The 120,155-nt window shown below is 45.2% G+C and overlaps 2 protein-coding genes across 3 annotated transcripts; both read right to left on the bottom strand.

The window, feature by feature from the left end:
• Positions 1-3,295: 3,295 nt before the first annotated feature.
• Psmg1 (proteasome assembly chaperone 1) lies at positions 3,296-14,357 on the bottom strand. Its single transcript, XM_040750403.1, has 7 exons — positions 14,175-14,357; positions 12,772-12,878; positions 10,857-11,008; positions 10,075-10,137; positions 7,508-7,706; positions 6,132-6,268; positions 3,296-3,483 (listed from the first exon to the last, which is right to left on the bottom strand). Exons 1-7 carry the CDS (start codon positions 14,309-14,311, stop codon positions 3,409-3,411), a joined length of 870 nt encoding a protein of 289 aa, XP_040606337.1. The 5' UTR covers positions 14,312-14,357; the 3' UTR covers positions 3,296-3,408.
• Positions 14,358-15,085: 728 nt separating this feature from the next.
• Positions 15,086-93,927, bottom strand: Brwd1 (bromodomain and WD repeat domain containing 1). 2 transcript variants are annotated; one of them, XM_005073790.4, is made up of 42 exons: positions 93,756-93,927; positions 93,592-93,650; positions 93,426-93,455; positions 93,259-93,318; positions 85,193-85,343; positions 82,892-82,990; positions 82,425-82,585; positions 81,327-81,548; positions 78,594-78,694; positions 77,382-77,452; positions 76,454-76,554; positions 74,868-74,908; positions 73,460-73,558; positions 71,446-71,596; positions 70,579-70,713; positions 67,126-67,254; positions 66,752-66,977; positions 64,771-64,959; positions 63,927-64,110; positions 62,108-62,201; positions 60,781-60,912; positions 57,632-57,726; positions 55,775-55,964; positions 53,719-53,844; positions 53,522-53,629; positions 52,907-53,031; positions 52,180-52,262; positions 49,695-49,806; positions 48,663-48,724; positions 43,791-43,946; positions 43,308-43,428; positions 41,129-41,254; positions 39,181-39,253; positions 38,929-38,970; positions 36,998-37,144; positions 35,852-36,004; positions 33,797-33,963; positions 31,974-32,200; positions 27,465-27,632; positions 26,396-27,235; positions 24,959-25,882; positions 15,086-17,597 (listed from the first exon to the last, which is right to left on the bottom strand). In XM_005073790.4, exons 1-42 carry the CDS (start codon positions 93,802-93,804, stop codon positions 17,206-17,208), a joined length of 6,921 nt encoding a protein of 2,306 aa, XP_005073847.2. In that variant the 5' UTR covers positions 93,805-93,927; the 3' UTR covers positions 15,086-17,205. The 2 variants fall into 2 exon arrangements, with proteins under 2 accessions (XP_005073847.2, XP_021085077.1); XM_021229418.2 differs by lacking the exon at positions 15,086-17,597 and having other exon boundaries at positions 21,785-25,882; positions 93,756-93,922.
• Between the last annotated feature and the right edge of the window lie 26,228 nt (positions 93,928-120,155).

Here is a 120,155-nt window from a genome sequence, read left to right as displayed (position 1 = left end):
TCCGGTGATGGAGTGTGACTGACGTGTAAGCCCAATAAATCCTCCCCTCTCCCACGTTGCTTTTGTCCACGGTGTTAAAAACAGCAACAGAGGAGGCTGGAGAGATGGCTCAGCAGTTAAGAGCACTGTCTGCTCTTCCAGGGGTTGAATTCCCAGCAACCACATAGTGGCTCACAGCCATCTGTAATGAGATCTGGTGCCCTCTTCTGGCCTGCAGGCATACCACGAAGGCAGAACACTGTATACATAATAAATGCATCTTTTTAAAAAAATCAGCAACAGAAGCCAAACTAATACAGAAATGCAACAAAGTTCAGCAGTTTCGACTATTTCGACAACCGCAAATTGCCAGATATCCCCACCTACCCCCAGTAACTTTGCGGAGGTGGATGCAGATTTTTTTATTCCACTCTTAATTACCAATATTAGCTCTTATAGCACCTGTCAGCATAGCATACAAAACACGCAAATATGTCTACGAGCATATACTATAGAATGAGTATCAGTTAAAGAGGCTGTAGCGGAGGTTAAAACATTTCAGAAGGGGGCTGGAAGTCCGTGTTGGTAAGATAATGAACTGACTCAGCGCTGGGAGGGGCTACTGTGGGTCTGAGAATAGGAAATAGGAGGTTCGGGTCCAGGTCCAGACAGGCAAACAGGCACACATCCAGGCCGTCGAGCATGCCCCATCAATAGCTGGGGCCAGAGCTGAGCTGAAGCTCCAAGGAGAGTCAGGAGCTTCCTGTCTGTCCCTGACACACACTGGGTGTCAGGTAGTCGGGGTTATGCCATCCTACTATTAGGTGTCCATCTTTGTATGGGGTGCAGTGGAGGGAGTTACTCTTTTTTTCTATCTGGCATGTCTATTGAGTTCTTGGGCCTGGTTTTCTTGATATGATTCTGATATATCCCTCCCCTCCTATCTTTCCCCATGTCCCTACAGTCCTAACTCACCCCACTATACCCCAGTAGGAAGATGACCCCCTTTCTATTCTTAGGAATAAGTCATTTATTAGTGCATGATACATGGGTAGCGCCTTGCAGATGGTGCAGCTTGTGGTCCACGCAGGGTCTTCAGTCATCATCCTCCCTCAGAATGGAGTCAAAGCTGCTTGCGAGATGGCAAGGCACAGCCTGAAAACAACTGTTTCATACAATCTGGACTCAGAGTAGGGCGTAGCCTGATCTCAGTAGGTCCCCTAGTTATACAAGCAAGTTAGGCTTGGCATCAAAAACTTTGAAAGTAAAGGCTGGGGTGCGGCCCTTCCCTGCACCTGGAAAGTCTGGACTCTGAGGAAGGCTGGAGGCAAGATGATCAGGGGCAGTACAGCAACCTCAAAGAGCGGCCGCAGGGCAAGTGGGTAGAGGTTTCTAGGACAGGAAGAGGGCGTGTTGGCTGATGAAGCGCAGAAAGGCAGAGTGGAGATTCAGCCAAAACTACCACAGCACCCTTGGAGCATTCGGATACAAGTTGGGACACGCCCAGCATCGGTCTCTCTGTGCACCAATCACCACGGGTCCTTGGACAGTCTCACATTGCGTTATGAAGAGCCTGGCTTACACCCAGCCTTCTGACCACTGGAGAACATGCATCAGAATTCCTGAGTTCTCCAGGCCAGGGCAGCATCTGACAGTCACGTGGCAACAGGAGAAGCAGGTAGGTAGTTTATCGGTGACGTTAGAGCCCCTGCCCCTGGCTACATGGGAACGCTGCAACTCGGAGCACTTGCCAAGCGAGGCCATCGTGAGGGGACTCCGCACCCAACCATGGCCTAGCCTGAGAGGACAGAGGTGTGCTGTGCCATGTTTCACCTGCACCAGGGTCATGCCATGAACTATCTCAGGGATGGTACCCAGGGCTGCTGCCTGGTAGACAGGATGGGCCAGATGCCTGCTCAGTCTGGGGTCCTTTTGCCCAGGTTCATGTCTCCTGAACCCAGGGGCATTCTGGACCAAAACCAGCAATCCAACCTCTGCTGAGCCAGCAGAGAAACCAGCCTGGCCGCCAGCCCATCAGAGAACAGTTCTTCCGGGCTGTGTAGGAACACAGTGCTGTCAAATGTATCAACCAGACCTAGTAGCTGAACCCACTGGAGTCTAACTAGCTATGGAGGGTAGACACTACATATCCTGAGTCTGCCTCAGTGGCCCTTCAGAAACTTCTGGCCAGGCCTCTAAGACTGGTGGGCAAGCTGAACTCTTGGAAGGCAGGCTTTCAAGTACCACTGTACTAACATGCAACTAACTCTGCTGCTGGCTCTGATTTTCGGTTTGTCTGTCTTCAGGACCCATCTGCCATGTGCACTCGCTTGACCTGACCTGACCTGACCTGTTTCTGGGCCAGGAACCTGGGACTCTGTGAACAAGCTCTGCAGAGCCTTCTGCCACAGATTGGAAGTTGACAGAGCAGTCCAGAGGGTCAGATGCAGAGAGACCATAAAATACGCAGGGCAAGCTGGGCAGTGGTGGTGCACACCTTTAATCCCAATGCTCGGGAGGCAGAGGCAGACGGATCTCTGTGAGTCCGAGACCAGCCTGGTCTACAGTCGCTAGTTCCAGGACAGCTTCCAAAGCCAGAGAAACCCTGCCTTGAAAAACCAAAAATTAAAAAAAAGAAAAGAAAAACAAAATACACAGGACACAAAGTGGTTTGAAGACACATCAGTCGGCATCATTTGATTGGCCAGAGAGGTCACATTTCTCTTTCACTTAGAGCAAATATGAGACCTTGTTAACTCAGCACCAATTTTTATTCACAGAATAACCAAAAACTACAGGATCACAGATGCCCAGATCTTTCCTATGCAAGGACCAACATCCACAGGTACTAAATTCTTTGTACCTAACTGTACTTTCCAATATTATTACAACCTGTTGATTGTATAGAGGTTTTCAAAAATTTATATTGCCTTTAAAAGGAAGGGAGAGGAAAGAAAGGACAGAGAAAGGGAGAACAGGAGGGAGGGAGGGAAGGAGGTGGGGAGCACTGCTTGCTCTTGCAGAAGTTCGGGGTTCAGTTCCTGGCACCCACAGAGGCTCACAACCATCAGTAACTTCAGTTTCCTGGATCTGACACTCTGTTCAGGCCTCTGTAGACACTGCATACACACAGAACACAAACATACATGCAGAAGAAATACTCATATACGTAAAACAAGAAGTATTTAAAAAATATTTTAAAGAAAGAAAATGACCAAACGATAGTCCCACCTACTAGATAACACACACAAAAGAGTAGTGGCCCACTAATATTTCAGTTGTAGACATGTATCATTAAGAAAAAACAAATTTACAATTGTTTTTAAATTTTTATTGTGTTTATCACACCCCCTACCCAGAGTTAAGTACAAAACAGTAGTGGCTGCCCCTGGAACGGTCAGGTTGCGGTCAAGCCTCATCACCTTGCGGTCACGTGTAAATGTTGCTCTGAATCTCATTTGTTGTCATCAGTTTCTTCAGTATTTCTGTGCTTTCGGGAACGTTCTGGGAAGAGAAGAAAGGCTGTCACCAGATGCACTCACAGCAGAGAATGGCACAAGCCTGAGCTGCCGTTCCCCTGGCTCTCAGCAAAAGAAAGAGCGCCCTGAAGATCTGCCCAGACGGCCTGGCCTGTGGTGTGCCTGTGAGAGCCTGTCTGACTGATATGGAGGAGAACCAGCTCACCACGGGCAGCTCTGCTCCCTGGACAGGTGCTCTGGGCTGCACCAGGAAGAGAGCTGAGCATAAGTCTGTGGGTGAGGCGACAGCCCGCATCACTCCATGATTTCTGCTTCAGTCCCTCCTGAGTTCCCGCCCTGACTTCCCTCCACGATGGGCAGGGGCCGGAATCATAAGCCTCGGAAACCCTTCTTCCCAAAGTTGCTCTTGGTCAGAATATTTTATCACAGTAACAGGAATCAAACAAGAACACCTTTCCCTTGGCCAAAGCCTCCAACTCTGCTGACCTTCAACACACCACCCCTCACGCTCTCCTCACACCCTGCACTCTGTCCCTGCCCGCTCCTCACCACTAACATCACCCACCTCCTGAAGCCAGTTACAGGGCCTCTCTCAGGAGCCTTTCCTAAGGGTGACTTCCTGTCCCTCCACGCATCACAAGCCAGCACCCCCAGCTATCTGTGGAGCTACCTGATGGGGACGTCCTTCCGTATACCTGTTTCTCTTATAGGTCGATGAATAGAGCACTGCTTGGCCAACAGCCAGTAGAGGCAGGGAGATAGGCGGGGCTAGGAGAAGGCTGGGGGAGAGGTGCTCAAGAGACACCATACAGTGGAAGAAGGAGATAGAGGTCCTGACCCTTCTCTATAAGACCACACTGAAATACTTAGATTAATAGAAATGGGTTAATAATCAGGACAGAGCTAGACAATAAGAAGCCCTAGCCATCAGCCAACAGTTTCATAATTAGTATGGCATCTGTGTGTTTATTTGGGGCTGAAGGGTGGCGGGACCTGGCGGGACCAGAAACCTCCAGCAACAGCTACCCCAGGTGAAGGCCACAAAACAAGGTTCCAACAACTCCCTTAAGCCAAGCATTAACTCAGGCCCGCTGCGTTTAGTCCTTAAGATGATGGCACTGAGGTGGACGGTGGTAGCACACGCCTTTAGTCCCAGCAATCAGGAGGCAGAGGCAGGAGGATCTCTATGAGTTCAAGGCCAGCCTGGTCTACAGAGTGAGTCCCAGGACAGGTCCAAAGCTACAGAGAAACCCTGTCTTGAAAAACAAAAAACTAAAAACAACAAACAAACAAAAAAGATGGCCCTGAGGTAGTCAGGGAGATGGCTCAGTTGAGGTGTCCTGAGAACATGAGGACCTGAGTTGAGGTCCCCAAAGCCCATGAAAAAACCAGGCCCCTGACAAGCACCTGTGACCGCAGCGCTGAGAAGCAGGACTCCTGAGAAGCACAGGTGAGTCAGCCTGGCCTATCCACAAGTTCCAGGTCTCAAAGATCAAGATAAAGGGCAGATACTGGAAACGTTAAAAAGTGATTTAAACTAAAAGTGTATTTCAAGTAGATATGACCAATGGGTTTTTAACCTCAAAACAAGTCTAGATGTTTATTGAGAAGACCATCCAAAATGAAACAAATAGCCCTTGCCTGCCCTCAGGGACACAGCCGGCTGGACACACAAACCCACTAAAGAGAAGATAATTCGAAACAACTTAACAGCACTTAGCGCTCTTGCAGAGGACCTGGGCTCATTTCCCAGCACCCAGATCAGAGGCTCACAACAATCTGTAACTTCAGCTCCAGGATCCAGTGCACTCTGGCCTCCACAGGTACTTGCATGCCCGTGGCACACATAAACTCCCACAGGCACACACATAAATTAAAAACAGTAAATCAATCTTTTAAAAATAAATAATAAATTAACTACTTGCAGGAACTTGCTGTAGAATATTATTTTAAGGTGTGTTACATTTGTTTATGCTGTGGAACATTTGTTTAATGATGCAAAGATGTGTTGCATTTTTGTTTAACTCTGTGCAGATGTGTTACGTTACCTGTCTGAAACACCTGACTGGTATAATAAGAAAGAGCTAAACAGCCAATAGCGAGGCAGGAGAAACGACAGGCAAGGCTGGCAGGAAGTAAAGAGGAGGAGAAATCTGGGAAGGAGGGAAGGAGGGAGGGAGGGAGGGAGGGGTGAGAAGAGAAGGGGCCAGCCATGGAGTAAGAGCGAAAGATAACAGAAGTAGGAAAAGGAAAAAGCCCAGAGGAAGAAGGTAGACAGGGTACTTTAAGTTAAGGAAAGCTGGCCAGAAACAAGCCAAGCCAAGGCTGCGCATTTACAAGTAAGAATAAGCCTCCATGTGTGATTTATTTAGGAGGTGGGTGGCGGACCCCCAAAAGAGCAAAGAGTAAAATCAACCAACAGGAATGTCTCAAGCAGTACCTACCTACCTACCCCCCCCTCTCTCTCCCTCCCTCCCTCCCCCCCTCTCCCTCTCCCCAAGCACCGAGAGGTGACCACAGTGCAGGAGTTTACACCAGGACCAAGGCAGTCACCACGGCACAGCCGATCCCCAGCGCCGCACCAGGAAGCTCAGGGCTGGGTGCCCTGCAGCCCCTCCATCGTCCACTTCACTGTGACAGCTTGGCGACCAGTGGGGGAGCACGGCGCCTTACCTTCACCAAGCACTCCAAGCTGCTGGAAGACAGCACAGGCTTAAAAGCTTCCACGGTGACCAGGTCCAACTTCATCACATCCGTGTAGCACAGATACAGAACCGCCGGGATTTTCCACACTTGGCAGTAGCTCAGAACTACAACACACAAAGAAAGACGCTGGCTTTCTGCGACGTACTTTTTACGGAAACTCTCAAATAGTGAGAGCTGATCTGAAAAAGTCAACTTTCTGCCCTTTAATCAAGGCATCCTCGGCCATGCTGACCCACTTTATTATCTTTATTTTGCATTTCCTAAACATCCTATCACAACTGTAAAGTCATGTATTAGAATACTTGCCACTTTGGGGAGGTACATACATACAAAGAGTAATATATAATGCACACTGAACTCATGATACTTTTCTCATGCTAGTAACTATAACACAAAAAGCAAAGCATTGTGTTGAAAAATGCATTTAAGAAAGAGTACATACTATGAAATACGAACCACTGAAAACAAGTACCCATTTATTCCAACATAATATGCGTGAACAGCAGTGTGACAGTTACTAGTGTCAACCTGACAGGGACTAGAATTACCCAGGAGACACTCCTCTGGAACGTCTGTGGGGTTATTCATTAGGTTAACTGAGGTGGGCAGGCCCACCTTAACTGTGGGTGCCATGGTTCCAAAGGCTGGGGTTTGAACTAAATAGAAAGGAGAGAGGGAGCAAAGCATGAGCATTCATCATGTTCTACTTCCTGACAGATGTAATGAGGCCAGTGGCCTCAGCTCCTGCCGCCATGATGGAATGCGCCATCAACTGTGTGTGAGCAGAACAATCCTTCTTCCCGTAAACCACTTCTGCTGGTATTTTGTCACAAGAGAAGAAACTCATAAGCGGCATGATAGAAAACCAAGAGTAACAACCAACCCAGGCAGTAGTGATGCACACCTCTAATCCCAGCACTCAGGGGGCAGAGGCAGGAGGATCTCTAAATTTGAGACCAGCCTGGTGTACAGAGCAAGTTCCAGGACAGTCAGGACTACACCGAGAAACCCTGTCTCTAAAAACCAAAACTCAAAACCAAAAGAATAACAACCAGCCTTCAACATCCCAAAGCTTCTTACTTGGATAATTAAAATTGCCAGTTTCCACATACCAACAATCTGCATCTGACACTGGGTTCCACCCTGAGATTGCAGAATCCCAAACAGAAAAGAACCATGGGCACACAACACAACAGCAAGAATCTAAGCTGCTGTCACAACTGAGCATCCCACACGTGCAAGTACAGACGCAAAGGACAGCAGCAAGGAACTGCTATCCTTCAAAAAGTTTACCAGGAGAAGCAAAAGTCATCAACAGAGCCGGTGGCAACTTTTGGTCCCACCTGCTGCAGGCAGGTCATGCACAATGTTCGGCTGTTCCAGCAGGGGGCAGCAGACAGGGTCCTTGAACTTCTGAGTTTTTAGGGCTCTCAGGAAAGGAGAAGGAAGGCTGCAGGTAGACTCAGAGGTTTTATACTCTGTGACGTGTCGGCACGTGAGAACCGTTACCTGCATGTTCCTCCTGGGTCGGGAGCCAAAGACCTAGGAGAACACGGATTTTATGTTAAACTTAGTCTCTCCTCACCAGAAACACTGACTCACCAGACCGGGTGCAGAGTGCGCGCCCCTGTGACTGTGGCTCTGAGGCCTAGCTAAACAACCTCCCAAGTCGTTCTCTCGTCTCTGAACTGAGGGTGGCACTGACAAAGGACCCCGTGACGTAAACTAGTGCAGAGATCATGGGTCAGAGCAAAAGTAGTGGCCCCGGGACTGTCACCTGGGTAAAGTCACAAGAGCACACTCAGCATCCCTCCCCTCCCCTGCCACGCAGGACACCTGAGCCAGGAGTCTTAGGCAACTCAATTTTGGTGTTACTACAACTGTAGGCTCTCAACCTCCCACTGCCGTGTGTGGATCTCACAGGTCATCACGGATTCTTCTATCTCTTACTTAAATTCATGGCAAAAACAAAAACAAAAACAATGAAAGCATCTTTTTTTTTAAAGGAAGGATTTCTAAGATACTATATTTGCTTAAACTATTTTCTTTTTTTTTTTTTTAACTTCTTTTCCTCTATTTTATCTGTCTGTCTGCCTCTTAAGTAGACAATGCTGGGTCTCAAGCTCATGGCCCTCCTACGTTGGCCTCCCCAAAGCTGGCTTTACACGAGCTGTGGTTTTTTTTTTTTTTTTTTTTTTTTTTTTTGGTTTTTCGAGACAGGGTTTCTCTGTAGCTTTGGAGGCTGTCCTGGAACTCACTTTGTAGACCAGGCTGGCCTCGAACTCACAGAGATCCACCTGCCGCTGTGTTTTAAATAAGCAAGGTACTCCACGGCCTCATGGATCTGAACACGTGCTCTCCAGTTGGCAGTGATATCTGGGGAGGCTACAGAGCATTCAGGAGGGGGCGCAGCCTTGGGGGAGGTGTGTCCCTGGGACAGGCTTTGATGGGCTACGGTTGGCCCCAAGTCCTACTTGCTGTGTACCTCCTGTGTGAGGATAAAAATGTGACCAGCCAACCTCCTGCTCCTGCCACCATGCCTTTCTGCTGCCACGAGTTTCCCGCCAGGAGAGACTTTATCCTCTGGAAGCGTAAAACTAAATAAACCATTTTCTTCACCACTTTGCTTTTCCTTGATGTATTTTTTCACAACAACAACAAAAAAAAAGTGACTAATACAAGTGTGTGCCATCGTGTCTGACTTGTCTGAAATACTTGATGAAATGAGAAAGTGGCTAGAGCCAATAATAACAGGAACGCGGAAGTTCTTTATCAGGTATCACAAATGGTTCACACGATTAATTTCACTACAACATGACTTGTAAATAAATACTAGAAACGTTACCTCTTACAAACTTGTTACTGTGCATGTCCATAATTTAACTTCCTTCCTGTAATAGTTCTGGTCTGAACCCAGAGTATGTGGCGACTGTCAGATTGTATCATTATGAGGATTTGGCTCATAATACAAGTGTTTACAAACTCACAAGCAAGTGTCTACAAAGAATATTACTAAGAACAAGATTGACTAAAAACTTTGCTTTCACCCTCAAGTGGCAGCAGATGCCTACAATCTCAGTACTCAGGCTGGAACAGAAGAATTCTAGTTCAGGGCCAGCCTGGGCTACTGAGCAAGAATCTCAAAAAAGAAAATAAAGTAAAAACAAAACAACAATAAAAAAAAACTTTTCTTTAAAAAAAAGTGTAAGCTGTGGACTAGAAAGATAGCTCAGATTTTCAGAGCACTTGTTCTTGCAGAGAACCTGGGTTTGGTTCCCAGGACCGAGATGGCAACTCAACCATTAGTGACTACAGTTCCAGGGGATCTGATGCCCTCATACACATAAAATAGCCTTATTTAAGAGTGCTGAATCTTGGACTGAAGAGATGGCTCAGAGGTTAAGAGCACTGACTGCTTTTCCAGAGGTCCTGAGTTCAATTCCCAGCAACCACATGGTGGCTCACAGCCACCTGTAATAGGATCTGATGCCCTCTTTTGGCCTCCAGGAATACATGCAGAGCACTCATATTCATAAAATACAAATACAATAAAATCTTTTTTTTTAAGTGCCTAATTTTGTATCTCTTCAAGTCTTGAATATGTTCATTTTTTCCTACAGTACATGGGTAGTATTTTTTTTATATAACCAGCATCCTGCACAACTAAAAGGTAAAATTAAACACTTCAATCTTCTCCCCAGAAAAATATGCCATGTACCCTGAGTATACACATGTAATCAAAGAACAGTATGCAGAGCTTTGCAAACAACCCTTGCCTTAATGCAGCGCAATGATAACTTACTGAACGTCTTCAAGAGGGCCAACTGCTTTGAACAGGCACACACAGACACTCAAGTTAGACTCACTGGAGGTAACAACAGGCCACACATGGGGCTTTCTTCCTCTTTACCTTTTCCAGCCACTGGAACTGTTGGTCTTCAGCGATGTAGCAACTACACTGACACAGAAAGACCTGGAAGGGGAATGTCAAGAGATCTCACGTGAGACGCAGACACATCTGGCCCTGCCGCCATGTGAGATGTAGACACATCATCTGGCCCTGCCGCCATATGAGACGCAGACACATCTGGCCCTGCCACCATGTGAGATGTAGACACATCTGGCCCTGCCGCCACGTGAGTGGCACCGTGTAAGTAAGTGCCAGTGGCTGGCACCGCTCTGTGGAGCCACGGTTCCCCAAAGGCCCGTGTGTTCACTTAAAGCGCCCCGAGTCTTCAGGTCATTAGCAGCAAGCCCTTGAAGGAGACTTTGGCACTATCTCCTCCTCTTTCACCTCCCGGCCTTGTATTCAGATGTGCTGCTCCTGCACAACCCCGCCATAAAGCGCCACCCCGCCCCACCCAGCAGCACTGAAAGCTAAGGGTCTGCCCCAGTCGGGCACTGGAACGTGGGAATCTCCAGGCCCAAATCTACCTTTCCTTCCTGTAAGCTGAGTACTTCAGGCATCTGTTACAGCAAGAGAAGATAACACAGAAGTTTATCATTTTGCCAACTCTAAGAGTTAGGCCTAAAATCTAGTCAGACCGTTAGAAGAAATTCATGTCGAGACACAGAATACACGGAGTGGCAGAGGAGAACCCTGGCACCCGAGATCCTGCAGTGTTTGTAAACTATCGAGGACTCATGCCTAGAGGACTATGTGTTAGGAATACTGAATGAAGTCCCACATACCGAGGGATCCGATTTCAGCTGATAAAACACACAGAAAGCATCTGTGGGGGACAGATGGACAGTGTCTGTTGTTCTGCACCATTCATTCCAGAGCTTAGCACAGCCGACCTCTTTCCAGACTCCTGAAGTCATAACAAAGGACGACAAAAATGCTGTGGGGAAAAAAATGTTCGTAATTTGTCATCTGGTGTTTGCCACTCATTACCCCGGCATTTAGAGCTGAAACAGTCATTCAAAACCATCTAACTTGGGGGCTGGAGAGACAGCTCAGGTCAAGCGCTGTCTACAATTCCAGCTCTAGAGGATCTGATGCCCTGCTCTAGCCTAGACTCTTGAACAAACCACACACAGACATATACACATAATTAAACTTTTAAAAAATCTCTAGCTGGCCGGGCGGTGGTGGCGCACGCCTTTAATCCCAGCACTCGGGAGGCAGAGGCAGGCGGATCTCTGTGAGTTCGAGGCCAGGCTGGACCGACAGCCTCCAAAATAATCAGAGAAACCCTGTCTCGTAAAAACCAAAAAAAAAAAATCTCTAACTGAGTGGTTCTCAACCCTTGTAATGCTGCAACCCTTTAACACAGTTCCTCATGTTATGACGACCCCCCACCATAAAATTATTTCATTGCTACTTCATAACTGTACTTTTCTGTTATGAATTATGTAATATCTGATATGCAATCCTGTGAAGTAGTCATTTGACTCCTAAAGGGGGGCATGATCCACAGGGTGAGAACCACTGGTCTAGTTGGCCCACTTTGGAGCAAAGACAACTTGAGGCCAAGGAATGAAAAGCCTGCGCTTCCCAAACGACAATACAACCAGGACTAGAGACACAGCCTGTGCACGGACTTCATACCAGTCTCACGTCTCAACACTCTTCTAAAGCACTGGACCTCAAAAACGAAAAATAAAGGCAGGGCATTAGTGGCACACGCTTTTAATCCCAGCATTCAGGAGGCAGAGGCAGGCGGGTCTCTGAGTTCAAGGTCAGCCTGGTCTACAGAGAGTTCTAGGACAACCAGGGCTACACAGAGAAACTTTGTCCCAACCAATCAATCAATCAATCTTGGGCCAGCAGACCTTCACATAATGGGTGAACAGCTACCTACTGCTTACTTACACAATCTCTAAGAACCATGGCTACCTTACAAGGGCAAGGGCTCAGAGCTCACAAGCCCACTGAAATCATAAAGGCCTCCACCTGTACTGGCACGCAGCCCAGCACTGCTCCTACTAAACTCACACCACTCTACCCTGAACCTACCAGGTCAATAAAGGCATTCACAGACCTTAGAACTGAAGTGCTCCAAAACGTCTGCAACTATCACTAGGCCACTAGACACCCCAACAGACTGGAGAATGGTGCCTTGGACTGTAATTCTGAAGCTAAGCATATTTCCTTTAAATCTCATTTATGTTTATTACAGAGATGGAAAGAGCATGCAATCTACTTTACTTGAAATAAAATTACGGACGTTCTAAGACAGGGCTTCACATAGCCTTGAACCTTCTTCACGATCCTGTCCACTCCCTCTGCCTCCTGAGTGCTCAGACTGCCCAATTTATATGGTGCGGGGGATTGAACCCAAGGTCTTGCGCACAGTAGGCAAGCACTTTGCCACCTGAGGCACATGCCCAGAGCTGTTGTGATGTTTTGTTTTGAGACAGGGTTTCTCAGTGCAACAGTTCTAGCAGTCCTAGAACTCATCCTGTAGACCAGGCTGTCCTCGAGCTCACAGTGGTCCTCATGCCTCTCTGCCTCCCAAGTGCTGGGGTTAAAGGTGTGCGCCACTACCGCCCGGCATGTTGTGATCCTTCTAAAAATATCAACACGTGGAATTACATGGAAACGAGTGCCCTCCTAGTCGATTCTCTCAACAGCACGTGTAGTCTTGGTGCCGGAACTTACCTGATGCGTTACTTCCTACTGCAATTATGAACTTGGAGCAGGACTGCTTTTCCAGCAGTGCAACCTCCAGAGAGGTTTTTGTCTGTCTTTGAAGAAGCCGCACCTCCCTGACAACAAGAAGCAAAACTGAAGTAAACAAACATGGCTACAGCTACCACCACACTGTGAGAGGTAAGTGAGAGGCTAGGACAAGCTGATGTCACAAATGTCAGCTAGACACAGATGTCAGCTAGATGCTACACAGAAACGGATGCGTACGTGGATGGGCAGAGGAGAAACACATGGGTGGGCAGACGCGTTATTTACTTGGACACACATATACACACATGGGTGGATGGATAAATGGGTGGGTGGTAGAAGATGACAGTTGGATGGGTGGACGGATGGACGGTGTTAGATGAGAGCGTCCTGATGAGTGGGTAAGATACACTCTTTTTATAGAATACACACTACAATCCTAAGGAAAAGCGCAGACTCTGGGAACTACTGCTCAACGACAATCAATGGGTAAAACCACTGCCAACAAACTTGATCCCGCCCGCCTGACACACCCGTTGCCAGCACCCCCATGAGCCAGACTGAGCCCGAGGAGACTTGGAACGCAATCCCAACAGTCCTGCCGGCGTGTGGTCACCCAGGAGGTGACCAAGACTCCAAACATTTAGTTGAGGAGCGTCCATGTTAAATGACTGCAGGGGGACACCACCAGACACACCAGCAGCTCGCAGCAGGAGTGAGAGATGAGACCGGGGCTGCTGGAAACTGAACTGCCCTGCACAAGAGGCTGCATCAGACACAAGCCACCGGGAAAATCTGGCGAATTGGACTGCGGCTGAAAATTTGTTATTAGCATCCTGAGGGTTGGGGAGGTAGGTGCTCAGTCGCCAACACAAGCTTGACCACCCAAGTTCTGACCGCTGAACCCACCTAGGAGACCGCGGAGGACTAGGGCAACGGGAGGATCCCTTTGGCCCGGGTGCCGGCCAGTGTTCGGGGAGAGGAGGGAAGCGCCACAGGACACGCAGCCTCAGCCTGTGTCCCCGCACACGCGCACACACGCTCACGCACACACGCACACGCACACACGCACACACACAGGCACCACGCAGTAGACGAATGCGGATGGAGACAGCACGCTTAGGGGCAGGCAGCGGGCGCAGCCGTAACTGGAACTGCGTACGCGCGGTGGGAAGAGGACACCAATGTGCTAAAACCTCGCTTCTGTGTGTCTGGGAATGGTGCTGGAACACACGGGGCCTCCGGCTGACACGCAGTGCAACCTCACGGGGTGGGTGGGGTGGATGGATGCAGGGCGAGAGCGACGTGTGGGAGCCGGTGCCCCGGCGTGAACGCGGCGCGCTCGCCCTGCCCGGCCCGGCAGGGAGGCCTTCCCGGAGCCTGACCTCTTCCGCGCCAGCTGCCGCCGGACCTCCCGGTCCTCCGGCGTGTCCCGCCTGTCCTGCTCTTCCTCCTCTTCCTCCTCCTCGGTCCCGGCTCGGCAGGGCGCCTTCACCACCTCACCGAAGAACGTGGCCGCCATGGCGCCTCGGCACCGCGCCGCCAGACGGCGCCTGCGCGCCCGTCCCTGGCCACGCCCCCCGGGACTCAATCCGCGGGCCGCCACGCCCCCCACGACCACGACTCGCTCCCGCGCAGGGCCACGCCCCCAAGGTCCTGCAGCTTCCGGTCCGCCGGGGGGAACCCTGGGCTGTGCGGAGCCCAGGACTTGGGGGACCGCGAGCTGGAGGAGCGGAAGCCGGCTCAGCCTCTTCCCCGGCGGGCCTGACCCTCCCGGGCGCCTCCCTTGGCCCTGGCTAACCCGGGTCATTGCCCGCTCCACATGCAAGAGGATCCGCAGAGCACGAGTGAAAATAGTAGGCTCCACTCTTAAAACCCTGGCCGCTTTTAACTCACATTCAGTGTTTTCTATGTCTGTGACCTTACGTTGGCAAGCAAAATGTTTGATTCTGGTTGGTGTCCTGGAAGACAAAAAGCTTCACCGAATTGTTCCCACGAGAGAAAAGCGGACAGCTGTGAGGGAGGCGAAAGGAAACTTCCCTCGGTGAGAAATAAACACACATTCTAGATTTACATGTGTATTTACTGCATTGCATGCATGCACTGCCCACCCAACCTTTGGGTAAATACTTGGTAATCACAGGGATCTTTTAAAATAATCAAAATTCTCAGATAGTTGCTTAAAATCTCACAATGTAGAAAAACAATTCCCAAAGTCTACTGCAAACAAGTGTGTCCGTTGTAACATACACACCCTAAAAAAAAAAAACCCCTCACTTAATAAGAAGCAGATTAATGCCAAATAGAACATTTTATATGTAGCTATAGCACACATACAAGATTACCTCTATGGTGTCTTAAGACACAAAGCCTCAAGAATTAGTTGGCCATACGTGAACTACAGCATAAGAAGTAAAAAAGATGAATCTGGTGCATAGCTTTCTCCTGTTATCTTTCTTAAGCTGTTATTTTGCCGGGGAGATATTCAACTTCTCAATCACATCATAAAGAAACCATTAACAGAAATCTGAAACATGGTGGTAAGCCATATAGACGCGGTGGCTCATCGGCCGTGCTTTAAATTTCAAAGGCAATTTTACAAGAGCAGTAAGTTTTTTTTAAAAAAAGCTTACTCCATGCAGTCACAATAAAGACACCAAACACTCTAAAGGGTAAATAAAAATATGTTCCAATTAAATAAATGCAAAACCAGAGCGGGGTTCCATTACGAAAAGCTGGACAGGATAGGATGGCGACAGAAATTAGTCCTAAGACAGCAAATCGTAAATTCAACCTTCAGTCCACAGTCAGCATTCACATGTCTCCATTACCACTGAAGCATTTCTGTTTCCTGGCATTTCTTGAGGACTAATGTACCCAGTAAGTAATTTCTATGACATTTGTGACTGGACATTTAAACATTTCATTTAAAGCTCAAAAATAAATAAATAGAAAAGTCAAACCCAAGCACCTAAAAATAGCAGTTCATTAGAAATTCTTCCCTTGCTAGCCTGTGCTAGTCGAAACATACTGGAGATTATTTCAAATTAAGGTACAAAATTAACACGATTTAAGCAGACATGCAACCACAAATGAGATTCTACAGTCATCTAGACACTTAGGCCATACATGTAAGTAGAAAATGCGCATTACTGTTAATGAAAAAATACAAACCCCTACGCTCCACTTTTTCTTTTTTTTTCCTTTTTGATTCACACATGCTAATTATGTTTATGGTTACAGCTATTTTTTTAATTGGGAAAACAAACTGAAAACAGTCTCCCCAGTGACTCGTTAAGAAGACTTGTCAGTACATTCACAGGTCATATCTGGTGACCTTAATGTCAACAAATAGCCATGAACAAGAAACTAAAGTCCACACTGTAGGCAAAGCATTTGTAGCACAACGACCTGATTCTCACACTAACTAGCAACGGCCACATGGAGGCCAATTCCTGCCACTGGCTTGTTGGTGAAACTGTAATGAACTTGCGGTGTTCAAAATTTCTTTTTTGGAAGGGGGGGGTGTTCAAGACAGGGTTTCTCTATGTAACAGCTCAGACTGGAACTTGCTTTTGTAGACCAGACAGATCTCGAACTCACAGGAATCCACCTGCCTCTGACTCCCAAGTGCTGAGATTAAAGGTCTGGCTCTAATTTCTAGCTCTTTAAGGTGCAATAGAGAATGTAACTGCATCACCTAAAGAGATACCTGTTTGAGTCTTATTCTATTTTTCTGACTTAAAAGTCCAGCCTCTTCAATCTTTGCTGCTACGTATAAGAAATAATAGTAATAGTCACTTTCAGAGCTTTCTTAGAAAAATATAGTCCCTGAATTAGTTATAGAAGGTGGTTATCATTCAGTATGAATTCCAAGACATTAATGACTGTCTTCCCAACACTCCTCTTCAGAAGTCAGTAACATCCCAGCATTGACTTCCCCCACCCCCTTCTGGGTTTGGTCCCCGGAGGATGTACATTACAGGGATTAGGTTCAGGTAACCAGCACTCAAACAGGTGCATTGAAGCCTCCTTTGGAAATGGCTTAAATTTCAAACTCTGAGGGTTAACCTTTACAGTGAGCATCAGGGTTCAGATTCGGATGGCTTATCAGTTTCCCCCACATGTCCCATACACTGGCTTCCTCTAAACAATCGAGGTATGTCACGCCTTTGCTTTACAGAAAGGGCGCTTCTGCCTGCCTTGTGACTACTTAACCCACACCTACCACCTCCCGGGAACACCCTCTGCTGTGCTGTGTAGGGCCGACTGGAAGCCTTCATCCCACTTAGACCCAGAGTAGCGATGGTTAGAAAATTGTTCCAAAGGTGCGGGACGGCTCAGGGCTGGGAGTGGACTGCAGCTGCGGGCACTGGAGGGGCTGGCATTCCTTCCCAGGTTCCCTTTCTATCTCAGTCATGGATGGGCTTTTCTTTTCCAGGATCTGAACCGCCTAAGAGAAAACACTTTGCTACTATCTTCTGGGTCTTTTTCATTCTCTGCATGTATGGTTGCATCGTCCTCTTTATAGACACTCCGTAGCCTTTTCTTAGCCACGGCAGAAGCTTGTCGACAGGGCAGTTTCCTGCTGCTCTTCCTAATCCAGACATGCTCTGCTCCTGAGACTGTTTCTTTTAGATTACTCGTTATCTTTACTTTATTGGCGGCGGTGGCAGCACGTGTGCGGGGGGCTTTCTCGGGTACCGTTTTTGCTTTCAGGGTGCCACTACGCATCTGCGCTGCATCCTTCTCATTATACACACATGGCCTCGCTTTTGTATTGGGCTTTCTGCCTTTACAAACAGATTCTGAAAAATGAGTGAAAATTCGTATGAATACAAAAATCTTGTCATAGGACTGTGCTATGTATACTTCTCAACAACAGTCCTGAATGATTCTCAGACTTGATTATGAACAGTTAAAAAGCTGGCTTGACGTACAGCGTGACTTCCATTTCCTTCCCTGTGAGGACCAGTCCCATTCCCAGTATCAGCTTGCACAAATGACGAGTACCTTCAGCTTCATAAAGGTACTCACCTGGCACTACTTTCAAACGTCTAGATTGAGAGGGTTAAACCATGTGTTTCAATTTCCAGGCTTCATTTCTAACCCTCCTTCAAACCATGTTGAGATAGTTAATGCCTCTGACTTAAATCGCCACCCTTGGGGAGACCCACCACCCTGACATCTGACTTCAAGGGCTACAGGTGCACTCAAGACCAGGGTTTTCTTTATTCAAGTATTTCAGTGGCTGAGTTGGTTACAAAAACAAACTAACAAACTGCACTGACTCTATGAAGTTTAGTATGGCCTCCATCCTAATTTATTTGCAATATTAAGAAAATGCTTTACACAGTTGGGAAGACTGAAGCTCACACTTCTGAACTAGCTTATGGCAGATGAAGCCTTTCACACGTGCGTGCGTGTCTGTCTTAACTCACAAGCACTGCAGACTCAGGGAAGGATTCTATTGAGAAAGTGCATTTTGATGAGCTAAATGTTGTACAGGGGTTTATCAGAACCTGAGCTGGGCAGGAAGCTCACTGAAGAGACAGACCCTTTCTCGCAGACCTGGGCAGCCTGCAAAGGTGGGTGGGGAGCAGAGCTGTCTGCCAGACAGGGCAGCAAAGTATCAAAGGCGCTTCAAATTCCAAGTGCTGTGTTGCTTGGGCGTGCCTGCCGTCAGCTAGGGATTAGGGCTCTGATGACTAGCCTTGCAGTCATGAAAAATCAAACCTAAAAGGTTGGCCAAACAGCCCAGGTGGGAATGTGATGGCAGAGAAATGCAGACTGTAAAAACTGAGGTAACAGGCAGGCATCAAGAGAAGTGATTTGGCAGGGTTTGTTAATAAATACAAAACTACAGCCTTTTGGCCCCATACTGTTATGAAGTCAGCTTGGCCTGACTGTCCAAGTCACCAACCACTTTCTGGCCTCCACAGACAGTGTGCACATGGTACAGAACAGACAGACAGACAGACAGACACACACACACACACACACACACACACTCAGCTGTGGTAGGGGACATCTGTGTAATGCAAAATGAGGAAAAGTAGAGGCCTTAAGGCTCTGTCTACGAGACAGACATCAAAGCTTTGCTTTCTCCACATCCACAAACTCTTGCAAAATAGACATTTCCCTCAAAGCAACTTGGAGCTTCCTCATGTAATGAGTGCTTTCACTAAGCTGGTGTGACACACAACCCCAAGAGCATGCTCTTTAACTGGACTCTGTGGAAAGTATTTTTACCTTCAGAGGACTGGCTTAGAAATTGAAAAGTTACAAGCTGGAGTCTCTAACAATCAATATCAAATCCAAAACCCAGGTTGAGCAAATGCTAGTATATAAATATATATGCAAGTGCAGTTTTAACATATAGCAAAATTAAGGGGAAACACACACCCTCATAAGAATTCTACTAGTATCAGTCAACTACATCACCTGCATACTAAGAAAATTGAGACAACTGGTTCATTGCCCATCACTACTAAAAATCTCTTCATAAGAAAATGACTTAGTTGCAGTAGTTAGTTCTCCAAAGGTGTGATGGAAGAACCTATACAGTTTGTGAATGGAAAATATAAACTCTTAAAGAGATATTTCAATGTTTCTTTCCAATCCAAGAGGGGGAAAGCTAAGGGATGTCCAACTCAAAATGGAAGTTATCTGTCCTGTGTGTCACTGGTGTTCCTGGTGGCTGCGATTGGTGGACAGTGAACCCACAGTGAGTTCCCCACAGCTGTAAACTTTTACCTCTCCAGCAAGTCTCTAATCAAAACCTGCTACAGCTGGAGACTACTCTCTTGACTGCACTTTTCACCCTTCCAAAGCAGGAGCTTCCAGAAACACCCAGGAAATGGCCATTTCCCTAGACAATGATTCAAGTCAGTGTCCTGTGGTTAGGCCCTACTTCCCATTCTGTAGGAAGGCTGTGGTGGTGCGGTGGTTTCTTCTGCAGCGGGACGAGAGATGGCCTGAAACAACTGAGCGAGCTCATTCCGCGCTTTAGTGATTTCAGGGACCAACACAACTTGGCTTTTCTTTGCAACTACGTCTGAGCTAGCTCATCATCACACAGCTGTGCCTCATTCTTTGAAAACTGGTAATGTCATCATTGGTGATGGTTATTTTTCCAGATGTCTCTCAGCATTACAAACTGCCTGTCAGAGGAGGATCAAGTATCACAGACAGATAAAGGACTTCCACTCATGAAAAGCAAGGCTGACTCAAGCTCAGAGCTGCCGGTTCACTACCAGCACTGTAGGCCACAGCTGAGTGCTGGGAAACACCAACAGAGGTCAGGGGAAGCTGCAAGGGAGGCAAGCTTCCTCGGGGTTTAAAGACCCCTAGCTTTAACTTGAGAAAATGTTTTAAAATCTCATTTTAAGCCTACTATGAGCAAGGCCCCGAGTTGCATCCCAGGTACTGTTGTTTTTTAAAGATCTGCCCATTGGAACTTTAACCACAAGACAAGTCCCTGTGGTGACTGTTAAGAGTACTGCAGGTGAACCATAGCATAAAACCCAAGGATAGATTTATACTTAGAAATTAAAAACCCTTTAAAACAGGGATGAAAACAGATGATGTCTAAACTACCTTGTGTGAATAAGACGGAGGTGGTGCTGCCAGAGTCCATGCAGTCTACAGCTGAACATGTTAAAATCAGGACAGTTAAGACCACCACTTCTCTGGCAACTCAAAGGCTTTATAATAATAACCTGTGTGTGACAGTTAAACCTTTAATCCCAGCACTGGGGAGGCAAAGGCAAATCGATTTATCTGTGTTCCAGGCCAGTCAGTACTACGTATTTTAAGACAATTGTGTCTCTAAAAGTAAAGGGCTGCAGAAAAGACTCAGTTAAGAGCACTGGTTGCTCTTCTGGAGGACCTAGACTCAATTCCCAGAACCCACAGCGCTGCTCACAACCATCTGTAATAGCTCCAGTCCCTGAGAATCTGATACCCACCCTCCTCTGGCACACTTGGTGCAGACAAACATGCAGGCAAAACACATACATATTAAATAACTGAAAACTTAATATAAAAATTAAAGGCCATAATAACAAATAAAATTGTCTTTTAAAATATCCTCAGGAAGCGTAGAAACTAATCACGTCTTGCCACACTATCTAGACACACTGTCAACAACAGAAGCAGTGAGACTGTAGGAGCCAAGACTTTGGGACTCTGACCAACAAATTCACGAAGGTAAGCCTTGAGGAGAAGACGCCAGTTAAGGAGGTAATTTTCCTACCAATGTGATACAAGCTTTGCAGATTATACAAGAAACTGTTAAACAAAAGCTCTTTAATTCTGAAAATTCCTGGGTGTCCTTAGGAACACTTGTAAGAATTTTAAAAAGATGTAAGAAAAGACGCTGGGCAGTGGTGGCGCTCGCCTTTAATCCCAGCACAAGGGAGGCAGAGGCAGGCGGATCTCTGAGTCGGAGATCAGCCTGGTCTACAGTTGCTAGTTCCAGGACAGCCTACAAAGCCACAGAGAAACCCTGTCTCAAAAAAAACAAAAAACAAAAACAGCCCCCAGCATTATATTTTTTACTCTTCAGTCCTTCCATTACTGATAGTGTGAGCTCTATGGAAAATTCACACTCAGTAGCCTAGTTATATAGATCTAGTCCACACTGTCTCGTTTGTCCTCCTGCTCTAACAAATTTGGTGTGGTCCGTATGCTACAAAGCACTGGGCCCACAGCTTGAAACCATTACAGTGCTGGTTGGTGTCTCTGCTTTATTGTTTCCTGCTCTCCATAGCCAAAGATGAGGGTCTAACTCCAGGAGTCACCAGCAGCAGGCAGGCTTACACGGCTCCGTCACACTCCAGCACACTAGGGGAAAACTCAAGGATGCGGTCACAATTGCAAGGTATCAGAAACGCACTGGCCTATTGGACCTGGTTACTTCAGCCATTAAAGGGGAAAGCAACTAGGCAATTTTGAACCTACGAATGTTCCTAGCAGAATCAATACAATGGACTGGGAAGGAAAACAAAAGCAATCACATGCATCTTTAATGTTTTGCATTCTACTGATTTACAAACCTCACAAGTCTTTTTTTTTTTTCAGTTGACACAATCAAGTTCAACTCATACTGGCAAAAGAGACTAAGATCCAATTCAATTTTTATACCATACAGTACAGTGATTTAGGAAATAGACTACCACAGAAACTGGGAGTATAGTGTGAACCAATCATTACCCTAAAAAGTCATCAAGGAGGGCAAAGGCTTAGTGGCACACCTTACTGTTTAGACAGTGTGACCTTCCTTCTGGTGGCATTGTTTTATAAATGTTCTGCATTGTTCTCCCAGGTAGTGAAGTGCTTTTTAAAAACGTCTTACTCAAAACCAACTTCCCCTGTAGGTGCAACTTCGTCACACAGAAGCAGCCTTTGTGCTGTAACTTGGAGCTGACCATTAACTGCTGTACCACAATTTCCAGGATCACACTAACTTCAGGCATTATTTGATCAGAAGTTTTCCACTTTATAAAAAATAAAACAAGGACCATCCTAGGAATTACCTGAAAATGGGATACATTTTCTTTTTATTTATAAATTACTACACATTGTCAGTACACCTTTTAAAAATAAGATAAGGGGGGAGGGGATCCTTTTAAATCTTTCTTAGTATGTTTGATGATATTAATCTTTCAAAAGAAGTAAAAAAGTCAAAACTAAATACTTCAAACTTTAAAAAAATCGTAAGTGAATAAAATCATAGGACTCTGGACATCTAGAACTAGAGGGGAAAGGCTACTTTTGCATATATACCACTACAGACTTCAAGTGCTACACAAGCTAGAGCACTGACTGCTGGACCAGCTCACATTCACCTTGTAACTGCTCAAAAGGGCGGGCTGGCCCTAAGCATTAAAGTACATCTGTGCGTTAAATCCCTGCGTGCCCCAAACACCTAGTGCTCAGTGTAAACATTTCAACTATCGTTTATTACTCATCCTTACTGGTACTTAGGAGTGTGTCACATATTCAAAGTTAATGTCAGAAATAGCACCATAACCAAAAAGAAAAAACGGAAAAAAAAAACAACAAAAAATACTTCCTCCAAAGCCCTCATGTCTGACACCAGATCCTCTTCTGTTCTCTGAGGGATTTAGTCTGATGAAACCACAACACTGTTTCTACACAATTGGACAAAAAGAAAGGGGTGGTAGTGGGGTGAGGGGGCCGTTTAGAAAGAACTGTTTGACTAGCCAATCAACAACCAGTTAAAAATCACTCTAAAACTGAGAATAGTTCTGTGTATAAAACCCAAACTCTCTAAAAGAATTTATGTACTCATGAGTACACTACATGTCTATTTATGGATTCTGGGTGCCTTTTTGCAGATAATGGTAAGCATGAAGCTAAAATCCTAAGGGATCTAACAGGAATCAAATGTATCTCAGGTCAACAGTCAAAGACAACAGAGACCTTACATCTACTAAGATCTCTATGGAAAGCATCTTACCTCCCACTGTGTTGTGGAAAGTTCTCTACCCTGAGAAACAGTACCTACCAACCACCACTGGAAACGTCCAAACCCTTCTATCTCCTGCATAAAAACAGAGGGGTCCTGCCTACCATGTCAAATGAAATCGACACTATATTCTCTATTAGAGGCTCTTCCTTACCTGCCACCTCAGAGAAATCACCTGAAGGTGTGTAAGCCATATAACATTCCTTTCCGCTCATGGAAACTCAAGGGGGAAACCACTGGGAAGAGCTACCTACAGTAGACCAAAAACAAGCCACACCAAAGAAAAGAACCTGGCTCAAAAATAACAACACTACGGTACCCGGGATGGTGTTTCAACTTTCAAATGACTTCAAAAGTCACTGTGCCCCAAAACTTGAGTTCCTTGTGTTAGATAGAGGTCACTAGTAAAGATACACTCAGGTGTCCCAGCAAAGGATGCTTACAATGCACTTGGCATGGATGGAGAATGACATGGAACGGTTTTCCTACATAGGTAAGATTCACAATTGCACTCTTAACTCTAGTTTTGACAGAGGAAAATCTACATAGAACTGAAATCCCATTAGCCCTGTGCTCTTATTAAAGAACACTTTCCCTAAATCTAAGGCACACAAACTTCTCTACTTCAGAGTAGGATTATGGAAGAGCAAGAATTTGGCAAATCCTAAAGGAAAGTAAGTCTTGGACGAAACCAAGTAACAATCTAAAAGAAAACACTCTAACTATGCTCTCAACTTAGACCTTTAAAATATGCACTCCAAACATATAAGATTTACCAGCACTTTATAAATTCAAGTTTATAAACATTAAAGTCATTGGGTTTTCCTTAAAAAGAGAAAACTAAGACCCAACAAGCATTTGGAAAGGAAAGTGGAAGCTATGTTAATAAAAATAACCAGATGTGGGTATAATGTATTCTACTCAAGTCTCCAGGGAAATTTAAAAAAAAAAAAAAAAAGTGGTAGGTGCCTTGCCTACTAATCATGGTTACACTTGCCATGATTATAATGTCAGTATGCACATAATATTTATCAAGATTTTGTAAACATAGGTCACATGAATTTTTCTCCTACTACATGGCAGGGGTTTAGAAACTACCACCTCTGGACAAATTCAGAAAATAACTGTGTGACACTGTTATTACAAATTAATGCTCATTGGTTTGGCTAACCAAGTTGTCTAGTGTTTCATGTGTCTCCCAACTCTCGCTGTACGTACTCAATACTGTCAAAGTAGATCTGCCCCCAAAATGAAGCATATTTTGGCACCTCTGCTGAATGCTGCTTCAAAACCAGCAAGTGCAAATAAAAATAACAGTCATGATTTAGTCACATTCACAAACTTTTCATAGAAAAATATAAATATATTCCCTGAATTGTAAGCCAGCTTTCACAATACATTCCAGTCAGTCAGGTGAGCACGCTGGCTCTCAAGGTCATAAGGTGCGGTCACTGAGTTCTAGTGCATTCTCTATGCTTCTGTCATCTTCCCCATCATGGTACCTCACCGTTCTCCTACCCTGGTTTCTCGTTCTTATTTTTGAGCGCCGAACAACTCTTTTAGCATTTGCATAGTCCAAATCCTCCCAGTCATTGTCATCCACATTTAACCTAGGACATTTACTCTGTCTTTGATGTCTTGCACTTTTAGACAGGTTGGATGTAAAGGTTTTACCTTTTCTAACCACTTTTGTTTTCCCTTTCCTTTTTTTTCTCCTTTGGGTTTTTGTGTTATCAGTACAGTCAATATCAGATTCGGTTACTGATCCCAAGTCATCAGACTTGGGACTGGAGTCAGGCACACACACTGAACTCTCTGTTTGTCCAGGCATGTCCTCATGGTCTAACTCAAGATGCACTCTCCTCTTCACCCCAGCCTCTGCTGACACCTGTAGACTGTGAGTCACTTGTGCTGTCCTGTTGAAAGGGGCTTTTCCATACGTCCTGAGTCTTCTACCATTCCACCTTCGCAATCCATAATTCAGGTCTTCTTCAAAGTTATTCTCTGTGGTAGCTTTTTGGGCCAACACTGACTCAGAAGACAAGCTGATCTCACCGTCTGGGGTGTGGCTTGTGGGGTCTTCCCGAGAAGGTCCAGCAGAGGAGCTTCGGTTTTTAGGAGGCATGCTTGTGCCCACACTGTCGGTGTGTCTGTTCAGTGTGCTCCCTGTATGCTCAGAACTGGAACCCCCTTCGGAATCCAAGTCTGCACTCACAGACTGAGGGGCATCTGTGGTGCTGCCATGGGGTGCAGACTCGGGGAGCTTGCTACTGCAGGCGTGCTGTGCCTCTGCCACTTCACAGTGTGCAAGCTTCTCACCACCACTCGGTGTCTTCTTTGCTGTGGCACAAGCAAATCTGGTGGGCCTTTTCCTTCTCCTTCTGCTTCGAGTACACACGGTTTCCAAGGCAGCATTTTCTGCATCACTTGTGAACTTGATTTTATCAGCAGCCACACTGGCACTTCGAGTAACCCTCAGGAGACTGGTCTTGTCTTTGGGTGACTTCTTCGTCACCTGTAGACTGCTTTCCGAGTCACTGGAACAGACCCTTTTCCGGGAAACTTTTCTGCTTGGTCCATTTTCTCGAGATAGAGAATCTAAAAATTAAAGAGTATTTTTTTAACCTTTGATGCAAGTAACTATTTCTAAAGTAAGTAATTAAAGGTTTAACATAAGACGATTTAAATGCTGAATTCTATCACAGTGTGAGGTTCTGTTAAATGGCAGGAAATGGGTTAGTCCTTCCTTACCAGTGATCACCTCTCCTGAGTGCAGCAGATCCCCACCAATGACAATGTGAACAGGCTGCCATCATTACAACCCCTGAACCAACCCAACCCGTTCCTCCTTCTCAAGCAGTGTGTGCCCACGTGCCTATCTGATACAATGCCCCATTTCCAATTCAAAGTAACATCTTTCATAGAATAGTTAAGGCCCAGACTGTTTAGTGACTAACAGTGGTTGCGCACAGCAAGTGTGAGAACGGAAAGGATGAACAAAAGGCTAGTACACAATCAGGAAACATAGCTACTAACAAGAAATGTACAAGAGGGGAACAGTCTATGAGCCAAAGGAGGAGGGGAAATTAGTGGATGTGAGCCGAGAATTACCATTCACATTGCTGAGCAATTTCTCTTTCACTGTGCCGACATCGGAGTCTGCGTCAGTCTCAGATTCACCGCTCAAGAGACGCTGAGGGACAGGAATGGCTTCCCTCTTCGAGGCGGCAGAAACTGAGTTCCCTTCTACAGTGTGACCGCTCCTGCTCTCCCCTCCTTGTTCCTCACAGTCTTCTGAGTCGCTCAAGATCTTCGCCTTCTTAAACAGATGCACATTCTTACATAACGGGCTGCTCCCTGGTTCAGAGTCAGTTTCCTCAGAGACGCTCTCTGCCCCAAGTTTCTGCCCAGAGGCTGAAGGGGCGGCAGTGCCGCTGTGCCCATTATCTGACTCGTGACATTTGGAGTCTTCCTCAGAAGACTCTACTGGAAGGAACTTAGTTTTGCCTGCTGCCAGCGTATGGGATGAGCAGCCATTAGCATGCCAGTTCTTCCGGGCTGCTCGCAAGTCACTGTCTGAGTCACTGACACTGTCCTGGGCAGAACGAGGACCAGACATCAACAGATTCTGGTCTTTCAGTTCTTCTGTCTCTGACTTAAGGCTCTGGTCATCAGAATTGTGTAGCAACTTTTTCCTAGCTGCAGCCGACGCACTGCGATGTGGCAGCTTCCGGCCAGAGCACAGGCTCTCAGAGCTGGAGTTGCCTTCTGCGTCGCTCATTAACTTTATCTTGCTGGCTGCAACAGCAGCACACTTCCGGAGGACTTTTTTGTTCCCAGTTTTGCCTCTCAGATTTCCCTCCGTCTCCCCTGAATTGTTATCAGAGTCACTTAAGTACACTCTCTTCCGGGTAGCTTTTCTGCCACATCCATTTTCTAAAGAAACACAACCTGGAAACAATGTGAGAAGATTAGGAACTTTTTTCTTATTCTGGACAACCATACTACATACGTATCTTTACTAATATCTGCCCCAGCTTCCTAAGGTTACACTAAACCTACTAATTTTTCAAATGTTTTTACAAGGAGTGTCACATGTTGATGATTTTAGATATATCAGATCTAGGTGAATTCATTATATCAACCAACGATGATTAGGTCATCAAGGGCTCTCACTGACCAGCTTTTCTCTGCGCAGCTCTTGTTCTGGTCACCCTGAGACTGCTGCCTCTCAACAAGCCAGTGCGCAAGGAGCACTGTGGAGCTCTGGAACTCCCTTTGCTCTCCTCGGAACTATTTGAAGCTGAAGAGGATGAAGAGGTAGCTATGAAATCTTCCATTTCACTTTCTAAAAATAAAATACATATATAAGACACAGTCTCCACATAATCCAGCATTTGTTTCATAACCCAAAATATCATCATCTAATTCACACTAAAACTAGACTCTTGGGGCTGGAGAGATGGTAACAGATAAGAGCACTTGTTGCTCTTTCAGAAGACTCCAAGTTCAGAGTCCCCAGCACCTACAGGGCAGCTCTTCACAATACCCTGTAATTCCAGTTCCAGGGGATCTGATGCCCTCTCTTCTGGCCTCTGTGGGTACCAGACACATGAATACACACAGAGAAAATAAACACACACACAAAAAAAAACTTTTTAAAATTAAAACTACTCTTAAAAGACTCTGAATGTTTGCCAATAATGCTGTGAAGAGAAATGACTTGAGAAGAATATGTTGTATTTGAGAAATGAACATCGGCGTTCCAAATTAAGTCACACTTGTATCTTCAAAAACTGACCACCACACTCTGGGCAAGATTCAGAAAACAATTTAAAAGCAAGCTTCCATTTCAGACATAATTAGCCCACTAAGTATTATGCCTGTTGTAACATCAAGAGGTTTCCATGCTAGAAGGTACAATCATTCTGGGTCCTTTGATCTCAAAGGCACCAACAGCTTCCTGACAATACAATTCTGACACAAATCCAGGTCACAAAAGGGCATAAACAGTCAGAGAAAGGAATACTTTAACAAAATAATTATTTCCACTGTAGTACATGGGTGGCATGAGCATGAAACAGTGCACAGCCTTGTTTTATGTCAACTTGACACACAATAGTCATTGGGAAAAGGAGCCATCAACTGAGAAACGGTTCCCAGCAGACTGGGCTGTGGGCAGGACTGGGCGATTTTCTCAACTGATGGCTGAAGTGTAAGGCTATGGGTCTCATGGCCCTGGGCTCTATGAGAGAGCAGGGTAACAAAGCCATGAGGCACAAGCCAGTGACAGCGCCCTCCATGGCCTCTGCTTTGGTTCTTGCCATCAGGTTCCTGCCTTGAGTCCCTAAGTTGACTTCCCTCAGAGATGGAGGTGACCTAAGAGTTCTAAGCCAGATAAACATTTTTGTCCCCAAGCTGCTTTTGTGTTTTTAATCAAAGCAACAGAAACCCTCACATAAGCTGGATGTGGTGGCATGGGCCCTTAACACAAGTACTTAGGAGGCAGGGACAAGCCCTTGCTGTCTGGGAACTCACTCTATAGACCAAGTTGGCCTCGAACTCAGAGATTCTCCTGACTCTGCCTCCTGAGTGATAAGATTGAAGGCGTGCACCACCACCCCCACCACCTGGCTATGAAAATGAGGTGGCCTTTTTGAAGGCTCTATTGTGGCAGGGTGCCTGGGAGAAAAACTCTAGCCTGGCATGATGGGGGAAGTGCTTCTATGTGTATGTAGTCTTATTGGTTGATAAATAAAGCACTGTTGGCCAATAGGGAAGCAAGATAGGTAGGACTAGGAATCAAGGAGGATTCTGGGAAATGTAGTCAAGAGTGGAGAATTGCCATTCGATCCTGGGAGGAGAGGACACATCAGGATGGTGTCCTCAGAAAGATGATTCCTTATAAAAATATATATTAGTAATTATGGGCCAATAATTAAGTCAGAGCACACAGCCAACAGCTTTATATTAATACAGCGTCCTGTGTGTTCATTTGGGACTGACACGTCTCAGGGACCAGGATGGTGGGAGAATGTACTTTACCTATGGCACCCAACATGGGGCACGAACCCAAGACCCTGAGATTAAGTCTCATGCTCTACCCACTGAGCTGGATTTGGCTCTCCTCCTCTAAATCAAAGCATGTTAAAATAAAATTCAGAGTTTCTGTATTATATCAAGGAGCCAATTAATGTAAGACAAAAGAAAACAAAATCTAGGGACTGTCATTTGTCTATACTTGGTTCTTTCTCTGAAAATCTAATTTCCCTGCTATTTACTATCTTCCTTACTGTTACCTTTCCTGGTATGCATACATACAAACATTGAAATTTCCTTGTTGACATTAATGTTCGAGTTTTCCACAAAGAACAAAGAATTTCCTAACAGCAATCTTCAAACACTTCGGAAAGAAAATGGGCCCAATTCAAGGATTTCACCTGATCCAACTTGATGCATCTGAACTGTAAGTACCACCTTGTAACTGGCTTGGGACCACATCGCTCTACACAACTCCAGGCTAATTAACCGATATGGTGTACCTTCTACAATCTGGCCAGAGCCTCAGACCAGAGCTTCAATCAATATTACAACTTCAGTCAAGAACTTCAATCAAGCACCTCCTGCCAAACAGACTGGGTACAAATGCTGTAGCTAGTCCACTCCAGATTTTTCACTACACTAACATTTTCTTCCTACAGGATCCCATGAGGTTATCGTCATCCCATTTCAGCAGGAAGTAATTCTGAGAATACTACGCCCCCTTTCCCTACTGTTGACATTACAGGATAATTTACACCTGTTAGGGTTAGTTTTCAATTATTTAGGGTTGGGATTGGAAGGAGGTATTCAGACTTGGGCATCTCTTTCAGATAAGCTTAGGGTTTAGAAGGGATAGCTATGCTTAGGATACGATATAGGCAGATTATAATTTAATCACCTTCTATGTATATATACTTTATGTTTGAGACAATTTAGTTTGTTTCAAGTATAAATCTTTTCTTTAGACTGAAAGGGGAATTGTAGTCATTGGGCATGGTCACAGGTACCTGGGGAAGGCAGAGATAAAGGTAAAGGAAGGAGGAGTCACTTTCTCTCTTGGGGTTTCTGTCGAGGTCAGAGACCAACAGAACACTGACCTCAGTTCTCGGCTTCTCGTGTAAGTGATTTCTCCCTAATAAAATAACATACAACAACCCTGTCCTGACAATCCTCCACATCACTGACAGAGGTGGGATTCTTGTCTTTTTGTTTTTTTGCAAGACAGGGTTTCTCTGTGTAGCCCTGGCTGTCCTGGAACTCACTTTGTAGGCCAGGTTGGCCTCAAACTCAGAGATCTGCCTTGCTCCATCTCCTGAGTGCTGGGATTAAAGGTGTGTGCCACCAACACCTGACCTATGACATTAACATGCCATCTTAAGGGAACAAATGAGGGGAAAAAATGTGTTTGTCAAGTTGACAAGGAGCCAATTGTTAAACAGAAGCTAGAGTCATTTAGGAAGGAACCTCACCTGAGAATATCACCCTATTAGATTGGCCTGCAATACCACAGCAAAAGAAATCCTGCCAGGCGTTGATGGCGCACCCCTGTAATCTTAGCACTCGGAAGGCAGAGGCAGGCAGATCTCTGTGAGTTCAAGACCAGCCTGGTCTACAAGAGCTAGTTCCAGGACAGCCTCCAAAGCCACAGAGAAACCCGAGAGAGAGAGAGAGAGAGAGAGAGGAGAGAGAGAGAGAGAGAGAGAGAGAGAGAGAGAGAGAGAGAGAGAGAGAGAGAGAGAGAGAGAGAGAGAGAGAGAGAGAGAGAGAGAGAGAGAGAGAGAGAAAGAGAGAAAGAAAGAAATCCTAAGAGAGACAGGGTATCCCAGTTTCCTATTCTTACACACTTGGAGACTTGACTCTGTGAATGTGGCCATGACTGTCACTGTGGAGGCAGACTTTGGGGTCTGACACACGCTCAAGCCACACTCAAGTGTTTCATATCACTTCCTGCTGCCTGTTAGTCAAGATCTGAGAACTCTCGGTGCTTTCTCTAGCACTGAGTCTGTCTGTATACTCCCTTGCATCCTATCATGACGACAATGGACTAAACCTCTAAAACTGTAAGCCACCTCCACAATTAAATGTTCTCCTTTAGAGTTGATGTGGTCACAGTGTCTCTTCACAGCAGTAAGATAACAACATTCTGTAGAGTGTACCAGCTTGACCTTCTCCACAGACCACTTCCTTCCCCAACAATCTGTGGATGTGTTTCTCAATACCACGAGTAGTAGCACTAGATGTAATACTTGATACTGCAAGTGTGGAAACGCATAAATTTTGACAGCAATATATTCTCATCACACAAAACCCAGTGCAATGCAGATGTAACAAGGCAGGCTCACTGCACAGTGCTATACATGGATGACATCTTTTCAGATTCATTACCAAAACAGCAACAGCATAAGCAGATGACAATATATTACTGGGTTATCAGTGCTCAAATGAATATGTGTAATTTTGATTCTCTTCTCATTTAAAACGTACTTTGTGAGCACAGATCTTAGCAAAAACACAGCAACATTCAAGAAGTACATTAACTCCATCTCCTCCCTGGGGTCAACACTGTGTATTGTGCTGCTTCTAACGCACACTAGTAAGCAGCACTGCACACTAGGATGACCAAAGCCCCGTGAGTCCAACTCCTCACCTGACAGCTCAGAACCAGTCCTCAGAGTCTCCGGTCTATTTCTTCTCGCTCGTTCAAATGACTGCACTGAATCTGAAGAATCCCCAGAAGTAAAGCCTGAAGAGGCACGAGTGCTTGTCCTGAGGGTTGCAGACAAAGGTGCCCGACTTGAGGTAGACTGGGAGGGAGGACACGTCAACTGTGGAATTACTCTTGTCTGAGATTTGAACCGCTTCTGTTTGATATTTCTGGTAAAAGGTATGAACAACAGAAACAATTATTAATAAAAACATAAAAATATAAATTGCCAGAGAATGCCCAGATAAAAATAAAAGTATATTGTTTCTTAACCTGACAAAAATACAAAAACAAAGTATTCACTATTAATGGTATTCAATATGACTATTATAAATATTCCTTATTCTAAATTTGACGTGTTTATTCAACTTTAGATAAATGATGAAATGATTCAATTAAACAGACTACACCTAAGTACGCACTCTGTTAAGACAAACCTGGGTAATATTCACTGAGAGATTATGGCAGTCCCAAAGAAGGAAAGGGAAAGGGGGCAGGAAAAAAAAATTTAAAGAAACAGTGCATAAAAACTTTTCAAATTTGGCCGGGCGGTGTTGGCGCACACCTTTAATCCCAGCACTCGGAAGGCAGAGGCAGGCGGATCTCTGTGTGTTCGAGGCCAGGCTGCCCCGACAGCCTCCAGAACAATACAGAGAAACCCTGTCTCGTAAAAAAAAAAAAACCCTTTTCAAATTTGATAAAAAATTACACTTCATAACCACAGAACTGGATAAACACACAAGTAATAGTAATATAAACTCAAGAACTCCAAACCTATTCATCTGGTGGGTTAAAAAAGAAAAAGAAAGCCACCCTGGAAGCAGCAAATGGCGACTAACGTACACAGAGGCTCAGCAAGATCAGCAGCCAGCATGGTGGGCAGGTGGGTGACAAGAGCTCACTACACGTCCAATTATTCTTCTGGGTTATAAAGAGGGTTAGCAGCCAAGAGCACTGCCTGCTCTTCCAAGGAACCCAGGTTCAATTCTCAACACCAACATGGCAGTTCACAACCCTCTGTAACACCAGTCCCAGGATATCTGATTCCATCCTAGCCTCCAGGGGCACCAGACACACATGAAATGTACATACTTAACTATCCACGTAAAGTAAAAATGCCCATTCACATAAAAAAAAACTTCAAAACAAATATTTAAAAATTGCCTTCAACAATGAAGATGAAATTATGACACTACCAAGAACACAAAGAGAGAGAAGTACCCTGCTGGTTCATCAGCCTTCTATGAGGCGTGGCAAACCACCACCACCACCAGGGTAACTCACACCTACACTTTTATAACTGGACACTGAAATAGTCAATATAAAATGCAGGATCAAGATGCTAAAGTTAAGTACATAGTCAGGCAATGGTGGCGCACACCTTTAATCCCAGCACTCTGGAGGCAGAGGCAGGTGGATCTCTGTGACTTCCAGGACAATCAGGGCTACACACAGAGAAACTCCATCTTGAAGAAAGAAAAAAAGAAGCTATATAAAAGTTGAGAGTGTGGATCGGTACTCAAAAAGATGAATTAAAAACACCTTAAATAGGGCTGGAGAGATGACTCAGAGTTTAAGAGCAATGGCTGCTCTTTAGAGGTCCTGAGTTCAATTCCCAGCACCCACATGGTGGCTCACAACCACTTATAATGAGATCTGGTGCCCTCTTCTGGCCTGCAGGCAGAGCACTATATACATGATAAACAAATCTTTAAAAAAACACCTTAAATTAAAACTCAATTACATGCAATGTCACGCCCACTTACCTTACACTGGTGTCAACCTGAATGCCACCATTACAGCTTTGCCTTTGCTTAAATCTTTGGCTTCGTCGAAGTTTCTCCTTGAATTTTTGGCCAATTTTAAAATCAAAGGAGATTTTTTTCATTTTTTCTTCAAACAAAGCAGACAATCTCAAAGTCATACTATAAATCTACAAGGATACAAAAAAAAAAAGCAGAATTACAAAATCACTCTGTCACAGGGTTTCACTTGTAATCAGTGCAATGTGTGGCCATGACTGGAGGAATACCTTCTCTCCTTCCAACCCACCACACAGAGGCATCTGCAAGATGTGGGGACAGCTGCTGGTGAACAGAGCAACTCTCCAGCCCACACCCCAGACCAATTTTTTTTTTCCACACTTTAACACTAGTCCCAGCCAGTTCCAAAATACACATTTCTCCTTACGCTAATTTGGAAGTCAGTTCTAACGCTGCTAATGTGTGTTTGGATCTAGGAAACAAAAGCATTTTTACAACAATCTTTTTGCAATTTGACTGGAATACCACCTAAATCTAAATATGAATAATAATCAAAAGGATATTTTGCACGCCATACAAGAAATATATCCTCAACTCTCATGTATTTCACACGGCACATCACTCACTATGTAAAGATGACAGTCAGTTCTTGGTCCTCCTGCCTCTGCTTCTGACGCACGGGACCTGACCCAGGTCTTCATGCACGCTAGGTGCACACTCCACAACCGAGGTAAATCCCAGGCCCAGCAAATTCAATCATTATCAAATCACTAACATGAAACCAAACTGATCTAAACTGTGTGATTTTCAGAGGAGCCCTTCAAACATCCACCTAAAATTCAAAAATGAGTGTACAGGTCTAACATGCAAAAGTTTAGTGCCAGGCTGAGGAGTGGCTTGGTCAATAAAATACACCCTTTGAAAGCATACAAACCCGAGTTCAAGTTCCATAATCCACATTTGAAAAGGGGGAGGGGGCAGAAGTGGTGGAACAGTCTGGTACTCCTAGGGAGACAGACATGAATCCCTGAGGCTACCTGGCTAGCAGGCCTACACTACTACTTGACAAGTCAGTCAGAAATTCTTGTCTTGAAAATTTTCTTATCTTGTTTTACATTTGTCTATGTTTTGACAGAAAAGAAAATGATACTCAGAAGACAACCTACAGGGGTTAGCTCTCTCCTTCCACTAGGTGGGCTCTGGAAGTGAAACTCAGGTCGCCGGACTCGACAGCTAACAAACACCCTCTCCTGGCAAGCAACTCCCCAGCACTCTGTCTCAAAATGTCTTTTTATTTTTAAAAGTGAATGGCACCAGATGGTGGTGGCGCACGCCTTTAATCCCAGCACTCAGGAGGCAGAGGCAGGTGGATCTCTGTGAGTTCAAGGCCAGCCTGGTCTACAGAGCGAGTTCCAGGACAGTCTCCAAAACAATACAGAGAAACCCTGTCTCGAAAAACCAAAAAAAATTTCTGAATTCACACCACTCTGAATAGCAGCATCATGTAATCTCATGTCATTTTGCAACAATCCATTTGGAATACGAATCATCTTCATGTCCACAATATCCATACTGTATACATTATCAAATTAAGATTATATTCATGTAACTCTTATTACATTACTATAACTGTGCTACTTACTGGTAGATACAAGTAATCATTTACCGTGTCTAATTTATAAATTAAATTTCATCACTATCTTCACCAGCTACCTCTATATTCACATGCAGCACTTTTAAGATTTAAAACCATTCTTTGTTTTGTTTTGTTTTTCGAGGCAGGGTTTCTCTGTATTATTTTGGAGCCTGTCCTGGAACTCGCTTGGTCTCGAACTCACAGAGATCCACCTGCCTCTGCCTCCCAAGCGCTGGGATTAAAGGCGTGTACCACCACGGCCCCGCCTAAAACCATTCTTATGTGGGCTTTGGCAGTAGCTTTGTCTAAGACAGAGGTCTTTGTTTATCCAGTTATCGTACATGTTCTAAATGCTACTAGGAAGTAGAAAAACACACAGATCATGCATACTTTGCTAAAATAAAGCAAAGAAAAAGAATTACCTTTGATCTTTTGTTGGGTGTATACGCCTTTGCATTGCTAAATATTAATCGGATGTCTTTGCAAAATTCCACAGGGCTATCATAATTCCCAGCTTCCAGAGTTTCCCTTACTGTTCCAAAATCCATTGGAGTGTCTATAATATCTCGGTAATCCTGTTTTAAAAATAACAATTCACAGATGAACTTCATACTCTCAAAGAGTGAACCCATAGGGGCTGGGAGATGGCTCAACAGTAAGTGCCCCGGCAGCTCCTGCAGATGACCCAGTTTCCTAGCACCCACATAGTGGCTCACACCCACCGCTAACTCCAGTCCCACGTATCCGACAAAGTACACTAATAGACACGCAAATATAACACACACAAAATACCCATACACGGGGCTGGAAAGATGTCTCAGAGATCAAGAGACATTCTGGCTGCTCTTCCAGAGAACCTGAGTTCAATTCCCAGCAACCACATGGTGGCTCCCAACCATCTGTCATGAGATCTGGTGCAGAACACTGCATACATAATAATCTTTTGAAAAAATACCCATACACTCTAATTTTTTAGAAGTAAACATCTAGACCAAGACTTCTAAAATTCAAAGTAACAGAAGAAGGGTAAAAATTGAAAGACCTAAGGATTTAAAGGTAGCTCCATAAAGACAGGAAAGAAAGGCAGGGTAGGAAGTAGCATGATCACTGTTTACCTGTCTGTCCTGTTTAGTCCTCTTTACTGTTTCAAGTGAGTGAGCTTTTGAGCCTGTATGTAGGAATGGGCACCATATGCACGTCTGCTCTCTGCAGAGGGCACTGGGTAACTTGGGGCTAGAGTTGCAGATGGTTGTGAGATGCTTTATGGGTGCCAAAAATTTGTGTAAGGGCAGCCAAGATCTAACCAATGAACCATCTATTTCTAGCTCCAGTAGTTAGTGTCTTAATTTTGTGCCTACAGTGATGCCCACATACAGGCCTCCCATTACAGCAGACCACACTGTGCAACTGTGTCTAAGTTCTTAAACAAGCTGCCACATCTACTACAACTAACAGTACATCAACATGAATAAAGCCTACCACCTTACTCTCTTGGGTGCAATCTGGTTCTACAACCCCACTCTCTTCTCCACAAAGAAAGTGCCAACAGTTCATGCAAGGAAACTTACTGGGTACTCAACCAAGTCCACTGGCTGTCTGAAGGGCTCAGAATCCTCACACTGAAAAATCAAGATGAGCAAGGCCTTGCACTGCCTCCTCCAGTCGTTCTCAACACAGCTAGCGGCTCTGTTGCTCCTTTTTTTCCAGCTGTGGATCTGAAAGCATATTTGTAGGTTATTTCTGCCTGGGTAGGAAATGGGGAGAGAAGCACATACACGTTATGGTATATGACACCGACTTTAAAAAAAAAAAGTAATTGGCATCTTTCTGTGTTCTATAGAAGTTGTGGCTGGTTTTTGTTTTTCTCCCCAAACTTGTTATCTGGAAAAAGCTTATCTACAAAAATCAATCATGTTTTACCATGTTCTAGACAGTTCTCTAAAATGAAAATTTTAAGACAAACATACTTTAAGAAAATTCTAATGAGAAAAAATACAGTGAAATTAGCTATGAACAGTGTTGCAATGAGCATAGCACACACTAACAAAGGATTCTGCCACACCTGCCTATCTCCCTCTTCCGCCTTCCCTCCCTCACACTCATTTGAAAATGAGGTGGAAAGAATGACACCTCAATCAAAAATGTCACAGAGCCCAGGACTGCTGTCACATGGAAAAAGGCACCTTACACAGACCAATGTGACCAAAACAAGTCAAGTCAGTCAGAGACATAAACACCCATGGTCTGGTTTGAAGTGAGCTTCATATAAAACTTCCACTCCATGCACATGGCAACAGCTGAATTGTGGAACAGGCTATGTCACTGGCAACAGCAGACACAGAAAAGAAATGGACATGGGAAAACAAACACTGGGCAGTTCAGTCGGAAACGAAGCTACATGAAATGACAAACCAGACAAACAACCGCACGTCTAGCTCTTCAGTGGTAATGAGGGCAATCATTTTAAGAATGACTGAGTATCTGACTTGTTGGGTTGACTGATTTTTTGTTGTTTGTCTGCCTGTTTGGTTTTTTTGAGATAGGGTCTTACTGCGTAGTTTTGGCTGGCCTAGAACTTACTATGTAAGCCAAGGTGTCCTCAAACTCAAGAGTTCTTCTGCCTCTGCCTCTTGAGAGTACTGCTCAACATTATAAGGTGTGTGTCACCACACCCAGATGATACTTATTTTTTTTAAAACCTGAAACTTATGGAGCATCTAGGTGACAATTTAAAGATCATGTGTTACAGTATCTACCCATTCTGTTAGGAATAGTCTGCTCATTAATTTACTACATAAGCACTGACGATGCTGGTGACACACATTAGAATTCAATCTTCTAACTTAGTCCCATGTACTGTCCCCTTCCTCCTTAAAACCTCATCTTTTTAACAAATCTCACCAAACCTTAGCGAATCTACTGTGCCCTAAAAAATAAAAAAGAAAGAAAGAAAGAAAGAAAATCGCACCATTGTTGCTTCTCTATTCCAAGAAAACAGCACTATATGTACCTGGGCTCCACCATCATATGAAAAACACTCTTCTTCTCAAGCATTCACTGCACATTAAAATGCAACTACCCGAGACTTACCTTATTGCCCAAGCCATTTTCACCCACTATGGCTGCAACTGCTGATCTACCTTACAATCACACCAAATCCTTAGGCTGGGTGCTCCCAAGAAAATGGATTGACATACAAACAAGGCTAATGCCCTCAAGAGCCCACAAACATGTACACCCCATTTCCTTTTTGGGTGGGAGGTGCACATCTATCTTACTCCCTAACTGAGAAACGAGCTTCAACAACAACTTTCAACTAAGCACTGCTGAAGTGACCAGAATTTAGTGAATTCCCCTTTTCTCTTATAAGGCAAACTAATTCATCTCATAAAATATCCAGTACCATCACCTAACTTTCAGGACAGAGGCTATAACCCAAGTGAACATTTGGTTTTGAACACAGGACACACAATCCAGTTAGCCATGCAGATTGACTTACCCTTCTCCTTCCAGAAGACGTTTTAGGGAGGTCACTATCGTCCTAGGATAAACCAGAGCACCTTACTATGGAATTCTCACGAGCAATCATCATCGATATCACTTAACCACGAGCATTCTCATCAAGGGCCCTATTTTCATAGCTAACTGGAATATACCACAAGAACTGGTCTTAGATGACCTACATTTTCTACTCTCACTGTGAATTTACCATCTGACATTGACACATCATTATACAGGGAAAACTTCATACCAAATCATCTGCATTCTGATCCTCGTTTTCAGATGTGTTAGACAGCTCTGATATATTTGTACAATCTTGATTCCTAAAAGTTAAAATTTTCATAATTAGTCATTCAATTCACATTCAAAACAGCTCCCCAGCCTACGCACACTCAACTTTACAAATGACACGAGATTTTAACCAGTCCTCTGTGAAAATAATGCTCTTTACTATTCTAATTTAGAATGAGGACAACTTCAAGTGTGTTCAAACTCAAGTTGATATTATAGAAAGTGATACTCTAAGTGGTCTCTCCAGGCTACACAAACACTTTTCCTAGGTATTACCACAGTAATATTGATGATATAGCAAATACCAGGAAAGAAGATTTAACATTGTCAGTGAATATACAAAAAAAAGGCAAAAACAGGCATGTTGTTTCCTGAGGCAGAGAAAAAAATTCTGGGAGGACCTACAACATCTAAACCCTAAGACTTAGGACAGAAATGATCTAGGAATGCTGACAGGAACGAAGTATTGCTCCATTTTAGCTAGATGCTAACTATAGCACTATTGTTTGTTGGGTTACCTGTCCACACACAATGGATGGCATCTCTAAAACCCGTGAGGGAGGAACTCAGGTCTTAATTTCCATGTCAGTTTTCATAGAATTCCAAATAAATTTGCAAGGAAAGCAAATGTACAGAATATTTATACATGTCTGCTTTCACAGGGTACAATTAAAAATGGATTACAATTCAGCCTATTCATTAGAAGATGCCTGGAAACCCTAAACAGTCTACAAAATTAAGTGACCAACATTCAGAAAAATGATAGTCAAGAAAAATGTAAGAGGAGACTAAGACAATAAAGTAAACAAGCACTGAAATGAGGAAATCAGTCTAGATTCGATCCTGAAACACAAGGATACTGGTGTACAAACTAATAAAATAAACTTTGTATCTAGACACATTGTATCCAGGTTAGTTAACACTTTACAAGTATACAATAGTTAAACAGCAGGCCAGGCTCACAAGTAACTGGATAACAGGCCCAGGGTAATACAAATGAAGAGATGGCTCCACAGTTACCAGTAGGGACTGCTGCTGCAGAGGAACTGGGTTCAATTTCCAGCACCTGCAGAGTGAACTCATAACCATCTCCAATTCCAAGGGACCCAATGTTTTCAACTCTGCTGATGTCATCAGACCCCAGGCATACACATGATTCATAAATATACACGTAGATGAAACACTCACAGACATGAAACTTTTAATTACTGCAAATTTTTAAATGTTTAACAGTGGGAATAGAGAGATGGCTCAGTGGTTGTTCTTCCCAAGGTAACGATCTGTAACTCTAGGCACACAGAGATCCAATACCCTCTTCTGGCCTCTATGGGCACCAGACACACAAGTATTAGGAGAACATATATACAAGTAGGCAAAATACCCATACACTTAATGAAGTATTAAAAACTAAAACTGGGGTGGGTGGGGGTGCTGGAGCCATGGCTCACAGATTAAGAGCACTGGCTGCTTGTCTCAAGGTCCTGAGTTCAATTCCCAGCAACCAGATGGTGGCTCACAACCATCTGTAATGAGATCTGGTGCCCTCTTCTAGCCTGCAGGCATACATGCAGACAGAACACTACACATAATAAATAAATCTTAAAAAACATAAAAACTGTCCCAGCACTCGGGAGGCAGAGGCAGGCAGATCTCTGTGAGTTCGAGGCCAGGCTGGTCCGACAGCCTCCAAAACAGAGAAACCCTGTCTCGTAAAACCATAAATAAATAAATAAAACTGAGTTGGTCACATTCCTTTACTGAAATTACAATCACAAGTATGCGCAAAGGAATGCTGCCTCAAATAAAACATCAAATGGGAAGAATTCAGACTAAGAATGAGAAGCTATGAGGCTATTAAAGTACAGTATGTTGAAAGTCACTTTTCTACCACACATGAGATCACTTACTTAATAAATTTCAGAAGCTGGTCCGTTATTTTTTTAGCTGATCTTGCAATTACACTTTCAGGTTCGTTAAATGTTCTTGCATTATGCTCTATATAACGGACTTCCCAAATCAATGCAGATAATCGCCTTCAAAAGAAAATTAACTTATTGATTAAAAAGTGAAAATAATTGAAACCTAAAGCTAGCCTATTCAATGAATGAGACATATCTTCAACACAACATTAGTATAAAAGGTTGTAATAAATAACCTAATAATCTCAACTCAGCCAGTCATTACAATTAGTAATTGTAGTAAATGGCCTAAATCTTACTCTCTTCCCTCCTCCCTCCCTCCCTCCCTCTCTAAAACGACCTTTTCTTTCCATCATGCTATCACTACATTTGAAGCTGTTAAAACCCAACGAATGAGACTGGGAAGGTGGTTCTTTAGGTACAACGGCTTGCTTGATATACAGCCATGAAGACCTGATTATGTTGTACAGCAACCATGTGAAAATAACGTGAGCATAAAGAGTATCTTTAACTCCACCACTGAGAAGATAAGATCCCAAGAGCTCACTGGGCAGTCAGCTTACCAAGATCCATAAAAGACTCAGTATGAAGGGAGTAAGGCACAGAGCGACACCACAGATACCCTGAACATCTCAGACATGAACAGACAACAAATCCCCTGTACTGATACTTTGTGTTTTAACAAAGTTTGCCTGAAGATCAGAATGCAGAGCTAACCACTAGTTAGCCATAGAGGCCAGGCAGTGGTGGCTCACACCTTTAATCCCAGTACTTGGGAGGTGGAGACAGGAAGGGACATAGCTGAGTGGAGAGAGGAATGCAATGCGGGAGGACAGGAGCTCATTGCAGCCTGAGGAGCAGTCAGTTTGAGGATGCAGTCTGAGGACAGGATAGCCCCTTGGGTCTCAGCATTGGTAGAAGTACAAACTAGTGTCTGGCTGCTCTGCTTCTCAGATCTTTCAGCATTTATCCCTATACCTGGCTCTGTGTTTTTATTATTAGATCAATTAGAATTCATGTTATGCCACCCCCCACACACACACAAAAAATGTTTGAGTCAGTTTCATGACAAACTGGTTTCTATTTCAAACACATGACTAGATATATGAACTATCATTGTGGAATAGTCATTATGTTCCACAGTAATTTCATCAATGGAATTATAAAATATGAAATACCATTAATTACTGCAAAAACAATCACAAAGAAGTGATTTTAAAATTAACAATGATCTAAAAGCCAAAAACAAAAAGTTGATAACCCTGGGAACAAGTCCAAATACTAACTCATGAAAATTACTTTTAAATGTATCAGTTGCTGCTGCAACAGTTGAAGAGTACCGACTGCTCTTCCAGAGGACAGAGGATCAATTCCCAGCCCCCACACAGCAGCTCACCAACTCTCTGTAACTCCAATTTCAGGGAATCTCACACCCTCACACCAATGAACAAAAATAAAATAAAATAAAAACATGGCAATTAGTAGTTAACTCCGAGAAAGGGAGGCAAAATCCAAACCAGCCTAACTGGGGCTACCTTAAGATGAGCACGTTAAAGGGTATAGGCCACTTTCGTTTTATTCCAAAGCAGGCTTTATACCACTCAGCAGTACACACCTAAAGCTCCACCTGCATCATCGTAAAAATGGACTGCATTGTTTGCATGAGCCTTCTCCATTTTCCATTCATAATTATTAATGAAGTTATAACTGGACTACAGAGAAAGTTCAACGGTTAACAGCACTTGCTGCTCTTGCAGAAGACTGGGATTCAGCTCCAGGAGATAAACTCCCACTTCTAGCCTCCAAGGAAAACACATGGACATATGCACACGCATATACACACATACACATAAATAAAAACAAAGCTTATAAAAAAATAAAGTTCTAGTAACCCATGCATTTAAAAAGAATGACACACAAATAAACAGTATCTAGTTAATGAAATTTCTAACACACACACACACTCACTCTCTCACAGAGGAATGATGCCTGGTCTGTCACCTCATGACTGACTACCCAACACGTACACAAAGACATAAGAAGCACAAAACAGGAAATTATATTCACCAGCACCCAAAATTTTAACCATAAGCAATCTGCACCCCTTTCTGATGCTGGTTACAAAGACCAAGAGCTCTTCATGGTATTTTTAAAGTACTCTACTAACCTGTAAAATCGATTAATAAGTCTCATTCGAATTGTATAAAGATCTGTTGGATAAGCAACCACTGTGCAGTATTTTGGATATGTACACAGATCCACCGGGCCTGCAAAAGCTGCTGCTATATCTGTGAGAAAAGACAAAATTCTTTTTTTTTTAAATCAAAATTTCCATTTATTTTAGGTACTAACAAGTTTCCCCTCCCTTCCCTCTTCCCATTCCCTCCTTCCACCTCCCATCCACACCCACTTCCCCCATCCACTCGTCCATTCAGAAAGGGGCAGGCCTCCTATGGGAGGAGAAGAAAAAACTCTAAGCTTTTAAACAGTAAGTTCATTACCTATAGAAAATATTTAGCTACAAAAGCATTCCCGAGAGAGCTCCATTTAATGTGACAAGAGGAATTGAATGAAGAACATAACCTAAATTATACATTTGATGTTTTTACAGAAAACATAATAACGAAATTTTCAGTCTTATGAAACTTACCAAGGTTTAAAAGTTGATCTATGCCACTGATGATGCGTTCACACTCCTCGTCTCTTGATTTCTGGCCCCATTCACCATCTTGTGGTTTGTAGAGCAATTTCTCTAGCTCATCTGAAGTGACAGAGATGCTTGCTCCCAACTCTTCTGGTGGATCAACTGTGAATTCCATTTAAAAAAAATTACAAAGGAAAGAGATATGGAAACACAAGTTTAATTGAAAAAGATCGTGAATTAAACGATCTCTACAGGCAAAAAAAAGACCTCAACTCAACTCTTCAACATTCTAAGTTATTCACTAAGATTTCAAAACTTCCTGAAGTGAGACATAAAAAGTAAATTAGATCCTGGTAGAGTCTGAATAGAGACCCTCTTTTCATAGCTTCGCACTACTCCTTCAAAATGTAGTTCCTACAGAACAATATCCCTCATGAACATTGATGCAAACAATTCTCAAAATGCTGCCAAATCGAATCCAAGAACACACCAGAAAAATCATTCACCATGATCAAGTAGGCTTAATCCCAGGGATGCAGGGATGGTTCAACACACGAAAATCTATCAATGTAATCCACCATATAAACAAACAGAAAAAGAAAAACCACATAATCATCTCACTAGCTGCTGAGAATGTCTGTGACAAAATCCAACACCACTTCATGATAAAAGTCCTGGAGAAATCAGGGATAACAGGAACATACCTAAACATACCCCACATCTGATACAGGGCTGATTTCCAAAATATACAAAGAACTCAAGAAGCTAGTCACCAAAACACCAAATAATCCAATAAAAAGTAGGGTACACAACTAACTAGAGAATTCTCAAGAGGAATCTAAAATGGCTGACAGACACTTGAGTGCTCAACATCCTTAAGTCACCAGGGAAATGCAAATCAAAACAACTCTGAGATACCATCCTACTCCTGTCAGAATGGCTAAAATAAAAAGCTCCAATGACAGTTTATGCTGGAGAGGATGTGGAGAAAGGGGAACACTCTCCACTGGTGATGGCAGTGCAAACTTTTATAGCCACTTGGGAAATCAGTATGTCGGTTCCTCAGAAAAATCAGAATCAGTCTATCACAAGATCCAGCAATTCCACTCTTAGGCAAATACCCAAAAGATGCACATTCATACAACAAGGACATCTGTTTAACCATGTTCATAGCAGCATTATTTGTAATAGCTAGAACCTGGAAGCAACCTAGATACCCCTCAACTGAAGAGTGGATAGAAAAAAATGTGGGACATTTACACAATGGAGTACTACTCAGCGAAAAAAAAACAAAAACAATGGAATCTTGAAATTTGCAGGCAAATGGATGGCACTAGAAGAAATCATCCTGAGTGAGGTAACCCAGTCACAAAAAGAGAAACATGGTATGTACTCATTCATATATGGATTTTAGATATGGATCAGGGGATGCCAGCCTACAATTCCACTGCCAGAGAGTCTGGCAAACAGGGAGGATCCTAAGAGAGACATACATGGTACCCCAGAGAAGGGGAATAGGACAAGATCTCCTGAGCAGATTGGGAGCATGGGGGGAGGGGGGAGGGAGTTAGGAGAAAGAGAAAGGGAGAAGAGGAGGGGAGAGGAGGCCATGGGGAAGCAGGAAGATCGAGTCAGGGGAAGAATAGAGGAGAGCAAGAAAAGAGATACCATAATAGAGGAAGCCATTATAGGTTTCAAGAAAAATCTGGCACTAGGGAAATGTCCAGCGATCTACAAGGATGAATCCAACTAACTAAGCAATAGTGGAGAGGCTACCTTAAATGCCCTTCCCTGATAATATGATTGATGACTACCTTATATGCCATCCTAGAGCCTTTATCCAGTAGCTGATGGAAGTAGACGTGGACACTCACAGTTAAACACTGAGCCCAACTCCTGGAATTCAGTTGCAGAGAGGGAGGAGTGATGAGCAAACGGGTCAAGACCAGGTTGGAAAAACTCACAGAAACAGTTGACCTGAACAAGGGGGGAACTCATAGACCCCAGACTGATAGCTGGGAAACCAGCATAGGACTGTTCCAGACCCCCTAAACGTGGATGTCAGTTAGGAGGCCTAGGCAGTCTATGGGGCCTCTGGTAGTGTATCAGTATTTATCCCTAGTATACAAATGGACTTTGGGAGCCCATTCCACATAAAGGGATGCTCTCTCAGCCTAGACACATGGGGGTGGGCCTAAGCCTTGCTCCAAATGATGTGACAGACTTTGAAGATTCTCCTAAGGAGAGCTTCACCCTCCCTGAGGAGCAGAAAGGGGATGGGCTAGGGGGTTAGTAGGGGCAGGGGACGAGAGGAGGGGAGGGATTGACATGAAAACAAGCTTGTTTGTAATTCAAATTAAGAAAAAAAAAAAAAAAAAAGTAAAGTTCCAGGAACCACTGAATGAAATCTGAATAGAAGAACTATACAAAGAAACAGATGATGCTCTTCAAGAGCAAGTTCCAGAACAATCAAAGTCACACAGAGAAACCCTGTCTCAAAAAAAGAAAAAGAAAAAGAAAAAGAAAAACCAGGATGAGGGGTGGGGCTGGAGAGATGGCTCAGAGGTTAAGAGCACTGGCTGCTCTTCCAGAGGTCCTGGTTCAATTCCCAGCAACCACGTGGTAGCTCACAACCATCTGTGGTGCCTTCTTCTGGCATTCAGGCCATCCATGCAGGTAGATATACATATCTTTACAAAATAATAAAACGAAAACTGAGCCAGACAGTGGGTGGTGGCCTCACCTTTAATCCCAGAACTCAGGAGGTAGAGACAGGTGGATCTCTAAGTTCAAGGCCAGACTGGCTGGTCTACAGAGCCAGTTCCAGTACAGCCAGGGCTATCTTTTGCATAAGCAATGTTGTTTTATGGAGCACTATTCAAGTGGGAGTGAATCGCAATATTATGAAAAACATTCCAACAATTTCTAATCTGAAGGTGGAATTCAGTAAAGCTATGGGGCTGTGGAATAACCCTTCTGTACACTGTGTGAATATGAGTCGCTGTGACTGATTTAATAAACAAGCTGACTGGCCAATAGATGAACAGGTAGGAGAGCCAAACTGAGACTATGATGGGATGGGAAGGGCAGAGTCAGACAAGTCTCCAGCCAGGCGGAGAATGAGTGAGACATACAAAATGGGGTTGAGGTAAAAGCCAGGAACCTCCGGGGTAGCACTTAGATTAATAAAAATTGGTTAAGTTAGCAGGGCATTGGTGGCGCACACCTTTAATCCCAGCACTCGGGAACCAGAGGCAGGCGGACCTCTGTGAGTTCAAGGCCAGCCTGGTCTACAGAGCAAGTTCCAGGAACCACCCCCCCCCCCCCCCAGCTGCCAAAAAATTTTTTTGGTTAAGTTATAAGAGCCAAACATTTGTAATTAGTATAAGGCTCAGTGTTGGGAGCAGGCAGTCAGGACAGGAAAACTCTGCCAAAAATACTTAAAATTCCATTAATGTTTTACGAAGCATCAGTTACTCAGTTTCTTTTAAGTTCTGAACTTCTTACTCTTGCTCCAATTCTGGGATGAAAAGCTCTAACATGCTCATTCATGCAATAAACGTACTAAAATTCCAAAACCCAGGATTTATCAAAAGAAAAGCTCTCACAGCAAATCAAAGTACATGCCAGGAAATAACTGTCTTGTAACAAGAAGTGTCAGGGTCATGAAAGACAGAGGAATACGGATACTGAGAGAGTGTAGTTTAAAGGATGCTATGACAGCAATTATAGTCAGCATGTCCAAGGAGAGTACTAGGACAAGACAAAGTCAAAGTACACCATGAGTGAGTACTGTGTCAGCAGTAACATTCTGACTGTAACAGGTGCCCTGACCAGGGAGATAAAATGACACTGAAAATTCTTCATAACATTTGTGAGTCTGAAATTATTTTAGAACCAAGACTTTGTAATTATCATAAAACAGTGATAATGAAAGTAGACATTCATTGATGTTCTTGAACATGACAAAGAAGAGTCCCTGTGACTAGAAGATGGCAACCCACTGCTGTTTTAAGCTATACTTCTATGACTATTAGTGTTATGTCTGCTTGTGTCCGTTGACAACTCTCAAAGTTAACTGGTGACCTCAGCATGAAGGGCTGGATTTACACAAGTGCTTTCACTGGCTCAGAATGTCCCTTTAAAAAAAGCAGTTATAAACAGCAGTTTAGAGGACTCTATGCATGTACAGCTTTAGAAAATCACCATCAGGGTAGGAGGGACCAAGGTCAGGGTAGGCTGACCAGGAAGACTGAGTGCAAGAGAAGACAGGGCAGGAGTATGCTTGTCACCTTCACATACAGCATGCTGTCTTTTCTGACCAGTAGACACTACTGTGAGTTAGTAAACACAAAAGAATAGCAAGGTAGACAGTTACTAGTGATTTCACGTTATTAAAACTAGGGAGGTTTTGGAAAGACAGGTAGGTCTTTTTAAGCTGTTTACTTATTAATGATAAGGTAGTGAAAAAGGTGTCAACTGTATCTTCCTGCACTGTCATAAAGCAGAGCAATAAGGAGCATTCCAGCACAGCCGTGTGGCAGAAGGAACAGCATTTCAAATTACAGCAGTGTCCAGAGCACAGATCAGCAGGCAGACAGCCACGTGTGTGCCTCTGATGGCTGAGCAGACAAAACAAGGTAGGAAAAGAAAGGACACGTGTGCTGGAGGTACGTGTGACACCTACAGTGAACACGGACTCCAAGACCCAAAGAAAACAAGACAAACAGGCATCAAACTGTCTTCTTTCAGCAAAGCTCTGAGACTGCGGCAACTTTAGGACATTTATAAACAGATACAAACGTGTCCTACTATGTACACAAGCAAGAGAGAAAATTGGGAAGATACATAGTCTCATAACTTATGACAAATATATACCATTGTCAGGAATTGGTTCCATGTCCCATGGGCTAAGCTTTTCAATTTCAGTATTGTCCCACCTGTTTAACAAAGAACAGGAAACACTTGTTAGCTTCCCCAAAAACAAACTACAGAATAGCAAGACATCAATTACAAGAGGAATATCAAAATTAGCCACATCGCAGGAATTACATTTCCAACATTAAAAAATTGAGAAAGGCTGGGTGGTTGTGGCACACACCTTTAGTCCCAACATTTGAGTCAGGGGCAGGTCAGTTTCTGAGCTTGAGGCCAGCTTGGTCTACAAAAGGGATTCCAGGACAGCCAGAGGCTGTTACACAGAGAAACCATATCTCAACCCCCCCCCAAATCCAAACAATCAAAAAAAGAAAAAAGTACAGCCAGGTATGGTGGTATACATCTTTAATTTCAGCACTTGGGAGGCAGAGGCAGGCAAATCTTTATGAGTTTGAGGGCCAGCCTGGTCTACACAGCAAGTTCTAGCACAGCCAGGACACAGACAGACCCTATCTTATAAAAGAGAGAAAAGTAAGGCTTAAGAGATGGCCCAGTGTTTAGGGACACTGGCAGTTCTTTCCAGAGGACGAATGTTCAATTCCCAGCACCCACACAGCAGCTCACCACTACCTGTAACTCTAATTCAAAGGATCTCACACCCTCTTCTGGCCTCCAGGGTAACAGGCATGTATATGGTGCATGAAAGCAAAATACCCACACACATAAAAGTATTTGTAAGTTTTACAAAAGCATCAGAACTTAAGAGTAAGGAAGAACACCCAGACAGTGTTAAAGCTTGAATGACAGATTTTTTTCATCCTATAGCCAGCTAGTGGAAAGGTGAAGGTTTTTCTAAATATAATTAATCAAACAGTATCAATGCTGAGCTGTCAAGAGTATCAGACAACAGCAAACAACAGGTATGTTTCAGGTTCAGAGACATTCTGGCTCAATGGTGTAAAATACAGTGGCCCAAAAGCATGTTGGTCACATGAAATCTGGAACAGAAAAAACTTTTCTCTATATACAAACCTAACGACGTAACACTGGAAGTGACTGTCAGGGTACTGTGGTTGATACGGCTCTTGACTCAACACAGTTCCAAACCACCAAGCATCATCAATAATAGATCGAAATCTGTCACCTAGAAGAGAAATGATAAGTGTGAGGCATGCATTTGCTAGCATTACCTATGAAATACCATAATATACAAAAAAGAGAAACCAAGCACAAAGTTTAAGAAAATCCAAAATCCTCAGGGCTATGGTATATCAGAGTGGGTGTTAAGGGCCCTGTGTTCAACCAACATTTGAGGAAAGGGAAGCTGACATTCTTTACTGTGTGCATAGCACTAAAATACTCAACAAGTGTTATGAAATATTAAAAGAATTGCACAAAGATTATAGCAGCTATGATGAATCTTATGGTTTCAGCTGTCACTACAAAACACAACATAAAAAAAAGTGTGTTCTAAGTCCTTAAAAAAAAAACAAAAAACACATGATCAAGAGGCTCTGGAGCCAGAGGGATGGGTTAATGGACAAAGGCACTGCCTAAGTTCAGTGACCCAGGACCCTGGTGACAGAAGGAAGAGCACAGACTTCCAAGTCCTGACCTTCACATGAGCCACACGGTATGTTCCAACCACATACACTCTTAAATACACAAAATAAATTTTAAAAGACAGAATTAAAAATCAGGTCTGAAAATACAAGCATTAAAAATTTATTATTTAAAAGAACTACATAGCCTCTAACCAATCCTACTATCTTACAATAATTCAACAGGAAGACCTTTGTGAAGGGCTTTCACAGTGGGTTCCTCTACAAATCTGTCCAAGGAAAGAAACGGTCTGGACTCCATCTCTGTGGCCTAGCTAAGCATCCACTCCTATCTCCCCACACACACAATGACTAAATATTAAAGTTTTAACTTGCAGTAATGCTTCTAGACTATCAAGATTTAAATGATGTAAATGTATCCTACAACAGCAAAATCTGACTTGACTTCAATGAATAGCATCCAATTCATCTATGAGCTCTACATACAGAAAACTAACACAGCATTTCCCAAACAACAAAGACCCCTCTGTGAGTTCAAAGTCAGCCTGGTCCACAATATTCCTGGCCAGCCAGGACCACAGTGAGACCCTGTCTCGAAAACTAACTTTTTAAAAATAAATAATGTAAAAATCTTAATGTAAGATAAGGTTCAGTGTAAAAATGAGATCAATCAACTTCCTCCATATACTAAATTACAAAGGAAAACAAATTATAAGTTTTGAAAGCTTCCTAAATTCTCATTACTACTGTTTGGGGGGAAGGGGGTGTCAGAGCACAATTCCAGGAGTCACTCTCTCATGTACCATGTTGATTCATCCCAGGGACTACACTCCAGCTGTCAGGCTGGGATACAGGAAAGCATCTTTACCCACTCAGCCATCTTGCTGATCCAAATGCTTCTATTTTTGTTTTTAAGATGTTTTTTAAACAGAGTGGTGAGAGGGGAACACCACACTCAAACAACACGCACACAGGTGCCCTTGGATCAGAGGCACAGGCAGTCATGAGCTAGCTCATGGGCGGGTGCTGGGAATTGCACAAGTATCCTTAGTGGCTGGGCCATCTTTCCAGACTGTCTACTTCTTGAAGACCAGTGTCCTCAAGATGTCCACTTGCCTCTGTCTCCAGAATAGTGGGATTAAGGACATCTATCACCAATGCCCAGCCCTGTAATTATTTTTTAAACCATCAGACTGTTTTAAACAAGTGGTTCTCAACCTTCCTAATGATTTGACCCTTTAATAGTTTCTCATTTTGTAGTACCCTCCAACCCATAAAGTGATTTTCATTGTTACTTGCCAACTATAATTTTGCTATTGTTAAGAACTGTAATGTGGCTGCACTTGAGAGGCAGAGGCAGGTGGGTTCAAGGCCAACCTTGTCTACTGATAGAGTTCCAAGACAACCAAGGCTACACACAGAAACCCTGCAGTGGGGAATGAAGCATAATGTTAAATATTTAATGTGCAATGTCTGTGAAAGGGTCATCTGGCCCCAAAGAGGTCGTAACCTACAGGTTGAGAACTTTTGTTTTAATTCATATAAAAGCATAACTTATCCGAGTACTACAATGAAGATAAATATACACAGTCAAGTGTGGTGTCGTGTGCATTTAATCACAGCACTCACGAAGCAGAAGCAAGGCAAGTAGATTTCTGTGAGTTCTAGGCCAGCCAGAGCTCCACAGTAAAACTCTGACTCTAAAATAATAACAACAACAACAATAATGAATAACAAAACAGCGATTTCCAAACATGCACACCATAAGCAATATTGCATGGCTAAAATGTCTACATGGAATAGGTACCAATTAGCACAAGTACTAAGACAATATATTTAAAGGTCACTTATGCTTCTAGAAAGTATTTGTTTGTATAAACAGTAATTAAAAGTGATACATCCAAGAGCAAATCAATAGTTTTTAGGACTACATACAATTCAGTAAGGACACTTACAAGGCTGCCAGTTTCTCTGTCTTGCTTCATCATAAAATTGACGCAACACAAGAAAATCGATAACATCTGGCATATCGTGGTACCTAAAAGAAAAAGATTGCCACAGTGGAAAGCAAAAATATTCAAGACACAGGCATTTTGTTGTTTCAAACTCTTATGTGCACGTGCACACATAAGGGTGGAGTGCAGAGGTCGAGCCTGAGTGTCATCCCCAAATGTCACCCATCTATTCTTCAACAGGCTCTGCTACTGATCTACAGCTCGCCCAGCAGGCTGGACTCGCTGACCAGTGTACACCCAGGCCTGTCTACCCACATTTACAGAAGACAGGGGGATAGAGATGGCTCAGTCAGCAAAGGAGCGTCCAGTAAGGACTGATTGCCAGTGTCCACATATAAGCCATAACCCTAACACTATGAAGGCAGAGACAGGCAGGCTCCTAGGAGTTGCTGGCTGGCCAGCACCCGAATGGTGAGTTCCAGCTTTAGTGAGTCTCCAAACAGCACAACTTGAATCAGCACATCGAACACTCCCATGTGACCAATGTCCTGCATGGGCTCTAACCCTCTACCTGTGTGAGCATTGTGAAAACCACCCCAGTAGCAGACCCCCTGCCTGCTGCTGCCTGGCAGACCTAACCAGAGTGCTTGACATGCATGATGCAGCTAAAAGGGAAGGCCTACTAATCAGCAAGATGTAAGTAATTCCCCAGAAATATAATACATACCTAATGGAGAAAGATTTATCTGTAAGTCTGCCAGTTGCTGGATCTATACATGCTAGTTTGAGGCAACAAAGGGTAGGTGGTCCAACCTCATATCTTATTCCAACTATTTTGACCAACTCTTGATCCTGTAACAGACATTTAGAAATTTTCTTTTCTTTTTTGAAGTCAATTTATCACTACTGCAATTCTCTATGTACTACTGCTAGACAAGCCAGCTCCTAACCTGGGATTCCAAACATGTAAGTGTAATTTGCCATTGACTGCCATCGTCATTCCCACTCCCCAGAGGACAGACGCACACCTCACACAATGAGCAGTGCACTCACTGCAAGTTAGGTGGTTCAGGATCAGCACAAGGTAACCAGTTAATAATCTGACAATTTATTGACTTGTACTTTCAATTTCATTTTCTTTTTGCATGTTTTGTTTTGTGTGCACTTTGTTTGTGTGTAAAGATCAAAGCCACACGTATAGGAGTAGGTTCTCTCATTCAACCATGTGGAACATAGGGACTGAACTCTGGCCCTCAAGCATGGCTCTCTCACCCACTGAATCATACATGTCTTTTGCTTTAACAGTCTACTCTAACGATGCACTAGACTCTAACTGACCTACCCTGAGATCCATTTTCCTCCATGGTTCCTTATTAGGGTTTAGTTCATAAATGTTATTTCTTCTGACAGCTTCAATGTATGCTTCATGGCCCTGGCGAAAGTAGATCACCTGTAGAGGGAAAGTGTTTTTACTAGGAAAAGCCACTGAGCAGCAAGAGTTTTGTTTTCATACGCACTCTTGAAGGTTTCTGTTCTCACCTCATCACCCATCTGAGGAACAAAAGGAGACTTGCGAAGTGTAGTGTCGGTTATCCAAACAGGAGGGTGAAACTCATATAAATGTTCTGTATTTGCAAGCTCTGGTGGAGTCATCCTTCGCAAACTCTACCAAGAGAAGACAACGAAGCTTGGTAGAAAGGGCAACAAATGCTATTTAACTGGCAAATAAATGCTTCACTATTCAGAGTCAATTTTGTTTGGTTCAATACACAAGAATACATTGCTTTTAGAAAAATTATGAAATGTGCCTGGCTCTAATCCTCCACTTACCTATAGCTTCTAAAGTCACTGCGGAGCGACCTAAACCTAGCCTAGGACACCCTCATCCTCCGGGCCCTTATGTCACACTCAATGTCTTCTAGGCACTAGTGTGAGATGTCCTTCATATGCTGTGAATGCGCTGCTTTTATTGGTTGATGAATAAAACTGTTTTAACCAATGACCATGCAGAATACAGCTAGGCAGGAAATTCAAACAGAAAGAAGACAGTCAGTCAGAGACGCCATTGTCCGCCAAAGGAGTAACATGCTAGAGCATTACTGACAAGCCACAGCCTGGTGGCAATACAGAGATGACTAGAAATGGATAAATTTATAAGAGCTAACCAGTAATGGGTCCGAGCCATTGGCGGAACAATTACACTTTAATATTAAGCCTTATACTTTCATAAAAGGTTGCAGGGACCCGGTGGGCAGGAGAGAAACTGGTTGGGTGGAACCAGACCAGACAGAAAAACCTCAAACTATAAGGCACAGCCTAGGACTCCCTCATGCCTCTGCCCCATTCAATCGTCTCCTAGGCACGAACCATTCTACTCAAGACTCCACTCTGAGTTTGAACAGCCTGGTAACAATAATTAGGAATCACCTTTTGTGTTTTAAGAATTTTGAAATAGGTTTTATGAATCCCAAAATGGGATTCCTGTGTTTCAGAAGAAAACTACATTCCTGACCCACCAAAATAAGAAATGAGAAATACTCATTAAAATGGCAAGAACCAAGTGGTGGTGGTGTAAGGATTCAGGCATTATGCTGACCTGACCCTGTCACCTGGCAGAATGCACGCAGGCAGTGCCCTGGTCAGTCCAGGGTTCCATAGAGGTGCAAAGGACCCCTTTAAGAGAGAGACCCCACCCACTTATGCTCTCTTTCCCCCCCTGTTCCCATGGGGCAGATAGGACTTTTCCTGTCTCCCTCTTCTCTTCTGGCCTCTATCTCTGTGTCTCTTCTCCTCCCCCCCCCACCCCAGAAGAAAACTTCTCATTAAGATCTATCTGCCTGGTGTTTGTCCCTCCGCCTAGGTCAATCTTGCCCACAATAGAATCCGACCAGGTCCCCCATGTGCATTATCATAGCAGGTGGCACACACCTCTAATCCCAGAGGCAGCAGGCGATCTTTGAGTTCCAGACCAGCCTGCTCTACAGAGCTAGTTCCAGGACAGCCAGGCTACACAGAGAAACTGTCTTGAGAAAACAAAAAACACCGAACAAACAAGAGGCAGGCGAAATATGCAAACCCCCCTCAAATTTATTCCTGGTAGCAAAGTTGGGTTAAGTTCTAAAACTACAGTGATACTACTCATAACAGCGGGACCTTACTTCTTCCAACACCTTTCTCTTTACTCCTTTTCAACAGACCCCAAGACATCAACAATTATAAAAGGAAAACCTTAAAAACGATTTTTTTTTTACAAAAATAAAACTCAAGAAAAGTTGAACGAGCCAGGCTACAGCAGGGAAGCAATAGAGAAGTGTTTTAATGGCTATAATAAGGTTTAACAAGCAGGGCAACTCTGCAAAGTCAGGGTACCTAATGCATCATTACATGTGTCACTGAAGACCAGTGCAGAGTTTACCCTGGTGTGAGGTTTGAGGGCCTGGGTTCAATCCCAGCACCAAGAGAAAAGAAAAATACAGAAAAAGAAATGCAAACAAACAAAAAACAGGAAAAAAAGGAAGAAAAAAACCCTTGATGTAGAAGACAACACTGCATAAAAGCAGAGGCATGCATGTTTTTAAAGGTCTATTTTTCTTACCTCCCTTTTAGGTTTGCTTTCTTTCTTTCTTTTCCTCCTTCTTTTTGGAGGAGATGTGTTCTCCGCAGACATTTCGTCCTCTGAACTACTGCAGAATCGGGTTACTCGACGGCGACAAGACATCCTTAAAGGAGGCTGCAAGTTGATTCCTGTGTCAGCTGTCCAATCAGAGTATCGAGAGGAAGAGTCACTGCAAAAACAGGATGTTGTAAGAATGTGAGTATTAAGAGTTCCAGTACAGGCTCCAAAAAACCATACAGAGAAACTCTGTCTCGAAAAACCAAAAAGAATGTGAGTACTAACAGCAAGCTCACAGCAGAGCCCTGATGAAGTGAGGGAGTAAGCATGGAGGGAAATGAAGAGCCTAGGTTTACCTTGAACACCCTGCTCACAGTGCCAGCAAAGACCAATAGACCACAGAGCACAGCAAAGACAGAGAAACAAATCTTCACTAGGGCTACAAAGATGGCTCCTTCGGATGCTTTTCCAGGACCAGGGTTCAATTCCCAGAACCTACATGGTGGCTCACAACTGCCAGGGACTTCGGTTCCAGGGGACCTAATGCCATCTTCTGACCTCTTTAGGCTATAGACACATACATGTGCACAGGCATACATTCAGGCAAAACATTCATACACATAAAATAAGTAGGAAGGAAGGAAGATCGATTCACCAACAATGGGAAGAAGGTTAGCACATGGAAAGTTTTAACAGACAACTCAGGCTAACTCCCAAAGGAACTTTTTATGTTTTGTGGCACGAGGGATTTAACTCATGGCCTTGTTCATGACAGGCAATTACTGTACCATCAGAGCTACATCCCCAGCCCTTTTCTTTTATTAAGTACCCTCTAAATGAGAGCTGATGAAAGTCAAGTCTACAGCCAAGTGATAACTTCCCTCCCAGAAAGCTAAGCATAGTCACTGAAAACATTACAGAGAACCTGAAGAGTCCCAGCACCTCCAAGAGGCTGGTGGGTTCCAATTCACAAACTCCACCTTGCATCACAGACCACTCATGGAGACATCATCAAGTGAGCCCAAGGGAAGCAACTCGACCCTGAAGAGAAAGTGACGGACTCTTCCAAGAAGCTGACCAAGCCTCTCTTGACAGGCTAGAAGTGCAGCAAAGGGTCAACAATAGCTACACTGCGAGTTAGGAAAATCCAAGTAAAGTAGCCTGTAACAGAAGCTTCACGACACAGCACGGGACAAATGCGAGCTCCGCTGCATCTCTCAAGAGCTTCACAATGCAATCAGTTTTTGCTTTTCTCCAAGACAGGGTTTCTTTATTTAACAGCCCTGGTTGTCCTGGAACTGGGTTTGTAGAGCAGGCTGGCCTCGAACTCACAGAGATCCATCCATCTGCCTCTGCCTCCCTGGTGCTGAAAGGAGTGCGCCACCACTGGCCAGCTATAATTAGTATTTTTATGTCTTGGGTGCTCCACAATTCAAAGAAAATCCCCCAACCCAGGGAAGATCACAAACACAGAAAATTCTTAAAGGAATAATGCATGACTTGTGCTCTGGGACACTACCAACATCCCAGTCACAGCAGAGCAAAGGACAAGAAATGAGGTAGAGAACACCACAGAAAAAGACAACAGAGGCCAGATGATCTATGCACTATGGACATGGGGAAACTTCTGGGCATGGCTAAAGAGTTTGTGTAGATGAAAGCACTATGAGAGCCTAAGATTAAGTTAGTGTCTTCAATATGCATCACTAAGCACATGGGAGAAAGCATTCCAGGGCATCCCACACAGACCAGGGCCAGTCTCCCGTTTTCTTTGGGCTGCAAACTTGCTGGCCCCAGGGCAATGACTGCACTCTTTCAGAGGATGACAGGAGCCCATACCTTGAACTCTCGCTGTCACTCTCACTTCTTCTATCGCTTCTCCACTCATCGTCCCCTGAAGAACAAGAGCCTCCACTCGGGTCACAGGACGTCTCCTGGATTGTGAAGGGAAAGGGTATTCTGATGCCACAAGCCCTGGTCCAAGTGCTGAGTCACCCATCCCAACAAGACCAGGACACCCAAGAAACTTCAACCATTAGTAGAAATGTAAAACTTGATAAAACGTAAAACAAGCCATTTTTACTAAACAATGAAGGGCTTTTTGAGAGGAGGTCTCATAGTTCAGGTTGGCCTCTAAACTCACTATGTAGCAGTGAACAGCTTTGAATTCCTGACACTCGTGGAATCACAGGTGTGCATCTCCAGGACTGGCTTCTATTTATTTTTACTTTATGTGCATTGGTGTTTTGCCATGGGTGATTGATCCCCTGGAACTGGAGTTACAAACAATTGTCAGCTGCCAGGTGGGTGATGGGAACTGACCCTTGAGTCCTGTGGAAGAGCAGTCAGCGCTTTTAACCACTGAGCCATCTCTCCAGCCCCAGGGGCCTGGCTGCCAAATCCTTACTTTTTTTTTTTTCAATCAAGGTATTTTCCAAAGAGGATTTGTGAGGGTGACAGTGACCACAGTCAGGGAAATGATGGACTGTGATCTGGGCTCTGCTTTGCACTCCAGCTGTTTTGAGGTGTACATGGTATATCTATCTGACAGTTGTTTGCTTTCAACCCTTAAGATGAAATGGTCAGTAGCTTTCCATACTGCAACTTCCTAGTATATATCCTTACTAATGAAGTGACTTAGATGTTTTCCCACTTTGAAAAAGAATTATTTTTCTTACTACTCCATTTCAACAGCTCTTTACTTACATAGAATGTAAGGATTCCTGCATTATACTGTCCTGCCTGTCACCGGGCAGAATGCATTCAGGCAGTACTCTGGTCAGCCTAGGGTTCCATGCAAAGGACCTGTTTAAAAGACAGATCCCTGCCCACTTATCACTCTCTTGCTCTCTTTCTGCTCTTTCGGGCCCTTCTCTCTCTCCGCTCTCTTCTCTTTCTGCTCCTGTCTCCCTCCTCTCTTCTGTCCTCCCTCTCTGCGTCTCCACCTCTTTTCTCCCCTTTCTAAAAAACTTCTCACTCAAGCTATCTGCCTGGTGTGTTCCCTCTCCCCCCCCGCCTCGGTCACCCTGGACAGCCATTGAACCTGCCATGGTTCCCCACGAAGGACCCCCTTCAAGCTTTATCCTAGCACTGGAGCAAAAGAACAACATTGAATGAAAGTTTTTCTCAAGTATTTTTCCCACTGTGTGGTTTCGTCTTTTTCTCATAATATAACAGTTATCTTTTTGGGAACAATTATGAAATTTCAATTTAGTTGAAGTTACCAATTTGAAGACTGCATGTATAATAATATTCCCGGCAAAGACACCTATATTTCATCTTCAGCTTCTCCAAATTTTGAACTCTTATATTTACACTTAGTTTGTGACTCATTTTAAGCTGTTTTTCCCTCCTCCCTACAGACAGGGTCTCAGCCTTAAGGGTCAAAATACAGACCTGCACCACCAGATGCAGGTTGGGATGCATGAGAAAAGACAGCTGCAGAGAGATTTTGTGAGTGCGTATGCCCATGAGAACTCACTCAAGCACTGAGCTATCTCTCATGGACATCAGCTGGCAATGATATGTTTGAGAACATGTTGTTTCCCTGACTTTTGACTGTTCTTCCCAATAACTACACTATAACAGCCTCTATCAGTCCTTTAACCACGCTCCTCAGCAATTGTATGTCAGCTGTCCTGTGTTTTTCTTCTCTCCATATAATTTACTTAAAAAAAACAAAAAACAAAAAGAAGTTTGCCACTATCTACAAAAGTAACTTACTGGGATTCTGACTAGAATCCTACTGAATATGAAGACGGTGACACATCTCGACAAGGACGTGAACCAACAGGTATGCTCCTTTGTTGCTAAAGAGAATGCAAACGAGTGTAGCCACTTTGAGACTGTCAATCTGTTGCACAGCTCAACAGACTCTTCACATAATCCCTGGTTTTCAGAGACGCTCCTGAGGTAACTGCTTAAAAAAGTTCCCAACAACTTACACAGAGATGCTCACAGTCTGCATGCATAATTGTCAAAACTCCAACACCAAGACAACACCTTCAGACAATGGGATACGGAACTATAGTAAAACAAATGAGCTATCTATCAAGCTAGGAGAAAGCATGAGAATGTGTCAGAGCATGCTACAAAAGGACAGTCAGAACTACACAGAGAAACCCTGTCTTGAACTATTGGGGGGGGGGGAATAATGATAATTAATTCAAGATGGGTGAAAAGGCTCAGGGACAAAGGCTCGCCTGGCTGCCAGGCTTGATGACCTGAGTTGGACCCCAGAGCTCACGTGTTGTAAGCAGAGGACTATCTTTTATAGGTGTCTGACTTCTACAACACACCATGGCATGCTTACACCTCCATCTACACACAAAATAAATAATGTAAAAATAGTGAGAGGGAGGGTCAAGATAGGGTTTCTCTGTGTAACAGCCCTACTTATCTTAGAACTACCTCTGTAGACCAACCAGGCTCGCCTCCAATTCAGAGTTCTGCCGGCCTCCACCTCCCGAGTGCTGAGATTAAAAGCATGTACCTCACTACCTGGCTTAATAGTATTCACAGAAAAAAGAAAAAGTAACAGAATTAAGACAAACTCAGCAGACTCTGTTGGCACAGGACTGCCAATCATGTGCGAGACAGAACTCTCAATGCAAGGCCTGCCAGTAAGATCTATCTAGAAAGACCCTCCTAAAGATCAAAAGGTTTCACAAGTGCTGCGAGTTGACCTACTATTCTGCCTATATTCAATCACTACTAACACCAGAACATAAGAACATGTGTGCAGATGTTGGTGGCGCACGCCTTTAATCCCAGCACTCGGGAGGCAGAGGCAGGCGGATCTCTGTGAGTTCAAGGTCAGCCTGGTCTACAGAGAGAGTTCCAGGACAGCCTCCAAAACAATACAGAGAAACCCTGTCTCGAAAAACCAAAAACCAAAAAAAAAAAAAAAAAAAAAAAAAAACACGTGGCCATGCAAGAGTTAGACAAATCCATGTGTATGACAATCTTCATAAAGTCCTTGTACTCACATGTCTAATAGAACCTGAAGATTCATTTCCAGAAGACAATTCACACCGGCCAGTATTTCTTCTACCATAATTTGCATATTTACGTCTACAAGTCCGTTGTCTTGACTGGGACACCAAAACCACTGAATTTGACTAAAACAAAGAAATATGAGCATTATCAACAAAATGTATGAAGTTAACTATGAATGGTTTTGAAGAGGAGACAAAGATTATTTAATCCAAGTTATTTTTCACTTTTAGTTCCTTCAAGTGCTTTAAAAAGACACTCACCTTTTTCATACTACCTTGTAGGTCACCATGAATGACATAAAGCCAAAATGAACAGGATGTAAATAAACTGGTAAAAGCAGACTTAGCAAGCCCAACCCTCAATAAGGTTCAATCCCCAGCATCCCATAGACCTGGGGTGCTTGCACATGCCTGTGTATTGCCAGCACTCAAGAGACAGGGGGAAGAAGGTTAGAAGCTCATGGTATCTTTGGCAACACAGTGATAAAAAAATAACAAAAACTAAAACCCTGAAGCTTAAAATATATACATTACATACATATGCATAAAACGTATATATATGTATATATTAGAATCACTACTCAACCCTAAACTTATCACAATCTCATTATCTAACAGTTACAGAAACAATCTTTAAGCAGTAACAAGTATTTCTAATGTTTGCATCATAAATATGAAGAGCTGTGGTACAGGCAATGGAGGCAAGAGCATAAGAAACTCTAGGCTGAAGAGCTGGCTCAGTGGTTATAAACATGCCCTGATCTTCCAAAGGAAGACAGCTTGACTCCCCCAGCACCCACGCCAGCATGGGACCACCACCTGAACTGCAGGTGGTCCAGGTGATCAAAACCTTTTAATCTCCACAGGCAAACACACACACACAGAAAAAAAAAAAAAGTTGTCAGAAGTTTAAGGTAACCCTTGGTTAAACAGCTTTTTAAGACAGAGTTCACGTTCCCACACCCCCAATCAAAAAGAGAAAAAAAAAAATTCCAGCAATCAAGCTTTAGAGGGGCACAAGCCATTTCAACATCTAAGACAGTGCATAATTGGGACTTCAAGAGCACACAGACCTACAAGGCAGCTATACAAGCTATGACGGTTGGCTACCTCACAAAGAAAGCAAACAGCAGATGGGAAAACAGGAAGAGATCTTGGTGTACTGTCTGTCTTTAGACATTATCAACAGGGATTCATCCTTTAATGCTACAGAACCGTGTATTAAGAATTAACAGTTCTATGTTGGCTTTACACAACCAACCACAGACCTTTTAGAAATAACACTGAATGTTAATTTTTCACAGGAGAAGCAGGGTACCTTTTGTGAGAGCTGGAAAGACTTCTTTTTCCTCCCTATCACATATAGGTTTCTCTCCTCTTCACCTCTTTCGATGCGAAAATCTTCCAACCGCCTACAAAATTAAGTATGTGGTGACAGAGGCTCTTGGACTGATATAAATAGTCAATCACTACAGCTCTAAAAACCATTCAGTTCCCCACCGAGGGATGGAGGGCATGCCTTTAATCCCAGCACTCAGGAGGCAAAAGCAGGCGGATCTCTGTGAGTTCGAGGCCAGCCTGGTCTACTGATCCGAGTTCCAGGACAGCCTCTAAAGCTACAGAGAAACCCTGTTTTGAAAAAAAACAAAACAAAAATTATCGTTCAGTTCATAAACCACTAAAGGACATATGAAACGATTAAACTTAGAAGAATCACATAGCTAGGCACAGTGCCTCTCTCCATCACTTGGAGGCTGGGAAGAACATCCCCTCAAAAGCTCATGCCAACAAACAAAAGCTCAGTGATCCCTAGCCACACTAAATACAACAGTAGTCAGTCTGCAATAGCATTTGTCTTCTCTGTTGAAAAGACTCGATTCTAATTTGAACACTGCTGAAACAATTGACTTGATGTTTTTAATGTCTAAATGTAAGAAAGGCTAGTGTCTTAACCATGCTGCCTATGTAACAACTTACAACGGACAAAACTGATTTCTAAGGAAAACTTAAAACAAATGGTAGAAGGAAGGCTTAACTTTTTTTTTAATGGGTATGAGTGTTTTGCCTATATTTATCCACGTGTACCACATCTGATCACCTGGAAATAGATATGCAGGTGGTTGTAAACCATCATGAGAGTGCTGGGAATCTAACCCAGGTCCCTCTAGAAAAACAGCTAGTGCTGTTTTGTATTCCTTAAAAATCTGAATTAAAGGAGAAAGACAATAAATTCTTTTAAAGGTAAAGAAAAAGAATTAAGGATCTGTGCAGTTTTTTACAGACCTACGTTACAACTGCATCATCAAGAATGTTAAGAGGAAACCTCCTTTACAAGTACCCATTACACAGTAAATGAAGAGACCCTGATCACATTATCACCTAATCAATGAATCTAGCCACAACACATCAATAGGTGCTGACATAATAAAAACAGATTAGATGTTATATGTGCCTTACAACATAATTTACAAAAAAGAATATGTACAACATTTGAGACAGCTGGCAAGTTCAACTGAACACACCTTTGATTAGGTGGAAGAACTGTTCATGTCTAAAGATGCGGTAGAGAAGATAACACTTGACTTACAGAACACATGCTAAATCATCTAAGCACTGTCTTTTTATTTCTAAATAACACTGAAGGGGTATTCAAAGATCAAACAAAACTATAACAACAGAGTTCACTACATAGCAATGCTGGGAAATTAAACTGAATTCTCTCCATGATGGGAGAAGTCCTATGTATATGTCAATAAACCACTGTTGACCAACAGGGAACCAAGATAGGTGGGACTAGGAATCCAGGAGGACTCTGGGTAAGGGAAACACAGGAGAAACAAAGTCAAGATGTAACGCCATGGGGTAGGAAGCCAGTAAGCTAGCCAGTAAGAAATAAGCAAGGCCAACAGCTTCATAATTAATACAGCCTCCTGTGTGTTTATTTGGGACTGATGCGGCTCTGGAACCAGGCTGGCGGGAAGGTTTCCCTTTACATCTCCACAATTAAAATACGTGCTAATCCATTACTGAAATATACCTAAATGGTTATTCCCCATTAATGTATATGGAACACAAGTTGTGTAGATAACTACATTAAAACATTCTCATAACAGTAAAGAATGCATCGTTCTACAGACCTGAATATGCCTGGTGGTGCCTCTGGCACAACCACTCTCCGCTTCCAAGCCTGCAGGTCTCGCTCTGTGGCAATCTGACTTCGGGGAGCATTCTGATGCATTTGACGAACTCCTTCAACCTGCCCGCTCCGGCGGAGACCAATGTTTGGAGGAGACTGGATGTCTAAACTCAGTCTTCTAAAACCTAAGGAAAATTATCAGACACCTAATTAATAAATAAACTTTATACACATGAAGTGCTGTGGCCAATGCCTGAGACCACTGGGAGAGGAACTTGACAGGTAACCAATGGCAAAGACAGCACTGAAACTGTCAGCTAAGAAGCCATAAGCAGACAGCCTCCTAAAGCTAAGAGTGGTATGCTGTAGTATGAGGCCTTATCTGAACAAAAGAACACATCTCACATACAAACATGTATATTAAAAATCACTGGCTAGCAAGGCCTATTAATATACAGCTTTAATCCCAGCACTCAGGAGACAGAGGCAGTTGGATCTCTATGAGTTCAAGGCCAGTATGGTCTACAGAGTGAGTTCCAGGTAGGGCTACACAAAGAAAACCTGTCTGGAAAAATCAAAAGGAGGAAAGGGGAGGGGGGGTAGAAGAGGGAGGAGAAGGGAGGAGAGGAAGAGAGAGGGAAGGAGGAGGGAGGAGGGGGAGGGAGGAAAGAGGAAGGAGGGAGGGAGCGGGGACCAAGTCCACTATCATTCCATTTTTTGAGTAACAAAGTAATTTTCAGAACGCTAGGTGTGAAAACATGTAGCTTGTGGGTTTTTGCATACCAGCAATGACTCTCCTTCTCCTTATTTCAACACCCTTGTGTTAAGCATTTACTTGTACTTACTCCCTCTCCGAGGAGTCTCTTCCCCATTCGAGAGTCCATTTGCAATCACATCCTGATCCACTCCCAGTCTCTGGTCTTGCTGCTGCTGCAACTGCCGGATCATCCCATCAAGAATGTTGGATTCGGGGCTGGCTTCACCACTGTCATTGGTCTGCAGGCTTATAATCTGTTCAATCACCTCCCCATCACCTACAAAAATCATCCACAATCTGAAACACTAACAGCTTTGCTAAACACATCAGCAGGGCTGGGCGTGAGCTCAGTGGTGCAGCACCAGCAAAGAGCCTGGATTCCAGGAACCGTAAAAAAAGGCAAACAAAGCCAAGCACTACAAATAAAGCGCTTTCCAAAAAAATAACCTGGCAGGAAAATACCCTACACACAACAGGTGAGTCATTAACTCAGAAAAAGGATTAAAAGCATAAAGACGGGAGTACTAAATCACAAAACTCCTGCAGAGTTCCTGTAACTCTGTTGCAAACACTGTGCTGCACTGAAAGCTGACATCTAGGCCTTGCGTCTGGAACAACCCATGGCCTGGGTGGTGGCCCAAGGACTAGACAGAAGCCGTCACATTTCTTCTGTCTCAGGAAAAGGAATATGGCCTTTGGGTCTTGCCCCAGGTCCGGACAGAAAGGTCCCAAGGTGGGTAGTAGTGAAGAGTGGGGTGTTTTTCTTTGTGGTGCTCTTTTCTAGTCCAGGCTCTTCTGAGGATTAGGCAAGTGATGAAATCACTGCTACACAAAGCCCGGGGCACCAGTAATTATTACATCAAGCACACAACCATGTTGTAGAGTATCTGTGTTTTTCAAACAATGCCTTTCAGAGGTTGGTGGTGAGTGTGTTAAGGGAAAAGGGTAAGACCTTGTCTCAAAATCAAAGACTGAGAAAATAACACACAGTCTGTAACACAAAGTGCTTGCCTGCATGTGTAACAGTCATCGAGACCTCAAGTCAATCCCAAAACTAAAGGTACAAAGTCAAAAAGTCACCGAGAACAGAAAATACTAATAAATAAGGGGAATATGACAAGCCCCAACTCATACTAATGAGGTCAGCCTGGTCTGCAGAGCTAGTTCCAGGACAGCCAGAGCTGCACAGAGAAACCCTGTCGCAAAAAACCTAACAGGCCGGGCGGTGGTGGCGCATGCATTTAATCCCAGCACTCAGGAGGCAGAGGCAGTCGGATCTCTCTGAGTTCGAGGCCAGCCTTGTCTTCAAAAAGAGTTCCAGGATAGAAAAAAAGAAACAAAACAAAACAAAACAAAAAAAAAAAAAAAAAAAAAACAACCTTACAGCCAGGCAGTGGCACCCTACTTTAATCCCAGCACTCACTCAGGGAGGCAGAAGGCAGTGGGTCTCTGTGAGTATGGGGCCAGACTGGTCTACAAAGTGAGTTTCAGGACAGGCAGTCAGTGCTGTTACACAGAGAAACTCTGTCTTGAAAAACAAAAACAAAATTTTAAAAAGAAACAACAAACAAAAAAATAAAACCACAAATCCTGAAAATATTAACATTTGGGTATCTAAAAGTATCAGAATTACTTGTTTTATCCTTTGAATTTTTCCAAAGTTTAAAATAAAAATGTTTACCTTTATGTATTTATGTGTTCAGACATGCAAGTGAGTACAGGTGCCTACAGAAGCCAGAGGCATCAGACCTTCTTAAGAGCACACCACAGAGTGAATAAGAAAATCAGGATAAATGGGTAAGTAGGTTCTCTCTTTCCACCATGTGAGCAATCAGTATAAAAATCAGGTTTACCTACTGAGCCATGTCTCCAACCCTCAAAAAACACCAGGTAAACCAGGGTATAGTGGTCCATGCCTGAATCTCAGCACTCCTACTGAATCAGGAGGATAGCTCCAGTTTCAAGTCCAGCCTACTTCACTTAGAAATTACAGACAAGCCAGAGATACATAGAAAAACCAGAGATACAGACAAGCCAGACACACAGAGAAAGACTGAATTTGTACTTACTTGTGGCCACATAGCCTAGCTGTGGAACCAAATGTTCATCTGCAGAGTTTTCACGACCTGGTACTAATCTCTGGTACTTGGTTGGATGAGGGTTTCCATCTACATCTACCAGGAATGGTGGGGGCATAAGATGTGGTGCCTGTTGTGTCTGCTCATCTAAGACATAGTTATTGGAATCTCTTATCAGTGGTCGGTAGTCAGTATGGAAAAACATTTGATCAGGAATCTATGAAAGATCATGGAATGACATTTTGAGATTTTTATTTGTTACAGACAATAATACTAAAGGTACTTAAAAAATTAGAAACAACTATTTTCAGACTAACTCTCCTAACTATTCATCTTATATTCTACGAGAAAGCATTAAAAATGACCTTTTCATATGGTTTGCTGCATCCAAAACCAAAGATTAGAAGATGCCCGTGAGAGTCTGTACAGGCAAAATGTTGTCCGTCCTGTGAAAACTTACAGTCAAACACGGCTCCATGTCCTTGTCCTTCGATCTAGGAAAGCCAGGATAAAGGAACATTAGGCACATCAACAAGGCGTTTTCGCTCTGCGTGTATGACTGTGTGCTTACATTTACGCTACATGCTCATGGGGGCCAGCACAGGCCAGAAGGGACAGAGGAGCACCTAGAGCAAGGTGCAGGCAGCTGTCAGCACAGCCTAAGCACCAGAAAACACCAAACCCAGTTCTTGTGTGAGAGCATTGGGTGAGCCATATCTGCAGCCACTATAGTGCAATCAGTATAAAGGTTTCAGATTTACTTTGTATGTGTGGGTAGTTTGCCTCCGTGTGTGTATGTAAACCAAACCCAAGTCCTCAGACAAACCTACAAGCTCTTAACAGCTGAGCTGTCTCTCCAGCCCTGAACAAACAATTTTGCTATATAAAGCTCTTTAACATGGGTAACTGTCTACAATGTATTCAAAATACTCTTTCTTTTGCATCCAGGTCTTTGCATGTGCCAAGCAAGCATTCTGTCTCTCACAAACATATAAAATTAAAATCTCAAAAAAACTCCCAGGCCACTCAAATGGGCAGTGAGGTAAGGATGCCCCAACATATAAGTGATGGGGGAAGTTCTGTGTATATGTCAATATGTTGGCCAATAGGGAACCAAGATAGGTGGGACTAGGAGTCCAGGAGGACTCTGGGTAGGAGAAACACAGAGAGTCAAGATATAACGCCATGGGGTAAGAAACATGGAACTATTCTCCAGTAAGAGAAATACTTAGATTAACAATTATGGAGTAATTACTTAAGTCAGAGCTAGCCAGTAAGAAACAAGCAAGGCCAACAGCTTCATAATTAATACAGCATCCTGTGTGTTTATTTGGGACTGATGAGGCTCTGGAACCAGGCTGGCGGGAAGGCTTCTCTCAAGGAAAAGGTTTCCCTTTACATGTAAGACCAATTACGTTTTGTTTAGAGAGTATTTAAATATATACTGTTTGAAGTTTGGAATTAATATACCTTGGTTTTACTATATTTTTGAATTTAAGTTAAATTCAAAATACAATATACTAGAGTCATCCACAGTGACACACACCTTTAATCTCAACACTCAAGAGGCAGAGGCAGGAGGATCTTGGCGTTCCAGGGCTACATAGTGAAGCCTGTCTCCAAAAACAGAAACAATGTTCTTATTCTTACTAAGTTTCTGTGTCTACCTAAATATTGTATTACTGTTGAATTCTTTTTCCGTGATACAGTGACTTCAAATGGTGTGTGTGTGTGTTGAAATCAGACTAACTTCAACTAGTGGCAATCCTACCTCAGCTCTCCCAAATGCTGAGACTTGCAGGTGTGGGCTACCACGCCTGGCTCAGGTTTGTAGCTGTTATGTATATGAGAGGGGCTGGTTGTATACAGTACCCCGGAGGTGGCTAAAAAGAGAACTTAGGTTCTCTTCAAGAAGAGTTTGCAGTAACCACTGGGCTCTCACCAGATCACCTTACTGAGTTTTAATACTTTTTTTGTGTTTGTAAAGATAGGGTCTTTTTTTTTTTTTTTTGGTTTTACAAGACAGGGTTTCTCTGTATTGTTTTGGAGGCTGTCGGTCCAGCCCGGCCTCGAACTCACAGAGATCCGCCTGCCTCTGCCTTCCGAGTACTGGGATTAAAGGCGTGCGCCACCACCGCCCGGCGAAGATAGGGTCTTACTACATAGCTCTAGGTATCTTAGAACTCACTCTGTAGACCAGGCTGGCCTCAAACGCACAGAGCTCCACCCTGCTTTCCCTCCCCAATGCTGGAATTAAAGGTGTATACTATTAAGCCCAGCCAGTTCAACACATTATTGAAAGTATATATACCTGTGAATTTTAAGACCAGAGGAGGTATCCAAGGCTCAGTTGCTTTTTCCAATAATTGAAATACAGACACAGTTTTCAGAGATGCCTAAATATTGTAGTTTAGTCATGCTATTTGAGTTTAAACTTTTAGTTAATGGTAATAAATAAATTACTATATCTTAAGGTTATTAAATTATTCAGCTGCTGGCAGTGGTGGCAAATGCCTTTAATCCCAGCATTCAGGAGGCAGAGGCAGGCAGAGCTCTGAGTTCCAGGCCAGCCTGGTTCTCAAGAAACAAAAAAGGAGAAAAGGAAAGAATGTTCAGAATACAACTTCACGGTAGCATGAAGATTGTAATGTCAAGCAAGGCATGGCAGCTCACACCTGTATCCCAGAAGCTTCCAGGGTTAACACTGTCCTTAGCCAACAACAGCCTAGAGGCCAGCCTAAGCTCAGACTCAAAAAACAAAGCCCCATCCTCAACACATGATGGTCACAACTGCCCCTAGGAACTCAACACATCCAACCCACAAACACCTACACTCAATATAAATTCAGGTGAGGTCTGACAAAATGATACTCAAGACTAAAAATACAGGGATAAACCCATTAAGTGCAATTGTAAACAAATATTTCAATTGGGGGGGTCAAGACAGGGTTTCTATGTGGTTTTGGAGGCTGTTCTGGAACTCGCTCTTGTAGGCTGGTCTTGAACTCATAGAGATCCACCTGTCTCTGCCTCCTGAGTGCTGGGATTAAAGGCATGCACCACCACTGCCTGGCATGACCATCATTCTTTAACATTCAAACACACTCATCTGAAGTTACAGGGCAGCAAAGAGAAACAACAAAGGCAGGCAGGCAGGCAGGCTACTGAAGAGTGAAGAGAGCAGACAGCTCAGCCATTTAATGGAATGCACAGCAATCTCCAGTGGTTCCTAACCCGAGCAGCAACCCAGCACTATGAAAGGCACTGGGGTGCTAATCTAGACCTAAATTAAACACTGCCTTTTTCTCAACACTATGGTTGTGTTGTAGATTCTACCTACCATAGGAGTCTACTTTGGTTCTAGAATCTAAAAACTGACTCAACTTTAAACAGGATATATACTGACAGGACTGGAGAGATGGCTCAGCTGTTAAGAGCACAAGCTCCTCTTTTAGGAGATCTGAGGTTCAATTCCCAGCAGCAACCACATTGTGACTCACAACCATCTGTTATTTCCAGTTCCAGAGAATCTGCTGCTGTCTTCTGGCCTCCGTGAGCACTGCACACACGTTACACACACCAAATACCCGCGCACATAAAATAACCACAGACAAGCATACATGCAGAAATAAAAAACTAGGTAAAACTTATGAACATCTTTAAGTTTAGAATGTCATGTATATGTGTATGAGGCTATCACACCCTTAGTTAGCTTCTATTACCTCAATTTGTATAAAAGTTGCCGTGGCATGCCAACCAACTTCTGGCTAACTCTCATAATTCAATAAATGCACAAATAAAAAATTCACTTCACTTACCATATTAAAATAATGTTTCATCTTGGTGCCTTTTGTAATATCCCATATAAATATGCTGCCATCGTGTCCTGCAGATAACATAATTCTGGAATCAAAGGGATGTGTCTCCAAAACAAACACTTCATCAGCATGTCCCTTTATTCAACAAAGCCATAATATTAAGGACAGTTTGCAACTTATATGTTGGAAACCAATAAAAAAGTCATACTATATAAAGTCTTAAAAAACATACTAGCAACAGTGATTTATACATATGTATATAAAAATTCCCAGTCATTTGAATCATTTAAATAAAAATGATTTATTCTGTATATTCATAATCAATGTTATCATTTCAAAGAAAGGAGGGGGGAAAGGCTCAGGGTCGCTGACCCTGTGAGTTTGAGGCAAGGCTTTTTTTTTAAACACAGGTTCCAAAGGTTAAACAGAGACCACCTGTCTCAAAAACCAAAACCACAGGTTCAAGGTCTTTCTGAGATATACACCAAGTTGAAAGCCAACCCAGACTTGTCTCAAAACATAAAAAAAAAAACGAGTTTGGTGTGGTGGATTCAGCACATGCATGGGAGGCAGATGAAGACAGATCTGAGTTCAAGGGCCAACCTGGTCTACAGAGTAAGTTCCAGGACAACCAGAGATACAGAGAAACTCTGTCTCCAAGAAAATAAAAGTAGTCAGTAGTGGCGCACGCCTTTAGTCCCAGCCTCAAGAGGCAGAGGCAGGCGGATCTCTGTGAGTTCAAGGGCAGCCTGGTCTACAGAGTGAGTTCTAGGACAGGATCCAAAACTGTCTCAAAAAAATAAAAGTAAAAGAGAAATTAACAAAGTAAAAATTTCTGAATTATCATATTATATTAAAACTACCTACCAGTAGGTTATGCAGCAGCTGTCCAGTGTAAGAGTCCCACACTTTGAGGACATGGTCATTCACAGCTGTGACCACAATGCTATCATCCTGATTCCAAGCTATCATTGTAACTTTGGGTTTCATAAACCTCTCTTCTTCAGAAGACATGTCTCTAACAAAGCAAAGACACTGGGTAAACTCACTTAGAAGGCACACCACACAAGGCACACAGTCCCTCACTAACACAATGTGAACGAGAATCCCAGAAGCAGCTCAGCTAGTGCACTGCTGCTCACACCCAGGCACTAGGTTTGACCCCAGCACACAACACGGGCATGCTGGTGAAAGCCTGTCACTCCACAGGTGGAGTGGAGGAAGGAGAATCCCAAGTTCAAGGTCATCCTCAACTACATCAGCTTAAAGGCCAGTCTAAGCTACACAAGACCTATTCTAGATTAGGGAGCATAGAAACAGTAAGAGAGGAGCTACCTCCATCGCCTTAACTGACGCTGGACATCAGCACAATGTGAGCAGCTCCATTCCCTAGGTGGGGAACCCTGAGACCATGCACGCATTCCTTCTCCCCTGCTCATGCCTGACAGGGCATGTGAGCAGCTGGGTAGAGGTCCCATCATCAGCCCCACAGTGCACTGTCAATTATAAGCCAAATGAACCCTCTTCCTGTAAGCTGCTTTGTGTCAGGGCATTTGATCTAGCAGCACAAAGGAGGCTAGGACAGAAATATAGTAAATTCTAGCCAGGCAGCAGAGGTAAGTAAGCATCATAGCCCTGTAATGCCAGCACCAGGGAGGCAGATAGGATGAGGAGTTCAAGGCCAGTCTTGGCTACATAATTCTAGCCCAGCCTGGGCTACCAGACACCATTCCTCAAAAAAAAAAAAGGGGGGGGGACCTGGCAAGATGGCTCAACAGTGAAGAGTGCTTGCTTCTCTTACAGAGAGATCCCCTGAGGTCTGCTCCAAGCACTCACAACAGGCAGTTCACTGTAACTCCAGCTCCAGCTCTCTCGCCTCCACAGACAAACACAAGCACATCCTCTCCACACCCACCCCATGCCCATCCCCAAATAAAAAAATAAACTTTTTAAAAAATCCTTTTCATTTTGTTACTGTTTTTTGTGTTTGAAGACAGGGTTTCTCTGCATAGCCCTGGCTGTCCTGGAACTCCCGAGGTTGACCTTGAACTCAAGAGATGCCCCCTGCCTCCACCTCCAGAGTGCTGGACTTAAAAGGCATGTGCCAATACTTCACATATATGTCTGTGTGAGGATGCCCTGGCATGGGAGTTAAAGACAGTTGTGAGCTGTCATGTGAGTACTGGGAACTGAACCCAGGTTCTCTGGAAGAGCAGCCACCAGTGCTCCTAACTACTGAGCCACCTCTCCAGCCCCTAAAATCCTATCTTTAGAACGTAAATTTGCAACACTGGAAATATTCAATTTGGTTGGGGTTTTTGTTTTCCCCTCTAAGTTTTAAGTGCAAATCCTTAAAAGAACAATGTAAAATACAAAGTGAAGAATAATTCTGTCCACTTGACTGAAGGACAGTGCCATGTCTGTCTGTCTTATTTTAATAGTTAAGGAGACCAAGGGGCTCTGGCCTAATCACAATGGGTTAATCACAGAATGGATCATAGATGTCATTACTAGAGGTGATACAGGGTGAGAGGTGGGCCTACAGGAGGCAGTAGGTCACTGGGTGTCTGTCCTAGCCTGTTCCCTTGTCCCTCTGGTCTCTGCACAGCACACACTGCTCTGCTTGGCCACATCCTTGCTCCATGATGGGCTGATGCCCGTCAAACACTGTGAACCAAAGTAAATCCTTTCTCCTTTACCCTAGTTTCTGGAGCTTGGTCAAAGTAATAAATATAGAGTTTAATTTCCTGCATTAATTCTGTTAGAAGATTGAAGACTCTTATAATTCATAGTATGAGGGAAGTAGTTAAAACACTCCCACATGCAGAAAAAAACACCACCACAGTTCACCCATGTGTAACAGACACTCTCGGTGACTTACCCTGAGATTCTGGTGGCCATATCCAGCAAGATGCTTCTCCACTCCAACTGTTCAAACCTCCAAATCCGTGCTGTTCCATCTCTGCTACCACTTAAGAACCTTGAAACATTCAGAAAAAAAATCATCTACTCACATGCTTGCTATCAAGGGTTACAACTAACACAAAGTGAAACACAGATTCACAGGCAGCATCTTCAGGAAAAAAGTCTGCGAGTGCTATTCAAGGTCAGACAGTCTACAAAGCTGGATGGGAAACTCTGATTTACTAGCGTTTGCCTGACCCTACAAGGCAGAACACATTACAGACTCAGTTGTTTCACAAATACATAGTGTTTTGGGAAGACAATAAAATGGGGGGGAGGGGGTGCCGAAAGGGGATTAAAGAAAAAAGGTGTGGGAAGATTAGCACCACCAGAAACTCCATCTTAATTAAGCATGTCAGTATTAAATTCTAACTCATAAAAAACTGTGAAATATAAACTATAAAAAACTTAAAACTGAACTTTCAGGCCAGGTGACATAATACAAGCCTTTAATCCCAGCACAAGGGAGGTAAAGGCAGGTGATCTCTGTGAGTTCCAGGCCAACTTGATCCACAGAGTTCCAGGACAGTCAGGGTTACACAGAGAAACAAACGGTCTTGAAAAACCAAAACAAGCAAAAGGGGGGAAAAATGGGGCTGGAGAGATGGCTCCAAGGTTAAAAGCGGACACTGCTCTTCCAGAGGTCCTGAGTTCAACTCTCAGCAACCATATGGTGGCTCACAACCATCTATAATGAGACCTGGAGCCCTCTTCTGGCCTGCACACATACATGCTGGCAGAACACTGTATATACATAATAAATACATCTTTAAAGAAAACAAAACTGTACTTTGGGAAAGGCCAGCCATATCCTACCTGCCAAAAGGCAACTGTAATATGGGTTGTCAAATACTTGCTCATGAGGGCTTTAAGACTTTTTTCTTAATGTACTCAGAAAAAATGTCACTCTTGAAGTTAATTTTTTCAGGAATCACCCTCTAGTTAAGAGCTACCCTTAAGCAACAGCTCTACAGCCTCACACCATGCCCTGCTCCATCGTCCCATCTACTGAAAGCACCTGCAATGCACGGGGGGTTTCCAAAGCCTATGAGATTCCAATGGCAGAAAAAGTTAGGTGTGGGAAGACATTACAGCTCAACAGAAGACTCTCTGCCATGCATGGGGACAAGCTCAATTTTTAGGATTGACCACCATCAACAGGCTCATAAGGTAGCATGTCCATCAAATTAGTGATCATTCCCCATCTGTACCCCACAGATCAAAATTAAACTGGAGATAATAAGGTGAAGCAGAAACTATTTAGTAGCTAGAGCAGTAAGCAGCACATTTTATTTGCCTGAAAACAAATGCAAGCACACACTTACCGGTCACCATTATTACAAAACTGGATGCTATCAACTTTGTCCTAAAGAGGAAAAAGCAAACATGAAAACTATTATATACATAACTTATCAATTCACTGAGCAAGTCTGTGTTCTAGGAAACACTTTTGGGGCCATGTGTGGTAGCACACGCCTTTAATCTCAGCACTTAGGAGGCAAAGGCAGATGAATCTCTGTGAGCTTGAGGTTGGTCTGAACTACATGACAAACTCCAGAACAGCCAGGGTTACATAAATATATTAGTTTACTAGAAAGGAATGGAGTTGGCTGGTAATTATACATGTGTGACACCTATGGAAAGCTTTTCAGAGGTTCACTAAAGAGAAACCACACTCACAGAGAAAGACTGGCATACAAAACTAGAGCTGTGCTTAAAATGATACCTTGACTTACACTGCAAGTAAAGTGATCAAAACAGACGCTAACGAAGCCAAAAGCATGCAGGACTTTATTTATGTACAAAATGAACCATAATCTCTTTTAGCACGACCTGAACCTATCCATTAAGTAAGTTCTGACTAAGGACTGTTTTCCACAAAACCTTATTGTATGGGGGACTAGAGAAGGCTCAGTGGTTAAGAGCAGAAGCTAATTTTTATTGAGGACTAGTGTTTGATTCCCAAGGTACACACAGTATCTCACGACCATGTGAATAGTTCCACAGTCCCAGGGAATATGACACCTTCAGTCCTCAAAGGGCACTATTCACATAACTGATTCATAAACACATACTTAAATGTGTAAAATTACTGGGCACGGATGGGCAGCTGCACACATGAACACAGTGGGTATAACCGTATGCACAAGATCCGTTCAAGTCCAAACCAGACCAAATCCTAGTATGTTGTGGAGCTATGAGCAACTGTTAGTTCACAGGATAAAAAGGTCAGTTTTCTCTGTGAGACTATCCCCTGATAAAGCTGACCCTGATCCAGTGGAAGGCCATACACCCAAGAATATCTGGGCAGAGGAGGTATGGTGGGGGTGAATATTATCAAAATGTGTACAAAACTGTCATAAATACAGAGAGGTAGGCAGATAAGACAATAGAATCTAATTATCACAGCATCTCTATAAGTTAGCAGGGTAGGTCTGAGGACAGCTCATCAGTCAAGAGCAGACTCTGTTCTTTGAGAGGACCTGAGGACAGTTCTCAGAACTTACCCCATGTGGAGCAGACTCACAACAGCAACCCTAGCTCCAGGCATTCAATGCTCCCCCACCCCCCACCTGCCTCCTCTGGCACCTGCCCTCAAGGGGAGGTATACCCCACACCCCAACAACCCACACGTGTATATACACCACTTTTAAAAAGCAGGAAAGGTAAGCAGGGTGGCATACAACTGTTAACACTAGCACTGAATAGGCCAAGGCAAGAGAATGGAGTGTTTGAGAGTAACGTGAACGACAACAAAGAGAAACCAGAGCCGGTCTCAAAAAGCCCAAAGGAGGGAAAAGTTATTTAAAATAAAAGTAATCTGTTAAACAGAAAGAGGAAGAAAATAAACCCTCAGTTTAATTAGTAAAACAAATGAATACATTTACAGCTTTTAAAAAGGGATGCTTACGGTATGGCTCTCAAGTTCGGCGATTTTCTCAGGTACTTCAAACCCCAGAAAATACATTCTGATCACATGATCTGTACTGCCTGTAGCTAAAAACATACCACCTGAAATAAAAATGTTAGAGTTTAAATGTGTAACTTCTAACAAATACACCAACAAAGCATACTTCTATACCTGTAGAAGCTTTCTACTCCAAAATTAGAGTTATTTCTACAAACCCACGCTCCAGCTCACTGAAATAAGCTTGTGAAAAAGCTCACCCACCTGGGAACACTCCCTTATCTCACTCAGGTTCAGTAATGCAGAAAAGCAGTGCTGCCCTGAGCATCAGTCCCTAACAGGCTGTCTCCTGAGCAATTACTTAACTACAGAACACCGGGAACAGTGTCACTTCTTGAGAGAAATGCAATGGGCCTAGTCTATAGATTTTGCCATAAAAGTCTGCTATACAAAAAAAGAATAAGGGGAATAATTTCACCAAGATACTGTGTCAAGTTTAAACGAAAATACGTACTTAGACAGGATATCATAAAATTTTAGCCTACACATGGCCACATGACACCAGAACAACTGGCATGATACCATGAGTCTCTTACGTATCAGTGAACGAGTAGCGTCAGATGTCACAGAGGGAAGACAGAGCCAGGAGGCAGACCTCACTCTGTCACTCTCCTTTGACAAGCCTACACCCATGCAGGTGTCTCTGCTCCCTTGAACCCAGTACTTAGAAATAGACATCAAAAAAAAAAAAAAAAAAAAAAACCACATAGTAAACTCCAGAAAATACTCACAATGACCATCACCAATTATAGCTAATACAATGAACAGAAGTCATGGGTAACTTTTCTGAGTGAGGCTTCAAACACTAACCAAGTGATTTGATAAATGCTATTTTAAATTAAGGAAAAGCAAGCATCAAGTGTTATCTTACCAACACTAAATGAAGAGCACAGCATCTGAACACCAGGTCTTGGCTTTTCTGTGAACTTCAGGGGGCGTGGACTTTAAAAGAAGATGATATGCCTTTAGAATACATGGTAATGTATATATTTAGAGCACTGGAGTTTTATCTATGATTACTGAGTGTGTATGGTATGTGTACTACAGGTACCCACGTCATAGTGCTATCACAGAAGTGGACACTGTGGGATCTGGTATCTAACTCAAATCATCAGTGTTTTAAACTTGACATATTTAACATTACTAACAGTTCCCTGTGCTAGGTATACAGCTCACTGGCAGACTGCTTGCCTAGACAAAGTTTGGGTTTGGTTACAAACACCACATAAATGGGACAAAACCAAATGTTCCATGTCAACATACTTTTAGGTTGATATGACTTCAATGAAAGGCTTTAGCTCATGTAGAACATATACAACAAAATACATCTCAATATGGATCTTTAATTTTCATCAGAAATATATTATAAATTCCAGATACACCAACAGGGCAGCAATAACAAATCTCCCAATTTCATTCAAGACATACTGGTTACGTTTTCTGCCTTAATGTCACAAACCTTTAATCCCAGCACTTAGAAGAAGGGACAAGTAGTTCCCTGTGAGTTAAAGTCAAGCCTGATATACATGGATAGTTTTTGGCCAGCCAGAGCTGTGTAATGAGACCACCTCAAAAATTAAAATACAAGTTTTTTTTCCTTTTCTAGAGATGGAGTGTCTCTGTGTAGCCCTGACTGTCCTAAAACTCTATCTGTAGACCAGGTTGGCCTTGAGCTCAAAGAGATCATCCTGCCTCTGCCTCCTGAGTGCTGGGATTAAAGGAGTTTAATACAAACTGCATAAAATACCAGTTTTTAAATGTAAATGAGCACTTTCATTCCTCAAGCTCACTAAAACATAAGCAGCTTAGCAGCCACTGCTCTCCAATGGTGAAGGTTCCTGAGCCCAGTGCTGCTGTCTAAATCTCTACTATACACCTACCTCTCCATTTCCATCTTGCCTGAATTAGTATCTCTTTGATTTTTCTCACAAAGGTGAGCAGAGAAAGAAATGCTTTAAGCTTTGTTGTTACAGTGAAGCTGATGTACAGCATGAGCAGCAACAGATTACGTTCAGGAGAAAGAGAAAACATCCTTCCAGACCATCGCCACCACATTACAGAAATTACCACATAAGTCACTCACCTGAATTTCAAGGACTGCAAATCCCACTGCCAAAAGCAAACAGTCCCATCAGCACCAGTGGAGACCATGTATCTCTGAGGTCCTTTGGCCATTGGGCTAAACTGAAAGTCAACAACACACATGAATCGCTCGCTGTCTAGAGTTCTCCTTAGTTACAGCTTAGCAGTTTCCAACTTCACATCAACTGACACGTTAACACAGTACAATACACGCTCAAGCAGAGAGGACACACTAGCTCACACGTGATTCTGATCGATTTCACAAGCAAACAAGAACCAGAGTAATTTTGACACAGTCAAGACCCAGTTTTAGGACACTAAAGCATGTCAACCCTGAGCCTCAGAAACTAACACTAGTCAGTGTAACAAGTACGTGGGCACGACAGATGGAAAACCAAAATTAGACCCAGGTACAAGGCATCCTTTGATTGGTTTTAAGGTTTTTTGTTTGTTTGTTTTGTCTGTCCTGGAACTCTCTGTAGACCAGGTCGGCCTCCAACTCACAGAGATCCACCTGCCTCTTCTCCCAGTGCTGGAATCAAAGGGATGCGCCACCACCCAGCTAGTACAAGGCATCTTACATGTGGTAAACGAGGGTGGTGTGGGAGGAGGGTCATGCTTGAGACTACAACACAGAAATACATTTTAAATTCGTCAGCGACTTAAGGATTTTACAAAATAAACAGAGCTAAGGAAAACACAAAGTGCTACTGAAACATCTGAATAGGAAAGATATTTGTGGGCCAGGCGGTGGTGAGAGTCAGAGGCAGGGCCAGCCTGGTCTATGAAGCGAGTTCCAGGCCTGCCAGAGCTGTTTTATATAGAGATACCCGTCTCCTTATTTATTACATCTCAACAACCAGATTTCCATTGTAAAGCCTCAGCCTTTCAAGGTCTCAGTAGTGAAGTCCAGTCTTGGGACTGCTCTTCCAGAGGTCCTAGGTTCAACTCTAGCACCCACAGGTAGCTCACAACCATCTGTAACTGTAGTCCTACAGGAAATAATGTCCTCTAGTGGTGCACAGATACACATGCAGGCAAAACACCCACATACACAAAATAAGTAAATCTTTAACTTTGAGCATTCCATTGCTAGAGAACCTTTTGCTTCTGGGAGTAATTACACCTTGTAATTTATATTTTTCAGAATGTAACTAATAGTAAATGAAAACAGACTATGCAGTTCTTTAAAAGGAGAATACTAAAACCTGTCATTCTTAGATAAGACCAATTTTTCACCCTTTATGGTCTGATTCTCTATCTAGTCTTCCTATAATACCATAAACAACTTTAATCTCAGTAAGCACATGCCAGCCAGGGCTATACTGAGTCCCTGACCTGGGACAAACAAGCAAATGCTGGTCATAATCTCAGAAAACTGAACAATGCTGTCACTGATTTTTAAGGATTTTCTCAACACACCAGTAACCAGAAGCACAGAACCTCATGGAAACCATGAGCCCAGCCCAACGCTCTGACAGCAGGAGGTACAGTCAGCCTGACCCACTCAGCTGGCTGTAAGCACACATGGCCCCACTTAACTAACAAAGCTAGTTCTACGCCACACTCCAGCACAACTCAAATATGTGCCATCAAAGAGCACGTCTCCTCCATTGCTGCTCTACTTCTGGTAGGCTTATCAGATCATAGTAACTGTGACACCTAGCTAGTTTTAATTAATTTTTAAGCAGCATTAGGAAGGTTGAGAACCACTGCTGTCTAGTGACCAACTGTAAGACTTACAAGCTTTGTCTATCTGCATGACAACTAACAATTTTAACATTATAAGCAGTTATTTTATAAAAGGAACTATTAGCCGGGCGGTGGTGGTGCACACCTTTAAACCCAGCACTCGGGAGGCAGAGGCAGGCAGATCTCGGTGAGTTCGAGGACGGGCTGGACCGACAGCCTCCCAAAAAAAAAAAAAAAAAATACAGAGAAACCCTGTCTCGTAAAAACCAAAAATAAAAAGGAACTATTATGTTACAGAATTACAAGTTGAAGCATTTGCAAAAGAACTGACACGGGCAAAATTTGCTTTAGGAACAAGGTGAACTGGTTAGGAAGGGCAGGCCAATAGCTGACAGCCCACAGGGACCCACTACTACTTCCCACTTATTGTAGGAAGACCTTCTTTTCTTTTTTACTAAATCTAATCAACTCATCCAAACCCACAAGTTTTAAACGATTTGTAACAGGCTCTCATCCAATTCAACCATCAACCTGAAAGCAGTTAGTAATCATTCTGGAAGCCGTGTCCTCACAGTGTTTTTCATAATCTGTAGAAATACCTTATCAGCTGAGCTAGAGATGGCTCAGCTGTCAAGAGATCTTAGAGAAGACATGGACTGAATGCTCAACAGGCACACAGCAGCTCACAAGCCACCCTCTGGCCTCCAAGGGTGCTACACACATAATGATGTACAGACACAGAGATGAGTCAAACACCCCCACACATAAAATAAAAATTAATATTAAAAAGTAACAGAATATTCAAGCTTTTAGGCATACAATCACATCATCTTACTAATTAATTACGAAAGTTTTTTGGTTGTTTGGTTTTTTGTTTTTTCTGGTTTTTCGAGACAGGGTTTCTCTGTTGCTTTGGAGCTTGTCCTGGAACTTGCTCAGTCAGTAGACCAGGCTCCTCCTGTCTCTGCTGGGACTAAAGGTGTGTGCCACCACGGCCTGGCTCCGTAGACTAAGTGTCAGTGTGGTGAGGCAGAGAGGTTACCTGCAGGGATGTAATTGACCCCGTGTGTCCTTGCAGCACGGCCACTGGGGCACAGGTCCTCAAGCACCACACCCTGATGATTTTATCACAGCTGCCAGCGGCAAGCAGTGTGTTCTCGTAGTTGACGGCCATGTCTGAAATTTCTGCAGAGTGGCCTCTCAGCGTGGACAGCAAACGTCCGTTGTGTGTGGACCAGATCTTTACCAGACAATCATCTGACCCCTGAGAGAAAGCAGCACCCAAGACAGATGTTAGCACAGCATCACTGGCCCCCCTTTCCAACCAAACTCTGCAGTTACTACTACTATCCCCAGGACACAGAGAAAGGTGTCAGAGTCTCCCAAATTAAGTCCCTGCTGCCCAGTGCCAGCTACAGGAGCAAGCTAGTTCGTTCACCAAGCTACAAAAATCAGTATTGGGACAGACCTAGATTCCTGGAAGCACACACACAGGTAGTGGGGAAGCACCCTGTCCTCAAATAGCAAACAGGAGTCTCCAATTACAAGCCCCAAACCAGACACCGTTCATCATTCAACACAGCTGATTGTTTTTCCAATCTGCTTAAAAAACTATTCTACAAACACTGGAGCAGTCAAATCTTCAAATAACCCCTTGAACTATACAGAATGGTTGTTTCATCATGAACCAGTGATTAATCCACATAAGCATGAGTTATCGATACTCATCTTGGATTTTGCTGGGGAATGATGGGGCACTTTTTAACTGATAAAGATTTCCTTAAGTCTCAAATGGGCTAGAAGAGAAACTGTAGTTGTGTACTTTCTATTATCTGAAAACAAAGAGTACATCACAACAGAACCAGAGAGATAGCTCTGCAGTTAAAGAGTACAGACCCAGCAGGTCTCAAACTCAATGCTTTGGAGTCGACACTCTCAAACCGCCCAGAACTGACTGTGTTGCTCAATAGCAATCACTCGAAGTACGTAGTGAATCTACAAAATCTTAGACCCTGCCTACACCAGATAGAACTCCATGATCAAGATCTCTGTGGCTGGGAAATAACAGCCTCTTCACGTTCTTTAAGATGTACTACAGCACTCCAGGCGGTACCAAACTGAGTTTAAGATGTTAACTCACTGTAAAGATTCTATGTCCTGTCCTATCAAATGCTACACAGTACACAGCAGACAGGTGTCCGAGAATCCTCCTGTGCATCTTTATGTGCTGGTACATAGTTCCTGGGAACGCTGTGCTAAAAGTGGAACACCCTGTGAGCTGTTTTCCTCGATGTATCTCCACTAGGAAATAAAAACAATGGAAATGGTTAAGGGGGAGCCAACATTTAAAAACTAGAAAAGATCCCAAAACAGTATCTAGAGTCTGAGAAACCCAAAGGATTCAGGATTTGTCCTAATTCTACTGCATTATAACATAAGCACTACAATTATTTTTAGTTATTTCTAATTACTTTCAGTCAACAAGAAATTTGAAATTTTATACTTGTTACTACTGTGTAACACTCTACCAGCACTTCCACAACATTTATAAAGTCTTCATGAAATTCAAGAAACAGGTTCTAGGCCTCACAGGCCAACCGCACTCACCAAGACTTGGTGGGGAGCCATAATTCACGGGCATTTCAGGAGGTCTTCCTCTGTGAAGAGCAGCAAAGGCAGAGCCCTTCCATACTGTGTGCCTGCAGTCTTTAAAATGAAGTTTAGATACACATAAAACCTTGAAAGTTAACCCAAAGAAAGATCTTATAGAGTACTTACGTACATTGCAATAAAGGGTTTATTCAAAGTTTTACCAACTACTATGCTTTAACAGCCAAGCCTGGGAGGTTTATCATACTATTTCTGGAGACATCTCAGTACAGCAGCAGTGACACTGACAGCACAGCACTTTACAGTCCACTGAGTGCTTTCCACATACAACAGCCCATGGAGTCCTCACAACAACCCTGTGAGGTAGGTGTGTTCCCACTATGTACACATGAGGTCACTGAGGCTCAACGGCTCCAGGACCTTTAAAGAGATCCACTGCAAATGATTAGTAAGAAGGACTGTAATACCGAGTTCACTGTTTATTTTTCAATGCAAAATACCATACAACATTAAAAATGAGCAGTCTTATCACAACCGATCCCAGTTTTCAAAAGTGGAGAATTTTAGTAAGATATTCTGTACTTATCAATGTATCTAAGAATCTTTGACTTGACTCATTCCATTTAAAATTTGTTTGGCTAGTATTACTGTCTTGAGCTCAGCAGGAAGAATTGGTGAGTTCAAGTTAAATAGCTTCCTACTTTAGGATGGAAGGCAGCTCTCCAGAGATAAGCACTTACACAGTGTGAGTGTGTGTGTGTGTGTGTGTGTGTGTGTGTGAGAGAGAGAGAGAGAGAGAGAGAGAGAGAGAGAGAGAGAGAGAGAGAGAGAGAGAGAGAGAGAGAGAGAGAGAGAGAGAGAGTGAGTGAGTGAGTGAGTGATTAAGTGAGCGACTGGGCAAGGGAGGCAGCCTTCTAAAGCCACATCCCGCCCAGGTCTAGAGGAAACGCTGAGAGAGGGACAGGGAAGAGCACAGGCCTCATGCTCAGCTGCTGAACTAGAACAAAGTGCTTCTTCACAGCTGTAGACAAAGGAGAGGCGTCACACTGAGTCACGCACCGAGCCTCGGGTGCCCACACTCACAGGCATGGCATGTTTTACATGAACGGAAGGCATCCTATGGCACTAGCACAAACACCAGCAGAAACAGTGCGTTCTCTGAAAATCTGTCTGCCGGTTCTCACACAAGCCTCATCACAAACGACACTGAGCTTGAGCGTGACACAAGAAGAAAATGTGCTACCCAAGCAATGGCTGAAAAAACAACTTGCGGATGAAAAGAATTACAAAGTGAGCAGGGGTGTCAAAAAGGAGGGTGGGACAGGTTCCTGATGAGCCACAGTGCTGCAAGGTTATAGGACACTAAGAAACAACTAAGGCTGGCCAGCTGGTCTGGCATGAGACCAAGAAGTAGGGTGTAAACCGGGGGGCGGGTGCGCATGCCTTTAACCCCAGCACTCGGGAGGCAGACGCAAGTGGATCTCTGTGAGTTCAAGACCAGCCTGGCCTACAAGAGCTAGTTCCAGGACAGTCTCCAAAGTCATTGAGAAACCCTGCCTCAAAATACAAAACAAAACAAAAGAAGTAGAGTGTTCTTTCTCAGTCACGCTTTGACTAGTAGAGCATCTAAGAGGTAGCATTACATCAGCAACAGCTCATAACAAAATAAGCACGATGAAATTGAAGTCTGCTAAGGTCACCCACAGGTACACACAAAGCATATCACACACAGGTTCTTAGTCTAAGTCAGCAACATGAAGCCAACAGAAAAAGTATAGCAATTCCAAACAGTTTGCTAGCATATAACTTAGCAAAAAAAAAAAATGGTTAGTAAAAAATAAATAAATAAAAGGAACCATGCAAGTTTACATTTTTGGTGCATGTTTTTCAAGCTGCCACCATAATTTTTTTAAATCACTTCTCCTTATAACAAAGGACTTTCAGAATCTAAATATCAAAAGTAATAACTCTAGTATTTAAAGAGTTTATTAGACACATACAATTACATCCATTGAAGTTATGCGTGAGCTACAAAATGGAAAAGTTAAGAACTCACATTGATAAAACCTCAAACACATCTTAAATTCAAGCTTTGTAGTTTAACATCTATGTCTTTATCAATTCTGAAATGCAGAAGGACCCATTAAACACATGATAAAATTCAAAGATCTACACTAATTGCAGAGAATTTATAGTCCATGGCATTAGTTACATTGTTACCTTCCACAATGCTTACACAACTTCACAATTATAACAAGCTATTAATACAAAGCAGAACACTTCTTCAAATTAAGGTACCTTTTGCTGTACGTAGCAAAGACTGCCTTCCTGCACCAAGCAAAGAAGTGACTCTTGAAATACTGGGTGGGATTTCTTTATCCAGCATGGGGCCGATTCGCTGGCAGATTTGTAACAGGTGGTCAGGAGCCACATGCTTATTGGACAAGACCTGGTTGGAGAGTTAAGTTTTAGTTACAACACAGCTTACAGGAATACTCAAACATTTTTTTGATTTATGATTGCTATGTGAAAATCTGCACTGAAAACTACAAAACATAGGGTTTTTTTTTTTTACAGAATTGACAATTTTATTCTAAAATTCAAATGCAAAGGACAGAGAAAAGGCTATACCCACTTTGAAAAGGAGCAAACAATACTCCGTCTCAATACCTGTTATAGAAGTGTAATCTATAACCAGGATGGTGTCAGAGAACAGACACATCATAGGATGAACTGCACAGAAAGAGACTGACATGTTTCCTAAAGCACTGATCCCTGACAAAGACACAAGTGTCGTCCTGATGCATGGTGCTGGAACAATCAGCTTCTAATGTGCATCTCTGTTGTACTTACATATGGGGATTGCACATGGGCCTGCTGAGCATCAACACTGACCATGTATAAATGAAAACTAAAGGTCTGCTAGAACAAAATGTAAACAGCAGGTAGATCGCCACACATAACAAAAGTGTCACTGAGAAAGTTACATTTACAGAAGCAACAACAAACCAAAGAGGAAACAGGCACTACTGCTAAGAGTCACAGGTCACAGAGAGATGCTGAAGCCCGAAGCACCTGTCTGAGGAGCCTGAATGAGAGCAGCTGGGAACTCAAACACTGCCCAGCACTCAGCTGTCAGGACCCAACTCTGCCTCAGCGACTTGGGCAGACAAAGTCTGCGATCCGGGTGGCAAATGGGCATAAAGACACCCTAGAGTAAAGCAATGGAGCACACTCAAACCACTAGGAGCCACTGCTAGGGTTAAAGACTGGCCAGACACTGTGAGCCCAGCACTTGGGAGGTAGAGGCAGGAGTTCAAGACTACCTAGAGCTATATATGCATGACACTCACCTCAAAAGACAGAGGCAAAAACAAAGACTGTGGAGAAACATTTGAAGGATACATCAAGCGACTAGAGCTTTTGAAAACAGTTCAGCCACTCCAGGCCTAAGCAACAGTATTTAAAACATACTCCTGAAAGTAGGCACGTTATGTTTTTTAATGCTAAGCTATCTGTGTATAACTGTTCTGCCTGCACATCTGTCTGCGTACTATGTGTGTGCCTTCAGGTCAAAAGGGAGTCAGATTTCCAGAGAAGCAGAGTTAGGACAACTGTGAGTCACCATGTGGGTATGGGAACCAAGCCCCAGTGCTCTGCAAAAGCATCAAGCCCTCTTAGCCACTGAGTTATCTCTCCAGGCCCTACATGAGTGATGGTTAACAGCTTCTTTTAAATTAAGGTAAAAACCAATTTCCACTAACAAATCATTAATATGCCAAACAATACCAGTACAAATCATTAATATGCCAAACAATACCAGTATAGTAAGATGCAATAAAAACAAATTAAGGCAAGCACAGTCGTTCACACCTATAATCCCAGCACTTGGAAGGCAGAGGCAGGCAGAACTCAAGCTCCAGGCCAACCAGGGTTAAAGCTGATCATTTTACAAGACCAGGAAAGATGATCCTACACCTCTGCACACATGGACAGCACTGATTAGATTCAGTAGATCATGAAAATTGACGGTAAGAGAAGATGCTGGAGAGGATAATCTAGGGAGTTGGAACATTGTATACATGCATTCAAGTATCAAAGGACAAAGAAACTCATAATACATTGATAGGATATAACGGACAATTGTGCTTAAGAAGGCACAAACCACCTACTGCACTCAGAGCACATCAGAAAAATGATCAGGGTACCAAGAGAGCTCTTCACTATTTTCACTATAGTGGCAACATTCAGCTTTTCTTAGACTGAATGTTAATTGCACCTCAATAACAATAAGCCACAAGAGCAAACACAAAGAGAACTGTTAATTTTAACTCATGAGATGCACTGTTAAATGACATGAATGCTTCTGGAATAAAACTGAATGCTGCCTGGCTAAGGCTTCTTTTCTATTTTTTAAGACAGTTTCACTCCGTATCCTTCCCTGTCTGGCCTGGAACTTGTTAGGCAGATCAAACTGACCTCGAATTTGCAGAGATCCTCTCCCTTCGCCTGCAGGGTTCTGGGATCATAGGCGAGCCACACATTCAACTTCACCCTCATTGGCAATCTGAATCATGATGCCCGGTCACTTCTGGATGACAAATCCCAACTACGCAGGATGAACCCACACTCAGGCAGCAACATTTCAAACTCTGAGACACACTCCTCCAGAGAAACTGACATGTGAAAGTACAGGTCTACACTGACAGGAACTATTGGTTAACAACGGTCTTCTGCTCTTAATCCAAATGTAAAACAGCCTGATTCCAATGAAGGAGTTTTATTTATGAAGAGTAATAGAAAAGGCTATAGAAAATCTCTTTCAAACTTCTCAACTCATCTTCCCTCCCACATGGCAGATACTCCAACAGAAAACTTAAAAAAATACATGAAATCTAAACCGGGTGCATGCTTTTAATCCCAGCACTCAGGAGGCAGAGACAGGTGGATCTCTGTGAGTTAGAGGTCAGCATGGTCTACTGAGCTTCCAAAGCTACAGAGAAACCCTGTCTCCAAAAAAAAAAAAAAAAACAGATTTAAAATAATCTTCATGTGATTTTTTTAATATCATGATTAGCACTTTGTGCTTGAATGTCAGTATGTAAATAACTAAAAACTAGTATAGCTCATTCCTTTATTACACAGGATTGAATTATTCAGTATTAAGAAAAATTACAGCTGAAGTACGTACTTGCTGGGAGCTCAAAACCATCCTAGACTCCATGTAAGACTGTAAGACTCTCAAAACACAAAAGCTTAACAATTAAGAACACCTAAGGCCTTTAATCCCAGCACTCAGGAGGCAGAGGCAGGTGGATCTCTGTGAGTTCGAGACCAGCCTGATCTACAAAGCGAGTTCCAGGACAGCCTCCAAAACAATACAGAGAAACCCTGTCTCGAAAAAACAAAAAACAAAAAAACAAAAAAAACCCTAAGAGCCAGGCAGTGGTGGCGGCCCACGCCTTTAATCCCAGCACTCAAGACGTAGAGGCAGGCAGATCTCAGAGTTTGAGATCAGCCTGGTCTACAGATCGAGTGCCAGGGTTACACAGAGAAACCCTGTCTAGAAGCTAACAGGAGAAGTAACTCATTAAAATCCTGAGTGACATACTCACATTTATTAAGATGGTACTCCAGCACAGAATGAGATTTCCACATTGAAAACCAGTGCTACTGTTTCACAGCCTAGCATGAAAGCCCCCGATGTGCACTGGGCTTTTAGAGTGTTTGGTGTCCTGTATGTAGACAGCCAATACAGTGGCTGTGAGAGAAGTGGGGGAGGGGTGCAAGAGGGACGGCCCTTTGAGCTGCTGCCCTTATTCTAAGTACAATGGACCATGTCTCAAATGACTTGGGACATATGAAGAAGCTTCAAAGCCAAACGTGCCCCCCAAAAGGCCATGCTCAGTTTGGAGGTCTGCTGCCAGTCTACCTGACACACAACAAACCACTCATCTGAGAAGCCCAGAAAATGTATGAGCTGCACAAAAATCCCATGTCTCAACCAACACTGACCGACAGAACCCAACTCACCACGACAACCCAACAACCTCACATCTACAGCAGCATCCTGTGAGCTCAACATACTGGGCTGTGAGTTTGTCCCTGTCAACTCAACTTCCCAACGTGACAGCCAGCTACCACTTTTCCAAGTGTGTAAGCAGTCAGGAGCACTGGCTGCTCTTCTAGAGGACCCAGGTTCAATGCCCTGTACCCACATAGTGGCTCACTGGTGGCTCACATTATCTATTAACTACAGTCCCAGGGCATTTGACACCATCTTCTGAACTCTGTGGGCGCCAAGCCACCTGTAGTACAGACAAACACACATACATAAAACACAGGAGGTATCAGCCGGGTGTGGAGGCACACACCTTTGAATCCCAGCACACTGAGGCTGAGCTGAGGAAGGAAGATGAGAGTTCCAGCCTGGTCTACATAGCAAGACTTTGTCTCAAAATAAATAAATCTAAAAAAGGTTTGGTATTTTTGTTGTTGCTGTTGTTTTGTTTTATTTTTTAAGTACACTGGCATTTGCCTGCATGTATGGCCGTGTCAAGGTGTCAGATCCTGGAATCACAGTTGTGGGCTGTCATGTGGATGCTGGACTTTGAACCAGGGTCCTCTGGAAGAGCAGCCAGTGCCTATAAACTGGGGTGGGAGGGGGGTTTAATGCTGGAGAGATGGCTCAATAGTTAAGAGCACTGACTGCTCTTCCAGAAGTCCCAGGTCCAATTCCCATCACACACAAGGTAGCTAGTTCACAACTGTCTTTAACTCCAGTTCCAAGGGACCCAACATTCATGGCAAAACACCAATGTACATAAAACAGTAATTAAAAAAAAAAAGTCAGGCAATGGTTGTCCAAGCCCAGGCAGGTGGATCTGTGAATTTGAGCCCAGCCAGATCCGAGTTCCAGGACAGCCAGGGCTACACAGAGAAACCCTGTCTCAAGAGAAAAACAAATGCACCAAAAAAAAAAAACCAACAAACAAAAAAACAGTGTAATACAATAGCAATTTAGGATTTGCTGGAAAACACTCTAGGTAAGCCTGGCCAAAAAAAGTAATAAAAAATGCTTCAGTGGCTGGGCGTTGGTGGCGCACACCTTTAATCCCAGCACTCGGGAGGCAGAGGCAGGCGGATCTCTGTGAGTTTGAGGCCGGGCTGGACCGACAGCCTCCAAAACAGAGAAACCCTGTCTCGTAAAACCAAAAAAAAAAAAAAAAAAAAAAAAAAATGCTTCAGTGACTAAAGGTGCCTGCTGCCTAGCCTAACAACTTGAGTATAGACCTAGCACTCACTACTCACATGGTGGAGCAACGGTCCCCCACACTGTCCTCTCAAGTGCAACTCACCCACTCAAATGCATTCCCCCCACACACACCAAATATAGGCAGTCCATAAAATAAATCACAGGAGCAGGAGCAGACCTCCTAGACCCTACTAAGAGAACCAGCTCTCCAAGTTGTCCTCTGACCACCACACCTGCCAGGGCACTCCAGTGACTATCACAGACACAATTCAGCAGTTACAGAACGAACTTGCTCAAAAGGCAACTCAATGTGGTCAGAGAGCACAGCAGTCCAATTAATCACTGGGTAACAGGTAGTTCCGTAGGGTGAGAACAGATAACACTCCAACTAATCACTGGGTAACAGGTAGCTGATGAGTGGGTCAGCATTCCATGTATCTGTTGAAAATTTCCACAGATAGCAATAAAAATGCAATGTCTCAAACGGAAACTCACGTAAACATAGCAAATTGGTAAACTGCAATCTGTTAATATGTAGGGGATAATTCCAATTTTATGTACACTTGAAATAACACAAACTTAAATGCTAAGGGGAAAAAAAAAAAGACTATCTGAAGTCTAGAAGCTTCTAAATATGTGCCCTCCACAAAAACAGTAACAACAATGCTCTAGGGCCAGTGAGAGGCTCCGGGGGAACAGGATTCCCTGGTTCCACTCTCAACTCCCACAGACATTCTGACCCCACCCCCGTATCCCGTTCCCAGCCACCAGGGGTGTAAGGTGGTGGGGGAAGGACACCCAAACCGTAATCAGCAAACGGTTCCCATGACACATCGCCAGCTACTCAGCCACAGAAAACTTACATACCAGTACCTCAACTGGCTTTTCAACAATTCTTACCAGCAAAAGACAAAAGAAAACTCTTTTTTGGACTTCATAATGTGTGGCTACTGCAGTAAGGCAAGCCCTGTGTTTGTTTCTTAATTTCTCACCAGTAGAACTGCAGTGTAGAACCACAGTGTCAACAATAACTCACTCCAGACCTGCTCCCCCACCCCTTCAAAGGCTGTTTTATATTAACAGGAGTAAAACTACGAAACAAACTACTTAAATGTCCCCTAGACTTTCAAAAAGAACACTTGATGGCAGGCAGTGATGGCCCATACCTTTAATTCCAGAGCTTGGGAGGCAGGACAGGCAGAACTCTGTGAATTCGAGGCTAGCCTGGTCTACGGAGTAAGTTCCAGAACAGCCAGGTCTACAGAGAAACAGACACAGACACACATTCCTCACTCCTCCACTCTCCCTCTCTCTCCCCCTTTCCCCTCCTTCCCACTCTCTCCATGGCACCTGGAGATATCTAGGAAGGGGGTGTGGCTGGAGCAATAAATCAAGAGTCCTACCCCTTGTCTGGGGGGAAGGAGTGTGGTAAAACCCTGCCTGTGGGAACAGCACCAGCAGAGGCCTTGGATTCACATCGCAACACACACACACCCACAAGGTTTAATATATCAAATTAGGAAAACACAGTTGGTCCATTAGTTTAGAAAGCTCTAGAAAATATTCACTTAGTAGTCACTTTTAAAGTTTATTGGGCATGTGTACATGTATGCACACACATGCTTGAGAGTGTAAGGCAGAGACCCACGTGAGGAAGTAGGTTCTCTCCCTCCTCCACATGGGTCCCCCAGGATTAAATTCGTGCTGTTAGGATTAGCAGAAAAGTGCTTTAAACTCAAAACCCATCGGCCTGAAGCATCTGCTTTTGAAAATTCATCCTCAAAAGACATATTAAACAAAGCAGCTCCCAATGGCATGGCTCACTCACACTGGGCTCAGCAGAGAACAGGAGGGGAACCTCCAGAGCACTGGGCCAGCACTATGGAGTGTGTGAGTTAAATGCCTAGCCCTGGAAATTCAAACTGTCTGTACAGAGCTGCTCACACTCACGACAAATCCCCTGGCACCCTTAGTAACTACTTTAGGAATACAACCGCACATGGGGAAGCCAGTGTGATGGCACTCTTCTGTAATCCCGGCCCAGGACTGAGGCTTCAATGAAACAAGATTCCAAGCCAAGGCCAAATGACCCTATGTAGCCACAACTCAACTGGGGAGACTCAGAGGACGCTCCCAGAGATCTTCTGTGTACAATATCCTCGATATAGGCTAACAAATGAACCTGAAGGCAAACTTTTCGTCTAAACTTAAAGCTGTCAAAAAAAAAAAGTTTTTTTGGCATGCTTCTCCACGAACCATAAACAAACCCTCAAAACTTTTGTTAACTGGAGAAAACGCAGTTTACACACCACAGAACGCCCAAGCAGGTGTACGGAAGATGATGGAAAAGGAAATAAAAAGCAGCCCACACATTAGCACTCAAGAAAACTTGGAAAGCCTTGGAGGAAGCCAGCAGCAGGCAGACCTGAGTTCAAGGCCAACCTTGGTCTTACCCGCATGAGTTCCAGGCCAGCCAGAGACACACAGTTGACACCCAGTATCAAAAAACAGATGGTCGGATGAATGCCACTTAAAGCCTGTACTGCTCCGTACACAACACGGAGTGTGTGAGCCAACTTTCTAAGACAGTCAACAGACACGGCGGGGCAAAGGGGTCGGGGATTATCCTGACACTGAGAAGGGAAGACCACAGCAGAGGGGGGCCATCCCTCCACCTTCACCGAGGACTATTCCTAGGGAACAAGTGGTCGGAAGACCTGGGCGGAGCAGGAGAGGAGGAAGAGGCCAATGAAAGCTCGGGTTACAAGTCGAGAACGGAGGGCGACCAGAGCGCCCCTCTGAGCGGCTGGCGGTGCCACCTGGAGACCCCCAAACCCGGCCGCCAGCCAGGGGCGCCCCTGCCTGTACCCCGCGCCACCCCCAGGGGCCCTTTCCTGCCAAATTTGCCCCCCTCCAGCCGCCGTCGCGAGCCGTCGGGGTAGGAGGAGGTCAGGCCCGTCGCCTCGGGGCCGCCGGGCCACCGTGGATTCCCCCCCTGAGAGCGGGGGCCGCGGCACGGGAGCAGAGACCCGGCGGGGGACAGGGGGAGGGCGAGCGCGCGCAGGACGCGGACCGGCGGGGCAGGGCAGGGAGGGCTGGCGGTGCTCACCAATTCCTCGTAGCTCCTGTTGTGCTCGTTGCCCTCCCAATCCAACCTCTTCGGCAACAGCTGGAAAGAGACACGAGAGACGCCCGAGTGACTACCGCGGCCGGGGAGGCCGGGCGGGACTAGGACGGGGGACGCGGGGGCGAGGGACGCGGGGGCGGATGACCCACCTGGTACTGCTCCAGCTCCTGCACCAGCACCTGCGGCAGAGACGCTCGGTCAGACCCGGCTGCTGCTCCCGTCCGCCCGCCCGCCCGCCCGCTCCCTCTCCGGGGTGCCCGTCCGCCCGCCCGCCCGCCCGCCCGCTCGCCCGCCCGCTCGCTCGCCCGCACTCACCTGCGCCGCTCGGCGACACGGGCCAGCCGAGAGGTAGCGGGCGATGAGGAAGTACAGCTCTGCGGGGATAAGACAGGGACGGTCAGCGGCGGCCGCGCGGCGCCGGGACAGGGGGGGTGGTGGTGGCGGTGGTGGAGGGAGACGGACGCGCGGCCGCGTCTTACCCGATTCGATGAGAGGCACCGGACGCCGGGCTGGCGAAGGCTCCGCCATGGCGGGGCGGGGCGGGGCGGGGGAGCGAGCGAGCGGGCGGGCTGGCGGGCTGGCGGGCGGGCGAGCGGAGCCTGTAGGCCGCGCCGAGGCCTGAGCGGACCGGCGTCTGCCTCCCCACCCCCCTCCCACCCCCAGCTGCTCAGGCGCGCGCCGCCGCCATGCCGTGCGCGCCGACGCGTCCGCCGCAGGAAGTAGCGCGGGGCGAGACGGGATAGGCGGGCGAAGTAGTCCCTCCGCGCGCGGATGTGGCTGGCGCCCCTGGCTCCGGGGAGGCGGGTCTCCTCCTCGGCGTCCGGCGTGTCGGGGGCGTGAAGCGGCGCGTCCTGCGTCCGGCGAGCCGAGAGAGAGGAGCGCTGGCGGGGAGGGAAAAGCGGGGGCGCGCGTGCGCGCGCGCGACTCGGATCCCTGCGCGCGGTGAGGCGGCCGCCGGCCTTTGTGCGGTGGGGGCGGGGCCAGCCGGGACGCGGGGCGGGGCGGGGGCGGGGCCCGGGAGTGACGGTCACCTGGGCCCGGCCTGGAAGACCCCTAGGCTAGGGAGGAGCCACGCAGAAGGACGGAGGGGTGTGTGGGGAGGGGGAGGGCACCTCGAGCGGCCGAGCTGCCAGCCAGCCAGCGGAGCCTGCGTCCCCGGCTGCCCCCGGCTCGCTCCTCGCTCCCGGGTGGTGCGGATGAGTCGGCGGGACGCAGAGGGACGGTGGGGAGGGGGGGGCTGGGGTCGCGTGTCGTCCGTCCCCCACGGGACCCGGAGTTTGGAGAGTCAGTCCCCTGCGTGACCTCACCGTGTCCTGTGCGCGCGCGGACGGAGCTCTGACGTAGACGGGCGAACAGAACTAAACATGGCCATTGTTGTGTGTCTTGAGGCCAGCGAGCAGGAGAAGACCAGAGCCTGACCCCAGCCGACCCCGACCGTCTGTTCCAAAATAGCGAAGGACAGACGTCTCCCGCGGGAAGGCTGGCGGTGACTCCTTAGTGTTTGCATCCATATAAAGGGTCGAGGGTGGTTTTGCTGAGTCTCTTCCCCCACCCCACCACCACCACCACCACCACCACCACCCGTTTTAGGATGCAGCCACAGGGTACTAGGGGGGCTCCTCCGCTGCCTTTTCTTCCCCCTCCTCCCTGCGATGATCCGCAGAGCGATGACAGTCATTTGTAGGAATCCTGTCTCGTGACCCAGGCATCCTGTCAGCCATCCTCGTGCCTACCGGCGAGCATAACCTCTACCGCCTAAGGAGGCTGAACGGGCGAGCCTCCCAGTGGAGCCTGGCCGGCCGGGCAGAAATCACTACCTGGACCTTGGCCTGGCCGCAACTATCAGGTGTCTGTCTGGTTAAGCAAATTCACTTAACCCCTGCGTCTGAAGTGGCCTCCCCCTGAGGATTCAATGAGCTGATAGGGTTCCCATCGTGTGAGCTGGCTGTGGTTAATTACGTGGAAGACTGAAAGTACACATATTAAACGCACCGATGGCCCACACCTGCTAAAGGAGCAGTGCTCGCTCAGCAAAACACCAAGGGATAAGATAAAGTGTTGCAACAGGTGAACTCCAGCGTTCCGGTCAAAACAGCCTGGTGCCCTTTGGGGAAAATGTGAACTCTCATTATAAAGAGCAACCGTCTTGAAGGAAAGGTACTATGGTCGTTGGAAGCCAAAGAACTCAAGTTTCAGACTGAGGACGTCGCTCGGTGGGCTTGCCTAGGTTTGATCCCGGACACCGCATAAACTGAGAGCACCTACTAATCCCAGCGAAGTTCAAGGACATGAGCTTAAGCTACGTGGCAGATTTGAAGATGGCCCCATTCATGAGATCCTTAAAAACAAGTTTTGTCTGGAGTATCCAGAGTGACTAATAAAAATACTGCTTAGTAAACCTGAGTCAGTGGGTCCCAAAAGGACCATGCACCGGTACTGTAGCCATAAGGATGGAGGGATGAGTTGGGGTGCAGCACCAAATAAACGTATAATCTCAGGTGAAATGTAGCGGCACTTTTGCCACCACCATTGGTAAGGCATACGAGCCATAGTAAAATTGTGAAAAATAGCGGCTCAGTGGTTAAGAGCGTCTACAGCTCTTGCAGACTCAGGCTTGGTTCTCAGCACCCGCATGGTGGCTCCCAGTTCTAGGGGATCCGATGCCCTCTTCCAACCTTTTCAGATACATGCAGGCATAACAGTCGTTCACATAAATTGAAAATTTATTAAAAGCACATAACTTTGCCGGGCAGTGGTGGCTCATGCCTTTAATCCCAGTACTCAGGAGGCAGAGGCAGGCGGATCTCTGTGAGTTTGAGGCCGGGCTGGACCGACAGCCTCCAAAGCAATACAGAGAAACCCTGTCTCGTAAAACCAAAAAAAAAAAAAAAAAAGAAAGCACATAACTTTGGGACACTTTATTTACATTCTGATTCAAATATTCCTTTGCAAAGCTCCCCAAGAGGCAAAGGGGTTGGAGGAGGCGTTACACAAAAGCTTCAACCTTTTTGTTCCTGTGTGCATGTGTGTGAGAACAAATGCCACGCGTGTGCCACACATGTGCGGATACCTGAGAGGACCAGAAGAGGGCATCAGATTCCCAGGAGCTGGATCACAGGCAGTTCCGAGCCACCCCGAGTGGGTCCTGGGAACTGAACTTGGGTCCCTCTGGAAAATAAACTGTCCTTGACTACTGAGCCACCCCTCCAGTTCCTTTAAGTGTTTAGATCGACCGAGAATTATGTATTTCACTTCGCGTCAGTATCATACAGCAAAATGTAGTTCCCAAACGGATGTGAGAGTTTTCTTCCCAAATGCTGGTCATCGTCTGGATAACAATCCCAACCATGGGTAGGCAGCGTGGTAAACCCTCCCATGAGACCACAGACGAGGCCATGAAAGATGAACACTGTGACGACGAACACTGGGATTGGTTCCAGCACCTGCTGAAAAAGGAAGGAAGGCTCAAATAGCCCCGGTGGGAGAGAGACAGTTTACAGGAGTTGGTGTGTTTTCCCCTTACTCACAGGTGCTGAAGAGCGAACTCAGACCATCAGGCCTGGCAGCAAGCAGCTTTACCCACTGAGCCCTCCCTCCTCTCCCCTCCCCCCCCCTCTCTATCACTCTCTCTCACACACACACATACACACACACACACACTCGGATTTTCTAACAAGGCAGAATGTCATCCCCGTTCAACTCAGATTAGAGACCGTGATGATTCGTAGTACGCCGGCCAGGAAGAAGAGGGAACACACCCTCATCCAATAACGCATCGGTCCTACCTGCCAGACAAATCTCTAAACAAGACTAACACTGTGTGTGTCTAACACAAGTGAACGCAGGCTATACTGGAACTGCCCCAAACAGATGGCATAAAGAACTGAATTATCAAAAGATACTTGGTTAGCAACTGAAGAGAAAAAAAAAAACTCCAACAGCAGGTAACGGGGAGAGAGTGCTGCCACCCATCTCTGCTTTGAGATACCATTCTGGAGCCCACTCCTTTCCTACGCAAACACAGCATCAGCTGTACCAGTCTGCCAACTTCAGAGAGAGAGAGAGAGGAGAGAGAGAGAGAGAGAGAGAGAGAGAGAGAGAGAGAGAGAGAGAGAGAGAGAGAGAGAGAGAGAGAGAGAGAGAGGAGAAGAGAAGAGAGCAGAAGCCGGAGAACTGGAGAACAATCCCAGGGCAGTCGCCACCCCAACTGAATCAAGCACCACAGAATCTCCCTCTACCACAGGGAAACAGAGGAGCAGACTACATGAAGTTGCTCAGCCAGTGCATGAGATCAACAACTTGAAAGACCCAGTGACAATCACAAGCATGTTGCTGGTTATCCCATGTTAAGAATGAGGAAGCTGAAGCCGGGCATTGGTGGCGCACACCTTTAATCCCAGCACTCGGGAGGCAGAGGCAGACGGATCTCTGTGAGTTTGAGACCAGCGTGGTCTACAAGAGCTAGTTCCAGGACAGCCTCCAAAGCCACAGAGAAACCTTGTCTCAAAAAACCAAAATAATAATAATAATAATGATGGGGAAGTCCTGTGTATATGTCAATAAAGCACTGTTGGCCAATAGGGAAGCAATTTAGGTGGGACTAGGAGTCCAGGAGGACCCTAGGTAGGAAAACACAGGGAGTCAAGATGTAACCGCCATAGGGGTAAGAAGCCTGGAAGCTTTTCTCCGGTAAGAGAAATACTTAGATTAACAATTATGGGGTAAATACTTAAGTTAGAGCTAGCCAGTAAGAAACAAGCAAGGCCAACAGCTTCAAAACACAGCGTCTTGTGTGTTATTTGGGGACTACAACGCGGCAGAGCCCAGGCAAGTGGTGGGGAAAAACCAAACAGCAGACAAGAAAAAGGTTTCTCTCTACATAATAATAATGAGGAAGCTGAGACCTAGGAAGTTTAAGAATTTCCCTAAGGGGTGAGTGAGCTGGCTCAGGGTAATGGCGATTGCTACCAAGCCTGACAACCTGAGTTCAATCCTCAGGACTCAGACAAAGATGGAAAGAGAAATCCAGCTTCTGAAAGTTGTCCTCTGACCTGCACACTACAAACACACACACTTAATTTCCCTAGGACTGGAGAGACAGCCACAGTTAAGAACACTTGCTGGGCATTCATGAGGACTCTCTAGAGTTCAGATCCCAGCACCCACATGGCAAGTCAGACATCCCAGCTCCAAAGGATCCAGGGACGTACATAAATCCAGATACGGTGGTACATGCCTATAAGCCCAACAACCAGGAGTAGACACAGAAGACCAGAAATTCCAGGGCATCCTTGCCTACGTAGAATGGGATATTTGAGACCTTGTTGCCGGGTTGCCAGCACTCGGGAGGTAGAGGCAGGCGGATCTCTGAGTTCAAGACCAGCCTGGTCAATAGAGTGGGTTCTAGGACAGCCAGGACTGTTAAACACAGAGAAACCCTGTCTTGAAAAAAACAACAACAAAAAAAAACCAGTGGTCTTGAAAAAAAAACACTGTAAGCAAATCTGTCTGACCACAGCAACCGCACATGATAGGTGTTCAGGAAATGAAGGTTCAGAGCTAGAGCACTCACCTAGCATGTGTGCACTCAACCATAAAACTCCCTTACCCCGCCAGCACCCCCAAAAAGAGATGGTAGGTTGAGGGCTGGACATGCTGCTACACGTTGTAATCCCCCACAAAACACTTAATGCGGCAGAGTTCCAAAACAGGGGACTTGGTTCAGTCAGTGACATACCAGCACACATGAACAAGGCCTGGAATCCAGTTTTCAGGACTGGCATGAACAAGGTATGGTAACACACACCTGGACACCCAGAACTCGAGAAGTGGTCACAGGAGGATCACAATTTCAGAGTCACTTGCAGCAGGTCAAAGTGCCTACCATGCAAGCCTGACAACCTGGGTTCAAGTCCCAGATTGAGACCCAACAGCAAAAGAGAATCAACTCCTCAAGTTGTCCTCTGACTTCTGTAAATGGTCAATGGCATGAGCACGCCCACATGTGTGTATACGCAACGGTAATATTGTTTTGTTTTGTTTTTCGAGACAGGGTTTCTCTATTGTTTTGGAGGCTGTCCTGGAACTCACTCTGTAGACCAGGCTGGCCTCAAACTCACAGAGATCCGCCTGCCTCTGCCTCCCGAGTGCTGGGATTAAAGGCATGCGCCACCAATGCCCGGCTCAACGGAAATTTTTTAAAACAGTTTTTGACTAACCTGAACTCCTTCACAGGACTGTCTCAAAACCACAAAGGAGAAGTCAAATTTTGAAATGCTGAAAAATGAGATAGGGAAGTCCATAAGCAGAAAAGGTCGTACAAAGAAATTCTAGGTCTAATAATAGGCTAATGGAAATTAATTGGCTGCTTGGTTTGCAACAGGGTCTCTCTATGTAGCTCTGGCTGTCCCAGAACTCACTCTGTAGACCAGGCTGTCCTCAAAGTCACAGAGATCCTACCTCTGCCTCCTGAATTCTGGGATTAAAGGCGTTCGCCACCTCCCTAAGCAGAAATTGATGTCAACTGGGTTTTTTATTTTTCATTTTTGAGACAGGATCTCACTTTTTAAAAAATTTCTGGCTGGCCTGGAACTCTAAATGTAAACCAGACTTGGCCTTGAACTCCCAGAACTCCTTCTGCCTCCTCTAGGACTGCTAAAAGGCGTGGCTATATTAACTGAATTTAGGTTCATATGGCAGGTGTTGGCAATGAGCTCACAAGGTCAGTGGAGTTCTGAGGGCCACGATGTGGGAAGCAGCATACAGCAAACCAAATCAGCACCCGAAAGCCTGGGTCACTGCTTCTCCAAGGCAGGCACCCTGTGGTCAACGCAGGCTCAGGATTTCTATTGTGTAAATAATAACCCCCCTGGGAATGGGAGTTAAGGTCCGGACACACGTGTCAGTATCTGACCAGCCTCTTTATGTAGGCCTGGATGGGCCTAGAAGACTCGCTGTAGTTCAGACTGACCTTAAACTCACAAAGCTCTGCCCCTGGGAGATTACAAGAGATGCTACACCGCAACCCCCCCCCAAGGTGACCTGTCCTTAGGCTGGCTCTCAGCTGCTCACAGACCTTGCCGTTATCCCTGAAGCCCCTCACCCACCCACTGGCGGTGTCATCTTTCCCTTGGAGTCTAAGCCAACCCAGCTGTCCCTCCATGCTGCTAGTTCCTGCCTCCCTCAGCAAATTGTTTCCACATCAAATCTCCCTCTCCAACCCCTGCCTCTGCCGAGTCACCACCGACTTCTGTCCCCATTTGTTCCCACTTGCAGGCGTCGGCCCCACGTCTATCCCCAAGTCTTTGAAATGTCCCTCATAGCATTAGAGCAAACACAAGTGTGGTCGGGAACCGGGGGAGCTGGGTCCGAAATGGGTCTCTGCTCGCTGAATGACAGCTCTGCAGGCTTGCATGCTTGAGATCAAACCCGGGGCCAAAAAAAAATCGAGCCAAAGAACCACTCTACCACTAAAGCCGCAGCCTCATCATCTACGGAGGAGTCTACTTTTGGACTGGTTGTTTAGTATGTTTGCATCCGCTTACGGAACTCCCCCACGCAATTCTCAGAGTCAGTTCTCTCCTCCCACCTTGCGGATCCCCAGGCGTCAAACTCAAGTCTTTACAAGCTGAGCTATCCCGCTACCCCCGTTTCATGACCTTCAAACGAGGCTCGCGATAACTACGCGTTATTTAATTTCTATGTCCCGGATACTGCTAACCGGTCCGCACCCCGTTGTAATTTAGTGCTCATGACACAGCTAGCCGGGTTGCGTGTACGAAGAATATCTATCTATACGGGTACGTTTGCCTATATGGCCCAGTTCATTCAGGGGGCTAAAGCAGGATCCAGAGTTTGAGGCCAGCAAGACCTTGCTTGAAAGCAAACAAGCAGGGGCTGATGAGAGGACGAGCAGTAAAAGCGCCTGTCACCGATCCCGAGACCCCGAGCTCAATCCCTGGGACCCACATGGCGAGAAGGCAAGACCCTGACCCCTGAAAGTTGTCCTCTGACCTCCCCTACCCGCAGTCCATGGCAAGTATTCACACACACACACACACACACACGATTTTTTTTTATTTTAAGAGCCTACTTTCAGCACCATGCTCTCCTCTCCCTCCCTTTCCCTCTCCCTCTCTACAAATATACACACACACATATAAATTATATACATATTCCGGCACCTATACGTCCAAGGTATCAGGAAAAGAAAGACAAAACGTCCAGCTGCTTTTACTAAGAGAATGCATGTGCTGCCTTTATTGCCAGGAGAGGGGGGATGGAGAGAGGGGGGAGAGGGAGAGGGAGAAGGGGGAGGGAGAGGGAGAGGGAGAGGGAGAGGGAGAGGGAGAGGGAGAGGGAGAGGGAGAGGGAGAGGGAGAGAGAGAGAGAGAGAGAGAGAGAGAGAGAGAGACTTCATTGCAAGTGGTAAGAGGTCTCTCTCTCACTCTCTCATAGGAGGGAGGAGCTTTATATACAGGTTTACAGCACAGTGGAAAAAACCCCAGGTAGAAGAGAGCATGTTTTCCTCCTGCTAGATGTTGATGTCAGAGGGTCAAGGCCGGGGCAGTAAGCCAGGACTAGAAAACAGGAAGCACTTGGACTGGAAAACAAGTTGCACTTGTAGGCTGACCAGCAACTCACAGAGACCCGGTGGGGCTGGGGCCCAACACATATAATGTATATATTCCCTAAACTCAGGATGCAGCACATTTGCTAGACTGCTTGTCCAGCAAGCACAGGCCCTAGGTCCATCCCCAGCACCCCATAAAATTAGGCGTGGTAGAAAATGTCTGTAATCCCAGCAATTGATAGGAGGAGGGTCAAAATTCAAAATCATCTTGATTTTGTCACAAAAAAACAACCAGCAGCCAAGCGGCGGTGGCACAGGCCTTTAATCCCAGCACTCAGGAGGCAGAGGCAGGCGGGATCTCTGTGAGTCCAAAGCCAGTCAAAGCTAGTTCCAGGACAGCTAGGGGTTCGCAGAGAAAACGTGTCTTGAAGAAACAAGCTGGACAGTGGTGGAGCAGGCCTTTAGTTCCAGCCCCCAGGCGGATCTCTGTGAGTTCCAGCCCCGCCTGGTCTACAAGAGCAAGTTCCAGGACAGTCTCCAAAGGTACAGAGAAACCCTGTCAAGAAAAACAAAACAAAAAACAACCAACTTACAAACAAACAAAACCAGTTTTAAAAAATCATGCCCAGGCAGTGATGGTGCACGCTTTTAGTCCTAGCCCTCGGGAGGCAGAGACAGGTGGATCTCTGTGAGTTTGAGACCATCCTGGTCTACAAGAGCTAGTTCCAGGACAGCCAGGGCTACACAGAGAAACCCTGTCTTGAAAAACTACAAATAAATAAAAAAAATAACAACAATAAGACTGGCATATGGCAGAAAGTGTCCATATACTCAATTAGGAAAAACTCTGATTATTTATTTAGTTAGCTAGTTAGTTGGTTATCTAGTTAGCTAGCTAGTTAGCTACTTAGTTAGTTAATTAGTTAGTTAGTTTTTCAAAACAGGGTTTCTCTGTGTAACAGTCCTGACTGTCCTCGAACTCACTGAGATCCACCAGCCCACCTAAAACTCTTATTTTTGGGTGGGCATGCGACTGATGGATGTGTCCTATGCATGCGTTTGTAGGAGTGTCTTAACTGTGTGTGCGTGGAAGTTAGAAGTTGGCTTTGGGGACTTTCCCCCATTATTTTCTACCTTACTTTTACTCCGCACATGGTTTCTCACTGAACATGAAGTGTGACTTTTCGGCTACAAATGGCCGGCCACTGAGCCCCAACCCGCTTGTTCCCACATTTCTGGCCGGCTTCCTGAAACCGTGTCCCCAGACCTGCTCTCTCCATTGTCCTCTTTATTTCCTCTGAGCTCCCTCCTGGCACCGTCCGTCTCCAGAGTCTGCATAAGCCTTTCCTATTCCCCACAACTTGAAAATCAAAGTCATTGGTTGATTTTGTTGTTGTTGCCCTTTTGTTTGTTTTGTTGTTTTGTTTGTTTGTTTGTTTGGCTGGTTTTAGCCCTGACTTCCGTCCTGGAACTCGATGTCTAAACCAGGCTGCGCTGAGCTCAGAGATCCACCTGCTTCTGCCTCCAAGTGCTGGGATTAAAAGGCGTTTGCCACCACACCTAGATCTTGGACTTTCAACTCTTTAGCCCCTCCCATAGTCTACACTTTGGAAAGCTGTCTGAGCGCTGCGTCTTGGACTCTCTGGTTTCTTTCCAGGATTATCCAACAGGAAGTTAATGTGGAGGTGGGAAGATGGGGGGCCGGAGAGGGGAGGCAGAGGTTTCCCCGCACCCCTCCCACTTAGCTGCGGCTGATCACCGCTCCTTTCCCGAGGGTTGCCTTTCTCCTGGTAGAAGTGTCAATCTCCTCTGGCCCTTAGGGACTTTGGCTTCTCACCTGGGTCAGCTGTCAAGCTCTGAGGGAACCGGGGTGCAGCCTGCTATCCATTGCCCACACCCTCGCCAGCAACCTTCATGATCTCTCTTCAGTTAAGCTCACTGGATCTTTGGAACTGTCACTCTTAATGTAGGTCTCCATAAGTGATGATTGCAACTATCCAAAGCCAGAACTCACTCTGTCTGCTTCCTGGCACTCCCCCTATACTCTGCAAGTTCTCAACTTGAAAGGAGCCACCCAGATCCCAAATAAAGCCTTCATAAAGATCCCTTCGTAAGGCCTTCCCCAAGTCATCTCCTTCCGGTTACGCAAAAAAAAAAACTTAGGGTCACCTCCCCACACTCCGCCAAACACCACAAGTGCAAGTTATTGTAAACCAGTCAAAGCCGGTCCATCTGGCAGAGGGCGCCTGGATTCCCTGCCCTCCACACCAGGATGAAAGCTGGCTACACGCAATCTCTACCTCCAGCGGACAGCGTCTTCCCATCCGGTGTTGACCTGCTCAGTCTGCCCTCTCAGAATCCTTCAGTCCCACCAGGCTGCTTCTCCTGCTTCTCTGGCCCCTCCCAGGTTCTGACCTTCTCACCCTCCCTCTGCTTCTGCAGCAACAGAGGAACAAAAACTGCCTTGGGGCTTTTACTTGCTGTTCCTTCTACAGGAACGCTGTTTCCCCAGGAAAGCCGTATTTACAGTGAGGTCTTCCCTAAGGCACCCTAAGATCAAGACTTAGCCTTACCACACATGCCAATCCTCCAGCCCCCCTTTTTTTCCCTCTCTCCCGTTTTGGTCTTTGTTATTTTGTGGAGGCCTGTTTCTGTATTTATGGGGGGCCTTGGGACCCAACTGCTGAGCTTACATGTGTAGGCTGCCTAGATCCTATCGTGCCAACTCCCCCCGCCTCGCCCCATGGCTCTTTTTCTTTTCTTTTACATTTATTTATTCTATTTTATGTGTATGGCTGTGGGTATTTTGCCTGTGTGTGTGTGCGCGCACATGCACCTTGATGGGGGAAGGCCTTCTGTGTATATGTTGTCTTATTGGTTGATAAATAAAGCACTGTTGGCCAATAGGGAAGCAAGATAGGTGGGACGAGGAGTCGAGGAGGATTCTGGGGAATGTAGTCAAAAGTAGAGAGTCGCCATGGGATCCTGGGAAGAGAGGATTCATGAGGCTGCGTCCTCAGTAAGATAAGGCCTTATAGAAATATATATTAGTGGGGCTGGAGAGATGGCTCAGAGGTTAAGAGCACTGGCTGCTCTTCCAGAGGTCCTGAGTTCGATTCCCAGCACCCACATGATGGCTCACAACCATCTATAATGAGATCCGGTGCCCTCTTCTGGCCTGCAGGGATACATATCAGGAGGAATGATGTACACATAATAAATCTTTAAATATATATATATATATTAGTAATTATGGGTTAATAATTAAGTCAGAGCTAGCCATTAAGAAAGCATAGCAACTGGGCGTTGGTGGCCCATGGCTTTAATCCCAGCACTCAGGAGGCAGAGGCAGGCAGATCTCTGTGAGTTCAAGGCCAGCCTGGTCTACAGAGCGAGTCCAGGGCAGCCTCCAAAACAATACAGAGAAACCCTGTCTCAGAAATCCAAACAAAGAAAAAAGAAAGAAAAGAAACTATAGCAAGCAGTCAACAGCTTCATAATTAATATAGTGCCCTGCGTGTTCATTTGGAACTGATGCAGCTCTGAGACCAGGCTGGCAGGGAGAATGCACGTTACAGTGCCTGATGCCTCTCGACTGCTGAGACTAAAGGCATGAGCCACCACTGCCAGGTGAGTCTCCTGCCTTTAGGTAACCAAGTCTAGAGAGTGCTGTGCCTCCTTGGGAGAGGCGGCTGCAGTGAGGCCAGCAGTGTGCTCGCTCTTCTGTGTGGGCTCAGTTGTGTCTCTTTGGTTGAGGGGAACCAGCTTCGATGTTCTTGTGGCGTGCTAGCTTTAATCTAACCTCCAGAAACCCTCCCATGGTTCAGGGTGAGCTGGATGTTGAAGCAGCCTTTCAGAGTTTGGAGAATTAATTCCTTTGAACCTGACATGCCAGAGAGTCAGTGAAAATCTGTGGGTTTTTTTTTTTTTTTCGAGACAGGGTTTCCCTGTGGCTTTGGAGGGTATACCAGGCTGGTCTCGAACTCACAGTGATCCGACTGCCTCTGCCTCCCGAGTGCTGGGATTAAAGGCGTGCGCCACCAACACCCGACCACTCTCCAGTCTTATGTGGTCTAAAAGCAGGAAACCCACCAAGTGGTGGCGGCGGCGGTGCACACCTTTTATACCAGCACTTGGGAGGCAGAGGCAGGCAGACATCTGTGAGTTCAAGGCCAGCCTGGTCTACGTAGAGAGTTTCAGGGCTACATAGACCCTGTCTCAGAAAAAAAAGGTGTGGGTAACGATATGAAATTAAGACGTTTTTTGACTCAAGGGTAGAGTCTCGGGCTCTGGCAATAGCTCAGCCAGCAAGACCCTGACCATTCGAGACTTAGGACCTGAGTTTGACACTCCAGAAACCAGGGAGAAAACAGCAGGCGTAAGTAGGAAACAGCAGGCGTAAGTAGGACAACCCAATGCTGGGAAGGGTCCCTGGCGCTTGCTGGTCAGTCAGCCTAGCTACTTAGTTTAAGGAGCTACAGGCGAGTTTGCACTGGGGGGGGGTGGTGAACAGCTACCTGAGGAATGACACCAAAGTTCACCTTGTTCCTCTAGATGCATGCCTGCACACACACACACACACACACACACACACACAGGAATCCACACACGAATCAATCTTGTCCTCCTCTTCACTCACTGCCTCCCTACAGGCTTCAGGTGAAAAGCCCAAGTCCGGAAGACCTGAGGTTCAGGATGCACTTTACCAGCCCAGAGCCTGTTCCCTGGTGATGCTAAACTTCAGGCACAGAGACGGAGTTCTTCACAGTCAGGTAGTCTCCAGACACTAAACCCAGATCAACCCAAACATGGCAAAGCTAAACCAAAGGACTGGCACCCGGACGGCGATGAGGCACACAAGATGTGTAGAGCCTGTCCCTACCCAGACTGGGAATGAACTGGTGGGTTCCTAACAGACATTTAAGAAGGCAGAGACCAGCTCATTGATAAGGCAGTGTTGCAACATGCATTCTTCCCGCCAGCCTGGTTCCAGAGCCACATCAGTCCCAAATGAACACACAGGACGCTTTATTTATTTTATTTTATTTTATTTTTTTTGGTTTTTCCAGACAGGGTTTCTCTGTGGCTTTGGAGGGTATCCTGGAACTCACTTTGTAGACCAGGCTGGCCTCGAACTCACAGAGATCCACCTGCCTCTGCCTCCCAAGTGCTGGGATTAAAGGCGTGCGCCACCAACGCCCAGCAGGACGCTTTATTAATTATGAAACTGTTGGCCATTTGCTATGGTTCTTAATGGCTAGCTCTGACTTAATTATTACCCATAATTACTAATATATTTCATATAATATATAAATGATATTTCACATAATATATATGAAAAAAACAAAACAAAACCTCGCCTTGGGGTTATTCCACCGGGCATAAAATCTGCAGATAGCAGGTTCAAGAAGGAACTTGTTCTTTCCTACAAATAAACAATTTGGGATCCCTGACCCACACTGGAAAAGGTACAGCTTTACTTTGAACCGGATCTTGGTGCCTAATGCTTTTTACTTAGCAGTTTTGGAATTACTAGCAAGTTTTTCAGCATTCAGAAAATTTAGCTTTCTACTTTGGGTTGCCTCTGGGACATCGGAAGGAAAGTTAGACATCGCTTACATGACCCCCAGGGGAAGGAATTTTAGCAAGAGATGTGTTCCAAAAAGATGGGGCGTTCTGCGCTTGTTGGAAGATGATGGACACTCCAGATGAAGGAGCATGTGAGAAAGGTTAGTGAGAGCTACAGACTCCCAAGACTGGATGGACAGGTGGAGATGGAGAGGGGGAAGGAGACAGGATAGAATGTGGAGAGAGGTGGTGTTGGGGGAAGTCCTGTGCATTTGTCAATAAAGTACTGTTGAGCCAATAGGAAACCTAGATAGGAGGGACTAGGAATCCAGGAGGACACTGGGAAGGAGAAACACGAAGAGTTCGACATGTAACCGCCATGGGGTAGTAAGCCCGGAACTATTCTCCGGTAAGAGAAATACTTAGATTAATAATTATGGGGTAATTACTTAAGTCAGAGCTAGCCAGTAAGAAACAAGCAAGGCCAACAGCTTCATAATTAATACAGCCTCCTGTGTGTTTATTTGGGGACTACAATGCGGCAGAGCCCAGGCGGCTGGGGTAAACCACAGTGGCTAGCAGGAAAAGCTGCCCGTAACAAGGTGGGGAGAGGACGGACGCAGAGTCAGGGGGGGAAGGCAAGAGAAAAGCAAGGACAGCTTGAGGTCCCACCTCTGGGCATGCTCCCTGAAACTGCGGCTCTTGCAGGGCCTTGAGAAGGTCCTGGGAAAGATCGGCCTGAGAACAAGTGGACAGGCTACTGTGTCTCCTGCTGGGGTCAGCTGTCACGTGCTCTTCGCAACTGAAGACATTTTTGGTTTTTCGAGACAGGGTTTCTCTGTGGCTTTGGAGGCTGTCCTGGAACTCACTCTGTAGAGCAGGCTGGCCTCGAACTCACAGAGATCCGCCTGCCTCTGCCTCCTGAGTGGTACTGGGATGCCCGGCTTTTATCTTTCTTTCGATGGTGGGGCCTGAGGCCCCAGGGCAGGCAGTTGGGAAGGGAGGGAGGATCATCTAGACATCACGGACACCGCAAGTGCTGGAAGCAGCCTCTCCCACCTCTGGCTTTGAGGATGGCAGTGTCTCACCTGGCCCAGAAGTTACCCAAGCCTCGAAGAGAATCCAGGGTAGGCGACCATTTCAGAGCAGTTTCCAGCCAGCTGGGAGCCTGATCCAGAAGTGACCCAGGGATGTGCACCCCACCAACCAGCGCCTGCCTGCCCTGTCCTGTCCTGGGCTGTGGAGTGTGAAGTCTCACAGTCTCACTCCACTTCCTGCCCTTCCAGTCTGGTGTGAGTTGTGTGTCATCGTGACTACCCACATACACGAGAGGGGGGGGAGGGAACTCTAAGAAGCAGCACCTGCCAGCCTGCACCCTGACGAGCTTCGGCACTGCCGGCCCGTGCCCTGACTAGCTGTGGCACCTCCCTTCACCTCACCTCAGAAATCTCAAAAATGTAGGTGATGATAGCTACTCATCAATATTCATGAGAGTTCCAAGAAATACGCTCTGGCTGCTGTGTCTAAGGGTTTGCCAAACTCTGGCTTTGCATGCACTCACCATCATGCCCTGCTGAGTTAAGTCAGTTGATCTCTTTATTAAACTAGAGGTTCAGAGAAATGTGTTTTTGGCTGAGACTCACAAAGACCATAGCTTTGAAATGTTGATAATTATTACATGTAAGACAGGCTCCATAGTATGTGTCTGTAGTAATGCTAGCATTTGGAAATGTCAAAGCCCAAGACTCAAAAAAAAAAAATAAAAATAAAAAGCCAAATTAGTTAGGCAGTAATGGTGCACACCTTTAATTCCAGCATTCAGGAAGCAGAGGTAGGTGGATCTCTATGAGTTCGAGATCAGCCTGATCTATAGAGTGAGTCCCGGGACAGCCAGGGCTACACCAAGAAACTTTGTCTCAAAAACAAAAAACAAAAACAACTCCCTTGAGGAAGGGAGACTTTTTTTCAGTGATGTGGTTGCTGATGATGTTGCCCACGCTCCTGTAATCAAGCCCTCATAGGGATAGACACACACACACACACACACACACACACAGAGAGAGAGAGAGACAGACAGAGACAGAGACAGAGAGACAGAGAGAGACAGAGAGAGAAGTAAAACTAGAACAAATGGTCATTTAAGCTAGGTGTGATAGCTCACACATTTAATCCCAGCACTCTGGAGGCAGAGACACATAAACCTGTCTTTCCAGGCCAGCCATGGCTACAGAGTTGAGAGCTTGTCTGTAGTAGTTTGGATGTAATTGGCCCCCATAGGTTCATACAGAGAGGCACTATTAGGAGGTGTGGTTTTGTTGGAGTAGGCGTGGCCTTGTTGGAGGTAGTATTTCACTGTGGGGGTGGGCTCTGAGGTCTTACACGTGCATAAACCACACCCAGTGTTTCGGTTTACTCCCTGTTCCCGGCTTGCTAAGACGTAGGACGATGGGCTGCTTCTCCAGCACCGTGTCTGTTTGCAAGCAGCCATGTGCCACCATGGTGATAATGGACTGAACCTCTGAACTGTAAACGAGCCCACTCCAAACAGATATTTTCCTTCATAAGAGTTGCTGTGGATACCCACAGCTAAACACTGAACTGAACTCCTGGAACCTAGTGACAGAGACGGAGGAGTGATGAGCAAAAGGGTCAAGACCGCGCTGGTGAAACCCACAAAGACAGCTGACCGGATAAGGGGGAGCTCTTGAACCCCAGACTGATGGCTGAGAGGCCAACAGGGGACTGATCCAGACTCCATGAATGTAGCGCCAGGGAGGAGGCCACAGAAATCACTGGGGCCTTGGATAGTAGATCAGTGTTCACCATGGTTTATAAATGAGCTTTGGCAGCCCATTCCAAATAGAGGGATGCTCTCTCAGCCTGGACACATGGGGAAGGGCCTAGGGCCTGCCCAGGATGAAATGACAGACTTTAGAGATCCCCCCCCCAAGGAGGGCCTCACCCTCCCTGGGGAATGATGTGGGGATTGGGTGGGAGTCTGGGGGTCTGATGGAGGGACAAGGGAGGAGGGGTGGGAGAGGGAGCTGGGACTGACATGTGAAACATTCACCTTTCTAATGTAAGTAAAAACATATATTCAGGAAAAAAAAAAGAGTTGCCGTGGTCATGGTATCTCTTCACAGCAATAGAAAGCCTAACTAAGACACTGTCTCAAATAATACTTGTTTGGAGTCTCCTCCCCAGTTGCAGCCCCATGAATAAACGGAGTAGCAGCCGTAGGAGGCAACAGTTGTACCACCTAACTCCTCCCCAGCCTTACAAAGTCTTTTCTTTCCGTCCACTCAAAGGCTCTGAGTGTGACTATTGCTCCTGTACATACGAACACACGTTTAAGAAAGGCATCCTGCCTGCCGCGTTCCAGGATGCAGCCCCCATCTCCATGTCATTAGTTTTCACCCTGCATTTTTGTCTTCACCTCAATCCTTCATCCCACAAGAGTTACAATCCCGCCCCGCTGCTTCCCAAGTGATGACTAAGCTCTCTAAATAGTTGTTCCGTGAGATTCCAGTATGAGGAATTAGCAGAGGGGGTGCAGGACATTTTCTTCTGACCAGTAGGTAAGGAATACGCTGCCAAAAGAAACCCTGCTCTGTCGACATCCCATTCATGGAGCAAACATTTCTCCGCGGTTAAGCGGTCATCTAAATTTAAACACCCGAGCCAAAGCTGGTGCATGCCTTCGCAGTATTTATTTCAGGACTCCAAATGGATGCAGGCCCAGTGCAGCGGTGTTCTGAGAGCCAAGCAGTACTGTACTCTCATGACTTTGCCTTTTCTGCCACAGTTTAACTTTGCCGTGTTCTCCGGCTTGTAGATAAGCTGGGAGGATGGTACAAAGGAATCCACATACCTTTAGATAATTTGCATATATATATCAGATATATACACATATACATATGCATGCATAATAAAATCCATGTTTTATTGAGTCACCTGAAATTGAGTTGCTTTTATTTTTTTCACGTTTTTGTTTGTGTGCCTGTGTGTGAGCGCATACCCCACAGTGTGAGCGTGTGTGAGCACATGTACTACAGTGTGCGTGTGGAAGAGAGGACAACTCTTGGGGGTTGATTCTCTCCTTCCAATACGTGGGTCCCCGGGTTCAAATTCAGTCACCAGGCTCCATAGCGAGCATCTTTACCCCTGGGTCATTTTACCATCCCTTATTTCTTTTTTCAGGACAGGGTTTCTCTGTGTAGACCAGGCTGTCCTGGAACTCACTCTATAGACCAGGCTGGTCTCTGCTGGGATTAAAGGAGAGCACCACCACCCACCTCCTGGCTGTTTTCTTTCCATTCACTGATTCTGAAATAAGTCTCACTGTGCTTCCTGGACTGAAAGCAAACTCCTGAGGCTGATTCTCTTCTCCCATCTCAGCCTCCCAAACAGCTAGGAGCATAGGTGCATGCTATCTCTGGTTCTCCAGCCTCAGCCTCTCAAGTGCCAGGATCACAGTCCTGGGCCAACATACACATCCTGTTCTGGGGGTTCAAGCCCAGGGCTTCACGAATGCTGGGTAACTGCTCAGCCCACTGAGCCACAATCCCAACCCCAAACTGCTGCACTCCTTAGTTAAGCAAAGGCTCCCTGAACATAAAAATCTGAAACGCAGTCCAAAAAATAAAAGTAGATAACTATTCCATTGGTTATTTATGACTACATAACTAATTACCCCCTAAATTTAGTAATTTAAAAAAAATTCTCATGAAGCCGGACGTTGGTGGTGCATGCCTTTAACCCAACACAATATTGGACCCCAGCCCCCCACGGGGTCTCTGTGAGTTGAGTGTCAGCCAATAATCACAGGTGCATCCTGTTTTCTAGTCCTGGCTTACAGCCCCGGCCTTGCCCCACTGGTATCCACCTCTAATTATGAAAACATGAGCTCTTACACCTGGGGTTTCTCCACTGTGCTGTAAGTGTATATAAGGCTGCTCCCTTCTTGCAATAAAGACTCTCTCTCTCTCTCTCTCTCTCTCTCTCTCTCTCTCTCTCTCTCTCTCTCTCTCTCTCTCTCTCTCTCTGTCTCTGTCTCTGTCTCTGTCTCTGTCTCTCTCTCAGCACAAATGGCCAGATGTCTTGTCTGTCATTTAAATCTACAGGCTTCTGACTGATACATTAGACTTGCCCGTGGTGCAGAAGCAGAGGCGGGCAGATATCTGTGAGTTTGAAACCAGCCTGGTCTACAGAGTGAGTTCCAGGACAGCCTCCAAAGCCACAGAGAAACCCTGTCTCGAGAAACCAAAAACCAAACAAAACAAAACAAAAATAACCCTCACTAGCTGGGCAGTGGTGGTGAATGTCTTTTTTTTTTTTTTTTTTTTTTTTTGAGGTCCTGAAAGTTCAATTCCCAGCAACCACATGGTGGTTCACAGCCATCTGTAATGAGAACTGGAGCCCTCTTCTGGCCTACAGAGATACATGCAGACAGAACACTGTATACAGAATAAATAAATCTTTAAAAAGAGAAAAAAGAAAAACCAAACCAAAAAGGGGAAGGAAGAAATAAAGAAGGAAGGAAGGAAGGAAGGAGAGAGAGAGAGAGAGAGAGAGAGAGAGAGAGAGAGATAGAGAGAGAGAGAGAGAGAAGGAGAGCAGGTTAGAGCTGTGATGGTAATCTCAACACTCAGGAGGCTAAGGCTATCTGGCGATCAGGAGTTCAGGGCCAGTCTCAGTTATATAGAGAGCTTGAGGCTAACCAGAGATGGTGACATGGCCCAGGGAAGGTGCCATGGTAAATGTGTTGGTCACCAAGCCCGATGACCTGAGTTCAATCCCTGGGGCCCACATGGTAGAAGGGGAGAACTGACCCCCAAAAGCTCTGTTGCTTCCACATGCTCCTGTGGCACCTGCCCTCAACACGTAATACACCAAATAAATGTAACTGAAAAAAATAAAAAAGACCAAGAAAAAAATCCAGGTGGGATTTAAATGCACAGGCATACTTGTAGGTCTCTCACCCAGATCTCCAGTACTTTCAGATCTGAAAGCCTGGCCTCTTCCAGAGGTCAGGCTTCTAGGAGCTGCATCTGAGATTTTTTTTTTTTTTTGGTTTTTTTTCGAGACAGGGTTTCTCTGTATTGTTTTGGAGGCTGTCCTGGAACTCTCTCTGTAGACCAGGCTGGCCTCGAACTCACAGAGATCCACCTGTCTCTGTCTCCCGAGTGCTGGGATTAAAGGCATGCGCCACCAACGCCCGGCTGCATCTGAGATCTTGGTGTCTCCTGTCTGGTAACATCCGTGTGAGCTACCAGGGAGCTAAGATGCATGCTCCCATGACTAGCCCTACCTACTCGGCCAAACTTGGTCAGCAAGGCCAGGGCGAGATTTCCTGGGTGAAGACACCCTAGAAGTCACAGGAAGAGGACATCCAGAAACCTGTGCCCAGACTCTCCAAGACTCCACCCTGAATGAAAGCTCTTGTCTTCGCTGCTTTTAACCTGTGCTGTGTCAGTTCTAGGGGATTTAAAATCACCGGGGGCGCACCCATGGGGGTGGGTCTGTGAGAATTTGTCAGGGCAGCTCTGTATTGGTGGAACCATTCCCTAGGCTGGGGTCCCAGGAGAGTTGACAGTATGCAGCAGCCTCTGCTTTTTAGCAGTGGTGGAAGTGAGACCAGCTGCTGTGCCCTCTTACCGGAGACGATAGCTCCCCTTAAGCAATAAGCCCAATTATTCCCTTGGTCTTTAAGTAGCTTTTTACCAGGTGTTCCGTTCACCACAATGGGAAAAGCAAACATTGTAATAAAACATAACCCCAACATTAACATCTCTTTTTTTCTGAATCCTAAGAGTCTTTCTGGTAAATTGTCAAGCCTAAATGTTGCCCCCCCTCAAACCCAAAGGCACCTCATTCATGTGGTTTTCTCCATGAAACATGACTCAAATTCAACTCCTATGTGGGAAAATATGGAAGTGTAGAGCTTATAACAAAAACCCATACGTATTTCTAAGAATCTTGGTCATGAAACCATGAGAAAATGGAAAGAACCAAGATGGCCTTCAAGTTAGAAAAGGAGACGCTAATCCCAGGGACCAGGGATGACTCAGTGGTAGAGTCCCTGGTTTGCCACCCGTGAGGCCCTGGGTTCATCCTCAGGTTCCCAGCGGTGACAAAAAAGAGGAAAGACCTACTGATCTATGGTGGGTGAACAAGAGCTTTAGGAGGGGTGGACGAGGTGTGTGCCCTGTGACCTAAGGGCGGAAAGGGAGTGAACAGGTGCAGAGACAAAACAGGAGGAAGCCTAGAACGGAAACGTTTCACCAGATGCAAATTTTACCTCCGGGGGCGGGGGGGGGGAGCGCAAAGCCATAAGCAAATATTGAACTTTAATTAATAACGTGTGTGCAGAAGCTGGCAACGGAAGCGCAACAATGCTCCGGAACATGGGAAGAGACAAGGTACAGCAACGGAGACGCACGGCACGGCTGGGCAAGCAAGAATCATCAAAAAACGGGCGTTGTAAACCAGGGAGCGGAGCCGGGCGGTGGTGCGCGCACATCTCTATTCCCAGCACTCAGGGGGGCGAGGCAGGTGGGTCTCTATGAGTTTGAGGCCAGCCTGGTCTACTGAGCGAGTTCCACGACTCCAGTTGGCGGGTAAACGTGGGTGGGCTGGACGAAATCTTCCAACATCGCTGTTTATTCGAAAGTTTGGTAAGAAGACAGGAGACAAACGCTGCCACACAGGCTGGGGACACTTGGCAACTCTTTCCTGGAAACTTAAGAGCAGGCCGGGCTGCCACGCTGCTTTGTGAGTCCGACTGGTTTTCCGGATTGTTCAGAAAGGCATCCTTTCCTTCCAGCAGGCTTTCCCTAAAGCTTGCAGCCTCACTCTTTCTCGAGAGCCCCGCCCCGCCCCATCAGCCCTGCCATGTGGCTCAAGTCCACACAGTGTCACTCAAATGGCATGTCCCCCCACCCTACCCAGGCTCCTTTTTCCCTGTTTGGGCAGCTGACAGAATTTATAGTCTCCAGCTCTGGGGAGTTTTCTTTTAAACTCCAGTAAAATTGTTCCTGAGCTTTGAGGAGGAGGAGGAAGAAACTTAAATTTCAGACAGACTGAACGCATTTCACCTTCGAGCTATGCAGCTTTTCATGTCCAAGGAGCAAATTAAGAAACATACCCTGCATCACACAAGGGCATACTCTTTAGCCCAGGCTGGCCTCAGACTCATGGTAGTGCTCCTGCTTCAACTTCCTGAATGCTGGGATTACAGGCATGAAATAGCAAGCCTCGCTGAAAGAAAGCATTTATATACTAGTTATTGACAATAATAAGAGAAATTCAAAGAGCCATCAGTATAGACCAGGGAGACACCAGGAGCGTGAAGCCATTTCAAAATACAGTCAATTTAGATGGAGCAGACCCAAGGCATCCAGGGTGGAAGAAAGGCCTAGAAACAGGAATGGGTACCACATCCATGCTTGGTGGAAGGAGAGGTACCCATGCTCACACACTGTGAATCCCTCAAGACAGGGCTGTGGTTGATCTCTGTGGCCTGTTTCAGCAATCTTTTTACCATGTAGCCCTGGCTGTCCTGGAAGTCACTGTGTAGACCAGGATGGCCTCAAACTCACAAAGATCCTCACCATCACCACCCAGCCTGCCCCAGTGCTGAGTTTAAAGGTGTGTGTTTGAGCTACTGCTTGAGCAATCCTAGGTGTGTCTGTGTACGTGTGGACACCAGAGCTAAGCTTGCGAGAGCAGGCTCCTTCCTTTCACCACAGAGATCTCAGGGATCACACTCAGGGCACCAGCTTTGGTGACAAGCACCTCCGTCCATCAAGACACCTGCTGGAGGAGACGACACCTAATTCTGTTGTTCGAGCGCTTCTGATTTACTGCTCTCTGTGTGTGTGTGTGTGTGTGTGTGTGTGTGCACACTTGCATACACACAGCCATTTTGTGACACTGAGGAAGGAATGAAGGGCCTCACACATGCTAGGCAAAGACCGTACCGCTAAGCTACATCTCCATCTTGTATTTTGCTCTTTATTTGGAGACAAGCTGCAGATAAATTGCCCAGGCTGACCTTGAGCTTTCTCTGTATGCTGGGAAGAACTGAACTTTGGGCCTCCGCCTCAGCCTGTCAGGTAACTGGGGTGACAGGCCTGCGCCACCGGGGCCAGTCCTCACAACTCTCTTCCCGTTAAAGCCTTTCTTCTTATTATTATCATTGTTATTTATTATCATTATTTGCCAGCTCTGCCCAAAGCTGTACTGCGAACTGAATCCGGCAGACCTGGAGTTTGCGATTTGAGCACTCCTACAGTAACCTCCCTTACAACACCTTGCGCTGCTGCCAAAGAAGCTAGGAGGAACCAAGCCTTGCGTGGTGAGTGGGCACCCTGCCCGACTGCTGTGGCCTCTTGCTGGCTCTGTCACCCTTATTCTTACCTTCCGTGATATGCCCCGCGCCCCGAACCTTCAGCCTGTGAGGACATCACTACACATGGCAAAATCGCAGGAGAGATTAAAGTCAGTGCTTTGGAGTGGGGAGACGTTCTTGCACGGTCTACGCAAGCCTGTGTCTTTACTGTGAAACGAGGAGGTGGTCACGGTGGGGTAGAGGAGCCTTGGAAGGCGACCACAAGCCAAGGAATGCAAGCAGTTCTGGAAAAGGGAGCGCAGATCTGCTTAATTCTTCGCTGTGGTCCGGCGAGTCGTGTTCTGCGTGGTCTGAAGAATGTGCTGGTGTTTTTATTTATTTATTTAATTTATTATTTATTAATTTATTTATTTTTGGTTTTTCGAGACAGGGTTTCTCTGTGGCTTTGGAAGCTGTCCTGGAACTAGCTCCTGTAGACCAGGCTGGCCTCGAACTCGCAGAGATCTGCCTGCCTCCGCCTCCCGAGTGCTGGGATTAAAGGCGTGCGCCACCAACGCCTGGTAACTGCAGGCGTTTCTATGCCACCAGATTAGTAATGGCAGGCTCTGTTGGGAAGGTCTTTCCTACTAGCTGTCCTTAAGGGCATAACGCTATTTTTAAATCTCTTGGGCTGTTTTTCCCTCATTCCTGGACAATGGGCCATGGAGGACACTTCACACGTGCCTAGTTGGTCAGCAATCTTAATCAGCAAGCACATGGTAATTTACAATATACAACCTATTAAGAGACCTATTTTGGGTTCTGGAGAGATGGCTCAGAGGTTAAGAGCACTGGCTGCTCTTCCAGAGGACCTGAGTTCAGTTCCCAGAAACCACATGGTGGCTCACAACCCTCTTCTGTCCTGCAGGCAGACAGAGCATTACATAAAAAACAAAAACAACAAAAAACTATTTTGGACTATGGGCCTCCAGAACTGATGGGCAGTGGTGGTGCACACCCTTAATCCCAGCACTCTGGAGGCAGAGGCAGGTGCATCTCTGTGAATTTGAGGTCAGCCTGAACTATAACAGAGTGGGTTCCAGGACACTTGAATGCCTATGTTGAGCACTGCCCTTATTTTCTTCAATCTGGGACGCCCCCCACCTAACGGTGCTGCCCACAAGTGAGTCTTTCCTCCTCAGTCAGACCTTTCTTGGGGCTAGAGAGAGAGGGCTCAGCAGTTAAGAGCCACTGTGGCTCTTGTAGAGGACCTGGGCTCTTATTTCCAATGCCCACAGCCATAGGCAACTCCAGTTCCAGATCTGACATGCTCTTCTGGTCCTTTGCAGACACCAGCATGCAAGCGGGCAAAACACTCATACAATAATACAGGAAGCGAATCTACCATAAAAGCAGACAAAACACCCCTCTGCAAACACCTCTGGCTGCCTGAGGTGGTGCACTCGGGAGGCAGAGGCAGGAGGATCTCTGAGTTCGAGGTCAGCCTGGTCTACAGAGCGAGTTCCAGGAGCCAGGGCTGTTCCCCAGAGAAACCCTGTCTCGGAGAAAAAACAAAGCAGAGCCTCGTCTCCCGGGTGGAGTAGACAGTCAGGGTTAACCATCACACAATCAGCAGTTGCGGTGGTCATTTTGCTTAAGCAGCCGGAGTCAGGCCTTTAAAAATGTCCATCAGCGCACATGATTTCCACCTCAACGCATCGTTCTCCAGCCAGGCATTTCAGCATACACATCTGGAATCCCAGATGTGGACAGATTTGGCTACATAGGGGGTGAAGAATGATGTCAGGGCTAGCTAGGGATGCAGTTGAGTGGGTGGAATGCTCACCTAGCAGATGCTCGGACATTACCTGGCACCATAGGAACCAGGCGTGCCGACAGGCACCTGCCATCAGAGGCAGTAGTACGAGGTCATCCTCAGCTATTAGGGGGTTGAGACCAGCTGGGATGGGTGGAGCCCAGCCTCAAAGGGGAGGGGAGAAAAGGCTAGACTCAGGTGCCCAGGGAGCAATCGCACACAGTTGTGCAAACCATGGCCTCCTACCGGCAAAGGCACACATCACCAGGAGCAAGGTATTTATTTCCAAAGCCAGCAGCTGCTATGGCCAGCTTCATGTCTCTGGCCACAGTGAGCAGTGTCCTGTGTGTGGGGGATGGTGGTGGTTAAGAAAGAATGGGTGTTTTTTATTTTTTGTCTGCATGTATGTCTGCACACCAGAAGGAAGCATCAGATCCCTCGGGACTACATAGACAGTTGTGAGCCATCAATGTGAGAGCTGGCGATTGAATCAGGTCCTCTGGTAGGGCAGCCCAGGACTCTTTAACCACTGAGCCATCTCTCCTGGCTCATGATGTTGAATTTTTAATTCTCCCGCCTCGGCTCCCAAAGCACTGAGATTACAGGCATGTAGCATTAAGCTAGGCCTTTTTGAGTGGGAAGTTTTAGAAAACATCTTACGTTTTTATTTTTTTCTGGGTGGGTGGGTGGGTATGCGTGTCTGTGTGCTACAGAGTACGTGTGCAGGGCAGAGGAAAACTTGAGGTTTTTAATTTATTTTTATTTATTTATTTGGTTTTACGAGACAGGGTTTCTCTGTATTGTTTTGGAGGCTGTCGGTCCAGCCCGGCCTCGAGCTCACAGAAATCTGCCTGCCTCTGCCTCCCGAGTGCTGGGATTAAAGGCATGCGCCACCACCGCCCAGCTAGGGCAGAGAAAAACTTGTAGGCGTAGGTTTTCTCCTACTATGTGGGTTTTGGGAGTCAAACTTGGGCCGTGAGGTTTGGAGGCAAGCACCTTCACCTCCCCACTCTTCCACAGCACTGAAATGTCACCCTAATTATAGACCCAGTTTGTTTTTGACCGAGCCTGTGCTGTTAGTCATTTCTTCTCACTGCTCTAAGGGAGACAGGGTATAGGAGATCCCTTTACACCACAGTTTAAAGGTCTTTCGGAATGTGGCCAGAGTGTCTCCTCCTAGTCCTATGCTACTTTTTGTTTTGGTTTTTTTTTTTTTTTTTTTTTTTTTTTTTGAGACAGGGTTTCTCTGTGGCTTTGGAGGCTGTCCTGGAACTTGTTCTTGTAGACTAGGCTGGTCTCAAACTCACAGAGATCCGCCTGCCTCTGCCTCCTGAGTGCTGGGATTAAAGGCGTGGGCCACCACCTCCCGCTTTTTTTGTTTTTGAAATATGCATTGGTGCTTTAACCATGGGCGTCAGGTCCCCTGGAACTGGAATTACAAACAGTTGTGAGCTGCCATGTGGGTGCCGGAAATCGAACCCGGGTCCCCTGAAAGAGCAGTCAGTGCTCTTTTTTTTTGGTTTTTAGAGACAGTGTTTCTCTGTGGCTTTGGAGGCTGTCCTGGAACTCGCTCTGTAGACCAGGCTGGCCTC

Source organism: Mesocricetus auratus, unplaced genomic scaffold (genome assembly GCF_017639785.1).
Source record: "Mesocricetus auratus isolate SY011 unplaced genomic scaffold, BCM_Maur_2.0 Super-Scaffold_100008, whole genome shotgun sequence".
Taxonomy (NCBI): Eukaryota; Metazoa; Chordata; class Mammalia; order Rodentia; family Cricetidae; genus Mesocricetus; species Mesocricetus auratus.
Note: the sequence above shows the minus strand (reverse complement) of the source record. Positions and strands in the feature narration are given on the sequence as shown.

Coding starts and splice junctions, on each gene's coding strand:
- Psmg1 (XM_040750403.1), bottom strand. CDS start 14,311: ATGGCGGCCACGTTCTTCGGTGAGGTGGTGAAGGCGCCCTGCCGAGCC. Junction 10,138..10,856: donor AGCTGAAATCGGATCCCTCG/GTATGTGGGACT, acceptor TTCCCCTTCCAG/GTCTTTCTGTGTCAGTGTAG. Junction 3,484..6,131: donor GCTTGGAGTGCTTGGTGAAG/GTAAGGCGCCGT, acceptor TTCTCTTCCCAG/AACGTTCCCGAAAGCACAGA.
- Brwd1 (XM_005073790.4), bottom strand. CDS start 93,804: ATGGCGGAGCCTTCGCCAGCCCGGCGTCCGGTGCCTCTCATCGAATCG. Junction 53,845..55,774: donor AAAGCAAACCTAAAAGGGAG/GTAAGAAAAATA, acceptor TTCTCTTGGTAG/AGTTTGCGAAGGATGACTCC. Junction 36,005..36,997: donor TGGACTTGGTTGAGTACCCA/GTAAGTTTCCTT, acceptor TTTTTAAAACAG/GATTACCGAGATATTATAGA.